General features: G+C 35.1%; 5 protein-coding genes and 2 long non-coding RNA genes across 9 annotated transcripts; 2 read left to right on the top strand and 5 right to left on the bottom strand.

Annotated features, from left to right (window-relative positions):
- Positions 1 to 3,081: 3,081 nt before the first annotated feature.
- Positions 3,082 to 31,711, bottom strand: LOC123552215 (fibrinogen-like protein A). Of its 3 annotated transcripts, none has more exons than XM_053541742.1 (3): positions 31,294 to 31,711; positions 7,538 to 7,659; positions 3,082 to 4,242 (listed from the first exon to the last, which is right to left on the bottom strand). In XM_053541742.1, the coding sequence occupies exons 1-3, from the start codon at positions 31,529 to 31,531 to the stop codon at positions 3,736 to 3,738; spliced, it is 867 nt and encodes a 288-aa protein (XP_053397717.1). In that variant the 5' UTR covers positions 31,532 to 31,711; the 3' UTR covers positions 3,082 to 3,735. The 3 variants fall into 3 exon arrangements, with proteins under 3 accessions (XP_053397717.1, XP_053397716.1, XP_045197629.2); XM_053541741.1 differs by lacking the exon at positions 31,294 to 31,711 and adding an exon at positions 8,698 to 9,101; XM_045341694.2 differs by lacking the exons at positions 3,082 to 4,242; positions 7,538 to 7,659 and adding exons at positions 26,105 to 29,052; positions 30,110 to 30,232 and having other exon boundaries at positions 31,294 to 31,451.
- Positions 16,583 to 23,652, bottom strand: LOC128556474 (uncharacterized). Its single transcript, XR_008370699.1, has 4 exons — positions 23,376 to 23,652; positions 20,512 to 20,587; positions 18,212 to 18,292; positions 16,583 to 16,709 (listed from the first exon to the last, which is right to left on the bottom strand). It is a non-coding gene; the product is annotated as an uncharacterized LOC128556474 (long non-coding RNA).
- A 1,180-nt stretch (positions 31,712 to 32,891) lies between the features above and the next one.
- Positions 32,892 to 36,917, bottom strand: LOC123552212 (cytochrome P450 1A1-like). The gene has a single exon (XM_045341693.2). It carries the CDS (start codon positions 36,787 to 36,789, stop codon positions 35,314 to 35,316), a length of 1,476 nt encoding a protein of 491 aa, XP_045197628.2. The 5' UTR covers positions 36,790 to 36,917; the 3' UTR covers positions 32,892 to 35,313.
- Positions 36,918 to 42,718: 5,801 nt separating this feature from the next.
- Positions 42,719 to 48,767, top strand: LOC123552211 (uncharacterized). Its single transcript, XM_045341692.2, has 2 exons — positions 42,719 to 43,058; positions 45,556 to 48,767. Exon 2 carries the CDS (start codon positions 45,586 to 45,588, stop codon positions 47,059 to 47,061), a length of 1,476 nt encoding a protein of 491 aa, XP_045197627.2. The 5' UTR covers positions 42,719 to 43,058; positions 45,556 to 45,585; the 3' UTR covers positions 47,062 to 48,767.
- An 847-nt stretch (positions 48,768 to 49,614) lies between these two features.
- Positions 49,615 to 58,060, bottom strand: LOC123552210 (sorbitol dehydrogenase-like). The gene is made up of 8 exons (XM_045341691.2): positions 57,687 to 58,060; positions 56,244 to 56,277; positions 55,644 to 55,811; positions 54,143 to 54,302; positions 52,532 to 52,716; positions 51,680 to 51,858; positions 51,279 to 51,400; positions 49,615 to 50,125 (listed from the first exon to the last, which is right to left on the bottom strand). The coding sequence occupies exons 1-8, from the start codon at positions 57,738 to 57,740 to the stop codon at positions 49,972 to 49,974; spliced, it is 1,056 nt and encodes a 351-aa protein (XP_045197626.2). The 5' UTR covers positions 57,741 to 58,060; the 3' UTR covers positions 49,615 to 49,971.
- A 2,011-nt stretch (positions 58,061 to 60,071) lies between these two features.
- On the top strand, positions 60,072 to 109,461 carry LOC123552209 (mediator of RNA polymerase II transcription subunit 14-like). The gene is given in 38 exon segments (XM_053541739.1): positions 60,072 to 60,187; positions 64,512 to 64,667; positions 65,198 to 65,224; positions 65,640 to 65,745; positions 65,996 to 66,090; positions 66,442 to 66,520; positions 73,064 to 73,193; positions 74,464 to 74,592; positions 74,860 to 74,967; positions 75,236 to 75,279; positions 75,691 to 75,779; positions 76,301 to 76,344; positions 76,808 to 76,989; positions 77,584 to 77,623; positions 80,200 to 80,325; positions 81,040 to 81,118; positions 82,151 to 82,310; positions 84,974 to 85,169; positions 86,007 to 86,053; positions 86,357 to 86,485; positions 88,208 to 88,284; positions 89,691 to 89,802; positions 91,104 to 91,290; positions 92,056 to 92,147; positions 98,789 to 98,855; positions 98,858 to 98,937; positions 99,409 to 99,483; positions 100,057 to 100,133; positions 101,128 to 101,245; positions 101,639 to 101,812; positions 102,539 to 102,722; positions 103,113 to 103,304; positions 103,759 to 103,967; positions 104,609 to 104,732; positions 105,095 to 105,156; positions 105,462 to 105,569; positions 107,304 to 107,429; positions 108,070 to 109,461. Coding segments are annotated over 37 exon segments (4,281 nt in total). The 5' UTR covers positions 60,072 to 60,187; positions 64,512 to 64,530; the 3' UTR covers positions 108,340 to 109,461.
- Positions 109,462 to 117,101: 7,640 nt separating this feature from the next.
- LOC128556768 (uncharacterized) lies at positions 117,102 to 120,996 on the bottom strand. The gene is made up of 5 exons (XR_008370827.1): positions 120,876 to 120,996; positions 120,311 to 120,387; positions 119,613 to 119,701; positions 118,423 to 118,663; positions 117,102 to 117,374 (listed from the first exon to the last, which is right to left on the bottom strand). It is a non-coding gene; the product is annotated as an uncharacterized LOC128556768 (long non-coding RNA).
- Between the last annotated feature and the right edge of the window lie 11,551 nt (positions 120,997 to 132,547).

Below are 132,547 nucleotides of genomic sequence, written 5' to 3'. Positions count from 1 at the left end.
ATGCCGTTCTATGTGCCCTTTGTCTTTTTTGTAGTTATGGGGGGTGGGGGGGGGGGGGGTGCAATCATAAATCTTCTATCGTGTTTTGTTTCAATTTGTTTTTCAAACCAGTTCGAAATATTTATGCGCCCCCTTCGAAGAATGAGGAGTATATTGTTTTGCTGCTGTCGGTCGGTCGGTCCGTCCGTCCGTAGACCAATCCAATTCCGGATTATAACTCAAGAACTTTTGGGTCTAGGATCATTAAAGTTAACAGGGAGGTTGGTCATGACCAGCAAATGACTCCTATTGATTTTGAGGTCAGTAGGTCAAAGGTCAAGGTCCCAGTTAAACCGTTTCCGGGCGATAACTTAAGAACGCTCCGACCTAGGATCTTAATAGGGAGGTTGATCATGACCAGCAGATGACCGCTCAGTAGGTCAAAGGTCACGGTCACATTGACCCAGAACAGTAGAACTGTTTCTGCCAAATAACTAGAGAATGCTTTGGTCTAGGTAGTAGATTTCTATAACTATGTGATAATGCTTTTGATGAAGGAGGTAGAACTACTTTTTTGTACTAATTTGTTAGACATTGACTGATTTTTGTTGCGCGTATGTCCAACGGAAGACGCCCAACCGAAACACGAAAAAACTCGAAAAGAAAAGGATATTCCGTGTTTTCCTGTCGGCGGGGCGAATTCACGGCAACAGGACAAATAAAGGGCGCCAACACAACATATTCATACCCACCATATCCGTGGTAAATAATTGGTTCGCTCATATTAAATAATAAACGTATTTAAATGTATGTGCGCAACTGAAACATCTACTATACAGGCTAAATGATTACTGTATGAAGAATGAACACAGCAGGGCACCGCCTCAAAAATGTCGGTGGCAAATTGTAAACCAGTTTAATGACACCACACATCACTCCTTCTCCCCAGCGTTGTTCTATGTTACAAGACAGTGCAAACTAGAGCTATCACTTATTGCGATTAACACACTTTGACATAGCATTCTGTATATTAACAATTAATGTTTTTATGAAAAATCATTCGAGTTCTGAAGAAGATATTGAGCAGATTCAAATTTGAGCTATTGTCTTACGTCAGTATTTTCATATTTAAAGCAAAAATCGCCATAGTAACCCGACTTTACATTTACCCGAATTTGTTATATCTTTACCGAAGGTAGACTAAGAATAACAATATTCTTATACTTATTTAAACACAATTGCTCCCCTTTACGTATATGACCACAAACTGTAGGCCTATTCTATTATGTTTGCAGTGGCTTATTCTTTGCATACTTTATCAACATCGTAACTTTACGAGAAACTTGCGAGGTTCATTTCTCGTAAGATCAGATTTACAAGAATATTTACGATTCTCGCAAACCGTCTTATCAACGTCCTCGTAAGTCCGCATATCGCAATCCTCGTAACTTTCTCGTAACTAGTTAAACACAGTGACGCAGTCTATATTTTTTTAACGTCGTGTAAATAAAACAGGCACTTGCTTTGTAACAAAACAGCCGGCATAATACAGCAGGGCACCGCCACAAAAAAGCCGGTGGCAAATTGTAAACCAGTTTAATGACGCCACACACCACTCCTTCTCCCCAGCGTTGTTCTATGTTACAAGACAGTGTAAACTAGAGCTATAACTAAAGGCGATTAATACCCTTTGACCTAGCATTCTGTATGTCGTCTTGATGAAGATAACAGTTGATGTTAGTTTTATACAAATCATTTAGTTCTGAAAAAGATATTGAGCGGATACAAATCTGAGCTATTTGGTCCTGAGTCTAAGTGTGAACTTGGACCTAATGCCCCGGGCTGTTCACTCTACACGCCGTCTAGATGAGTTTGATATATAAAATTTATTCCAGCGGTTTAAAAGATATGGGTTAACTACTTGATCTTTGACCTCTAAGGCCACTCCAAATTGAAGAATTGTTATTAGGAAAATTTTCAAAAAAAAAAAAGAAATTTTAAAGTTAATTTATTTTTTCTGAACTGTTATTGTTTGAGAGGCGGGTACATGTTTATGGAGCTAGCGGGATATTTTTCGTACTTTTTATACTTGTTTGAACTTTTTTAAGTTACACATTTTGAAATGTGAAAATTGGAGATCTGAGTGTATGGTATCGGCTAAAATTACATTTCTCCTCAAAAACAGGTTAAAATTAATTGTTATGCTTATACACAAACAATGATCATTTGTGACTTTCAGCCAGTGTTCCTCTACCATTTTTGCATTTACAAGTAAAATCATAATAACAGAAACGGAGTAATTTTTTAATTTTAAAATATACCAACTATTTTATTTGAAAAATAAATGCCATTTTGTTAAATGCAAGAATGATTGATTCCAATGTCAAACCTGCACGTGCATAACTTCATCCTATAAAGCTGTACGTCTTTAGAATGTATACTTTTTGGATAAATACAACATAGAGTTCAAACAGTTTATTTCACCTAAGTCAAGGCGTAGATTCTATGTGCAATTTTAAATAGAGCCATTCTTGAGAATGTGCGTGAAGGTAGTGGACCCGTAAAGACACTCGGCAATTTCCGTGAGATGACGTATTCTCGTTTAGGCAATTCGGCATTTTTCGGACGTAATCAGAGCTCTGTGCGCAGATGCGTTTCCCTAAAAAACCGGAGAATGCCGAAAGTGCGTATGGAAAATACGTAATTTACCGATTGTCATTACAGGACCACTTCCATAATATAAGACAACTTGCCAGTAGTTTTCTTGCATCGAGTATAATTCCGTACCCCCTTGATTGTCAAGTTTATGATATGGCACTCAGGGCTACCAGATGGGTTTCGCCGGCATATATAAAATTTCTGAAAACGACAGTCCGGAGAGCAAGAAATTAAAATCAGCAATAAAACCTTTTGGAAGCATAAAACGTAACCAAGTAAAATAATAGCAGACTCTTATGAAATATGACACCCCTCACACCCCTTTAGCTTAGGCTTAAGCAGAACTCTGTTATAGTAAATTTGAATGTACTCTATGATCTTACAGGACCAGAAAATAAAAACATAAACTGAAAAAACACGGTAAATTAAAAAGGTACATGTATAAACGTTATAATATTTTTAACTACTTATTCCTGTATAGATTGTGAGGAGTACAAGATAGTTGGGATGAAGAATGTACAAGAAGTTTTTGCTAATACCATTTACAAAGTATCATCATGACAACCATACACACATCATATAAATAATTTCCACTTTCTTCGCAACAAGTTATATTTCCAAAATTTATATTTAGAATAAATAATAATAATATTGCACATGACAGAAGCCTCTAACCCATGTTGCCTGCGGTGCCAACAGTTTTGCTTAGGTATATAATATAATGGCATCTCTTAAGCGGCTTATTGAGATGGAAATAATTCCTCGTTTACCTTGTGGACAAGATATCCAGTTGATGGGTCCAAAATGCAGATGAGTACTAGTATGTACAAGAAACAGAAATATTATAAGAAATATCATGTACCTTAATCATCAGGTGAAATATTAATTTATGGTTAGTTAAGAAACCTTTAACGAAAAGCATTTCGAAACACTTTATAGAGAAAAATATGTATGTATAATATTTGCTTTTAACTAGTTTATACTTGACTTTCTTAATATGGAGACAGCAAACCTGATATAAAGGGTTGATTAATTTCATTATATCATAATTTCAAAACAACTGCGACATCAAAATATCACGTGACTGTGTCAACCTGATCAGCAAACTCCGTTAACTGATTTCACTTTTATGACAACGGTCTTTATCTCTATATGACCTCCGTCGTAGTATCCAGTTCCTCCCAATTCCTTCTTCCCGAAAACTCCATTCATGTTTCCCAGTCTATAACAATCATTATACCACCATCCCCCACCGTCTAGGCTGTCCTTGCAACAGTTGCCGGTGGAAGCATCATTGTCCCTATCGTATGTAGAAAACTTCCGGTTGTCATGGTAACTAAGAAGCTCTTTCAGTGTTCCTTCATATCCAAAAGCATCAACATTCATTCTGTAAACAGTCGCTGCTCCGTGGACGGTAAACACTTTGTAATGAGCATACTCTTTTGAACCGTCATAGTTTTCTATATCAAAGTAAATCTGATTTCCGTCTCCTGTCAAACGGTGAATTTTCTCAAGACCTAGCCAATGGGAACCATCAAGATCACCGAATCCATTGACGTAATCTGCCCATGGCCTATAAAAGTTTACCTTACCATCTATTCGACGCTATAATAGAAGGAAAGATATTATGTAAATGGAATAGCGGACTTGCATATACCAGAGAAAGTGGCTCCTCTGAAATGTTTATATACTAGATTATATTTTATTTCAAACACAGAATAAGTAAGGAAATATTCTAAAAGCTTTATGACCTGAATAGGTAATATTTACAGATTGGAGTTTAAGCTTAATCGTTACACAACAATCATGATAGTATAAAGGCATGACATACTTCAGAGACCATTCTAAACCTTCATATGACCGCAATATATTCTATAAATGTAAATATGGTTTTAAAAAGTCCTGTTGATACGTATACTATTACAACATACCATAAAATGTAAACTTTAAAGACCTGTTAGAGAGAGAGAGAGAGAGAGAGAGAGAGAGAGAGAGAGAGAGGTGGTGCAGTAGCAGTAGCAATATTAAAGTGCATCGTAAAGGCATGACATAGAGTTATTTTGATTGACCCTACTTGCCACAGGTAACCAGTTAACGCTTGCAAAATGTTCTTTATCAATATGTGACCTGGGGTTTAAATTAAAAATAAATCTGATCAATTTGTTCTGGGTTACCTGTAACTTCTGTTTTAACTCTTGAGTTAAATTATAAAACAAATCAGAAGACGCATAATCAAAATGGCATTGTATGAGGGACACTATGAGAAGTTTCTTTGTATGCTGAGAGAGGAAATGACTTTTCATGTACAAAATTTTTAACCTAAACTGAAAGAGATATGACAAGGCTAATATCATGATAATAAGCCGTTCACGTAAACATAAACTGTAGGAGATATTTGAAAGATTCTATAACTATAGTATGCCGTTAGCGTAAACATAAACTGAAAGAGATATTTGAAAATTTCTATGATGATAATATGCCGTTAACGTAAACATATTTGTATAGTAAGTCGTTCACGTAAACATAAACTAAAAGAGATATTTGAAAGCTTCTATAACTATAGTATGCCGTTTGCGTTAACATAAACTGAAAGAGATATTTGAAAGTTTCTATGATGATAATATGCCGTTAACGTAAACATATTTGTATAGTAAGTCGTTCACGTAAACATAAACTGAAAGAGATATTTGAAAGCTTCTATAACTATAGTATGCCGTTTGCGTTAACACAAACTGGAAGAGATATTTCAAAGTTTCTATGATGATAATATGCCGTTAACGTAAACATATTTATATAGAAAGCCGTTCACGTAAACATAAACTGAAAGAGATATTTGAAAGCTTCTATAACTATAGTTGTGCCGTTTGCGTTAACATAAACTGAAAGAGATATTTGAAAGTTTTTATGATGATAATATGTCGTTAACGTAAACATATTTGTATAGTAAGCCGTTCACGTAAACATAAACTGAAAGAGATATTTGAAAGTTTCTATGATGATAATATGCCGTTAACGTAAACATATTTGTATAGTAAGCCGTTCACGTAAACATAAACTGAAAGAGATATTTGAAAGCTTCAATAACTTTAGTATGCCGTTTGCGTTAACATAAACTTGAAGAGATATTTGAAAGTTTCTATGATGATAATATGCCGTAAACGTTAACATATTTGTATAGTAAGCCGTTCACGTAAGCATAAACTGAAAGAGATATTTGAAAGCTTCTAAAACTATAGTATGCCGTTTGCGTTAACATAAACTGAAAGAGATATTTGAAAGTTTCTATGATGATAATATGCGTTAACGTAAACATATTGTATAGTAAGCCGTTCACGTAAACATAAACTGAAAGAGATATTGAAAGCTTAATATAACTATAGTATGTCGTTTAGGTTAACATAAACTGAAAGAGATATTTGAAAGTTTCTATGATGATAATATGCCGTTAACGTAAACATATTTGCATAGTAAACCGTTCACGTAAACATAAACTGAAAGAGATATTTGAAAGCTTCTATAACTATAGTATGTCGTTTAGGTTAACATAAACCGAAAGAGGTATTTGAAAGTTTCTATGATGATAATATGCCGTTAACGTAAACATATTTGTATAGTAAGCCGTTCACGTAAACATAAAGAGAAAGACATATTTGAAAGCGTCTATAACTACAGTATGCCGTTTGCGTTAACACAAACTGGAAGAGATATTTCAAAGTTTCTATGATGATAATATGCCGTTAACGTAAACATATTTGTGTAGTAAGCCGTTCACGTAAACATAAACTGAAAAATATATTTGAAAACTTCTATGATTATTGTATGCCGATTAAATAAACATAAACTGAAAGAGATATTTGAAAGTTTCAATGATGATAATATGCCATTAACGTAAACATATTTGTATAGTAAGCCGTTTATGTAAACATAAACTGAAAGAGATATTTGAAAGCTTTTATAACTATAGAATGCCGTTCACGTAAAGACGCCGTTCATATAAACATACACCGACAGAGCTATTTGAAAGTTTCTGTGATGATAGTATGCCGTTAACGTAAACATATTTGTATAGTAAGCCGTTTATGTAAACATAAACTGAAAGAGATATTTGAAAGCTTCTATAACTATAGTATGTCGTTTGCGTTAACATAAACTGAAAGAGATATTTGAAAGTTTCTATGATGATAATATGCCGTTGACGTAAACATATGTGTATAGTAAGCCGTTTATGTAAACATAAACTGAAAGAGATATTTGAAAGCTTCTATGATTATAGTATGCCGTTCACGTAAATATGCCGTTCATATAAACATACACTGACAGAGATATTTGAAAGTTTCTGTGATGATAGTATGCCGTTAAGGTAAACATATTTGTAAAGTAAGCCGTTTATGTAAACATAAACTGAAAGAGATATTTGAAAGCTTCTATATTTATAGTATGCTGTTCACGTAAAGATGCCGTTCATATAAACATACACTGACATAGATATTTGAAAGTTTCTGTGATGATAGTATGCCGTTACGGTAAACATATTTGTATAGTAACCCGTTTATGTAAACATAGGCTGAAAGAGATATTTGAAAGCTTCTATGCCATGCTAGTATGCTGTTCACGTAAATATGATTTAAATTACTTATAATCGTAGTCTGTCTTAGTTTTAATGTGAAGTTTAAAGTTCCTTTGGGTATGCTGGAAGCATGTCATGTGTACATGTATAATCATGGCATGAAAACGTGAATGCACATGAAAAAGGACAGTTTATAACTTTGCTGTCTCGTCTTATTATGCTAACTTAAATATATATATATGACCATGTCATTAAGTTGTTAATTTGTCTGCATTATTTTTCCACCTGTTTAAACTGAGCACAATAAATGCAGTATACAAATATAAGTCTCACCTGAATTACAGTCCACCCACCATTCGTCATGTCGCAATACACAAAGAAAGGACATTTACCGTCAGGCGAGATGACATACAATCCATTCGTTCTTGTTCCGTTCCCATATATTTCTTCGCAATCTTAATACAAAACACGACAAGAAAAGGCTCTTGAAAAATGCCCAGGCAAAAATATGAAGAAAATTTATATCTATCATAAATTTAAATATTCAAAACATAGTGGACTTAGTACAAATGTTCAACATGTAAGAATTCTTGTGAAATGTTTCTCCGATACAATATTCTCGTCATGTATTCGAAACCTCGCAATTTTTTCGGGGTTCGTGCGAAATGATCCGCATAAAAACCACAATTCACTGATCTATCCATCATAATTGTGTAGTTTATACCGCAGGAACTCTGAAATAATTCATTTCCTATGTTTACCTTATATTTCCTCTCCATTATGTTAAGAAGTTTGTTTTGTAAATTCCACATATTTTGTTGACTTTAACATTAGAATCTGCTTCCAGGACATTCTGTGTACCAGACGAAATAACTGAAATATCATCCAAGAAATGTTCTTTCTGACTACATGTGAGTGTCGACAGAACAGTGGCACGTCATCATTAAGCGTCGTATCATAACTTGGCGCCTTTCCTTTTGCGGTTCATAAAATACGAACGTCATAATTTTTATTGGAACGTATAGGGAGAATGTAAGGCTTCGGTGACCGAGTGGTTAAGGTCGCACATTTAAAATCATTTGTCCCTCGCCGCTGTTTAGTTCGATGGTTCGAAACCTTGCTTTGTGTGTAGCATTCTTTCATGCGAGGAAGCCATCCAGCTATCTTACGGAAAGACGGTGGTTACCGCCCGTGACGAATTAATGCCCTCCCGGAGGGGCACCACCATCACTGATCATTACACTGGAGTGACATTAACCTCAACAAAATATGTGCATGTGAAAAACGTTAACCCCCAACAAAAATTATGCATGTGTAATAACTTATTTAATTGGGTGCGTTGTGTTAACAGTAACTTTATCCCACCAACCTTTATGATTCAGTGATCATCTGCTAGTGATTTCATGACCTTCGATTAAGAATTTAAATACTAGTATCAATTCTTCAATGCGATTTTAACTGAATGATTAGTTTGTATGCTTAGACATAAATACCTCTTGGAATGCCATCAATTGTTGTAAAAGTTGAACTTCCTTGTTGTTGCATCAACTTTTGTAATTGTTTCACTTGTATTTCAAGTGCCTGGACTTTGTTTTCTAACTCTCCACAAGACGACGACGGTGGCTGGATGTAATCTGTGTTCGTCCTACATACCCACGTGACTGAGCAAAATGAACGCACAACATTTACACAAATAAAGAAACAGCAATATTCCTTATGCCTGAAAGTCATTTCCCTGAACCGTTAACCTTTTTTTAAATTATTTGACTTATTTTTACTATTTTTGCACAAACTTATGTTCACGTTTTTAAATGATTAAAGTTGAGTAAGATACTAAAACTTCAAGCGATACCTTTAACTACACATTGGTAATTTCATATTATTTATGATGTTTGAAGAATGCGGAAGAATGCACTTGACAAAGAGACAGCCAGTAGAGAGGTAACTATACCAATTGCCTTTTGTTTTATTGTGGTTTATCCGTTTTTGCTCTACGACACATGCACGCATGAGAAATGAATAATAAATAAATGATATGTAGATATATTATAAAATAGAATAGATGTATCAATCTTATATAACATTTCTCAAGTCCAATTAGGTATGCACATAAATAGTTTTTTTATTAACTTTATAGTGCGGCCTGGGCCTCAATGATACAGTCATAGGTTTTGATTATTTGGAATATTTGTGACAAGTAAAATCAAAATCCCTAGAAAGTTAAGATCCGGGCATAGCAAAAACACAATAAACGTACTGATCGGCAAGGATCGGCAAGGATGGGTGCAATAAATCGCCCCATTATCAGGATACTGTTTGATACCAAAGTGTGTATGACACATATAGCACGAATGTCGTCCTTTGTGTCCGTTGTTATTTTTTCTTCTTTTTGTGTTTTTCCCCTTTTTTGGCAATTATAGGTCTTCTGTCGTGTTTTGTTTCCACTTGTTTCCAAACCAGTTCAAAATAGTTTACTCATATATATATTTTGGTCAATATAACGCTTTTTTATCTATTAATACGAAACAATACCCAATATAGCGCAAAGTAAGAAAATGGCCCAACCAGCGCTCACTTTTTGCGTAGCTAACGGCGACTGAATTAATTAAGTATACGGTGATAATGATAAAAAATATCTCTCGTTACATTTCTTCTTCTTCCTATAGAGCAAGGACCCTCTAGATTAACCACCGCTTAGCTGATGATCTAAAAACCTAATTTTCAAAATGTTAACATTTTACATATCTATCCACATGAGCGTGACTTTTTGTCTAACTGTTTTTGTAACACAGCTTATATATATACGACATGTTTAATACGTCTAGGTTAGTATATAGAACTATGTGAAATTGCAGAAAAATCATTTGATTAAAGAGGTAGAACTACTTTTTTGAACTTATTTGTTAGACATTGACTGATTTTTGTTGTGCGCATGTCTAACGGAAGACGCCCAACCGAAACACGAAAAACTCGAAAAAGGACATTTTCGTGTTTTCGTGTCAGCGGGGTGAAGTTACGACAACACGACAAATAAAAGGCGCCAACACGACATATTCATACTCACCAACATGAAAACTCGACTGATAAATTTGTCGTGTCGGTACCCTCTAAACGTCGAGTTTTGTCGTAGAACGTGTCGTGTTTTCGCCCCGCCAAAATGAAAACACGAAGACATGAAAAATCAACAAATATGGTGTTTGTTAAGTTTTCGTGTTTTCGCCTCGCCAACACAACATGGCAGAAATCAACCATAAATTACCTGTCAGGCTTCAGTGAATTACCAAAGGGAAACAAGAATAACAAAAATCCTAACCTTGATTTTAAATGTAATTGCTCCCCTCAACGTGTAAATATATACGAGTTTTATATTTTGCATATGAGAAAAATTGAATAGTTATGAAAACAAGGCAGAAATATCAAACATAAACACATATATCGTTCAAGAAAACGTGACAGCTGAGGAGATAAATATACATTTTTTTCTTTAATTTATAAATCTATATCTCGTTTTGACTGAGTCTGCTCATTAACTCTTATATAGAGATAACGCATGTTTTTTCGTGTAATAACATCTGCAGAATCCCGAGGGATTGGTTGGTGCCCGAGCCCGTTAGAGCGGGGATACCAATGTTTCCCGAGGGATTCTGAAGATGTTACAACACGGAAAGAACATGCGTTAACGCTATTCTAGCATAAAACGTATAAAAAACTAACAAACGAATAAATAAACGCACGGGAATATCTGCGTCGTTTTTTTTCTTTTCACGTTGACTTCATTTGTTTTTGAATTATCCGTTTTTTTGCCGTAATGCGTTTACGCTTCGCCGCGGAACGTGCATATATAAAAAAGATGTTTTAACAGCACATGAGCGCGAGAATCGCTCTGTTGACACACGTTTTCTCTCCTGTTAAAACACACCTGAAAAGTGACAAGAACAGCAGTTTTATGCTAGAATGAAATATAAAACACTTCTCACACCCCTATTGGCCCCAGCACCGGTACACCTGTCGCGTGAATATCACACGCGTGGTAATATTACCACGCGTGTGATAATTACGCGGCGGCGTGAGAATCGCACGGTTCCGGATATAGCCGTGATAATCGCACGGGCGGTCTTAGCTTTAGATATATATACCAGTATGATACATAAAATTATTCAGGAATGATTTCTGCATCAATGGGTATAAAATAATTGGGTGTTCAGGCGCGTATCAATTCGGGGTTGTGCATCAAAGCCACATACTTTGAAAAAAAAATGGGATTTTTTTTTCATAAATATAATTAAGTCTTTCTTTTTAGAATAGTTTCAATATTTTATCTGAATTGGACTGACATGAATATTAGGAATCCAGGGGCGGACAATGATGGGGAAAACACGTGCGTGCATACTAAAATATAATAATATTTTGGTAAAATGTTTATTTAAGGGAAACAATTATACTCTGTATAAGCGGACTATTTATGTGCGTGGAAACATAATTATAGCATTGCACGTCTCTTTTTTTGAAAGAAATAAAGAAATTCTATCTATCTTCGAAATCAATTATAAATATGTTTTGTGTACTGCAATAAAACGAAATGTTTATGATGAGCTAATAGGTTCTTTATAGAAACCAGGGGCGGATTATATTGACGCCTTTTTGATAGAGAAAATATACGTACAGCGTATGTTAAATCATACGGGTTTGTTAGTTTTAGACATATATACAAAAACCACGTACAAGGTTATCAGGAATGATATTTAATATGCAGGTGCGTAGCAACTCGGTGTGTGCATCAAAGCAACATAGTTTTAAGAAAGGAAAGTGTTTTTTTTTTTCATAAACAAAATGTTTCAGACCTTTTAGAATAGTGTTAACACGTGTCCGTACATTTATTTTTAAAACCGAATATTATGAACTGATACAATCTTTAATAATCCAGGGGCGGCTAGTAACTGATACAAACTTTAAAAAAATCCAGGGGCGGCTAGTGAGGAGTATACTACGATAAATGTCTGTGCAGGCGGCGTAATTGTAGGTATATATGATATACCTATATAATGCAAAAATGATTCAAAAAGACTTCTGCATCTATTTTTAAACTTTTATTTTCCGATGCGTGGCTTGAGGCCATCGCAAGGGTGTACACTAAAATGTAATAACATTTTTGATGAAAATATCTTTATTTCTATTTAAAGAAAATAATTATTCTGTATTGAGCAATTATCTGCGTGGCAACACCAGCATCCTGTGGAATTAATTTCGACGTGATTTTTCCGTGTAGTGCATTAAAATCAATGTTTAACGACGAGTTGATTCATTAAAATAAACAGGGCAGGGCGGTTACTAGCATTTTTGCGGTTCGGCGTGTGGCCGTTAAATCGAACGGACGTTGTTAGTCTAAGCTGGAACAACTGATACATATTAGACCTTCCTGGTTTAAGACATATATAAAATCGAGTACGATGTATTATTATTTTTTTCAAGAATATTCCAGCATTTAATCGCGTATTTTTTTTTTTTTTTTTTTTTTTTTAATATTCAGGTGTGAAGAAACTCGGGTGTGAGCACCAAAGCAAACATATTTAAAAAATGGAAAATTAATAAAATATTCATATTAAAATTTGTCTTAAAAGGTTCCCTTATATTGTGATAAATACTCGGCGGCGTGAGAATCACACCGGTTTCGGGTATAGCCGTGATAATCGCACGGGCGGTTTTAGTTTGTACACATATTTTCCAAAATGATACATAAAATTGTTCAGGAATGATTTCTGCATCAACGGGTATAAAATATTGGCTACTCAGGCGCGTATCAATTCGGAGGTGAGCATCAAAGCCACATACCTTGAAAAAAAAGTTGTTTTTTTTTTCATGAAAATATGTGCCTTTCTTTTTAAATAGTTTCAGTTATTCAATATATTTCATCTAAATTGGACTGAAATGCATAACCACGAGCTAATAAACTATTAAAAAATCCAGGGCCTGGGCGGGTACTAGGCATTTTTTGCGGGTATTTATTTATTAATTTAATATTCTGGTGCGTAGCAACTCTAAAGTGAGCATCAAAGCAACATATTTTAAAAAAAAAAAAATGGGAAAAGTAATAAAGTATTTCATATTAAAAGGTGTCTTAAGGTTTCCGTATCTTGCTGATAACTACGCGGCGGCCGTGAGAATCACACGGTTTCGGGTATAGCCATGATAATCGCACGAGTGGTCTTAGTTTTAGACATATATACCATTATGATAAATAATATTATTCAGGATTGATTTCTGCATAAACGGGTATAAATAATTGGGTATTCAGGCGCGTATCAAATCGGGCGTCTGCATCAAAGCCACATCCTTAAAAAAAAACGGGCGTGAGAATCACACGGTTTCGGGTATAGCCGTGATAATCGCACGGGCGGTCTTAGTATTAGACATATATACTTTGAAAACGAGATGCCCAAGGGCAACATGTCGAGCCTGCCGGCTGTAAAAAGGACTGGGAGTTGCACACGAAACTCTGTCTCACCCGAGACAACATTTGTGCCAAATAAAACAGTTGTGTCAGGTTATTTTTATAATCCCACATTCAATGACAAAGTTATTGTCCGAACAGGTCAATTATAGCCATATTTGACCTTTAAACTTCAAGTCTGACCTTAACCTTTGAGATATTGACACAGGCGTTGCGCGCGATACGCCATCTCATGGTGGTGAAGAAGTGTGCCAAATTATTTTAAAATCCCACATTCAATGACAAGGTCAATTATAGCAATATTTGACCATAAACTCCAATGTGGACCTTGACCATTAAGATATTGACGCTGGTGTTGCATGCAACACACCCATCTCACGATGGTGAACAATTGTGCCAGGTCATTTTATAATCCACATTCAATGACGAAGTTATTGTCCAGACAAGTCAATAATAGCCGTATTTGACCTTTAAACTCAGTGTGACCTTGACCGTAGATGTCTACTCGGGTGTTGCGCGCGACACGCCGTCTAATGATTGGTGAACAATTGTGATAAGTTATTTTAAAATCCCACAATCAATCAATGACAAACTTGTGGTCAGGACAACGAAATACGGACGGACACCGAACAACCATTTGGACAACGGGCTCTACAAAAAACGGCTTGAGAATCACACGGTTTCGGGTATAGCTGATAATCGCACGGGCGGTCTTAGCTTTTAGACTTATATACCGTTATGATATATAAAATTATATGCCATATAAATGATCAGATAGTGATGTATTGTTTGTTGACAATTTCTAAATAAATGCACTTTTCTTACTTTTATATATAAACACTCGTTTTATATGATTATGTACTTGATATAAAACAAAATAAATCAAGACAAATTGCTGAGTAATCAAACTTTCACCATTGAATCAGGCCATTCACTTATTTTTATATTCAGGAATGATTTCTGCACCAACGGGTATAAATAATTGGGTATCCAGGCGCGTATCAAATCGGGCGTGTGCATCAAAGCCACATTCCTTGAAAAAATGTGATTTTTTTAATAAAAATAATTGTCTTTTTTTTTTTGGATTTAACGTCGCACCGACACATGATAGTTCATATGGCGACTTTCCAGCTTTAATGGTGGAGGAAGACCCCAGGTGCCCCTCCGTGCATTATGTCATCACGAGCGGGCACCTGGGTAGAACCACAGACCTTCCGTAAGCCAGCTGGATGGCTTCCTCACATGAAGAATTCAACGCCCCGAGTGAGGCTCGAACCCACATCGATGAAGGGCAAGTGATTTGAAGTCAGCGACCTTAACCACTCCCCCAATCTTTCTTTTTAGAATAGTTTCATTTTTTTCTATATATTTTATGTAAGTTGGACTTATATGACCAATCTCTCTATCAACTTAATGATCCTAGGCTCAAGAGTTTTTGAGTTATCCGGAAACCGACTGCATACCGACCGACTGACAAACATCTGCAAAACAATATACCCCTCCTTCTCCGAAGTGTGCATGTGCATGTCAGAATGAAAACAATCGAGGCCTTCTTTTTATTCATTTTCTAATTTACCAAGGTTCATCGTTCTGATGCTTCAGTATTTAACCACCCGGACTTACGCCTTGATTACTAATAAACAAGGAAATAAAGCTCTATATATTCTGCGATAAACAACGGTTGACGCATGGACTGGTAAGAGACCATTATGACATCAATTATGACGTCAAATTACAGCATGACGTTCGATATATTACCCCTCGGGTAAATGAAGTCTAACATAATAATTATTTAAGTAGGTCAATCAAAAAATATGAGCCGTGCCATGAGAAAACCAACATAGTTGGTTTGCGACCAGCATGGATCCGGAACATCCTTCACATCCGCACATTCTGGTCAGGATCCGTGCTGTTCGCTTTTAAAGCCTATTGGAATTGGAGAAACTGTTAGTGAACAGCATGGATCCTGACAAGACTGCGCGGATGCACAGTCTGGTCCGGATCCATGCTAGTCGCAACCCACTATGATGATTTCTCATGGCGCGGCTCAATTATAGTTATCGGGTATGAAACTCTAAGACTCTTTAAAAATATTTTCAAGAAGTGTTTAACAAACTGGATGGTGTTTTAAACTGGATGGGAGTTATATGGAAATCATATTAAAGAAAACGATCTTTTATGAAACTTTCAACATTTATTTTATGTTTTACAATTATAGGATCTAAACACCAACTAATGGCTCCAATGGCTGATGAAGATATTGCATAATAACTAAGTCTGTTTTAAAATATTATGTAATATGAGAGATAAAGATAAAGTGTATCAAAACACTATACAAGTATATTTTAAGCAAAAAAGGGCATAATTTTATTAAATTTTGGTGCAAGAGTTATGCATCTTGTGTCATATGATCTGGTGATGATGTTGAACAACTATTTTAAGTTATATTATTGTAATGGTAAGACTTGGTGTTGAAAGATTCAAAGCTATATGTCAAAATGTGGACTTGTACAAAAACTGAACCAATTTCAAAGTCCAAAAGGGACATAATTCAACCAAATTACCCTATAGTGTTATTAACTCTTGCCTATAGAGACTATTATTATAAACAAGTGACAAAAGTTTCAAGGGCCATAGTTCAGTCAAATCCTTGATGGAGTTATGTACTTTTGCCTAAAAACATGGTATAATGAATAAATTACTGTTGTAAGTTTCATACTTTCAAAAGGTCCTTTTAAAATATGGACTGGTAAGAAAAACTTAAAACTGGTGTAATGCCAATGCCGATGCCATGGTGAGTATGATAGTTTACTTATTTTTCAATTAATCTGACTTTAAACTGAAAACCTCCTAGAAACTGTGATTCTATGAAGTGCACACTTGAAGATAATCTGCTGATATAATCATCATATATGAAAGTCCTCCTATAAATCAAATTTCACAAATTGAATAACAAATTCATCTTCTTTGACCATGTATAAAGGCCTGGCATATGGTATGAACTCCACTGGACAGCATGATGTGCCAAGAAAGCAACTTCAAAAGCTGATGGCTGACCTAAAACAGATAGAAAATATTTTATAATGATGTCACTTAATTAAGTTAATTGCAGTATCAAATGTCAAATATATTGCATACTGAAATAGCTAAATTTGGTTTTATCCAAAACATTTTCCTTCTAAAATCATTTTTTTTTAACAAGTCTGCTTTTTGCTTAATAATATGCTACTTTATATGAAGGTCACACTGACATTCAACATTTTAATGTAGCAAAAAACAAAACAAACAAAAACAAAAACAACAACAAAGAAAAAAAAAAAAAGAAACACTGATATGATGGTGTTCTAAAGTTCTGTGCTCAATTCTTTTAAGTCAAAATTTCAACCAAGAGTTACCTACCTTGGTTTTCGATAGGTTTGATGACAAGATCTTATATAAATGCTCATTTTCTATCCAAATTCTGACCAAACTAGCTATATGGACAATTTTAGCCTACATTTTCTTATGGTCAACTAGCATAAATTTATTCCCTATATATTTATAATCCCCACTAAACAGATCCTGTCCAAACCAATTTGATAAGGATTCATAAAACACCTGTGGACTTGACATGTAGTCCATGTCAGAGGATCATAAATTTTAGAGATATGTACATACATAATTGGTTATTTCCAGTATTTTGCATTTTATTGTCTGTAATGATTGGAAATGCAGCTTTTTTTCAGATATACACACTTTTAGTTGATGATATACTAATTGTAATTTCTCAGTCATGTTGAGTAATGTCCCAACCAATTAAATTTAACTCTTACAGCAACGCAATTCTCATCCTTTTAGAAAAACTTTACCTGTATCTAACAAAAATAATTAAAATGTATTTAAAACACAATAAGAGAAGTGACAAGTACTTTTTATTCATTATTATGATTAATCTAAGTAACAAAATGAAACCAGAAAAAAATATCACTGCTGGATTTTATTAGAAATTAATGAAGTGCTCCATTGCATTTTAATTAAATATCATTGTAATAAACTTGATTCATCATAAAATGAAAGTACTATTGTATCTTATCACTATTAAGCCCTAATTTAATCAAGTGTTCTAAACTTGTTGTAAAGGTAAGAAGTGATTTGCTGTAAAGATGAAAATTGTCACATGCAATCTGTGTACTGAACAGTAGCTTTATAGTAGCTGATTATGATAAAACAGAAGCTAGTCTATCAATAGTCTAGCCTTGTAAATTGGCCCTTACTGCAATACATTGCAGAGATAATTATCATTATGGATAAATTGTTAATCAAATTTCTAATAAAATGGGGCATCACTCTGAAAATATTGCTGACAGTGTCCCTTGTCAAAACATGTGCATAAGTATCTTTTGAAAGCTAAAATATATTTACTTAAGAAATAAACTTGAACCAATGCTTATGCCAGGTTGAGTAGTCGAGCTAAACATTGTGTATGATGGATAATCCACTATGCAGTTCACAGCTCCATTAAGATGAGTTTAAAAAGGCAAAACAAAATATTGATATAAAACATTACAAATATCACTGACCTTGTAAAGTTCTCTATCCAATAAGAAGTACTTCCACTGATGCAAGTGTTAGCATGAAGTTCTTCTATTTCATTGTCTTAACTGGAAGTATATTAATTTTTTAGATTACTTTTAGAAAAAATCTATAGTGCAAAGATGATATAAAGCACAGAGGTAAAAAAAGCAATAACATGTTATAAAAGCAAATAAAGGACTCAGTTTCTACATACACTGTACCTACATTTTGGTAAGTATTCCAAGTTCAAAGACAAAGATTTCAATATTCATAAAGTTCTCCAGATTTCCTTACAGAGAAATTTTGCATTATCAAAAATATTTAATGTCAACTGTCACCATACATACATAATATAATGAAAACACTTTAAACTGCTTTACAAACTTTAAGTATTTTACTCTCTAATCTTAACATTAGAATGATTTTTAAGTCTAAGAACTTTGATAAATATGGGCAAAGTTTTTTTTTCCAATCCTATTGCCATACTTTTCCTTTTACATATCTGTAATACTGACACTACAAATTATCATGTCTATATAATGCACTAATGGCATGTTTGCCAGTAAACACACTGATATCTGTATACTAGCTCCTAGATTATAATATATTTAAAAAAATATTTCTAAAATTGTGAATATAGCTAGTCTACAATCTGTGATTACATAAAAGTAATTTCTCCAAAATAAAATCACTAAATTAGAGTGGCATCTGACACTATTACATCAAAGTAAGTAAAATGACAAAGTTGGATTTTTTTTAATAATTCTTAATTATCAGTCTAGTGGCTAGTCTATGAGATTTGTAACTTATATAGTATAACTTACAAATACTTTTACTAAAGAACCATTCACCATGTTTCATATAGATCTGTAAGAATGTCCATCCTTACCTAAGTCCATTGAAGTGTGGTGATAGCCTCTCCAGCTGCAATATTGGTTAATCTTTCCCCATTAAATTAAAGATGGTCATCATGATCAACCATTGACTTTCAAGTACCAATCTGAAATATACATTTATATGTGTTGATAATATAGGTTTGTTACAGTGGAGGGATCAGCTATGAGGAAATATCTGAAATGCAGACAATTTTATTTTATGAAAAAAAAATCACCACTTGGAACATACTATTTTCTAATTAATATTAATTCAACTCAATATCAATAAATGGGAAAGTATCAATGGTCATTTTCTTAGTTATATAAAGTTTCACCATAGATAACATAATGTATAATGATGAAAGATTTTTTTTAGTTAGCATTAATTTTGTAGTAACTTATATATACATTAAAACTCCTGAGTAAAATGATCTGGATCACATGCTTTATTTAATAAAAATGTATCAGTAATAACATGAGAGCCCTTCTGAAAAAAATGTTAATGTAGCTATAATATAAGTGACCCTCCCCCCACCCCTCAAATACCAGACTTTTTATATCCCCAATATACAGATCCTGTCTGGTCCAGTCAGATTAGGGTCCATAAAACCCCTGTAGACTTGATATTGCCAGAGAATCATAAATTTTATTGCCTACAGATAAATTGGTTATTTCCTATGTTATGCATTGCTGTTTAATTTTTCTTTTTTCTTTTCAGAATGTACACAAAATTATTTTAACTGATAATATACTAATACTGATTGCTCAGTCATGTTGAGTAAATTAAATGTCCTGGCCAGTTAAATTATAACTCTTATTGCAAAGCAATTCTCACTCCTTAACAATAAAATAATTATTTAAGAGAAATTACAAGTTTGTTTATTCAATGATTATGATCTTTTTATCAAAAGTAACAAAATAAAACCTGCAAAAAATTGTAATTGCTGAATTTTATTAGAAATTAAAGAAGCCGTCAGCTGCATATTTAATAGATAAAATGGAATATGGACAGAAGGATTTTATATATTAAAAATGCATAATTCCCCTAGTGCTGTCTAAATAACGTTTCTTTTATGTATAATAAAATCCAGCAATAAAGATATATCATTGTTCAAAATACACATAATTTATTATTTCTAAAAGCTAAGTGCCTGAATGCATTTTTTACATTTTTGATAAAAAAAACAGCAATGATGAGATGTAAATCAAAAATATGATAAAAACACTGTTTTATCTTATCACTTTGTGTATTAACTTTAGCCATAATTCAATCAAGCTTTCCAAACTGGTTATAAAGGTGAGAACTGATTTGCTACAAAGGTGAGAAATATCACCTGCAATTCATTTACTGCACAGTAGCTATACAGTAGCTTATTATGATAAACAAAAGCAAGTCTATCAATGGTCCAAACTTGTGTATTGATCCTTACCTCCAATACCAGACCTTATCATCCCCATAGGCCACATACCAGGCACACCAGAATCAGTGTCTTTAATTATTATTTACTGTAACAGTAAAACAGAATTAAGTTAGCTCTGTGTATTTAACTGTTCTTGAAAAAGGGTTGCTAAAAAGCTCTACGGAGCTTATGTTAATTGTTTCACAAAGCAAAGGTAAATAAAAATTACCTTTACCTTTACCTATTCCAACTTAGTCAAAATAATTGGACATTCAGATTGTTCTATATTTGGGTGGTTTTCAAAATAATGAAGAAAAAGTGGGACATACAGTTGAAAACCTATTTCTTATGGCGGTCACCTATTTTATATGATAGCAAATACTTCAAAATTCAAGGAAATAACTTTGGGAAAGTGTTGAGAAAAAACTATCAGAAAATAGTTCAGCCTTTAATTTGAAAGTTCAGTGAATTTCAATTGCAGTATGATGGGTGATAATGTTGCAGTGTTTTATGATTAAGGAAATATATTAACAGTTATATTTTCAACATAAAGATATAGGTGTAATGTGTATGGTTTGAAACTATATCAATCAATGTTTGTGGAGATTGTTTTTAAAATCAGCCTTTCTGCACAAATCTGACATGAAAATAAATTTTAACCTAGAAAATTTGTTGCTTAATGAAAATTAATTAACATATATAATAAAACCTATTTTTTCCTCAAATTTTGAATGTTTAAAACATGCCAGATTCCAAGAATGTCCATAATCTTAATTTCTAAAATTTTCAACTCAAAATGAGTTATATTGCAGGTGCACAGGGGACACATACTGAAAATCAGTATAATATCATGCATTATTATTTAACTGTTCATAAAAAAAATTCACAAGAAACACAATGCTTATTCAACAGCAGTTTCCTTTAAATGAAAAATGTGACTTTAACAATAACCAACACATTGAAATCATTATTCTACATGCACTGCTTACAGAGAGTAAAATGACACAAATGCCATGCATGGTAAAATGTGACAGTAAAATTCATACATACTTTATTATGTTACTAAGAAGATGCACAGGGGACAAACTGCAGCAAAATATATCATATCATAGAATATGTTCATAGTAAGTACATTTTTTCTCGACTACACAATATTCACTTGTGAACATTTACATATATGTGGGTAAACTTAAGAGCTTGAGAAGCCAAACAATTGATGTTTCCACTTTTTAACTTGAAAACTGGTTACTTCTGAAAAAATGCAAACAATGAATTTTAAATTGTCCAGAGTTTCTTATATAATGGTAAATTAAATGAATGTCAAAAAAGGGTGCACAGGGGACATCACTTTTGGCTTTTCGAATGTTGAACAGTCCTTAATATGTCAAGTTGAAAGCTGCTTTTTTATCAACTGTAACTCCCTTTCAAGGAAAATGAGCCGTGCCACGAAAAAACCAACATAGTGGATTTGTGACCAGCATTGATCCAGACCAGCCTGCGCATCCGCGCAGTCTGATCAAGAACCATGCTGTTCGCTTTTAAAGCCTCTTGGAATTAGAGAAACTGTTAGCGAACAGCATGGATCCTGACCAGACTGTGCAAATGCGCAGGCTGGTCTGGATCCATGCTGGTCGCAAACCAACTACGGTATGTTGGTTTTCTCATGGTACGGCTCAAATAAAGTATAATCTAATTTTATTTAAAAAAAAAAATAAAAGAAATCTGACACTTAACAACTAAAAAGTTGCAAAGGGGACATTTTTGGGTGTATATACATTCATCAAATGTCTGAGAAAGTTGATCTATTAAACAAAAAAACATACTGTGTCTTCACAGCTGAAAGGATAAAGATCTTAGAAAAACATTAGGACTTAGAAAACTAATGGGGTTATGAAATTGTAGTGTTCCACATTAAAATTTTGTACTTTTTCACTATATTTTTTGTGAAGAGGGTTCCATCACAAGATGTGAAATATTGGAGAGAGTAAGATGTTGGTAATGAAAAAAAGAGTATTTTGCTTTAAATGTGCAGAGTTTAAGCTTACTGGAACCACTCTCGAGTCCGCTTCTTGGAATAACCAGTACTAGTGTCATACGAGAAGTCCTGACCCCACTGGGGCTCGAACCCACGACCCCTGGATTGAGCTGAGCCAACAACTTACATACCACATAATTTAACATAAATCAATGAAGAACTCGTGCGGATGCATTGGTTGACAGGGCTAATACGCTGTCCTACAGAGGTGAAGGCCCCAGGTTCGATTCCTGGCAACTCCATTGCGGTGTGACCTTGGGTAAGGCACTTTATCATGATTGCCTCAGTCGTGCCCCAGCTGTAAATGGGTACTCGCAATTGCTGGGGTAAGGTATAATTGGTTTTAACTGTTCTTAAAAAAGGGTCGCTCAAAGCTCTACAGAGCTTATGTTCATTGTTTCACAAAGCGACGTTAGATAAAATTTACCTTTAACCGAATCCCCTTTTGATAAATTTTTTTTTAAATTAATTTCAAACCATCTCAATATCTCCTCTGTTCCATATGATATGGATCCCGTTTTAAATTTTTGGATTACATATCCAACTGAACATCTAATTACGGATCACTTTTACGAATTTCAGTAGTTGAAAACAGCTAATAATTCACAATTACAACTGCTTAGTAGACCTAGATCTATATTGTAAAATTATGTCACTCTGGCCAGGCTTTGGCTGAAGAACTTCAAGAGTCTTAGAGCACCCGCACGCTACTGTAGGTGTTATTATTTTAAACTGGTTGTATGTAATCTACTAGATCCATATTATATGTGGAAACAGATAAATAAGATAAACAAGTGACTGTCAATCAGAAGATCTAGAATCTACAAGATTTTATTTCAAAAGTGGCAGATCTACTTACTTTCGATTTCGCAAGCTCCACCATCTTGTCTCTTCAGGCGGCGAATGATGAAATTAAAACGTGCGAATCACGCTTTTCTCCAAAGGTGTAATTACACCGATAACAGATATTTGCCTATGGGTATGTCAAGCAAGTTATTAGAGTCTTAAATTAACAAGAAGTTTTACTGAAGAATAATAGGACATTTTTGAAATAACCAACTCATTATTTGCGCACCGCGGCCATGTTTTTCGTAAATTTTTAGACAAAAAGGTGATTTTCAGAGCGTGTAAATCTTATTATTTGAGTAGCTATTCACAACAACAGTCCCATGCACAATATTTAACACACCTCTAGCAAGTTTTAAGACAATCTGATTCGTGAAAAAGAATAAGTTACTGTGTTCTGCAAGTTTTTTCTGAAGCACCATAAAAGCCGGTAAAATACGTCAAATTGGGCATATTCAAATCAATATATTTAAATTTCAGGAATATAAAATCAAAATCAAATTATGTAATTTACAAAAGCTATCTTTGAGAATTTGATATGCAAAATTTTGCAAATATTGAACAAAGAATAAGCATTTGGGCAGGTTTTGAAAAACATATATAAACCGTGGACCTGGTCACGACCGTGTGATAATCACGCTACACCGGCTCAAGCAGAACTCTATTATAGTAAAGTTGAATGTGCTCTATGATCTTACTGGACCAGAAAATAAAAACATAAACTGAGAAAAGACGATAAATTAGACAGTAACATGTATTCTAGCATAAAACTGCTGTTCTCGTGCTCACGTGCTGTTAAAACACCTTTTTATGTATGCGCGTTCCATGGTAAAGCGTAAACGTATTACGGCCCCAAAACGGATAATTCAAAAGGAAATGACGTCAACGTGAAAAAACAACGCAGACATCCCCTTGCATTTCATGGTAATTTAATGACGTTAATTAAGAACATTATATTCGTTTATTAGTTTTTCACTCGTTTTATGCTAGAATTACGTTAGCACATGTCCGTTTCGTGGCTCGGGCTACAACCAATCCCTTGGGATTCTGCAGATGTTATAACACGAAAACACATGCGTTATCCTACATAAATGTTATAATATTTTAAACTATTTATTCCTGTATCGATTGTGAGGAGAACAAGATAACTGGGATGAAGAATGTACAAGAAGTTTTTGCTGATACAATTTACAAAGTATCATCATGACAACCATACAAACATCATATAATAATTTCCACTTTCTTCGCAACTCGTCCTCCTCCCTAGAAAATGAGTTAAACTGAGTGAATTAGGGGGGTTCTCCTCCTTGGAAATTGAGTTAGGAGAATTTATCCTCCATAGAAATGAGTTAAAACTGTTACAAGAGTGGTTTCCCTTCTTATGAAACGAAATAGAATTACAATGAACATTCTGTTATGACTACCTAATATTTATTTTGAATTCTTTGCAACTCATTGTTGCTGTTGTAGTAGAGGAGGAGGAAAAGTAGAAGGAGGAAGTGTATAAAATTGGCTAAAACCTACTTTCTTTTAAAACTTGACACCATGGTTTACACATGCACTTATTGCAACAGAAAATTTGGGAGAAAAGATAATCTAAAAAGGCACTTACAACATACTCATAATGACAACATGTCTGAAAATGATTCAAAGAATGGAAACTCTTCAGATGAGGAAACAGACTACAGTAAGTCCGAAACTATTTCCGACAGATACAGGTAAAGCTTAAATGCTGCTGCTGCCGATGATGATGAAATTGATGGTGATGGTGATGAAGATTCTGATGATGATGATGATGATGATGATGATAACAATACTGGCTATGATACAGATACTGATACAAAAACCAGAAAGACTCTTCTAGCAATTATAAACACAGGAAACATATTGATATATGGAAATACTTCCTAGATCTTGCCTACGATGCAGGGGATGAAATGTTAAATGAAAAGGCCAAGAAGAATCATAAAAAATACCCTGAGAGCACACCGGAAGAAATTCAAGACTTAACATTTGATGAGCTGAGATCATTGTATAATAAACAGTTCAGACAAAACTATATTATTATTCGTAAAACAAGAAATATTTTTAAAAATGATGGTCGGCGAATTGTAATAAGGAAAGAAGTTTATGAATTTTTCATCTAACATTCATCTTTCATCTAACATTTTTCAAATTGCAAAACTAAACACCGCACTTTAACAATTTAAATGGCTCTCTTTTAATTTTTCGCAAAGGTTTCGTAGGGTTGCAATTTTGTTTCGTTTATCCTTAGACGAATAATTACAGCAGTAGTTTGATGAAGATTCATGAAGCGGTTCATGAGAAGAGGTCATTAAACGTGTTTATATTTTAGCTAAATTGGTCCCTATCCCCATTTGTAACAAAATAGCAGGAGACCTTACGATATTGTTACACATCGAGTTTGATAAAAATCCAATACATTTTAGTGGTTAATGCGAAGCAAGGCATATCTACTTTTAGCTATAGTGGTCCCTAATAGGGCCCAAGTTCCTATATAAGTAAATTTGGAAGAGGACCTTATAATGATGCTCCAGACCAAGTATGACAAAGATCCACCAAGCTGTTCATGAGACGCTGTATAAAGGCATTTCTAGTTTTACCTCTAGCAGCCCCTAAAAGGGGTCAAATGTCCTAGCTGAACATAGTTGGCTGCGGGCCTAATAAAGGTGCTACAAATCAAGTTTGATTAGAATACATGAGAAAAAATCAATTAAAGGATGTTTTTATTTATTATTTTTATTTATTTCTAAAATAGGCCAACTGATCCCGCTTTAACAAACAGCATATTCGCTATTCATGAATCTTTGGACAATGACGTCACACCTATAAAAAAGTGAAGGTCAAGCAAAACATACAATTGTAATTATTTCAATATTTCTGTTTCATAAGCAAAGTTTGGCCGTAGTCATATCACATAGATAAACTGTATGCAGCGTACCTTCATTTCAGTGTAATGAGATTCAGGCATTGTATAGCATATATATAATAAAACAGATTTCAACTGAGTTCAATATTTGCATACCATACTAAAGAAAAATATTCATATATAATAAATCAGTTAAATGATTTATAACAAATATATCAAAGCAAACAAGTACTCATTTTAATATGCAATCTGAGTAAGTCACAAAAGCAAGAAACCTTTTCATATACAGACGACAATTGTAACAAGGAAAATCTTTTAAAAAGCACTTCTCTACATAAGACTCTTATCACACCCTTATTCATGTGATACGCAGACCGTATTCAGCTCTTTCTTTAATTTGATATATGTTGGTATTTGAACAGGTTTTTATCATATTTATTAAACTTACTTATCATTTTGAGATATATCAATATTCTTGCTAAATATACTGAGCCAAAGTTAGCTTTAAAACTGTGAACAGCGTCGTTTAGGGTAAACGCTTTGTCTACATTTCACTCAGCGTAGCACAATCAACAGAGTGAAAGAAATTGACACTCTCGTCCAATCAGGCAGAGTGTTGCATAAATCTTCCATTTTGATAAATTATCTATAATGCATTATCAAGTAGTTTGATTTGCAAATTGAAGTCACGTGGCATTGGTAACGAAAACGAATTTAGACGGCGTCGCCGAAAAATCGATACATCAAAACAATTATGAGAACTGCCAAGCGGTTAAGAGAAGAAGACAAATTCTCAAAAGATGAAGCTATACAATATGCTGTAAAAAAGAGGAAATATCTAATGGAGAGATAACATATATACATATAATAATTACTGACTAGACTGATAACTGTCATATTACTGATTAATAGAACATAAACATATTACTTTGCAAACAGTTCATGCTATAGAAGTTTAAAGTTAAAACAATATTATTATATATATATAATTAGTGCGCTACCTTGCTTACTCGCACTGTATTTGTAGCACATATGCACACTGTCACACCTGTATTAAATGTATGTTATACAGAAAATAAATGTTTTCAAACCTATTCCATTGTTTCTTCATGTTTTTATGTGTTACTCATTTTTACTCATGTTCTAGGGAGAAAGAAATCCCTTGTTTTTTCCCTGCTTTTCTTCTATTAAATTTACTGTCTTAACTCTTCTTCTATATAAGTAAGTTTATAACTTAAAATTATATTTTGTTAAGCATATATATTTTTTCCATTCCAGACCAAACAAAAAATCCGCCATTTAGTTTAATCTAACATTAATTTGACAGCCAGGGACGGACCGATTTCTAATGTTGGTAAAACTTGTGGTCCAACCCTTTTGTATTATCGCACATTCGCAAAGTTACTGAATACTTCCTAATGTACAGTAGTAATATATATGTCTTGTATAATGATAGTTTGCTATTGTATATATATATTTACATATGTATCTGTATAATAGTGTCTTGATGTACATTACCATAATGTCTTGTGTGATGATTACAATAAAATATGATTAAACTAAAGAAATCCCTCATGCCCTCATTTTACCTCCTCCCAGTGAGGAGGAAACCCTCATTCACTCATTTTTACTTATTTTCAAGAGAGGAGGAATCTCTGATTCAGATACTCTAACTAGTTTTGACCACATTTGTTTTTATTTTAAAAGACTGGATGTAAAATTGTATGAATGGAATGCAGTTAATCCACTATACGCTTCAAAATCTTCAACAGGGCTTTCATTCAGTACCGTTAAACTGCAACTATTGTTTTATATAGGAATTAGCGATTAGACAAAGGGTTTAGGTTTTCATTCATAAAATTGACAATGTTTGTTTTGACCATTTTTCTTTTGATCAATGCAACATGCTCATTTCTGTATTCATAAACTGGACATTCCTAATTTCTATTCATAAAGTTGACATGTTCTAATTTCTATTCATAGAGTTGACATGTCATCATTTCTATTCATAAACTCGACATGTCCTCTTTTCTATTCATAAACTCGACATTCCTATTTTCTATTCATAAACTCGACATGTATTACGTCATCATTATGTAAACAATTGCCTCAGGATCCCCCCACACACCCCATTCATCATACATGTATGTGTAATATTTGCTTTTAACTAGTTTATACTTGACCTTCTTAATATGGAGACAGCAAAGCTGACATAAAGGGTTTACTAATCTCATGATATTTTAATTTCAAAACAACTGCGACATCAAAATATTACGTGACTGTGTCAACCTGATCAGCAAACTCCGTTAACTGATTTCACCTTTATGACAACGGTCTTTATCTGTATATGACCTCCGTCGTAGTATCCAGTTCCTCCCAATTCCTTCTTCCCGAAAACTCCGTTCATGTTTCCCAGCTTATAACAATTATTATACCACCATCCCCCACCGTCTAGGCTGTCCTTGCAACAGTTGCCGGTGGAAGCATCATTGTCCCTATCATATGTAGAAAACTTCCGGTTGTCATGGTAACTAAGAAGCTCTTTCAATGATCCTTTATAACCAAAGGCATCAACATTCATTCTGTAAGCAGCCGCTGCTCCGTGGACGGTAAACACTTTGTAATGAGCATACTCTTTTGAACCGTCATAGTTTTCTATATCAAAGTAAATCTGACTTCCGTCTCCTGTCAGACGGTGAATTTTCTCAAGACCTAGCCAATGGGAACCGTCAAGATCACCGAATCCATTGACGTAATCTGTCCATGGTCTATAAAAGTTTACCCTACCATCTATTCGACGCTATAATAGAAAAAAAACGGACTTGCATATACACCAGAGAAAGTGGCTCCTCTGATCTGAAATGTTTGTATACTAAATTATATTTTAATTCGATCGCAGTATAAGTAAGGAAATTATCTAAAATCATTATTAGGGGCCTACCTCAATAGGAAATAATTATATGTTTTACTTTAAAGCTAAATCATAGCGCAACAATTATATTTGTATCAAGCCATGACATACTTAAAGACCATTCTAAATATGACTGCAATATATTCTACAGATGTAAATAAGGTTTTAAAAAGTCCTGTTGAAACGTATACTATCACAACATGCCATAAAATGTAAACTTTAAAGAACTATTCGAAAAGTATGCCGTTAACGTAAACATGAACTGGAAGAGATATCAGAAAGCTTCTTTGATTATAGTATGCCGTTTACGTAAACATGAACTGAATAAGACATTTGTATGGTATGTCGTTCACGTAAACATAAACCGAATGAGACATTTGTATGGCAAGCTTCTGGTCGTTCAACGAACTGATGGCATTGACCCGAAACGTTTAAAATATGCATACTTAACTTGACATTTGCCACTATCTGCTAGCCGCGGATTGTGTATTTTTTAAACAATATATTAAATTGCAGTTTTTGTTTCTAAAAACAAAATGGCGTCATGTTGATTTCACGGACCTTATCGCCAATATTCGATATCACTGTGCATAAGTGACCATGGTTATTTAGCGGATGCATCATATGTAACACGGTAGCCTAAATAAATCCGAATTTTGTCATGAAGTATCGGTCTTATTTGAAAAATGTAAGCATGTAATAAAAAGAAAATTCGTTCATCTTCACAAATTAGCATGAAATTTAAAGTAAATGGGCTTGTTTTCAGTGCGATATCGAAATATATCTTCACCGATAAGGGAGACAATTCTGATATTTTCACCAAAGCGGAGCATGAGTGAAAATATCATCTATGTCATCAGCTGTTAATTTGTCTCTTCAAAGTTATTCACCGATTTAAACTGAGCACAATAAACGTATGATAGAGTGAAAAAGATGTGATACTCACCTGAATTACAGTCCATCCATCATTTGTCATGTGGCAATACACAAAGAAAGGACATCTGCCGTCAGGTGAGACGACATACAATCCATCCGTTCTTGTTCCGTTCCCATATATTTCATTCGCAATCTTAATATAAAACACGACAACAAAAGGCTCTTGAAAAATGCTCAGGCAAATATATGAAGAAAATTTATACATTGTATTTATCATAAATTTAAATATTCAAAAAATAGTGAACTTAGTACAAATGTTCAACATGTAAGAATTCTTGTGAAAGGTTTCTCCGATACAATGTTCTCGTCATGTATTCGAAACCTCGCAGTCGCATTTGGGGTTTTTTTTCAAGGTTCGTGCAATATGATCCGCTTTTTAAACACAATTCACTGATTTGCCCATCAAAATTGTGTACTTTATATCGGAAGAACTCTGAAAAAGAAAACTAATTTCCTATGTTTACCTTACATTTCCTCTCCATTATTTTAAGAAGTTTGTTTTGTAAATTGCACATATTTTGTTGACTTTAACATTAGAATCTGCTTCCAGAACATTCTGTTTACCAGACGAAATAACTGAAATATCATCTAAGAAATGTTCTTTCCGGCTACATGCGAGTGTCGACAGAACAGTGGCACGTCAACATTAAGCGGCGTATCATAACTTTGGCTCATTTCCTTTTGCGGTTCATAAAATACGAACGTCATAATTTGTAATGGAACGAATAGGAAGAATGTAAATATTCACTTTGAAAAAAAAAAGCATGAAAGCTTAGGTGGCCGATTTGTTAAGATCATTTGTCCCTCGCCGCTGTTTGGTTCGGTGGTTCGAACCTTACTTTGTGTGTAGCATTCTTTCATGCGAGGAAGCCATCCAGCTATCTTACGGAAAGACGTGGTTACCGCCCGTGACGAATTAATGCCTTCCCGCAGGGGCACCAGGAGTTTTCCTCGATCATCAAAAGCTGGAAAGGCGCAATGTGTCTGATCATTGCGCCGGTGTGACATTAACCCCAGCAAAAAAAAAAATGTGCATTTGAAAAACGTTGACCCCAACAAAAAATATGCATGTGCAATCGGTAATAACTTATTTAATTGAGTGCGTTGTGTTAACAGTATCTTTATCCCACCAACCTTTATGATTCAAATGCTATGTTAACTGAATGAATGGTTTGCATGATAAGACATACATACCTCTTGGAATGCCATCAATTGTTGTAAAAGTTGAACTTTCTTGTTGTTGCATCAGCTTTTGTAGTTGTTTCACTTGTGTTTCAAGTGCCTGGACTTTGTTTTCTAACTCTCCACAAGACGACGGCGGCGGCTGGATGTAATCGGTATTTGCCGTACATACCCATGTGTTTGAGCAAAATATACGCACAACATTTACACAAATAAGGAAACATAAATATTCCTTACACAAGAAAGCCATGTTTCTTAACTATTTGAGTAACAACTTTTTTTAAAATTAGTTGATTTATGTTTTAACTATTTTTGCACAAACGTTTTTTCACGTTTCGAAATGATAAAAGTTTATTGAGAATACTTAAATCTTCAAGCGGTACAATACACATTGTTACTCTCATGTTTATGATGTTGAAGTATTACAAACGTAATGCGGAAGAATACTCTTGACAAAGACAGCCAACAAGTAGTAAGTTTATCAATTGTCGTTTGGGGTTTTTAGTGTTGTTGATATTTGCTTTTGCTTTACAACATATACACACACTGCTGTAATATGAGAAATAATTCAGCACCTTCTGCGTAATATGTGTGGATATATTATTAAAATGAATAGATGTATACATCCTGTTTGAAAGTTCTCTAGACCAATTAAGTTTGCACATAGATATTTTTATAAACATTTTAGTTCGGCCTCGACCTTGAAGATACTGTGATAGGTTCTGAATATTTGGGAAAATTGTGCCAAGTAAAACCAAGACCCTCAGAGAGTTAAGACACGGGCACAACACAAACACCGTAAACGTACTGACCGGCGCGTGCAACAAATTGTCCCATTAATAGGATACTATTTGATACCAGAGTGTGTATATGGAATTGTAATGAATGTCTTTTGTCTTTCTTTAGTTGTGGCGTGTGAGTGTGTAGGGGTTGGGGGGGGGGGGGGGGGGGGGCAATTATAAGTCTTCTTTCGTGTTTTGTTTCCATTTGTTTCCAAACCAGTTCGAAATATTTATGCCCCACTTCGAAGAAGGAGGGTATATTGGTTTGCTGATGTCGGTCGGTCCGTTCCCGGATGAAAGTTGATAGGAAGGTTGGTCATGACCAGCAAATGATCCCTATTGATTTTGAGATCAGTAGGTCAAAGGTCAAGGTCACAGTGACCCAGAACAGTAGAACTGTTTTTGCCAAATAACTAGAGAATGCTTTGGTCTAAGATCACATTTGATACGGAGGTCACTTATGACTGGTAAATAACCGATAATTATTGATTTGAGGTCAGTACATCAAACGTCCAGTGCACAGTTACCAAATAATTTCTGTCCCTTGTGCAGTTACTGAATACATCAGGGTAGTGGGGGTGGTGGGGAATTTCGTGTTCTACGAGCTCTTGTTTACTCAAACTTCTTAAGTAAACTTTTCAACATCATTCGAGTGATTGTATTAAATACCCAAAACAAAATAACTGCTATCTGTTGTGTTCCATAATTGTTATTAAGTATCTTTCTGGTACGTGCACGTCGTTGATAGGGCACATGCGGCGCTAACTGGGTCAGCGCCCTAACTAAGGAAGAATGCTTGATTGGTATTCAACTGCTTGATGGCTTTTTACTACAGGCCCCCAACCGGACGTCGACGATGGATGAAAACTTGTAGCGACCAGCATTCTGGGCGTCTGCAACGGCGAGCTGTATAACAATCGGCCAGACCGTTTTAACCTAGATATTGGAGAAGTACCGGAGTATCCTATACATCCTATACATGTTAGCAGCGATGGAAATTATTTCAAAGAAATTAGAGCCATAACTGAGTCAACTGTAGCCTCCATCTGATTTGTCTGCCTTGGACAATCAGCCAATCAGCAACGACCAGAAAATGTTCACCAAAGGTTGGTCAACAATGATTGTATGAGATGAACCGAAATAGAACTTAGAACATAACATTTAGGTAATTTCAACACAGGATATCCACTTAGAACAACATGTCAACGTTACAAACTGCTCGTCCGGATGTCCGCCGGTGGCAGTTATTAACAAACTCGGCTACAAACACAGAACAATATTACTAACACTCTGTATTCTCAAGCTATCTCAATCAAATCAAGTGCTTGCACTTGTACCCATGTTGCCAGTTTTAAAACACAACTTGCTCTTTTCCGTCGACTTCTGTAGCGAACTTTCTTTATCTGTAAGTTCTAGCTATGAAGTGGCGCCGGGCTGCTGTCAGTAGTAATATACATCAACAGAAGTCGATGAATATTTCGAATACTTTATGGGACAGATACACTCTTACAGATAATAGGGTTATTATAACAGTAGCTTGATCTGTGATGCTGTATTCGGCTGGAGTGGATTTAGCCATATCGGATTGCGAGTGTGATCCGACCTGGCAAAATCCACGATAACAGAGAACAAAATCTAAGATCTAGCTACTGCTATAATGACCCTCCACTTTTTTGTTTAAACAAAATCTTTTTTGTTTATCGATGTTAAGACAGAAGTGAGTGTAGTTTTTGTGTGCGCTATTTATGGAACTGTGTCAGGTCATGCATATTAAACGAAAATAGTCCGGCAACATATAATGCAAAAGGTACAGTACGGAATTCACCCTATGACACAAACATAAACTCATAAAGGGGTATCATTTTTACGGCAAGATATCTTCGAAACGACCATACACAGATATGTCTATCTCAAATTAACAGCTTTAGACCTTCTATATTATCAGTGAATAAATTGTAAAACGGCTTGTAATTATTACACATAGCTATCACATGGTGCATGTTCTGACCAAATGTTGTTTCTATGGTGTGTAATTTTATTCAATAGTTTTTAAAACTGCAAAATGCACTGAAAATTCTCGGTGAATGCAAAAGATGAAACAAGTGAAGCTAATAAAGTTGTAAACATACTGTCAAAGAGAGTTAATTATACTGTCTCTATCGAGAGCGGGAGGTCGTTCATTCGCTCCCTGGCCGTGTCATACCAAAGACGTGAAAAAGGTACTAGAAGCTAGCAGTGTCATTATAATGTCACTGGATGGGGTATTACGTCACGTGTCTATGGCATGATATTCAAGTGAGACAGCACTATAACGTTGAGCATTGTTCTCAATGATACAAGCAGACACCGTCGTTTATTACTGAAAACTTGTTGAAAAAGACGCTCAGGCTGAACACGCACGCATGTACCTACACAAACACACACACGCATGCACGCATGCACGCACGCACGCACGCACACAAACACAAACACACACGACAGCTTATGGTTTCGATGGCTGTTTTATCAGAATGATTTTCATAAAGGGCAAAGAAGTATGTAGTCGTTGGTCTTTATCAGCTGTACTAACATAGAGATCCAATCTATGGATATTGATTCAAACTTCAACGTGGAAATCAATATACATATCAACTAACCGTTTCTGACTCTCATTTTTTATCAGTATCGTACCGGCTTTTAAAAGATGTACCGTACCCTGATCCAAAGTTAAATCACATGATGTTACTTACGATACTGTAATTGTGGCTGAAACAGCCGCTGACTTACAAGAAGCATTGTATATTTACATACAAAGATTACTGTGATACTTGGAAACTAAAGTTTTTGTTGTTTTTTTTTTCGATGCATGCCATATAATTTTACCTAATATTAGAATGAATTGTTAGAAATTGTAGACGAACATAAGTCTTTTGGGGTTAATATTAGTAGAGGTGGCTCTTTTTTTTCAGAGCAAAATAATCTATTGCTAAACAAGGATCTAAAGGCAAGTATAGCCTTATTAAAAGTGTAATGTTAGAATTACCTATTGATAAGCAAATAGATGGTATTCTACCGTAGAGCAATGAAGTAAATGTATGGAGTGCAGACTTTTTAAACATCAAATTGGTTTTGAAAAATATCTTGTGAAAAATCCCTCTATTTTTTTATACATACATTATCTCCTTGATTTAAATAAGAAATGAACAAGCAATTAAACAACAGATTGTACCATGTTATTCAAAGTTAATTTTTCCAGTCTACACAGAGGTCGCTAACTTCTTCTCTGCACTATAAGCTTGTACTGCTCCAGCGTAGGGGAATGGCCCAGAGAAGCTTGAAGATGGCTTGCTTCCGGATATATGAATGAATATCGTTGCATCATTGACGTAAAGGTAATAAATAAGTTCATTTTAGCCAATACTTCCCCAATACATCGCCGTCTTCCGGCACCAAATGGCATAACGTGTGAGGATTTTGTTGCATCAAGTTTCCCGTTATCATTTAGAAATCTTTCCGGACGAAAATTTTCTGGGTCGCCCCAAAACGATTTTTCATTTGCAACGGAGTGAAGATTAAAGAAGACAACTGTCCCTTTGTCAATATCGTAACCGCGCAGCTTCGTGTCAGCAGTGGTACAATGCGGTATTGCAAATGGAACGATTGTCGTTTTCCTCATCACTTCCTGTATTGTGGCATCTAAATACGGGAGATTCGAACGATCATTGCAAGAAACGGTCTTGCTACCTATTACGTCATCGACCTCTTTCTGAACACGTTTTTGTAATTCTGGATATGCCGCCATGTATAAAAGGAGCAACTGCAATGTGCGAGACATGGTCTCGAACCCGGCGCCTTGTATAGCAGTAGCTTGATACATTAAAAGCTGACTGGAAATACTGTCTGCAGTTTCGGTTTCCGGAAGATCCTTAGATAACGCACATAAAGCATCCAATATATCTCTTGTTTGACCTTTCTGAAAAGTCTCTTTATGTTCCTTTATTTTAGCTCTTGTTATCCAATCAGTCGCCAGTGCTGCTTTTTTGAAATCCTCCACTTTTCCTTTCATGATATATTTCAGCCAGGGAACGACATCAACTATACTGCCTGCACTGACAAACTTGACAAAAGCAGCTGACGCCTCAACAATAAGCTTTACATGCGATTTTATTTCGCTTTCCTTTCCTTTTCCATACAACATCTGATAAACTACATTCTCAACGGCGATTTCAACATCATCACAAATAGGGAAAGGCAGGTCATCTATAAACTGCAGCAGTTTGCCTGCTTCATCTACAAACAAATCTTCCGGTGAATAGTCGCAGGTATTCATGTAGTTCTTTAAAGCGGTGGCTGTTAGTTTCCTTAGTTGTCGATATTTCGGGGAGAAATCAGCGAAACTAATACTTCCAAGGCCACCATATGCTTCTTTCAATGCAATACTTGACACAAAATTAGGTCTCCCCGAGAAGACATCATCCGCTCTTTCAGAGGCGTCTTTGATTGCCTCGTATCCATTAATTACAATACAGTTCCAGCTTCCAAAGCGTATTCGAAAAACATCTCCGTAGCTCTGCCACCATTTCAGATACGTAATCTCAGGGCTAGCGCCGAGCAGTGGCAAGTGACCTAGGACGGGAAATCCCCAAGGACCCGGCGGGTATTTCTTCTTACTGAATGCCCATCTGCCTACCGCGTACAATGTTATTAAGGCACAAATTACACTTGCAATATCTAACAATTCAAACATGTTAGCGTTTATATTTGCAAATATTTATAATATATCCACTCAATAAAACATGATATTACGAACGTCCTTTTCAAAGAAAGCCAGACAGGTAGCAGTCAGGTGTAACGAGTTAAGGTTAAACATGATTAAAGAAAGTAAACACACTTTAAAGGTGGTCAACCACATTTGAACAACTTTATGTGACATTTTTCATTTAAGTATATTTTGTTAGAGATTTATTTAATGACCAAAAGGACCAATTTCAAAGAGTTAGATCCATATTAAAAATGTGTGTTTTATTATTTTTTATGAAAAATAGTGGACTATTGCTTTTGATTTCAATATAATTTCTAATTTTTACACTTGCTTTAATTTTGATAGATTTTTGGAGATTTCAACAATTTAAACCAAAAGGCAAATTTTAAAACAGAGTGTAAGTTCGGAATTCATATACATATATTTCAAATCTATCCTGGTTGCGCAACCAAGATAGGTAAGGGAAGTAATAATACTTTTAGAAACTTGCTTTACTGATGATTTCTGCTAGATATATATATTTCAATGTAAATATTTGACAGATATGATAAAAAAAAGTTCTTACATTCATACGATTTCTTAGGTATATGTTCATTAAATCTATATATATATGCTAAAATAACAATTCTTGGTTGAGCAACCAAGACAGGAAAATCAATTTTTAAAAATACTTCAAGTAAATTTAGCAGTCAGTGAACACAAATAAGTGTAAATGATCATTTTCAAACTTTCGACCAAATCCATTACCTGATCAAAATCTGATTAACCACCTTTAAAATTTTGCAAGATAACGGCTGGTTCATTGAATGAAAACCCGATGTATATCCGATATAGAAAACCAATATAGCTACCTGCAAGAACCGGCTATAGAGGTAGAAAATTGATCAAAAATCAATTTAAACGCATGTAAATGGTCTGGAGGTATAGCAGAGATCTATCTTTCCCTGAAATATCAATTCTCAAATCGTATTAACTCTATATAATATATTATATTTATATGATAAAATTAATATTGCTAAATATTTTTGTAACTTTTTATGCATAGTGTAGCTGACGGTCGTGGTGACCTCGGCTATCTCCGTTACCGTTGTAATGTACTTGCGGATTGATTTCCACCAATTGAATAAACTTTTAGTAATAAATGCAATTGTTCTCAAAATGCTGTCTGTTTGCTGGCTTATATATCTACCGAAAAGTGTCAGAAATACAGTATTAATTTAAAATTGCGCAGGAATATTCGAGCTCTTTTGTAAAGCGTCATAATTTTGTAAAGAAGTAATAACAACGCATGCGAGACTATATCTATACTGCAATCCAACATTTTTTCAACACATTTAATTGAATATCTTTTTTAAAGATATTTCTTGGTCATTGTTGTTTTTAATATAGGGTTTTCTTTTATTTCTTTTATTTTATTTTTTTTTATTGTTTGTTTTGTATTGTTTTATTTTCAGAAATATTTATCTATGAAACACATGTAAACTCTTATTTATAATTGTAAGAAACGTAATTCAAACGATAATCACATAAGCATTCACTTTGTTACATATAACAGGTAAGTGGCTGCCTTAATTCTGGTCAAACATTGTTGATACGTGTCTATGTTTACGTCAGACTGTAACCGAGGAAAAGTGTGATTCTACATGAAAAGTGACGTCATTTAAATGTACTGGCAGCATTTAATGTATACTGCACATATATTCTCGACGAGGCGAAAATATTGTTTATTAGACAGGTCCGTTAGAATGTTATTGAATTAAATATGAGTTTCTTTCCGGTATTTTATCGGATAGACCGCACACTAACGTTCATACAATAGAATGAAATAAGCTTTAATATAAGTATACAAAGGAAGGTAACAATACGTTATTAATCTGTATATACCCTGGATTTAACACGATTAATTACGCTTTAAACCTCAACAATGATAGATGTCAGTATTGTTTCAGACATAAGGGTTAAAGGACAAGTCTTTGCACATACAGCCGACAACACTGACGTGTTTTAAAGGTGGATAATCAGATTTTGGCCATGTAACGGATTTGTTCGAAACTTTAGCATCTGATCATTTACACTCATTTATGTTCACTTAACACTTAATACAAATTAGATTTTCACTGGAGGTATTTTTAAAATTTCATTTTCCTATCCTGGTTGCCTAACCAAGATAGAGTTAATTTATCATAAGTATAAATTTGATAAACATACTTTGCCTAAGGAAATGTTTAATATTAGACATATTGTAATATATTTGTGAAATATTTGCATTAAAAATTATGTATTTAGATGGAATTCATTAGAAGCGCAAGTTTGAAAAATTATTATTACCTCCCTTTGCCTATCTTGGTTGCGCAACCAAGATAGATTGGAAATAAATGAATTCAGAAGCTACACACAGCTTTAAAACTTGCATTTTGGTTCAGATTGTTCAATAGTTGATATGTCTATCAAATGCAAATGTAAAACTAGACAATGTATCGAAATAAAAAGAAATACCCAGCTTTTTATTATACTTTCATATTAAAGGGGAGTAATTACAAAATTTTATAAAAATAATAAAATATACATTTCAAATAGGAATCTAACTCTATGTAATCGGTCTTTTTGTTCCTTAAATAATTCTCTACCAGAATATACAAAAAGTAAAAAATGTCATTAAATGTTGATTAAACGTGATTGACCACCTTTAAACCTTACCCTGCTACATTTCAATAACTTGAAGAAATTGTCCATCTTTCAATTTGGACAGTACCATTAACTATTGAAAGGGGTGCTTACCAAAATATACTGACTGAATGGCGAACAGTGCAGATCATGATCAGACTGCACGGATGTGCAGGCTGATCATGATCTACACTGGTCGCAAAGGCAGAATCAGTCGTGTCCAGCATGATAAGGGTTAAATCATCTGCAGTTACATCAGATATTCTCTATCTAGATGCTTTTATAACAGATACACAATTTATAAATTTCGTTTCTAAGATAATGTGTTTTATCTGTGTTCAGTATTCAAGTATGACAAACATAGATAAGTATATGTTATTGCATGCTACTTATCGCCGACTCTGGACTCTGGAATCGGCGATAAGGCATGCAATAACATACTTGTTGCTACTTGCTGTGGTGACAGGTTATTTTGATAAGCAAAAATTACAGCTTACAGCTTTGGCCGTGTGTGTTCATTCACGTCTGAATTGTGATATTGGTATCACTTTCAAAGATAAAATATCTTTGCAAATTAGCATTGTTTTTAGATAATAAGGAGATGCTCTTCCCAGTTTTTTTTAATATTAAAAAAATGATTAAATTTGTTTAAGTTATAGTCACTTTCAAATATAATGTACATACTTTACTATATATCTCTGCTTGCAAAAAAAAGACAACCAAAAAACCCCATATATTTGTAATCATCTCTGTGTTTCATGATGATGCTGTCTTCTTTTATCTGAGGAATGGAATGCTTTACCCGGAATCAACTTCTACATAACTCTCATGGTTAAAATTCACCATAAACATTAGCTCTATTATCAGTTTATCTGACATCTACAGCAAGTGTCTGCAAGTCCATGAAATTCATTTGACTGATATAAAATCCCCATTATTGCTGAAGAAGCAACATGTGAAGTGCGTGTTAAGCCCTCTACAGACGGTAGGTTTTTGTTGTACAACACCAATTAAATTTAAGATGTACAGCCAAATATTATCATGTGTATGATGCTATTCCTTGATTTCGTAAATCTTAAGTCTTGACTTACAGATTAGGACATGTTCTATTTCGTAAGTTTTGCCTTACGTACCACCCACGTTGACAAGCAACAAATTGGTAAATAATTAGTTGATAAGAGGCAAGTGAATGAAATTCCAGAAACAATTGCCCAAAAAAATAAACACAAATCTGAATATAAACTGGCTTCTAATGCATAATGGAAAAAGGATGACACTGAAAAGTTAAATGATTTGAGCTGCGCCATGAGAAAACCAACAAAGTGCGTTTCCGTCCAGCATCCGCGCAGTCTGGTCCATGCTGTTCGCTAACGGTTTCTCTTATTGCAACAGACTTTGAAATCAAACATCATCGATCCTGACCAGACTGCGCGGATGCTTAGGCTGGTCTGCATCCATGCTGGTCGCAAAGCCACTATGTTGGTTTTCTCATGGCGTGGCTCATTTGTGTCATGCGTAATTAAATTCATGGGACATAAAAAGGTGAATATTATTTTTTATTATTAATGGTTACATTCTTTTCAGTACCTGATGCACTATATTTACTAGGTAAATCTCTGTGATTTACATGGGAATGGAATACTGTCTGTATGTGAAAAATGTACAATTTCAAAATTGTACATCTTTGAGATAATTAGTGTTGTACAACAAAAACCTACCGTCTGTAGAGGGCTTTACAGGAAAAATAGATAATGTGAAAATAAGTTTTTTCCAGGTATCTCTCGATCTCCTAGTTTAGTCAGCGTAAAACGATACACAGTGTCATGGCCTACACTCTCAAGTTCCTCTTGTCTTCTCAGATAACAGTTTATAGGACGAAATCTTAAAGATATGAATTTTCAAAATAGCATTAACAATGATAATTTATAAGATACAGAGATTTTCATAAACTTTTTACGTATCTAATCTGATTATAACCGCCACGGGTTACCCATATGAGCCACTCCTCCAGAAGTGTATTGATAATCTTAGTGGGGGGCTAGTGCAAATTACAGAAGATGCTCCTAATCCAGAAGCTTCCCTAGTTTTTTAGCGTGACAGGTGTAAAGCAGCCGTATCCCAGTATTAGTTATATTAGTTGGAGGTTCGAGTGATCGAACTTACGACCCCTGTTTTGTAGACAGATCGTGCGCGTGTTACCACTGAGTCTAGTCTTCAGAGAAATAACGTTGCAAAATCTCTCATACGGGGTCTGTCCCGCTGGGCATTGACCTGCGTTTGCAATAAGTTTTACATACATATGTCTATTTCCAGGACACTAAAAATCTCTTTGAAAAAAAAAAATAACGTTATAAAAACGTTTTTATGTTTTATTGAGGTCAGATGCATGTGAGCGGTGCAAATTTTACCGCGCATCAATGTAGAACTTGCGATCGGTCTTCATGCTGATAAAACAATGCATATTGCCAACATTTCCGCTAATTGTACATAAAGTAAGTGACATTTAACCTATACCATGTAGACGTTGCACCATGTTGACAGGCATCACACTAGTTTATTAAAGGCATAACAAATATATTTACTACGGGATAGTCAGACATTGCGCTTCGAGGACGACCAAAAAGCTGCCATAATGACACTAGAGTTCGTAAAACGACAACAGGAAAGGATGCTGTAACTCTACAACTGTAGTGTCTGCTGAACAATGATAATGCCATATGCGTCTTCGGTCATCGGAAGTGCACGCATGCATTACGCTGCTGCGATTAGGTTGACGAAGTGCGCCGTTTAACTTCTGTAACATATTTTATTGCAGCTTTCAGGGTATGTTCCTAAACTGCCGTGTTAAATGACTGAAAATCTATTGGAGAGATTGCAGTTGTCTTTCCGTATTATTTCCAATGTCTTGAACAGTCTTTGTGTAGTACTTTTTACACAATAACCAAAATATAAAGTACTTGTCCCTTTAAGTTTTAGTTTTTCGCAACTCATAGTATTAATAAATGAGCCGCGCCATGAGAAAACCAACATAGTGGGTGTGCGACCAGCATGGATCCAGACCAGCCTGCGCATCCGCGCAGTCTGGTCAGGCTCCATGCTGTTCGCTTTTAAAGCCTATTGGAATTGGAGAAACTGTTAGCGAACAGCATGGGTCCTGACCAGACTGCGCGGATGCGCAGGCTGGTCTGGATCCATGCTGGTCGCACACCCACTATGTTGGTTTTCCCATGGCACGGCTCAAATGTGCATAATTTGATCACAGGGTTTGGTACCCGGATTAAAATTCACGTTCACTGAGCAGGAATTAAATCTTATATCGCATATGAGATTTATTAAATCGCAAAATTAAAACTTTAGAAGGTTATTCTATTAAAGTATAACATTTGTTTATAACAGTATGATGATAACAAGTAGTACGTATACATAATAGGAGGAGATATCTATCTCACTGACAACTTTACAAGTACTATTTTATAACGTAGTATTATCATTTAAAATGTCATACATAGCACTGGTTTTTACAAAATGGCTGTGAAGAGAAAAAATGCTGAAAAAAAAAGCTGTAGACATCTACGTGAAGTTATTTTGAGGTAAGTTTGAATTTCATTTCTTATATCAAATGTATTGTAAATTGTTTTTGCGCTTTGTCAACACTATATGCTAAATGAATGTGCATGGGGTTTTGAAGATTCGTGTGAAGCTGTACGCGTCTATGTATATAACCATATTTATTTGCTATAGCATTTTGGGAACCTTTTTTTTCTCATATATCCCTTGTCACTTATTGTAATAACTTGTAGCCCAACCCATTTGCTTTTGTTACCCATTATGTATATGTGCTGTGTATTATTATGTGTTTAGAAGCAATAAAATATGATTAAATCAAATGCCTTGTCACCAAGGTTCTGACCATAACATTTCACGTGAGTTGGCATGCGGATGACTGATGTTCTTTTTTTTCAAGTTCCCGACGGCAGCCTCCGCCGTCGTTATAACTTGGTAAAGGCATTTAAGGCATACTATAATACATCATTAAGAAAGAAATACATTTCATTCGGATACAAAATGGAACTTAACAAGTTGGGATTACAATTATGTGGTCTCAATTTCGTGTAGATCTTTAATGAAAAAAAATGACATTTGTACAACAAACTTAATGAAAAAAAACAACAACAAGCTTTATGTGTTTGACTGTATTTGAAGTTGAATAAGGCTTCTGGTATAACTACACATTAAAAATGAAGATGACATATCTAGTTGTAATGCATGCACTTGTAACAGATGTTTAACATTTGTGATTTGCAAATAAACAAAATGCATTTTGGTTCAAGTTATTTCACAGACTTCTACTGAATAGTCTGTCCATTAAAGAGAATGAAGCTTTTCTTGATTTGTTGTTTGTGCGAGTATTTCATTTTTTTTTCCAATGGTTTAAATTTGGGAGTGAAATAAGCGGTGATAATTCCACTAATTTCAAACTGTGGCCTTTTTACATATATGATGAACTTGATGGGTATTTGAATTATCTTTAAAGGTTTGGTGTGCACAAATGAAAGATATTTCAGTTATTTGTAAATTAATTAAGTGATCTTTTTATTCCATGTTCTACTGGTTTAGTTTACACACAACGTTACAATCTCACAGAAACATACATTGAATCAGAGTTTAGGAAAAATGTTGATATTTTTAACTATAATTTAAAAAGGGAATAACTACTGAAACTAACCGTTTTTAACAAATAAGTTATTCGCTTAGTTATCGAAAAACTATGGTGGCATAGAGGGGACATAGGAAATATTTTATTTATCACGTGCGCATGTGCTAACTATCACGTTCGCACGTGGTAGCTAACACGTGCGCACGTGAAAAATAAAATATTTCCTATGTAAACGTGATAGTTATCACGTGCGAACGTGATAAATAAAATATTTCCTATGCGAACGTGATAGCTATCACGTGCGAACGTGTTAACTACCACGTGCGAACGTGATAGTTATCACGTGCGCTCGTGTAATTAACACGTTCGCACGTGGAAGCTAACACGTGCGCACGTGATAAATAAAATATTTCCTATGTCCCCTCTATGCCACCGTAAAAAACTTCCATGAATATCTAATAAGTTCTATATGGCGCAAGATGGAAGGTATTTGTATAGAGTTAGGTTTTATTGTTTTCGTTGCCATCCTCCTTCACTCCTCTGTACCACAAAACACACCGCTTGTTAAATATTTAAATTTCACAAATATGGTCCTCTTGTCAAAATATTTGTAAAAAACTTAACATGTTTGATTGAAAATATATTTTAGTTCTAGGATGCTTATAAAAGAATAATATCTAAAAGTGACTAGGCGGATTTAATGAATGGGAAAATATCTGCTTGTTTGTCTTTTTTTGGCTATGCTTGTGACACAAAAAGCAAAATTCTACTTTTGTTTTGAATAAATATTTTGTTCGGAATAAATATTTTATTTTCTACAAATAAACACGTTCGAGAAACCAGCCAGCCATGTACATGTTTGTGTGATACTTTAATGCGTATTTAATCCGTCTGATTTGTTTCAATACAGTTTATCTGCGATAGTCATCGAAAATACAACACAATCGTGTATACTTTATTTCACACCGTATAATTGGATTAACAGATTATACCGATTAACCACCCCGAAACAATACCCACTGGCCCGACGTTGATGAAATATATAGCAAATCGGACATTCTTTAATATTGTTAAGTTTTTTTGGCAAACTGCATTGATATAATTTATAATTCAAGTTTTATCAATTAATATGTCAATACATTTTTGACAAACTAAAAATCAGTTATATTTTATATCTTCAGTGATCAAGCAAAGAAACATTTCAATACAAATATAAGGTTACTGTGTCTTATCAGGATTATTTTTAGAAAAACCTCACTTAAGGTATTCTATACATTCAATCTTATTAAAGAAAAGAAAAAGCTTATTCTTAAAATAGTTCTTTGGTTCTTACAACTTCTTGTTTTATAGTAATACTGTATCGTTTATATCTTATACCAACTTCATTTCAAATATGTCAACTTTCAGCCTTTATACTGGTCTCTTTGCAGGAGATATGCTTGATTGTTTGCCGAATACCAATGAAGGTTGACAGCGAACTGGTCAGAATGACCTCAGCTATTGATGGTCTTACTGTGAAAGGGGAGGCTGCACCAAAGAATTCGTGTGGTATTGCACCTCTCAGCGCAACAGTGCGGATAAACAAGCCGGGAAATCAGCTCACGCCGATGGACAGGTCTTATCAGTTTGTGCTGAATCGTACGCCAGGAGCTGAAGAGCTGACCGTTACCAGCTTAAATGGACCATCAGTTCCAGTGCGAAAGATGGAACACTTAAGTAGAGTGCGAACAGCAAATTATGGTATGACAACGATGGATTCGCCTTTCGTAATTAACGGTCAACCGGAACAAGCTCTTGTGATCGAGAAACCACATTTCGTTCTTTGTGGACTTCCGGTAGGCTCAAAAGAAATAGATCACCATCTTTATGTGAATGAAACACGAGTTGGAAGCTTTAAGACTTCTGCTAAGGCTGTGTACCAAGCAAGGCGTGGACAAAGGCCTGGTAAAGCTTTGAGTGAACAGTTCTATCCATTTCCGGATAAAGACATGATAAACTACAATACAAATTTGCCCGAAACTGTCGACGAGACAGGGAAAAAATCTGTCCCGCCAATTCCTCCAACCACACCGGTGAATTATGCTCATCATTTGGCTAGTCTAAAACCTAAGACTTCACAAGGCATCCGAACAGAAAACGGCGTACAAAAGTTCCATGGTTCAATACCTAGCACTGAATCTGAAAAATACCAGCATAGTGACTTGCTTATCAGAAATAGAAAAGTTATGCTACATCGCCGAGATGAGTCAAATGACAATGTTGAACTACATAGGGAACATTCTAGCGTGTCAACAAGATCTGGTAGATCTGTCGAAACAGTGACGGATTCTGTTGTCACAAACAGTTTGACAGTAACAACTGGCAAGGGATCAAAAATAGTGACACGCTCAGTTAGTAAAAGTGCTGGTAAAGTAAATTACAATAATCCGTATAGAAATACTAAATTTCGAGAAAGACTAGCGCTGAGTGGAAACAGGCGGCTGGAGTTTAACAATATTGATAGTTATTTCCAATACCAGAAACAGCAACATCACAATGGTAAACATATAATGACACCAAGAGCTATTCTGAAAATACCGAAACCATGCTCCGATACTTTCTTACTCCAAATGATGTATGATATGAATAGACCACACGCAAAAAGGCTAGCTAAAGGTTCAGCGATCTATTCTGACATAGGAGTGACAAAAGACTTGGAGGAATTTGTACAAAGTAGGACTTCAAGCTCTCTCAGTAAAACTCAATCAAACATTGATAAGTATTTAGGAAAAAGAACTCCAAAAAGTGCAAAAAGTGTTAGAAGTGCCAAGAGCCGAAAAAGCACCCGAAGTGCTAAAAGCGCTCTAGATGCCGATGCTATTGAGGAGGAGGGGGACTGGGAGGAAGAGAATATAAGTATTGTTGAAGACAACAAAGCGGATCTTGAAAAACGATAGAACTAAGACTAGTCTATATAAATTATATGTACCATATTGACTTAATGTTGTTGTTTTTTTAAATGCTACTTAAAACAGTAGAATTTTATATTTTGCACAAAACATTATAAAAATCCTTTATCTTTCAAGTGAACGGAAAAGTAATATTTTATAATGGAATGATAAACCCTGGAGTACATGTCTGCGATCAGTTAAGAAGTTTTACTTGTGTTCAAATAGGAGAGCAAGTGGGAATACTGTGCAAGAATTACTCAGCTTAAAATTAAGCATCACAAAATTGAGTTATTTTATTCATTTAAATTTGATAGAAATGTGTACACAAAATATATTAAGTATATTATCGTATTTTCATTAAGGAAATCTTTTTGTGGCCAATACTTTTTACTTAAAACTCGTTTTTTTTTTTTTTTTTTTTTTTTTTTTTGTCGTTTCAACATTATTTTAAAATTTATACTTTAAGACTTAATACGCTAAGAAATTGTGCTCTGCACACACTTCATTACTATACATAAGCAACTTTTATTTCACTTGTTTCGTTTATTTTCATGTTCCATCTACCTTAGAAAGAGCACAAATAATAATACATTTTGTGTATGGTGTCTTCAAAGATCACCTCACTTAAAACGCGTCCTGGCACTTTGTCAAATCGGTGTTGTAACGTATCATATTTTTCATAGCAACAGTCATTTATTTTATGACCTTGATCAGTTCCACTTTCATGTATAGATTGCCAGGATTAAAATTCAGATCATTACGAAACAGACACATTAAGTAGTACCAAGTGCATTGACACCAGCATAGGCGACACAAGTCTGCATCGGACGTCCGAAAATAAACAGTCAAAATTACAACTTTAAAAGAAAGGAAATAACCATTTTATTCAGTCAAATTAATATTAAGGTGACACGTAATGTTTTCTTAATCACTTACGATTACGACAGAGTACACATTTGAAATGAAACGATCTGTAAGTGAATTAAAGAATTATCCCTAAGGAGTAAAAAAGTATGTTGAAAACTACAGCCTGAGGGCTGAAATTATCTTTAACTATTGTATTGCATTGTATGTATGGAATATTTAGCTTTCGATTGCATTGTATGTATGGACATACCATTGAACAGTCTATTTGTGTATGTGTTGGTCAGGCACGCCGACGCTTAATAAAATCTATGAGAAGATCCTTTGACGGTATAAATTATAGCAGACACGGTTTGATTGAGTGACCTACGTTGTGTTTAGGAATTGTTGTTAACTGGCTATTGCTATGAGTTGAGTCTTTGAATGACTCGATTAGAAGGAAACCAGATCAACCTATCTATAAAGACCACCATTTGGAGAACCAAAATGTGGTCTTTATTGGGAGGCGGTCTTTATTCACAGGTTAAAATACACAGTAAATGTTAAAATGGGAAACAAAACATGTGGTCTTTAGAACCAGGTGGTCTCTGTTCAGAGGTGGTCTTTAACACAGGTTTGACTGTATGCAAACTGATGATTAAGCTTCCTCATTTTGTCAAAATCGGCCTAAAATGTATAAATGCTGGTTCAATCTTCATCACATTAGTGTAATTTTATGACATAATTCAGTTTATGTTATATTTGAGTATAACTTTATTCAGTATGTTTCCATGACATGTTATGTTGATACAGTCGCACGTGTTTAATTATTGTCTATGTGAGTCAATGAAACTGAAACTGTTACTCTTTGTGTTGTTTAATGTTGTCTTGCGCCCTGTTGTGACACTACCGGATACGTCATGAAAAAGTTTTTGACCTTCCTTCAGCTACTTTTAACAAAGCTAACAGAAGACAGACGAACACACCATAGACAGCTAGGCAGTGTGGCTTTCCACAAACTTACACGACAATACACAACCATTAAAACTGAAGTGGTCATTTGAAATCAGTGTAATAACCACTTGAACTAGGCAACATATGGTCTGCCCTGATGTGTTAGAAATCAAGGAAAAAACACAAGAACAAAATACTGAATGTGTTGCGAAATGACTATTCAAGATTCATTTATGAAATGATACACCCTTTCCCACCCAATGTACTTGTCACACGAACACATGCACGCATAAACAAGTTAGATATATAATAAGGGCTCAATATATATTTCCAAATATGGGCATATTTGTTTTTGACCAAAATAATGCTATTTCGTAGGGATATGAGTACGTGGATTTCAAGTTTTGAAGATAAACTAATTGGAATTTTACATGTTTGATTGGATTTAATTTCGCGCATTGACGCAATCGCGAAATCCATATTAACCCTTACCCTGCTAAATTGTCCATCTTTCAATTTGGACAGTACCATTAACTGTTAAAACTGGGCAGTCTGATCTTTGATCTACACTGGTCGCAAAAGCATAATCAGCCGTGTCCAGCATGATAAGGGTAAATGATTTTCTTGAAAGCTGCACACTATCACACGTCTCGTCTACCAACATCAGGTCACATATTCCTTTTATCATGTTCGTACTCACATACAGCATGAAAATGCATATAAAGGCTTTATTTTGTGAATTGCTTGATAAATAAAACATCGTTAAAATGAATCTATGTATTTAATGATAGAAAACTGTACAATGAAGTACAAAACCGCACTTTTTCCGTCGAATCAATACAATGCTAGTAAAATTGAATTGGCAAACAGTTGATTGTCAAATGTAACTGTTCCTTAGAATCAATTATAAAACAGAATTTTGCGTACAATTAACGCGAAACTGGTCTTGTTTGCTCGAAATATTTTACATTGGACAATCTGTCCAAGGATCTTAAATAGTTTTCACTGTTTAATCACATTTAAATCGTTATAAACTGTCTCGGTCCATTTTTACTCGGCTTATTAAATAAAATCCCGTTTCAAAGGCAATGAAACATTCACTTCTGTACATATTGTGAATTACTTCTTGGCGCAGTCAATCATCACTTTGACACCCTTGCCTGACTTTGACATCTCAAACGCCTGCATCGTCTCTTCCAGTGTGAACCTGTGTGTTACTAAGGGGGCAACATTGATCTTACCACACGAGATCATATCAATCGCTGTCTGCCAGCTGAAGAGATAAAAATGAGCCGTGCCATGACAAAACCAACATAGTGGATGTGCGACCAGCATGGATCCAGACCAGCCTGCGCATTCGCGCAGTTTGGTCAGGCTCCATGCTGTTCGCTTTTAAAGCCTATTGGAATTGGAGAAACTGTTAGCGAACAGCATGGATCCTGACCAGACTGCGCGGATGCGCAGGCTGGTCTGGATCCATGCTGGTCGCAAAGCCACTATGTTGGTTTTTCCATGGCACGGCTCAAATATAGGATGTATTCCATTTGCAGCAAACCTCAACAATTCAAGCTGAATTTTAACCTGTTCGTTATACCAACATTGTATGCGGATTGTTTAAAATAAGACCTAGCGCAGAACTATCAACATGAGAAAACTAAAGTCCAATTCTCCCATGTCTTAATGATCACGCTATAGTTAAATGGAATAAATAAGGTTGTCGCAAAATTAAGAATTGTATAGCATGGGTGACGGGAAGCGCGTCCACCAGGGCGACCCAAAAAGGTTTAAAAAGATCGAGTGCCTGATACAAGCATTTTTGGCTTTGCAAAGGCGTTGGTTTAAAATAATAATAAATCACTCAACATAATATATATAAAGACCAAAGAGCCAAACCATGTCGACGTTCAGATCCCGGACGAGTCTCCATCTAGCGACTTTTAGCCGTAACAAATCAAAGAACTTTCTGTGGCGGGATTCGAACCCGGGTCGCTCGGGTGCTAGTCCAATGATGCTCTAACCACTGACTGGATTTCCTGATGCAGTTGTCAGAGATTAGCTTTAGACGTGCAACGGCTAAAACTATCACCTTAATAACGATTGGCAAATTACTTATTGTCCGTGTGCGATTTCGGTATTCTCTGGATGCATTGATCACATTGAACTATATTTATTGTCCGACGAATGCCGAATTGTCTAATGACAAAACGAAATCACGCGGAAGATGCAGAACGTCATAACGGGTGTACTACATAAATGTAAATAAAAATAGTACCTAAGTTTAAGCGAGCCATAGACTCGGATCCGTAAGAGCCGCATCAACATTACGAAGATATAATTTCGGACTACATACATTAAGACGCAGAACTTTAGTCAAAAGCCATCCTAACCACTTGAAGCGTGGTTACATCAAATTCAACAATACTCACGTGTTGATATATCTGAATGACCCAACTATCTCAATCTCTTTAGCAACCAAGCTAACGACTGGGAACTCCACCTTGTTTGGTCCATGTCCGACAATTGTGAACACTCCACCTGGTTTAGTTGCCTGGCATAATTGTAAATCAAATACTATGTAAATAAGAAAAGAAATAACCCAAAAAAATATTCTCAGACAATTATCAGATAGATTAGTTTGTATAGGTTTTTATGGGTATCTCCTTCCACTAGTTGCGATATGTTTCGCTAAGAAAAGTGTTGTATTTTCTAATATGGCTTCGATACATAAACATACATCATGATAAGGTCTGTACTGAAATGAAACTGGCAATACAGCGTACATCAATGTTTTGAATTTCATTGCCATTTTCGTTTAAAGTATACTTACAAAGACTCCAAGGTTAACAGAAAACTGTGCTCCGCTACATTCTATTGTTCTGTCTGGAGCGCCGCCTAGTACTTCAGCTACTTTCTTAGCAACATCCTCTTCGCTGGCACCACGTTCGATCAATACAGTATGTGTAGCCCCAACTTTTCTAGCAAATTCTAAACGAGCTGAATCTATGTCTAAAAAGTAAGCAAAGCTAGATGCAAGTTTGCAATGGTGTATGTTGAAAATGATATCCTTACAGAAGGTTTATCTATAGCTGTTTTCTATCTGGTTCATTATAAACTTGTTGCAGCATCCTCTACATTTTCGCATGTTGATTTTAGAAACGAGAACCTTAAAATGTCGTGCTTTGGGTAAAAATGAAATTGTTGAAAATAAACTTAAAGCTTAGTTTCTTAATTATCCACAATATCGTGTTTTATTCTACAAAGAAAGCGTTTCGTCAGTATCTTTTGCTTTGAATGCAAAAGAATGCTTGATGAGTTTTCAAATAAATTATTGATTAGAATCCATCATTTTCTCACAATAAGATACTTGACTGCTTATCATAATAGTGCATGTTCCGGTTGAAGTAGTAAAAGACTAATTTCCAGCCATATGAAATATTAGGTATAAGAGTCAGATGGCATGGCGGGTTGGCACCCATGCCCCCAGGTTCATGAATTATTTTGCAATCATATACGTTACTCCTACCCCTCTTCCGCAAAATTTGGCACAAAATTTTATCTTGCGAGATAAACGGCATTAAAAACACAGTTGTATAATTCATGTTACTATAGGTAATCCCTGCCATTCCCACTAAAACTCTGTACCATTTAATTGCAACTTTATCAAGATTTGTCGTTTTACCTGTAACACACACAGCCGAAGCACCGAACGCCTTGGCCGACAACATTGCACAAAGTCCTATCGGTCCGGCCCCACAGACCAACACCCTATGACCCATTGCAAGTCTGCCACGGCGACAAGCATGAAGGCCTACAGACAAAGGCTCGATTAAAGCACCTTCTTCAAAACTCACGTTATCTGGTAATCTGGAAAAAACGTTTTCAGTAGGACTGTAACTACAGAGACCAGAGAGGGAATTTATTGTTCTCACAATATAAGAGTGGTGCTTTTTACACAATTTGCTACAACTGTATTTAAATTAATGGAACACAGAACAAAAGACGTTAAACATTTTATTATGAATTCTCTAAAGTCAGCACATCATATAGCTTGTCGTGACTTTACACAAATGTTGACTTGAGCACGTGAAATGCGGACAGGGTGAAAAATAATTCAGCTATCATGTGTTTTGCTAGAAAATATGTCTTATTATGTTTTGTAACTTATGAAGACACAGACCGTGAATTTGTTTGTTTGTTTTGGGTTTAACGCCGTTTTTCAACAGTATTTCAGTTATGTAACTTTTTTGTTTTTGTTGGGTTTAACGTCGCACCGACCCAGTTAGGTCATATGGCGATTTTCCCGCTTTAATGGCAGTTTTTCCTCCGTGCAATATTTCACCACAGGCGGGCACCTGGGTAAGCCGGCCAGCTGGATGGCTTCCTCACATGAAGAATTCAACGCCCCGAGTGAGGCTCGAACCCACATCGGTGAGGGGCAAGTGCTTTGAATCCTTGCGTGTATCAGTGCTATACACTGGGCACGTTAAAGAACCAGGCTGTCTATTCGAAACGAGCTAGGCTAAGTTAGCCGGATAAGCTGTATCTGATTCTGATCTCTGTCGTGGGGCTTTGTCTCACTCTGTCCTCTGGTCAGTCGCTCTGTGTCTGACTAGTAAGGATGAATTATGCGCCCTGTGTGGCTGCATTTGAACTATGTAAGCGCTTGGGCGCTATATAAATCTGGTAAAATTTAATGTACAACGCCAGTGAATATACTATGTGTAAAATTAGGCGTTTAATCAAATAAAGCAGTTTCAGTTTCAGTTTGAAGTCAGCGGCCTTAACCACTCAGCCATGGAGGCCTTTTCAGTAACCTAACCAGTGTTCCTGGATTCTGTACTAGTATAAACCTTTTCTCCGTAAGTGACTGCTAACTTCCCCACATTATTCAGAGGTGGAGGACGAATGATTTCAGACACAATGTCTTATCAAATCGTCGATCCGTAGATCTGTGCTCTCCCTATTGAGCTAAGTGGGCGGGTGCAGACCGTGTGTAGAGAAGGGATACCGATGACACAGTAAAAGGCAATGTAAAACTACTGTGTTATTAACTAGTGTGTAATTAAATAGGGTGCAATTAACTGTTACAGAATAACAAAAATAGTCTCCGTCTGCATTTTCAAAATTGTTCTGTAAGCTTTGCAAGTTGTTTTACGCATTTTATAAATTGAACAGTGTATTTCAAAAGATGTTCTGTAATGTATATAAGTTGTTTTGTTAGATCCTTGGCGTATATTTTTACTTTTAAAGTTTCATATACTTTCATTCGAGGCAATGTAATATGTCTTACTTGAATACAAAATCTGCTCCGTGCACGTGATAACGTGCTAGGGCACCGCTGTCTGGGGGTGTGGCCAAGAAGAATACATTTGGACACAAATTATACCGTCCACATTTACAGGCTTCACATACCCGACAAACCCCATGTGGTTCTATGGCAACTCGATCTCCTACAAGTAATTTGTGAAAGATATTCAAATTAAAGAAATAATATATCACAAACAGTGATTTGTAGGTGGATAAGACATTGAGTTAAGATGCGAAGGAAGTGTATAAAATAATACATATCTGAACGACAAACGATGACTTACTGAAGAGAACGTCACTGTTTGAGATATGCAATTTCGATTTAACACTTTATCAAGAATCAGTGAGCATCTAAATCCTTTACGACATTCCACAAGTATTTGCCCGATTTGTGTGGGTTTCTTTTCCAGCATGCCGCTATGGCGTCAAGACGCAATGTTCTTGCATACCAGACGGGGATTTCCGGTATTTTTACCGGTGCTGGAAAAATCCATCTTACACCCGGGGGGCGGGGGGGGGGGGTGTAAGATGACTCTCGTGCTGTAAATGACGTATTACGAGCTACATATATGTAGAAGATTTATGTAGTAATTTATATTTTATTTGAAAAACGGAATAAATATTCAATATCTTGACAGTTCCTGTTGGTTCCTGATAATATATTTCTCGATTCAAATCACGGTATTTTATCAAAAATTCATAACGTTACGCTGCAACTGATAAAACAAAACCGGAACTAAACATTGTTATTTGTTTTGAAATGTCATGACGCTCTTTCCTGTTTACGGACGTTGGTTTCCCGCGCTTTGTTTAAATACGCTGCTATATGAAATAGTTCTAGATAGAAAGCTGTTCGATTGATTTTATTTTTATTAGATTTCTATTATTTCTTGAATCGGTATGCAAGAAAATGATTCTTTCATGGTTATAGGTGCAGATGGAAATATCGGCTCTCGGGTAACTGTTAAGGCGGTAACTCGGCAGGGAGCCTCGTTACCGCCTAAACAGTTACCCTCGAGGCCGGATATTCCAATCTGCACCTACAACCAGTGAAAGAAACTTATAAGATAATACTAATGATGTTAGAACAAATGATGATAGACTAATTAGACAACTAATATTTATTGTTATAGTATATCTGTGCAGCTGAGTAACTATCTTTAGTGAATCTTTATTATTCCTTAATCAATTTTCAAACAAATGCTCCGAAAAAAAAAAAGCTTGCGCAAAACATTGAGAATTTAGAATAAAATGCCACAGATATGTCAAAAGCTAGAAATGGCAAATAGCCTTTATAGCTTATTACAAACAGTAAAGGTTCGCCAACGGGCCTACTGACATGTATGGCCGCGTAACCACGCGCATTTATTCAATTGTTGGAAATAAAGACATTGGGCCATAAGAAAATGAGAAAACGGAGTTACTCCCACCTTCCCCACATAAAACATACATGTACTTCTAAGCAAAAGCTCAAAAAATAATACCAATTTTTAGATGCGAGACGCCTTCGCCAACTTTAGTAACGACAGCGCTGCATTCGTGACCAAGCAACATCGGTCCCGTCACAATAAAGCGGTCACCTATTCGACCGTGCTGCCAATAGTGTACGTCCGAACCGCAGATTCCAACTTTCTGCATACATAGTTGAACCTCTGCAATAAATATTTAATATCACACTGTATTAAGCAATCGTGTGCTTACCCAGTAAGAAAATGTGATCTACCTAACTCATGAAATCAGAAATTAACTAGTTCTACAGAAAATATGTAGATTCTTTTCATTCCTGATTCCAAAAATAAAAACAACAACATTTGTTTACCCTAATCGTGGTAATAATGCACCGGTTAAAATAAAAATGTACTTAGAATAAAAGACTTAAGAATGTTATTATGGATGCCCAGATATTTTGCCTTTCGATACTGACGATCAGAGCGGTCATCGTCGTTCTTTCTTTTCTTTTTTTGCCATTTTTAGTAAATATGTTTTATTCACCTTAGCCTAGCTAAGACCGCCACTTTCAGTCAATAATATATATGTAATGTAGGGTATGCTTATCATAAAAATAAATTGTTTTCTAAACTTACCTCCCTTGCCCGGTTCTGGTATAGGTCTGTCTTCCTAGAGGGGAGAAACAAGACTTAGTAAGCAGGGGCCTAGCTCGGACGTAAACTTGTACCGTGTGAGGAAAATATTAAAAATTAAAGATTGCGAGATTTAGTCAGCTAAAATTTCAGAACGCGATTTTTTAGATTTGATATATTTACTTACTATTTTTTATAAAAGGACAGGGCCCAGACTTCTATGTACACCTTGGCCAAAAGTTTGAAACAGGGTAAGACGCTTTATTTCCTTTATATAAAAAAGATATAGTCAATTTTGTGTAATCTGTTTGGAGATTTAAGAGATCTTTCCAAAATGTATGAGTTTACCATATACTTTCTAAATATAATAAAAAACACAGGATATGAACCTTTAAATATTTAAGTGGGTAGAATTTCATAAAGCCTTAAATGCCACCTACTTATCCTTCGAAAAGTCGAGCTATAACTTAGGACATAGTATCATAGCCTATGTGACTGGATGTTTTATTGGACATTATGCAACTATCGAAATTTTAGGATTAACTGTAGTTATATATTTACTATCATTTCCAAGATGAGATGAGATTTCAAAGAGAAGGTGATTAAGATAATAGGAAACCGAAGAATTTATCGAGAAACTGATATTAAACAAGAGACCCAAGCCGGTCATGACCGTGCATGGCAAGGCTGTATTTTCATGTTTCTATATTCTCAGCTTCCCATTTGAAATATTTAATGAGGAAACTACTGTTGAATAAACGAAGAAAATGCTGTTTTCACGGGTGTGACATTACATATGAAAGGAACCAAATGTGTTTGAAGTTATTCGTAGAGTGCAGTAATCAGCTTACACCTGTTTTCGGTCATTAATTGTGTCCCGTAAAGCAAGGGAAACGCTTTAAAAAATCAAATTAAATGTAATTGTTTTGAACTGTTTGAAAAGTACATACATTATATATCTGTACTTTCTCCGAAAACATGTTTGAAATATTATTAGCTTTTCAACTAGTATACAAATATCTCGGTAGATGGCAGTGTCTGTTTCATCTAGCTAGAATTATGAAATAAAGAGTAGAGGGTTTTGATCACATCCCCGGTCCTTTTTATAAAAATGTCAGTATTTATATGAAATCAGCAAGTAATCTCTAACGTTGCTGAATTTTAGCTAAATCCCATCATTTTTTTCTCCGGAAGTAACAGTGTCCCTAACTGAACTTCCGTATGTGCAAGTTTACGTCCGACCCCACTGGTAGGGTCATCTCATAACATGTTACTATATCTACATTCTGGTACAATATAAAAAGTACATCTAGTTTGTAATGGGCCGATTTATTGAATGAAACTACTTTTGTGTTTGTCAATAACCCATCAACGAATAAGGAAGAGTTCAAGTGCACGTATTGCTGAGATTTTAAACAATGTAAAATTAAAACCGAATTATCTCACCAAGCGGAGGTCAAGCTTCTTATATAGTATTGCTGATAAATTAACATCCGTCATCTTTGTTACGTGAACACTTTCTAATTTATGTATGCTTAATTGTCTTTAAACCGTTCGTATCTAAGAGGCACCACGTTAGATTTCAATGAAATATTTAGAAATTAGAAGCAATACACATCAGATATAAAACTGTACACTGCAGTTTTCTCATAAATGTTTATAATGTTAGACTGAAGATGAGCAAAGATAAAGCTAAATAATACTGATTAAATTGCACAGTGGTAAAGCAAACTAGGGCATAGCAAGTTCATCTGCTCTACAATAGTATCTGGAAGATTAGTAACTAAAACAAGGTCATTGATCCTCATTTTCAATCTTCAGTGGTCCAACATATATATAGTCCTCAGACCAACAAGAGAAATCAAGGATGTCATCATGCAGTTGTGAAAAAATGGTGGGTTCTCTGAGGGTTGTTTAAGGTCACAAACCTGTAAATAGTTTTCCCTATATATTCTATATAAAACTGACATTTTTTAAAGAGCTACCAAACATAGCTAGACCCATTTCAGAGAACAAATTATTATTATTATTATACCAGATTTGTTGAGCGCCCTTTTCATATGGAATATACGTTCAAAGGCGCTTTACAATTAAACATGTGACACATCGCAGATATGTAGGAAAATAACAAAACATGACATATGTAATCACAAAACTGAAACTGAACAATTTGATTAAACGCCTTTTTTATAAATGGCGTTGTACATAATAATAAAAAAATAATAGTCATTACAACAATATCATAAATGAACAATGATAATACTTACCGCCTTATTGTAACAAACAGCCATGACCGCACCCCTCCCCTTGAGGTCGTTTTATCCCTATTGCCAATACCAGTGCTCTAAACACCTGGTACGCCCAGACGGGCTGCATATAGTGGTTCAACCTCCGGTAAATGGTGCCATCATATACTGTATTCGATAGAAATACCACACACTTCAAGAGAAACTCAAGTCTTGCAAAAAAAAAAAAAACCTTACCTCATTTTAAAGAGTTATGATAAAACTGATATAAAATAAAAGTAGGGGTCATATATCTTCTAAGAGAGATTTCTTGTTACATTTGCTTACTGTAAAATCATGTCAAAATCACACTGCTGTGACCTGGAAGTACTACTCATATTAAAATTGAGCTTCACTTCACCAGATACAACCTCCTCTCCCATTGTTCCTACCAAAATGTCAAAAATACATCCACAATGAAATCTAAACAGAAGCTGTTCGATTACACTACTGGCCTAGGATGTGGTCACTACCACTGTCCTCTTTTAAAATTTTGGGTGAAAATTTCATTTTCGGTCTGATGTACAATGTATATCTAACGCAAGTGAAAACCGCTTTGTTATATATGCTAAATTCCAAACAAAATGGTGATTTTATTCGTCGTTTCAAAAGCATCTCGGAAGTTTTTTCAGTCCGTAGAATCTTTTTTTTTGTATATTGATATGTGTTATATTATAATGATATAAATATAGTAAAACTGGGTTGTTATAGTATCCAAATACAAGAAGGAAGTCCAACTTTATTCATAATGCATGCCGCAATAAACAGGTTTCAAGAAGTTTCAAATATAAGGGAAGGCCTGATGCAGAAGTTCCTAGTCCGAAAAGTTCAACTAGTTCTTTTTAAAGGTATGTTAATTAAAATCAGTATTGACTTGTTTTCTTCTCGAAGGTTAGCCTTTCTCAAATTATTTCAGCGAAACCCTTCTATAAAGCGACAATATTAAACACCATATGGAAGCTAGTCCAACTACAGCCCTAAAGAAAACCTGAATTATGGGTTCTTGATGACAGAAATGCTTTATAGGGGTGTATCTTTCCTCGGACCCTGAGTAGTGTTCTATCTTCTGCTGTGAAAAACTTGGAAGAAAAGCTTTTTTTGAGAAATGGATTAGGACGTCGTCGATCTGATGGTTATTAACAATGCTTCTGACGAGTTGGTTCTCTCAGGAATCCATGATTACTGTCTATGAGGATATGGTAAATGTCAAAGTAGAACATGCTACATGTATTGTGCTGTGGATAAAGTGTTAAGTTACTACGAGGAGGAAGATGTAAAATGCACTTGAACCTGTTATATCTGAGCGCACACAGAATCAAGTTCTAAAGAAGTAAATAATGATTTTATTGTCTGGAATTATCAAAAGAAGTATTTGATCATAGCTTGTTATCTGAGTTGCTATGTCGCTTGGTCAGATAGAAGCAATTCATAGAGCTTCCGTTGGTTGGAAATGTATAGGGAATGACGCGGAAAAAACTTAACATTTATTTTTAAAGTGGTATCGGTGGAACTTATGAGTAAAGTTAGTTCCCTCTCACCTCTGCATAAATTCGCATGGTCATAAAGTTACAGTCGCACCGGTTATATGCCGAGGCCGAGAAGAATCGAAATAGGACAAAAGCGTTGACACAAAGCGATATCCAATTTATCTTTCTGCATATTGTATGTATAAAGTAAAAATACTGTTTTGTTTTTCTGTTTTCAGATTTTTTACGGCATAAAGTGATGTTATGTAAATTGTCATTAGTTTTCACGACGGTAATTTCTCTATTTTTTTCCGACAAAGCAATTTTAGAAGCAAGGTAAGTAATTTGGTCAAATATTTACTTCCTAGATGTTATAGGGAAGAAGAACAAAATGAATACATTCTCATTTTCCCAGTTTTTGCTCATTTTCATGTAAAATGTGTGTGTCAGTTCCTACTGTAAATAATCTACATCTTTCATCCAACCGTCAATTAAAGAAATGATATGTTACAGTGTTAAAAGAATAAAAGCTAAAAAAGACAGTATGCTACAGTTAAAATGGGACAGAGGCAATAGAATTACATACCTCTCTCTAAAGATACTGAGACTGGGGCTAGATTTGACATAAGTTGGTAGGGAGTTCCAGAGTCGGATGGTCCTTGGGAAGTAGGAGTTAGAAAAGTACTGAGTGTGGGACATGGGGATTAAGTAATTTAGGTTTCTAGATGGAATAAGATGAGATTGGTCGACTGCAACTGTCTGGGTCCTTATTTTATAAAACATTACTAATGAGTTGTGTAACCTTCTATATTGGAGTGTATTCCATTCTAAAGTTTTCAGCATTTGTGTAACACTACTGGTGTAACTGTAGTCGTACATAACGTACCTAGCAGCTGACCTTTGGACATTTTCGACTTTGCAAGTGAGGGTTTTTTGCCAAGGATGCCAGACGCTTGAACAGTACTCAAGTTGGGGGCGGACATAGGTGTTATAGGCAGCAATTTTGACCTTTTTATTGTCAGTTTTGACATTCCGTTGTATGAAGCAAAGAGTGGAAGTTGCTTTGGAAGTGATATTGTCAAGGTGTTTGGACCAGTTTAGATCTTTGGAAATGGTTATGCCTAGGTATTTAGCTGCCTCACAAGTTTTTAACTCTATGTTGTAAAGTTTGTAGGGGTAGACCACAGGGTTTTTCTTTCTAAAGATTCTAAGGACTTCACACTTGTCCGGGTTGAACTCCATGGACCATGTCTTCTCCCAGGTTTCTAAGTTAATGAGGTCTTGTTGCAGAGATACACTATCTGAAATGGAGTTGATGGTAAGGTATATTATGGTGTCATCTGCAAACATTCTTGCGTTACATCTGACCGAGTCTGGTAAGTCATTGATATATACCAGGAAGAGACATAATGCTATCAGAGTTCTAGGAAACGCCTAATTCTGTTATTTGTGGAAAAAGGACGCCAAAATATTTCAACTCCAAGTCCCCGGGCTTAAAGAGTTTATCAAACGCATATTACCGATTACACAAAAGAACTACTTTGTCCGAAGTTTGCCTGTCATTCAAAGGCGGAGTTTGTGGTGGCTGCTTTACGCTCTCGACCAATCACAGGGATCATTGTTTTCAAATAACCGCATGGTCTGTTAGGTAGAATTGTTTACATAACAGGCCTTTGATTTATGTGCTAAGTGTGTTGATCATTTTGATAACACGCTGCTTATTTATGCCTTTTGCATTCGCTGCAAATTTAGATAATTGGATTAAATGATGACTGAAAGTAGCGGTGTTTGCACAGTAACTGGACTTAATTTAACCATACTTGACTTTATTGTGAAGTTATTCGTAGCCGTTCCCAAATTAATAAATTGATGTGTCAATAATTAACTTGCTTTGTTTCCATAATGGATGTGATACAAAATATATTTCAAATGCCGACATCGTTCGGTCATTTAAAGTATGAAATTTGGGGAATAAAAATTATTCAAATCAATGCAAAATTTTGTCATTCTGATTTGATTATGTCGCCGTTAAAATTAGAAAAAACTTTGCATAAAATGCAAACGTGTTGAATTTAGTGCAAATATTGAAAATATTGATAGTGAGACCGATATAAAATCTAACGTAAACAAAATTAAAACGGATCAGAACTGTATGGAATGATTCCTGGTTCAGGACATTTCTGTGGCTTGAAAAAGTGACTGAAAATGACAGTGTGCAAGAAGTATCTTGCAAACATGTAGTTGATGCCATTGATGATTATGATGACGAGTGTTGTTGTTTTTTTCACTTGAATAAAATAGACTTTGTTTTGAAATGTTATTCCTTCATCTTTTTACCATGAATACAGTTACATTAATGGAATTTTATAAGGCAAGAGTTTTTAATTAGTTATATTAAATACAATATACTGAAATTCAAAGTGAAAATAAAAGTAATTGAGGCATTTTTGTAACTTCATCATATTAGTTATAAGAAACAACCAATTAAAGAATCTGGCATTAATAGTTTTTTTTTCCTGGTCTAGCTTGAATTTTTTTTTTTTTTTGACTGAGATAAAAAAGTTCTGATATGGCATTTTTAATATATTATGACATTTAGATTTACAGCAGTCTGAAAAAAATCTCATTAAGAAATTTAAGATGAGCATTCATCCAAGGTCTTGTCCACCCAAGATCTTTAGATTATAAAACTTCTCTGAGGCCAGTCTAAAATGTGCAGCTACTGATTCATCACTTCGGAATCTGGCTTTAATCTATCTCCTAGTGAGAACCCTGGCTATCTTAATTTTCTGATGGCTGCATCCATTAAGTTATGGTGTGACTCCATTTCTTTTCCTAACCAGTGTAGAACCATAGCATCTTTACACCAACTCTTTTTGAGAAAGTAATGATGTCGTACAGAGTTTGTAGTACAAGGTTATTTCTGACAAAGCCATCGGGTAGAGAACCGTTACTGGTGCAGCAGACCTGAGGTCTAGTGCACTGTCATTTTTGTTATATATAAAATATAGCCTAAATGTGAAGTATAATGATCAGATATTGTCACCAGTAATATGTATGTCATAATGAACATTATTAAAGAATGAAGTAAGTTAAACCTTGACGTACTTGTTAATTTACCGTTTTACCTCAACACACTGATCTTCGTTCTTCGGCAACAGTAGTATCCACCATTTTCTGAGATATTTCCAAATAATAACATTATTGTTGCTTATGCTGGCAATGGTAAGTTATTAGAGCGTTTAGTTATTACAGAATGATTTTTAGCTCGACTTTTCGAAGAAAAAGTAGAGCTATTGCACTCGCCTCGTTGGTTAAAGTATTTGATAAAGTCAAATATTTCTGTTACTATCAAAGCTTTTGACTTGAAACTTAAAATAGTTATTTACTATCAAAGTCTACACCAGGAGAAACAATCACCATAACTGTGATTTGAATTTTGACAGAATTATGCCCCTTTTTAACTTAGAATTTTTTGTTAAAGTTTTTGATGAAGTCAGATATCTGTTACTATCAAAAGTATTGACTTGAAACTTAGAATAGTTATTAACCATCAAAGTCCACACCAGGAGAAACAATCCCCATAACTCTGGTTTGAATTTTGACAGAATTATGCCCCTTTTTAACTTAGAATTTTTGTTAAAACTTTTGATAAAGTCAAATATCTCTGTTACTGTTAAAGCTTTCGACTTGAAACTCAAAACAGTTATTCACTATCAAAGTCTACACCAGGAGAAACAATCACCATAACTTTGTTTGAATTTTGACAGAATTATGCCCCTTTTTAACTTAGAATCTTTTGTTAAAATTTTTTGATAAAGTCAAATATCTCTGTTACTATTAAAGCTTTTGACTTGAAACTCAAAATAGTTATTAACTACCAAAGTCTACACCAGGAGTCCCAGTTCCCATAACTCTGTTTGAATTTTGACAGAGTTATGTCCCTTTTTTACTTGCAATTTTTTTCACTGGCAAAGCTCTAATTCAGAGTCGAGCACTGAGAAAAGTCGAGCGCGCTGTCTTACGGACAGCTCTTGTTAAGAAGTGTGTTCAGTTATGACAGAATGAATTTCATTGAAAAAAAAAAAAGATATTAATTTTGAATTTTCATAAATAGCATAATATTTAGGTCAATTTAAGTTGAATATGTAAGATTTACTATTGTCTGTATTTGGATATATATATACGTCTATCAAAATTGAAATTCGAACTCTATTTAAGATTCATTATGTCACATCTAGGCCACAACACAAGGAGACGCTCTAAGCCTCTTATCATGGCCCACCCCCAAACCCAGCCCCTGTTTACAATTTACAGTTAATTCTTCTTCTTTTTCCGGATAAAGTACAGGGCCCACTCTGGAGCATCGACACACTTAGTAAATTAATATAGGCCAGCAGCTTTCAGAGCTTTCATTATAATTTCATTATAATCTTGAAGAAATTTAATCAGTGAGAAGGAAGACAGAAACAAATTGTTCAAACTTCTACGAGAAATTTAATAATAGTTTTATATTTCAGGTATTGAAGATACTGCATTATGCCACCAACTTCAGAAGGACAAATGAACATGTCCCAGGGTCATATGGGGATGGGTGTGGGGACAATATCCCTGGCAACCTTGATTGATTTTATAGTACAGAGAACATACCATGAGCTTATTGTTCTGTCAGAAATGTAAGTGAAATACTTAGCAAAATAAGAAGAAAGAAGTTGATTTTCTGTCTGAAATGTTAATCGAAATAGGAACAAAGAGTTTGTTTTCTGTCTGAAATTTGTGTAAGTTAAATATTTTGAATTTGTGTAAGTTTATTGTTTTGCATAATAAGTTTAACCTTAAGTCTGTTGGCGGCAAGCGACCAGTGCTGAGCTTGATCTGCACTGCTTGCCATTCAGTCAGTATCTTTATGGATGCACCCCTTTTAACAGTTAATGGTACTGTCCAAATCTAATTGAAAGATGGACAAGTTCATTATAGAAATTTAGCAGGGTAAGGGTTATGGAGTTCACTCTTCTGTCCCAAATTATCTGTGAAGTGTTTATCACAACATTTACAGTGTAAACAGCTTATATATTACTCTCCCTAACCTCTGTCAGTACCCAATTCATTCTCAGCTTGAGTTTTACTATTAAAAGTGAAAAGAAAATAGACTTGCTTTTGGTATGTATTTGTCACAAATAATGAATTCTTTCTTTTAAATCTTCAGACTTCCAAGGAAAACAGATATGGAAAGGTAAGTAAATAGAAATGTCATTTTAGAGCTAGTCCATTGTATTCATTTGGATAATGAAATTGTTTCACCAACCTTCATTACCTGATTTCCCCACTATTTTTCAGAGCTGTATTATTATATATGATATTAAATTTGGACAGAACAACAAGAAACAACAAGGTAGAAACTCACACACTCTGTATTAGGTTTTGAAGTAAATAATTCTAGGGATTTGAAACTAGAGCGATTTAAAACTATTACCAATGTTTCACCTAACAATTTCATTACAGTGAATATAATAATAATGGAGATGAACTTTTCATTTTGTTTAAACCAAAATGATGTTTTCATAATTCTTTTAACCTCATTTACAGCTTTTCTAATCTCTTTAAATATCATTTTGATTATAATAAAGTTCATCTGGAAAATTTTACAGGAAAATTGAGATTGTTCAGTATGCAAGTCGTACCAGGCAGTTGTTCATACGTCTTCTTGCCTTGGTCAAGTGGGCAAACAGTGCCAGCAAGGTGGACAAATGTGTGGTATGTTCTTATCTCAATGTCTAAACTTTGCTTCTTGTTTTGTCGTGAAGTTGAGGTGGTGAATGCTATTTAACGGTTTCACTAAAGCATAAATGTTCAACTTAAATACAAGCAAAATGGTTAGCCACAAGTTTTTCAAACATTAAAGGGTTGGCCTTTCCAAAATGTTCATATTAAATGATACACATAGCAAAAAGTCTGATTTTATACAATTCTTTCTAATATAAATTTCTCTTCTCTTATGTTGTAGGAGATCTGTAACTTCCTGGAACAACAGTCTATGTGGTTTGTTGAGACTGCAGATACTTTGTCAAGAATGGCAAGGGAGACCCTTGTAAATGCCAGGTTAGAAATACAGAGCTTTTTTCCCACTTCTGTTGAAATAGTTCCATTTATCTGGCAGGGTTAAGGCAGGGGTATAATAGTGAAAATACTTGCCAAGAATTCTTCCCAAAGACCACTTGATGTGTGGATCCTCATTAATTTTTTATGTAGTATCCTTGCTGTGTAAAAAAATCCACATTGTTGCAAAAAAGGATGATCAACTTTATCAATTTTATAAGTTGATGAAGGCAATTTGGCACTTAACGCATTATCTCATTGATTGATTTTTTTTTATATTTCACCATTACAATAGATTCAAGAGCATTTCTGTTAAAATAATGATATTTATTGTTGTTGTTGTTTTTTTTTCAGACTTCCGAATTTCTCACTACCATGTGCAATAGATGTGCTTACACTTGGTACCTATCCAAGACTCCCAAAATGTATCAGAGTGAGTTAGAATTTAAATATATATAAAAATAAAATTTGGTATATTAAATTGTTAACTGAAAAAAATGTAAAATTATGGCAAGACGAAGTATCTTTTATCACCTCCCTTATTTACATTGCAAACAGCTTTTTTTCTGACAGTGTTATAATCACGGGTACTAAACAGTGCCTGCGGTACTGACTGTGCCGACGAGGATTGAAGGCACTTCGCTTCCTGTACCGCAGGTACTTCGTCAATGTTTGCAAAACGAGCAAGATCGGTGAGTGATTTTTGTCATTTTGTTACTCAAGAAGATTTTTTTCAAAAATCGGGAAATGTAGCGGGGTGTAGATGTATCTTATCTACATATCCATGCTAAAATTTGTGGCAAATGATCAATTTCCTAGAAACGCAAGGACAAATAAGTTGAGAATGAAACGTGATTTTTTCACATCAATGACTGTTTAGACTCGATTTCTTTTCGCTGACCCAAACGATGTCGTCTCCGCCGTCGTAAATTGTATTTATAAATGACATGTGATCTGCTAAAACATAAAATGTGTCCAGAAAATTTTGAATTTGTACGTTATGCCAATTTTGGAAAAGTGCCGCAGGCATTTTGACGATGCCGCAGCCCCTTCGAGGTGCCGCAGGCACTTGGAAAAGTTTCATAAATTTGGCCCATAACTAACCAAATCTCAAATAAATCGCATTCGTACGACTATATTTTATATTCACAAATATAAAAAGTTTAGCAATCGGTTTATCATCGCGGGTAATCTTAAACTATAGTACGCGATTGTTCTGGTCAGTTGAAGCAAACTGTATTTCCAAAACATTATGCTTTTTGAAAATTGCCTTCTCTGCCCGTCCTATGCTGCTCGATATGTTTTTTTTTTTTTAAGTTTTGTTTGCAGGGAATAAAATAGGTTTTTACGTACATGTAAAAACTATTAAAATTCTCCCGTTTGATCGTTTATGAGCTATACTTATTAAGTTCTCCTTTTTTCTGAAAACATTTTTAAAATAATTTTTTTTTTTGTAGATACACTTAATATTTCCAGGAAACGTTAGGCTATTAAAATAACTACAGAAAATTTCAAACATCGATATAGTTTCTGATTTTATACCGTAATAACTGTCTAGCTAGTAAATGTCAGCTGTCCACAATGGGCTCTTACACAAATGGTATCGAAATTATAATGTGAATCATCGCAATAATATTTACAGGAAACTTTTGACTATTGAGACTCTTATTAGAAAACTTCGCTTTATCACGATAATTTCTTGAAGTATCGTGACAGCTACCTACCTATCTCGTGGCAGAGGTTATAATGCAGTAATTTAGTCAAAAATGTGCTTCCGTGGTGTGGGTGTAGTCGAAAGAAGTCCCTAATAAATAGATCTTAAGTTTTCTATTTTTTCGCGCATTTTCGCATAAATCGGGAGCCAAATGGGCATCATTCTACTCGTGAATGAATTTTACATAAAATAGGACACTTTTCATGCTAATAGTCGCTTGTTTTCGAGTTGTTTTACTTGAAAACGAAAGTAGGGTTTTTATTCTGCGGACCGCTTTCTGAAATGCGCCAATATGAGGGTACCTGACTTCAGTTGACTTGCATTCCACTGCATACTATTCAACACCCCTTTTTCTTTTCGTTTTCTTGAAGGAAATGTTGTTTCTCTGTTCTTCCATTTGTCTGTTTGTCTAGTTTCGGCCAAATATATGTCCCGATACTTTTTGAAAGTGCCTGCGGCACCTCGAAGGGGCTGCGGCATCGTAAATATGCCTGCGGCACTTTTCCAAAAGTGGCATAACGTTCAAATTCGGAATTTTCTGGACACATTTTATGTTTTAGCAATTCACATGTCATTTATAAATACAATTTACGACGGCGGAGACGACATCGTTTGGGTCAGCGAAAAGAAATCGAGTCTAAACAGTCACTGATGTGAAAAAATCACGTTTCATTCTCAACTTATTTGTCCTTACGTTTCTAGGAAATTGTTCATTTGCCACACATTTTAGCATGGATATGTAGATAAGATACATCTACACCCCGCTACATTCCCCGATTTTTGAAAAAATACTCCATGCAGTAACAAAATGACAAAAATGACAAAAATCACTCACCGATCTCGTTCGTTTGACGAAGTACCTGCGGTACAGGAAGCGAAGTGCCTTCAATCTTCGTCGGCACAGTCAGTACCGCAGGCACTGTTTAGTACCCGTGATAATGAAAACCTGCATTTTAGGTGCTGTATGTTCTGAACATCAAACTTTAACACTTTTGCTTTGTCATATCAAGTTTCCAGGGTGTTGTAGAATTTTGCCTGAATTAATGCCTAAAGTGGCACCTAGGTTTTGCCTGAGGAATTTAAATTGGAAAATGTAAAAGAACAATAGGATTGCCCTGTCAAGATGTATTTCTGCCTCTAGAATGAATATACAAGGAATATAATGACTTTAAGGAATAAATTTCAAAAAAAATTTTTTTAACAGTTTAGTAGATCTTCTAGAGTGATTAATGACAAATTTAGCTAACATATTTAGGAAAACCAATTTCAAGACACACACACCGATTGGAAAAATAGTAGTGATAAAAACTTTGGCATTGTCAAAAATCAATCACTTAGTTGTAAGTCTACCAAATCCTAACCCAAACAACATTAAACAAATACAAAACCTTTTATGTTTTTATGGAACGATGCACCAGACAAAATTAAAATAAATAATATAACGCAAGATTATACTAAAGATGGCTTAAGAATGATTGATGTTGTAAAGTTTATGAATTCATTGAGAATGACATGATTAAGAAGATATCAACAGAAGAATTCTAAATATTTTACATTGGTTAAAGACATGCCCAATTTTATCTTGTTTTACAATATATGGTAGCGATTATATAAAACAGAGGCTGACCACAGTAGACAATCTTTAATGGAAAGATGTGTTTAGTGGTTTTATTCCTGTTTCGAACAAAAAGGAACCTGAAAAATGGGAAGAATTTCTCTCCATGCCAATATGGTGCAACAATTTAAAATAGGGGGCACCAGTTTCTGTTTCAGACATTATTGAAATGCAGGAATATTAAATGACCTTATGAACAGGAATGGTAACTTTTACACATATGAGAATCTGTTAGACATGTATGATATTCAAACCAATTCCCTTCAGTATCAGAACATATTACATTCACTGAGAGCCAAGCTGGATAGACTGCATTTTACACACTTAGCAATTAAGAAAGTAAGAAATTAACCCAATCCAGCCATTATTGATAAGGCTAATAAATAGTAGCGAAAAGGGTTGTAATAAAATTTATGACACAGTATTAAAAAATGAAACAGCACCAACATCAAAAAGAAAATGGATTGCAGACCTGAACTTGAATAATAATTTTGACTGGAAAAATATAAACTGGCATTTAAAATAACTAAGGATTCTAAAATATGGTGGTTTCAATTCAGAATCAGCCATAGAATCCTGGGGACAAACTATTTATTAAAAAAAAAATGGAACTTAAAGGCGTTCGCTAGAATTCCCTGTATATGAGATGGGCGAAAATTTTCCCAATAACAGAATTTCTTTAAACTTTGGATATTGAAGGACAATCATCTAAGAAACAAAAATATGCAATAAAAATCATAGGTCACCGTTATCGAAAAAGAGTTATCTGCCCTTGAAAACGCCATTTTTTGGGGAAATGGGGTTTTCAAGGGCAGATAACTCTTTTTCGATACCGGTGACCTATGATTTTTATTGCATTTTTTTGTTTCTTAGATGATTGTCCTTCAATATCCAAAGTTTGAAGAAATTCTGTTATTGGGAAAATTTTCGCACCAAATTGTAGCATAAGTCCTTAAACCAGACGATTTATGTACATTCTGTAAGCAACAGTCAGAATTTTTAGTTCATTTATTCTGGGACTGTAACACATCAATATTTTTTGGCAAAGTGTCAAAAATTGGATAAGAAGAAAACATAACATTATAGAATCAGAATGGTCAAAAACTAGGAAATAGAAATACCCAAACTGCCTTTTAAATGAAATAGTAATATCATATCTATCAAAGCAAAATGAATTTTTCTGATCCAAATATTCAAGTTTTTATAAAACAGATTTCACTGCTTTTTAACATGAAAAAAGTTTCAAGCAAAGCAATCAGTGTCAATGAATAAATTTAATAATATTTGGTGCGGCCATGCAGTATTATTTGGAGATGACAACTAACACAAAAAGACATTGTTGAAAAAACTTTGTCCTATTATCATATACCATTTCCCCCTTTGTAATGTTTGTCTTGGAAACACTCACCAAAGACTACCTTTGTACCTTTATATATTATACTTTAAACATACATTTTAGATAATAGTGACTTATTACTTTATTTGCTGGAAAAAACACATTTACAATTTGTTTCAATAATTGGAAGGCAATGATCAGCAAGAGAACCAATATGTTATAGTCATATTTAAGCAATTTTCTATCCCAACTAAGAACATTAGTGCAAGGGAAAGAAATCTTTCATCAAACACATTATTGAAAAGGCCAGTGGGTTAATTCCCTTGTTTTTCTGGTAAAATCATATTTCTTCAATTTCAATTTTCCAAAATGTTGAGTCTTGTTGTTTTGATTTTCGAGCAAGGCACACAATAATTTAACTATTCTGAAAATGAGATTATAAAACTCACTATTCAGTATTTATATTCATTAAAATAACAGCTAGGTATATGCAAATGGATTTGTAAAATGGATATATATGCAAGATACTCCCATAATTATACTCATTTATTTACTGTTTGTAAATGACACAAAAAAGTTTTGCTTTTTACGAATTTTGATATTGAATAAAACTATAGAAATCTCTTGCCCTCAATTATATGCAGTACTATATCTTTTTATGCCCCCGAAGGGAGGCATATAGTTTTTTAACTGTCTGTCGGTCTGTCAGTCTGTCAGTCTGTCCGCAATTTTCGTGTCTGGTCCATATCTTTGTCATCGATGGATGGATTTTCAAATAACTTGGCATGAATGTGAACCACAGTAAGACGACGTGTCGTGCGCAAGACCCAGGTCTGTAGCTCAAAGGTCAAGGTCACACTTAGACATTAAAGGATAGTGCATTGATGGGTGTGTCCGGTCCATATCTTTGTCATCGATGGATGGATTTTCAAATAACTTGGCATGAATGTGTACCACAGTAAGACGACATGTCGCGCGCAAGACCCAGGTCCGTAGCTCAAAGGTCAAGGTCACACTTAGACATTAATGGATAGTGCATTGATGGGCGTGTCCGGTCCATATCTTTGTCATCGATGGATTGATTTTCAAATAACTTGGCATGTATGTGTACCACAGTAAGACGACCTGTCGCGCGCAAGACCCAGGTCCGTAGCTCAGAGGTCAAGGTCACACTTAGACGTTAAAGGATAGTGCATTGATGTGCGTGTCCGGTCCATATCTTCGTCATCGATGGATGGATTTTCAAATAACTTGGCATGAATGTGTACCACAGTAAGACGACGTGTCACGCGCAAGACCCAGATCTGTAGCTCAAAGGTCAAGGTCACACTTAGACATTAAAGGTCATTTTTCATGAAAGTGCATTGATGGGTGTGTCCGGTCCATATCATTGTCATTCATGCATGGATTTTAGAATAACTACGCATGAATGTGTGACACAGTAAGATGACGTGTCGCGCGCAAGACCCAGCTCCGTAGGTCAAAGGTCCTAAACTCTAACATCGGCCATAACTTTTCATTCAAAGTGCCATCGGGGGCATGTGTCATCCTATGGAGACAGCTCTTGTTTTCTTTTATATAAAAAAAGTACATTTACAGGTGTTAATTAATTAAATAATTAAGGGACTCGTCCCATTGATGAAAGGCTAGAAAACTTGTTTGTATATTGTAAGTGTGGAAGAAAAATAAAACGATATAATAAAAAGAAATACGGTTGTTTTAGTTTATTTAATTGCTTTAGTTTCAGATGAGTTTAAAAAATTATGTCTTATAATAGTATATAGGATTGAGTGTGGCCTCTGTGGCAAAGTGGTTAAGGTTGCCAACTTCAAATGACTTGGTCCTTACTGATGTTGTTTTGAAACCCTGCTTGGGGTTTAGAATTCTTTTCTGTGAGGAAACTATTTAGCTGGCTTGCATAAGATCAGTGGTTCTACCTAGATGCCAGCCTAGGCCTGAAATAATGCCAGGAGGGTGGTCTTTCGCTGGAAAGTGACCATATGAACTATAGTTGCGCCGTTGTGATGTTAAACTCAACAACAACATGTATACAAAATTGAGCATATATAATATAATAATAATTTATTATGTCCTTTGTAAATTTTACTTTGAGGCAGGTCAACAGAATTTCATATTGACCTCAGCATAGGTCTGTAATTGAGAGATATATTAGGGGGCTGTCCCAGGGATAAAAAAAGACTGCTAGTTATACACTGGTATCTATGGTTTACTTGTAAAATCTGAAACTGTTTGTTTGTTAGTAAATTCTCAAAAGCTGACATTTCTTTGAGATATTGTTTTTTTCTTGTAGGAAAAGATAGTTCCACCTGACCCAATTACACCCAATGAGAAAAAGCAGGTACTTCAAAGGTTAAACCAGGTCATCCAGTACAGACTTGTGTCCTGTGAACTACCACAGCAGATGAGAAAGTTGAAAATCGGTAGGTCCATTAATAGTGTACATTTTCACATTACTTATCAGCATTATCCAACTTAGTTCCCACAAATTTAAATTGCACAAATGCTTCCCTTTGCTTTAACTGATTGTCATGGATATATACCTAAGATCAGTCATTAAAAATGTGTTAAATTGGCTTTCAATGTTTTTGCACTGTTACTGTTTACTCCATGTGCATAAATCCTCTTATTAGATTGAGGTATGTCGTTGGTCGGGCGGGTGGGCGGATGGGCGGGCGGCGGCGTCAAACTGGTGTTTCCGGTCAATAACTTTTGTTTTGGTAAAGATATTTGAAAAAAAACTTGGTATATATGTAGCTTATATCAAGACAAAGGCTGGGATTGATTTTGGGGTTTCTGGGGTCAAGGACAAGGTCACTGTTACTTAAAATAGAAAAAGGGTTTCCGGTCAATAACTTTTGTTTCGGTAAAGATATTTGAATAAAACTTGGTATGTATGTAGCTTATATCAAGACAAAGACTGGGATTGATTTTGGGGTTTCTGGTGTCAAGGTCAAGGTCACTGTTACTTAAAATAGAAAAAGGGTTTCCGGTCAATAACTTGACTTAGGAATGAGCTATCATGATGAAACTTGGTGTATAGAAAACTTATATAAAGCTGTAGCTTGGGATTGATTTTGGGGTTTCTGGGATCAAGGTCAAGGTCATTGTTACTAAAAATAGGGTTAGGGTTAGGTTAGGGTTAGGGTTAGGGTTTGGGTTGTGCTTTAAAGTGGTGCACTGTGATTCAGTATACTTTTTTATTCTTATGAAAAGTGTTGAAAACCTTGTATCGTGGCATTGCCGCGTTTCTTGTTTCCATTTCTTTTATCAGATACATTTGTGGTTTTATGACAATACTGGTTCTTGACCCTCTGTTAACTGTAGCATCTATTTTACATACATACATTTGTGCATGAAACTTGCAAACTGTAGCATCTATTTTACATACATACATTTGTGCATGAAACTTGCATTTTTATTTCAAAGTAAGTCATAAGTTACAAACACGGATGTTGACATATTTCACTATGCTGTCAATATCTTTTCTAGTGCAGTCAGTATTAATGGAAAGTGTGGCTTTTGTAGAAATTGTCCTCATCCTTAATTCTTGTCTATTATCAAATAGTTTTTAAAAAATGTTAGAGAATGGTAGCCACACAGTAAGATTTGAACAAGCATTTTAATGTACAATACTCAAATGTTCTCTGATGCAGAAGAATTGAGAGACTAAGTGCGATTCTGTCATTTCAGAAAATGGGCGTGTCAAGTTTCTTGTAGAGAATGAGTTCCAGGTGACCCTGACTCTGATGGAGGACAGTCCTGTGATACCGTGGCGGCTGTTAGATATTGATATCCTTGTAGAGGACCATGAAACAGGAGGTAAAAACTGGCGAGCATGAGTTTTATTTCTTGCTATTTCTAATCAGTTTTAATCTGTTTTGGAAGGAAGTTAAAATGTGATATGTAATTTTTCAGGCTGGGCAAACAACGTGTTCTTGCCAAGAGCTTTGACCAGTTTTTCTTAGGGATATGATTTAGACTTTCAACCTAGTACCCACCACATTTAATGTTTAGGTATTTTACCTTGATAAATTGCTTAATATTGTGAAAAAAGACAGTGTTTGTGAGTATTTGTTTTTATTTCAGATGGGAAAGCATTGGTACACAGTCTACAGATAGGCTACATACACAGGCTAGCTCAGTCTAGATTGCTGGATAATGACAAACCACTACATGACCTATACAGAGTCCTACGTATCCTTGTCAAATACTATTTTATGGGGATATTCAAGGATTTTTTTGTGAAGAACAGTTCATGATTTAGTTAACTATGTTTCTCAGGTAAAAAAATGACAGGAAGGAATCATTTAATTCCTATGAAAACCATTCAGATTGTAAGTTCTAGTTAGGGAAGTGGTATGCTTATCTGTACAATACATGCCAAAGATGGATTACATTTGTGTTAAAGCCTTCACAGATGTGAAAGGGGTACCTGAATTTTTTTTCCTTAACATCTTTTCAGATTCATTTTGTCAGTCTTTACAGCTTGAAGTTCTTAACTCACAGGTAAATGTCCTAGTATAGTTTAGTTAAAAAGGCCTTTGTGGCGGGGTGGTTATGGTTGCTGACTTCGAAAACCAACATAGTGCATTTGCAACCTGCATGGATCCTGACCAGACTGGTCAGGATCCATGCTGTTCGCTAACGGTTTCTCTAATTGCAATAGGCTTTGAAAGCGAACAGCATGGATCCTGACCAGACTGTGCGGATGCAGGTCGCAAATGCACTATGTTGGTTTTCTCATGGCACGGCTAATTATCTGGATTTAACAAAAAAATCAAGATATAACTCTACAAGCTAAAACCTAATTTTGGGGGCTTAGTAATGAAGCTTTTAATCAGGATCAGGTAGCAGGTTAATTTTGCTAGAAATTAGGACAGCATCAAAGAGAATGTGTTTTTGATTTTTATATTACAGACACAAAAGCTGATACGGGAAAGACTGGGTGATTCTCTCAGTATAGATGAGTATGCTGTGGGAAAATGTCTGACTGTGTCTTATTGGAAGTAAGTGTGATTCTTATGTATACATTGATTGATTTTAATAAATATGTAAAAACTGATTTAAATTTTAAAGCAAAATATTTTTATAAAAAATAGTAGCTCTGACTGGAGTAAGTGCTTAATATTTAGACATATTGAAACCATTTGATTTCCTGCTTTAGACCAAAATGACACTTTATGAAGATACAAATGTGTGCATGCATTTAAAAATTTTGTATCCTTGTGGGATTTTTTAAATTTTTGTGGATTAACACTCACAAAATCATTTAACCCTTATCATGCTGGACACAAATGATTCTGCCTTTGCGACCAGTGCAGTCTGATCAAGATCTGCACTGTTCACCATTCAGCCCGTATCTTTTTGGTAAGCACCCCTTTTAACAGTTAATGGTACTGTCCAATTAAAAAGATGGACAAGACTAGTTCATTATAAAAATTAAGTAGGGTTAGGGTTAAATTAGTCCCTGGCAAATAGTAATGATTCCAAAATTTACATGCATATTATGAAATATATTATTTTCTAGAGATCATACAAAGAAAGAAAAGGAAAAACAGCAAGATGCCATAAGTAAGTGTTTAAATATTTAATTTGTCCAAAATGTTTAGTTAATAATTATTGGCTTGTATCTTTGTCTTGGAATAGTTTGCCTGATAAGCTCAATAGGGAGAGTGCAGACTACGGATTACACAGTCTTGAGTTTAATCCCAGGGCGAGGCATTTGTTCTTGGTGATTTGATAAAAGACATGGTGTCTGAATTCATTTCAACCTCCACCTCTGATTTATGTGGAGAAGTTGGCAGTTATTTGTGGAGAACAGGTTAGTAGTGGTATAGAGTTCTGAAACACTTGTTAGGTTAACTGCCTGCCATGACATATCTGAATTACAGTTGAAAAAAAAACAACAAAAAACGGCCATCTAATAATTGGCTGAAATATTTTCATTGTGCTTTTGTATGAAAAATAAATGATATAAAATTCCTGAGAGAAAGCCATCAAGCAGTCACTTAACTTTCATTAATTGTTTTTCCAGGATATAAGCTATCAGTCCATGTGAATGATGAGGATGATGCGAAACAATTATGTGTGTCTCATGTCCCCTCCATGTTGCCAGACGAGTGTCGCAGGATTGGCCTTACAATACAGAGTGAACATCTCTCCATAGAAAAACTGCTCATGCAAACTATTGAGGTCAGAACAAGGTCAAAACTGAAGGTAAGTTATTAATTGCAGATATCAGAAACATTTATGAAGATTGCAAGAATTTGACTATATTGACTGTCCAGTAAAATTCATTGATTTGCTTTGATATTCCTTTTTTAAGAGAGCTAGCCAGTAGCCAGGGTACCCTCACATATAACATAACTTTGAGGCATAGCTTGTGTGGTATGTAAGATTGACTAAATATTTAAGGTCTTTTTATACCTCAGCCTTTGATTAATGTTTGGAAGGTGTCTGTTTATTGCTGAGAACATCGTGTGAATACTGGCTTTTACATGTATGTTAACTGACTGCTGTATGTAAATGAAATATTGATGGAAAGACAGTTTTACAAAATATCAATAGTTCAAGTAGCTTGAATATTTTACCATCAATAAGTCAAAGTTGCAGACTTGAGAAAAGTTGAGTAAGACATGCCCATAAACTTTATAAGTTCCACTCAGGTACTTGTTCTGTAACCATTACTGAATGGGCATCTGGAGGTGTTCCTTTACCAGCAATGCTGGAAAGTTGCTAAGTTCCATTAGATTTTACGAGTTATAGTGTTATAGAAATGTAGTCTAAGAAAGGTATTGCTTTCAATTTCAGGACTTGTCATATTCCATTCAAAGGTTTATTGAAGGCAAATGTGAGTATTTCTTTAGCTCACCTGTCACAAAGTGACAAGGTGAGCTTTTGTCATCGTGCGGTGTCCCTCGTCTGTCCGTGCGTCCGTAAACTTTTGCTTGTGACCACTCTAGAGGTCACATTTTTCATGGGATCTTTATGAAAATTGGTCAGAATGTTCATCTTGGTGATATCTAGGTCAAGTTTGAAACTGGGTCACTTGCCATCAAAAACTAGGTCAGTAGGTCTAAAAATAGAAAAACTTTGTGACCTCTCTAGAGGCCATATATTTCACAAGATCTTCATGAAAATTGGTCAGAATGTTCACCTTGATGATATCTAGGTCAGGTTCAAAAGTGGGTCACGTGCCATCAAAAACTAGATCAGTAGGTCTAAAAATAGAAAAACCTTGTGACCTCTCTAGAGGCCATATATTACACAAGATCTTCATGAAAATTGGTCAGAATGTTCACCTTGATGATATCTAGGTCAAGTTCAAAAGTGGGTCACGTGCCATCAAAAACTAGGTCAGTAGGTCTAAAAATAGAAAAACCTTGTGACCTCTCTAGAGGCCATATATTTCACAAGATATTCATGAAAATTGGTCAGAATGTTCACCTTGATGATATCTAGGTCAAGATCGAAACTGGGTCACGTGCCGCCAAAAACTAGGTCAGTAGGTCAAATAATAGAAAAACCTTGTGACCTCTCTAAAGGCCATATTTTTCATGGGATCTGTATGAAAGTTGGTCTGAATGTTCATCTTGATGATATCTAGATCAAGTTTGAAACTGGGTCACGTGCGGTCAAAAACTAGGTCAGTAGGTCTAAAAATAGAAAAACCTTGTGACCTCTCTAGAGGCCATTTATTTCATGAGATCTTCATGAAAATTGGTCAGAACATTCACCTTGATGATATCTAGGTCAAGTTCGAAAGTGGGTCACGTGCCTTCAAAAACTAGGTCAGTAGGTCAAATAATAGAAAAACCTTGTGACCTCTCTAGAGGCCATATTTTTCATGGGATCTGTATGAAAATTGGTCTGAGTGTTCATCTTGATGATATCTAGGTGAAGTTCGAAAGTGGGTCATGTGCCATCAAAAACTAGGCCAGTAGGTCAAATAATAGAAAAACCTTGTGACCTCTCTAAAGGCCATATTTTTCATGGGATCTGTATCAAAATTGGTCTGAATGTTCATCTTAATGATATCTAGGTCAAGTTCGAAACAGGGTCATGTGCGGTCAAAAACTAGGTCAGTAGGTCTAAAAATAGAAAAACCTTGTGACCTCTCTAGAGGCCATACTTGTGAATGAATCTCCATAATAATTGGTCAGAATGTTCACCTTGATGATATCTAGGTCAACTTTGAAACTGGGTCAACTGCGGTCAAAAACTAGGTCAGTAGGTCTAAAATTATTAAAATCTTTTGACCTCTCTAGAGGCCATATTTTTCAATGGATCTTCATGAAAATTGATCTGAATGTTCACCTTGATGATATCTAGGTCAGTTTCGAAACTGGGTCACGTGCGGTCCAAAACTAGGCCAGTAGGTATAAAAATAGAAAAACCTTGTGACCTCTCTAGAGGCCATATTTTTCATGAGATCTTCATGAAAATTATTGAGAATGTTCACCTTGATGATATCTAGGTAAAATTCAAAACAGGGTCACGTACCTTCGAAAACTAGGTCAATAGGTCAAATAATAGAAAAACCTTGTGACCTCTCTAGAGACCATATTTTTCAATGGATCTTCATGAAAATTGGTCAGAATTTTTATCTTGATAACATCTAGGTCAAGTTTAAAACTGGGTCACATGAGCTCAAAAACTAGGTCACTATGTCAAATAATAGAAAAAATGACGTCGTACTCAATACTGGGTCATGTGGGAAGAGGTGAGCGATTCAGGACCATCATGGTCCTCTTGTTTTTAGTTTGTTATTGGAGTGAACATTTTGACACTACTGCTCCAGGCCAAAAGGTCATTTGTTAAGTCCATCCATCTCAATGGCATTAAATTTAAAGTATTTTTCCTTAAGACTAATTACTTATGGATAATTATTGACAAAAAATTACAAACTGTTGATAATCCCACTGTTGTGAAATCATTCTTATTTGCGGTGTACTAACTTTGATTTATTTTGATGCAGCAAAATTGAATTCACTGAATTTAATCATAAACTATTAAATAAAAGTCACATTTATTTTATCTCTAAAGTTTTAAATCCACACCAAATTTTAAGTCCAAATGAAAAGCACTGTTGGCCAAAACCTTAAAGTTGCATGCAAATGAAATGTATTTGTGAAGGATGTAATATATGCTATTTTTACATGTCCTTCGCTAGCATTTTCCTATGACCTTCAAAACTAAATCAGACCGAAGCCTAAGATAAACAAATTAAGGTTTTATCATTTGTGTTGATACACTTTTACTTCATAATTTAAAATGTCAGAAAAGAAACCTTCAGCAAAGTTTAACACTTAAAACTTGCACATCAGAATCACATAGTAAGGCCATGTTGCCTTTATGATTGTTGTAAAAATGGATAAATCATTATGGTATCATTACTTATCACTGTACATTATTTTTGTATTTTAGGTGAGATCAAAGATTTACCTCTAGGTCTCCATGTCCCTGTGGTTTATCCCTGTACATCGTCAGAACAACTCCGTATAACAGTGGATGCTCAGAGAGGAATGCTGCTGGCTTCTTTGCCATCATTAGGTAACATTGCAATCTGCCCTGAGGTTGTTATAGTATTCAAATTGGCTAACTCAACATTCAGATGATTTTCTTGAACTTGTAGATTTGATCATCTGCCCTTGCTCTAAATTTTGTTAACTTTAATTTGTTTTGTCTGTATGTTTGTCAGTCTTTCCAGATTTGTGTTGTGTATATCTCAAGAAATATTTGACTTAGAGTCATCAAACATGAAGCATAGGATTGTTATTCAGTAGGTGAAGCAACACACCTGGGGTTTTGTTTGTGATTTCGATCAGTCAGACCAGAGTAATGGCCCTTGACTTAGTCAAAAATATGGTCAAAGGGCCTAAAGTTTGTATCACAGACACTTGTTGGGTACTGAGGACAGTAGTTAACAGTACATTCTATTCATTCCATACTAATTATTGGGTACTTTCTGTCACTTGATGGGTACTTGGTAACAAAAAAAAACAACAACCAATAAATGTCTGTTTGTAAGAATGTGCGTATGTAAAGAAGTCATGAAACAGGGGAAAACTGAAGATTTTTTTTTTTTTTTTTTTACTCTCAGTTTCTTCTTTTATCTTGTGTTTCTGTTTTGCCTTGCATTATCAACATAAATTATGACTGTACAGTGACTAGAAGTGGGTGCACCATTATCCTATGGACATACATCTAGTTGCTTGAAATGTTTGAAGTTTTTCCGCTACTAAAAGAGTGTTTATCTTGTTTCAGAGTTTCCAGTCTTGCAAGATCTTGAAGAGACACTTAATGGAGATAGAAAAAATATACAGAAGCATCTTGTTAGCTTGAGGTATGGAATTTTTTGTATTCTTATTTTGTGCATATGTATATGCTGCAGGAAAAGTGCCCTTTTAGATCTGAGCTTCTTTTAGTTGATTCGATTAGTTCATTAAAGTGGCTGCCAAATTATTTGAGCAGGTAGAGCATAATCTTTCCAACCCAAAAAGTCAGAATTTTGATCGCAGTGTAAAGCAATATAAAATCTATCATGATTTGACAGAGGACAATATCTCTAAAAGCATATCCAGGTGCCTGGGTAATGGTGTGGGAAAACAGGTTAGTTCTGGTTTGTAGTCATGGAAGGCTGAGTTGGTTAACTGACCACTGTTATATGACTTCAGTACTTGTAAGTTCGAAAATTATGTAAAAGGCATTATTTGATTAAGATATGCCTATACCAGTTAGAAGTAAATACTGACACAGCTCTAGGGGCCTTTCTAGAAAAGAGGATGAAGTCGGTGAATTAAAAAATTTTGCCTCTCACAACTGCTGCTTGGACTTTGTCAGAGTCATTTAAGTAGCAGGGACTTGGGTCCTCTATTGAAAGTCTTGGTCTCAATCAAAGAGTGTATTTCAAGTCACTCATCCATGTTTGATGTGGGACAATTGTCTTATGTATTTTGAATTTCAACCTTTCTTCCATCATGTTATATTATTTTTGTTGAGTAATTCCAGCTTATTACAGAGTAACTTTACTTCTGTTAACTTAAATATGAACTTTTGCCCATACTTTTTTCCATCATGTTTCAGACAGACTTTCCTGCCATCATAATAACAGATCAACTTTCTTCCATCGTACTAGTTTATCTCTTCCACCTTCATGTTACAGATTAACTCCCCTTCCATCATGTTACAGAATGACTTTTTCCATTATATTACAAATTAATTTTTCTTCCATGATGCTGCAGATTACCTTTACAGATAACTTTTCTTCCACCATTTTACATATTATCTTTTCATTCACCATGTTACAGGTTAACTTTGCAGATTAAATATACTTCCATCATGTTACATAATACCTTTTCTTTCCATCATGTTACAGACTACAGATGACTATATTGCGATGTGAACGGTCTGTGAATTGTCTGCACACAGTAGCCTGTCATAACCTACCTATAGTGAACCAGTCTGATCATGGTCTTGATGAATTACCCAAACACAGACTGTATGTACCTGTGCCAAAACAACCAAATCATTACGTGGTAAGCTCTCTCTTAATATCATGGTATGTTTCATTTACTCGTACAACATTCATATTCTGTACTGTAAGAGTCAGTTTGTTATGTTGTGAACTTTCTGAGACGTCGAGGCCTTAAAGAGTTCCAAAAATAAAAACAGGCAAAAATATATTGTTGTTGTGTTATGTGTTTACTGATGCTTCTTACTATTATTACTTTATAGTCTTTTAACTGGAAAAACAGAAGCTTTACCATTCAGAAATGAAATTGTGTGTGTGAAATCTTTTTATACTTTTAAAATGGAACGCATTATTTGATGACCAGAGGCAGGAGGCATCATTCACAAATTAACGTTGTCTGCTGTAACATGAACAGTTCCAGTGATCATATTGTCCTTGTGGCTCTGAAATGATGGTCCTTAAATTACTCAGAATTGTGATAATTGACTCCACATGGTCAATGACTTGGAACAGTTCTTATCCAGTGTACATCAAATGTTGTCAAAATTTCTTGGAGAAGCCTGATAGTTCCAGTCAGTCAGAGCTTTGGCCCTTTATTTTCTGAAAATTGTGCAAATTGGCAATGTCTACAGAATTACAAGAATGGGTTTTCTTTAATTTCAACCATATTTAATTTGTTAACTGACTGTCCATCCCACATTTATTGTCTGGAGTATTTCACAGCAACCACTGGTTGGAATTTAGCCATACTTCATAGGAAGCTTACTATCAAGAAGAGATGGGCATAAAATCTTTGTATTCCAGTCAGATGATTTTTAGCTCGACTATTCAAAGAATAGTCTAGCTATTCTACTCACCCTGGCGTCGGCGTCAGCGTCACACCTTGGTTAAGTTTTTGCATGCAAGTACATACAGCCATCAGTTAAAGGCATATAGCTTTGAAACTTATTTTTTCTTTTTCTAGGTCAATTACCAACCTCTCTGGGTCAAGTCCCATAACTCTGACATGTATTTTGAGCAAATTATGCCCCCTTTTGGACTTAAAGTTTTACATGCAAGTTACTATCTCCAAAACTAATGCAGATATTGATTTGAAACTTCACATGTGTCTTCGGGGTTATAAAACTAGTTGATAGCAGCAAGTCCCATAACTCTGACTGTCATTTTGGCCAAATTATGCCCTCTTTTGGACTTAGAAAATTCTGGTTAAAGTTTTGCGTGCAAGTACATACAGCTATTTCTAAAAGGCATATAGATTTGAAACTTATTTTTTCTTTTTCTAGATCAATTACCAACCTCACTGGGTCAAGACCCATAACTCTGACATGTATTTTGAGCAAATTATGCCCCCTTTTAGACTTAGAAAATTTTGGTTAAAGTTTTACATGCAAGTTATTATCTCCAAAACTAATGCAGATATTGATTTGAAACTTCACATGTGTCTTCGGGGTTATAAAACTAGTTGATAGCGGCAAGTCCCATAACTCTGACCTTCATTTTGGCCAAATTATGCCCCCTTTTGGACTTAGAAAATTCTGGTTAAAGTTTTGTGTGCAAGTACATACAGCTATTTCTAAAAGGCATATAGATTTGAAACTTTATTTTTTCTTTTTCTAGATCAATTACCAACCTCACTGGGTCAAGTTCCATAATTCTGACATGTTTTTTGGCAAATTATGCCCCCTTTTAGACTTAGAAAATTTTGGTTAAAGTTTTACATGAAAGTTATTATCTCCAAAATTAATGCAGATATTGATTTGAAACTTCACATGTGTCTTCGGGGTTATAAAACTAGTTGATAGCAGCAAGTCCCATAACTCTGACTTTCATTTTGGCCAAATTATGCCCCCTTTTGGACTTAGAAAATTCTGGTTAAAGTTTTGCTTGCAAGTACATACAGCTATTACTAAAAGGCATATAGATTTGAAACTTATTTTTTCTTTTTCTAGATCAATTACCAACCTCACTGGATCAAGTTCCATAACTCTGGCATGTATTTTGGGCAAATTATGCCCCCTTTTGGACTTTGAAAATTCTGGTTAAAGTTTTACATGCGAGTTTCTATTTCCAAAACTAATGCAGATATTGAATTGAAAATTCACATGTGCCTTAGGGGTTATAAAACTAGTTGATAGCAGAAAGTCCCATAACTGATATGCATTTTGGTCAAATTATTCCCCCTTTTGAACTTAAAACTCTTTTGATATTTAACCTTTTTAGGTAATATTTTCCTGCCTCTGGGACAATATTTCGAATAGTCGAGCTTGGCTGTCTTACGGACAGCTCCTGTTCACCAAGTTATTGCCCATAGTATGCTATAGTACAATTCTTGTCCAGGGTATTTCTCAGCAGCCACCAGTTGGAATTTAGCCATACTTCATAGGAAGAGGAGATTTGCGCAGTATCCTGTTTTGGTTGGATAATTTTTCACTGATTTATTGCCCTTTGATTATTCAGCATTAGTAAACTATAGTGCCATCACATTCAGGAGTATTTCTCAGCAAAAATTCATAGGATGCTTCACTCAAAAGTGGAGGTGCGCATATTTTCTTCATTATCCTTTGGAATGTGTTTTCAATGAGATATTACCCTTTGATAATTCAACATCAGTAAACTATATGATTGTGCCCAGTCAGTAAATTCCACTTTTGTTCTTTTAATATGCAAATTTCTGGGAGCATCCATCGGTTTTACCAATATTTCTTGTTTCTTTTGTAATACATATAGGTTGCTTGTGTAGAAGATAATCCACCAAGATCTGTTGAACTGGTATACCATCTGCTTGAAACGGCACCATGTCTTGCTGAGGGAATGGAAGTGGAGCTAGGGGAGGATAACTCTGTTAAAACTTTCCTTAAAGCAGTTCGACTTATACCTCTTGATACATTTGCCTTTACAAATGGTCCATACACAAGTATTTATAGTAAGTTCTTTGTGTTTTTACATTGTTTCTGATAACTGTATTTTCTTGTCTGTATGTCTGTTATAGTCATAAGAATGAGCACTACATTTTTGCCTTACCAGAATAGCATATATTGATTTGCCCTTTAAATATTTGTTAAGATACATCTTAAAAATCGTAATTGTCATATGGCAGTCCAATGATGATTTCATCCTTGCTCGCGTATTACATTCTTATTGGTGGCAGAGTTAAGTCTGTCTGTCATTGAGGATGTATGCAGATATTTTAATGGCTACCTAGAGGTACAGGACATGTGGTCCTCCTCTTGGACTGAGGACTGCCAATTCATGACATGTAATTTTCTTCATTTGATAAAATATCAAGTTATGTATGGAATCTTGTTGAACTGAAAAATGTCTTATAATGTATCAGTATACAAGTCCATGTATTAACCTATGAAAACTTAATGATATAAATACTATACAGTGTTATCTTTAAGGTTTATTTGGAGTTTCCATTGAAGAATACAAATTCTTTCCTAAGAATATGATAAGGGGCCTCCGTGGCTGAGTGGTTAAGGTCGCTGACTTCAAATCACTTGCCCCTCATTGATCTGGGTGCGAGCCTCACTCAGGGCGCTGAATTCTTCATGTGAGGAAGCCATCCAGCTGGCTTACGGAAGGTTGATGGTTCTACCCAGGTCCTCGCTCATGTTGAAATTATGCACAGAGGGGCACCTAGGGTCTTCCTCCACCATCAAAGCTGGAAAGTTGCCATATTACCTATAATTGTGTCGGTGCAATGTTAAACCCAACAAAATAAATATATAAGAATATGATAATGCTGTTTATTTTGTAGAAGAACCTGAAGAATCTGAGATAGAGAGCTTCCATAGGAAACGAAAGGTAAAAATAAGTTATATATTACATGGCTTGACAGTAACAAAATATACTGATCGCTGGACATTGTTGATTTTATGTTACAATACAGTAATATGTAACTTCCTTTTAAGGTAGTGGACCTGCAATGATAGTCATCTATATATTCTTAGTATGCAATTTCCACATTATCAAGCCATGTATAATAAGTTAAATGTTCACTTTTAGTCGGGAGAAAGTGTTTTTTTTAATGAGAAAGTTTGATCTTTAATAAGTATCTCGGCTGAGCCCTTTTTACTATTTTATTTAACAAAGTTTATTTTTCTTCAGTTATTGCTTGGAGAATACCTTGAGCCAGTAGGAAAGAAACAGAAGACATCTCCATACTTTGTCACTGATTTAGTTCATGTAGTGGCAGCATGTGAGGAGAAATTGCCTTTTGTTTTCCTTGGAGAGGAGGTAGGATCCTGTTACTGACTTTAGCTGAATTGTGAATTGAAGCCTTTTGTGAATTGAAGCCTTTTGTGAATCACTGTGAATTCATTTTCTTGAATAAAAAAAAACAGTAATGGTTTTGGCCTGAAGATTCTTGAGTCACTCACAAATCTGTTTCCTTGACAATGCATTCTTAGACTAGTGGTATAGGGAGATGCAATATTTATAACCATTAGTGTTTAAAGTTGTGATTTTATAGGTTGACTTGCCAACACTGACCACCAAACCATCTTTCTTCTAAAGGAAGAAGGGTCTTTCTTTTATAGACAATTACCCAAAACTTCTTTTATTTCTTTACTGTAATAAGGCATCGCCACAGTGGCGGCCATTTTACTAAAAAATTAACATGCAAATTTTCATAAAAATAAAAGATGACTTAAGTGGTAACAATAAAGTCAATAATTTTGTCATAATTATGTTCTAAATATCTATGTGAACATATGCAAGTAAAAGGATGTGCATTTCACTACCTGTATTATGCCTTAATTTGATATTTTTCTCTGGCCAAAATGACAAAATTTTGCAATTTTATGTGCAGTCAAACTCAGTATATATTCAAAACATGTAAAAAATAATTACAGCCAATTGTAAAGCAGATCGTGAAGAACAAAGTCTTATAGGGAATTATTTTGAAATTTTACTTGGTTACTGAATTATACACCATCAATTTATCCAATTTGTTTTATCTGTTCACACATAATTCACATGTATATAAACAGGGTGATATAGGACCTGTGTACTGGTTTACCTAGCTATCTGTGGTCAGTAATGCATGTACAAACAACATTTTAAATTAAGTTTACATGGGGTTGTCTTTTTGTGTCTAATGCAATAACCAGGAACAATTTCGACAAAAATTCTGTAAGAATTTTGTAGTATACATATTGTACTTAAAAAAAACAACTAAATTTTGTTCTTGTAATATGTGTTATAGTAGAGTTTGACTACTTGAAAAGATTCAATATTTTGAGGTAAACTTTCGGTCTAAATGAGACTCAAACATTATACTAGCAGTATATGTACTATAAATTATCATATGCTTCTATGTTGATGATAATTTGACCAACTGTTAAGGCTTTAGTGCAATTTTCAAGAGAAAAATACTTGGCCTGAAAATATGAACTGATATTGAGATTTATTAAGTGACCACACATGGTAAGGACAAAAAATGCTATCTTTAACACAAATGGTTGCTTTATACAATATAATTTGTTCTTTAACAACTCATAAAGTAACTGGAAAAGGAGTCTTTTAACCCTTTTCATGCTGGACACGATTGATTCTGCCTTTGCGGCCAGTGTAGATCATGATCAGCCTGCAAATCCATGCAGTCTGATCATGATCTGCACTGTTTGCCATTCAGTCAGTATCTTTTTGGTAAGCATCCCTTTTAACAGTTAATGGTACTGTCCAAATTGAAAGATGGACAAGTTCATTATAGAAATTCAGCAGAGTAAGGGTTAATAGACATGGTCTCTTAAGCAAGTTTGATTGTAGTTTGCTAATTTTTCTTCTTGTAATCAAGAAGGAAAGTGTGATGGATTTCTAAACAAAAGTCCAATATGACCATCATAGCAGTATAGTAATTTTTCATACAGGTAATTTTATCATTTGTCATAACTATATTGAATGGATCTGCATAATGCCCTAAAACCAGTTGAGAATCCTCCACTTTTCTCCTTACAGTTGATGGAACTGGGGATATTACATACCAATATACAAGTGGACAAAGAGGCCATGGGACTTGTGATGGATATTATACAGTAAGTATTTGACCACAGAGCTTTACCAGTGTACGAAATTCAGATTTGAATCCACTAGCCCGTTCGGGCTACCAGATAGGAAATTTTGCAAGCCCGACACCAATTTCACTAGCCCGAACTTTAACACCTTAAAATACTTGATTTTTGCACCATATAACATTTTGTTTTACAGACATCTCTATGCATTATTGAAGGAATAAAAAAGACATACAGTACAGTGAGTACTGTACATGTTTTTCATGTTTACGAAAAATTTTAACTCTAAATACTCCAGTCCAGATCAGCATCGCCAGAGTCCAAAAGCATCAGACATGACACTCCTTGCCAAATGAAATATAAACTGTAACGCCCGATTTTTTAGGATCCGCACTCGCCAATTACTGCTACACGGACTGTTGACAGTTTGCATTAGATGTCAAAATGAGTGCTGAATACACACATACACGCACACTGATAGCATAATTTAAGCTCCGCCTACTGCAGGTACTTGTGAGATTTTCACGAGAAGTGTGAAAGCTAATCAAATTATCCGTTACACTAGAGGAGATTGTATTCAGTCAATTAGCGCGGCGGTTACGTCTTTGACAACAATAATTCAATAAGTGTTCCTCAGTCTGGATGATGCGTGATGCCTTCTTAGCGTTTATTAATGGAGGTCATATGAAATCACGATGATATACTCGTTTAATAAGCATGATTTTTTAATCAGATTAGGAAAATTCGGTAGCCTGGTCGGGTTTGTATCTGCGGAAAATCGGTAGCCCAAGCTGAAATTTGGTAGCCACAGGCTGTTGGACTAACGCGAATTTCGAACACTGCTTTACAAAATTTTAAGACGTGTAAAGGTCCACAAGGTTAGCTGAGTTGGTAGATCACTAGACTATGAATTCAAGAGTTTCCTGACAATTTCTATGCATCAATCATGGCGCGGTCAAACAACTTCTGATATTCTGTGTTCATTCAAATTTTAATGCAGAATATTCGCTACCACAAAGAATCAAAACAGTTTGATTCTTTGTGGTAGTGAATATTCTGCATTAAAATTTGAATGAACACAGAATATCAGAAGTTGTTTGACCGCGCCATGATTGATGCATAGAAATTGTCAGTGGCTGGCTGAATGGTTAAGAATCCTGGAGCATGAGTTAAAAATAACTGAAGGTTGTTTCATAACTTGTTTTGGAAAATGAGCTATCTGTATGAATATTCACATGGTGAAGCTGCTGCCTACCAGCAACTAGAACTCGAAAGATTTTATTGAAATGTTCTTTAGAATGTACAGACTTACTAGTGAAAAAATAACACAGAAATCCACAAATTAGACATATTTCTAAAGTTCTCTGTTTTTGAAATTTTATGTTTTACATGTCAAATGAAAGCTGCAAAATGCATATTTATTTTCCTAGTTTCCCTGATGTACCAAGTGTCAAAAAAGCAGATTGTGAAGCGTTCAGAAGAAGTTTGCTGTCGTGTAAAATCAGAAGTGTAACTAAACCAGCTAGATACTGGCAGATTGAAGTAAGATTTATTGAGACTTGCATAAACCTGGTGTAATGATGCTTTACGGATTCTTTATTTATTCTTTAGAATTTTAGTGCTGTTTTCAGTGATAATTATACTCCAAAAGCATATGTGGGGTAAATTGCAGTCACACATCCATCTGTTGGTATTTCCTTTCCGTAGGCATGATTTTATGGTTTTACAAATTACTGATAAATGTTCACAATGATAACACAATAAAAATCAGTTATGACCAAAGTCACTACATCCGAGGTCAAGGTCAAATAGCGTAACTTCTGTATTCACTTAACATCGTCTTAAATGCTGATGGAATTTTCATGAAATTAGCTTAAGTTATTTACTTCTCATTTGTTTACCTGATCAAGGCAATTGCAAAGCTTAAAATTCTTGTAACCAGGTCAAAGGTCGAAGTCACATTGTAAGGTCAAAGTTCAGTAGTTTTATTTGTGGCTTGTTATTTGGTTTTCATATAATTACTTTATAGTCATAAATGTTCATCATTATGAAAACAATGCCTGATGAGAATCATGCCTAACCCTGGTCAACAGGTCCAAGGTTAGGATTACACTTAAGAGGTAAAAGGTCAAATACTGTGTGTCTGCTTCATATCTTATAAACCACTGGAAGGATTTTCATACAGCATGCATCATTGCATATCAAGTTGATGGGAAAATTGCATAACTCGTATCACTAGGTCAAGGTTTAAGGTCACATTTGAAGGTCAAAGGTCAAACAGTTTTATTTCACACTGTTTACTTGATTTTGAAGTATTTATATATTTTGACAGTCATGATGAGAAACATGCCTGACCCATTTCACTAAGTCTAAGTTCAGTGTCACACTTGAAAATCAAAAGTCAAATAGCTTTATTATGTGTCCACTTCATATCTTATATACCACAGGAAAGATTTTCATAATACTATCATCAAATTTTGACCTCATGGAGTTTAAAAACATGATCACTAGGTCCAAGGTCAAGGCCACATTTGAAGGTCATATTTCATGATCACAATATTTTACCTTACTTGTATCAGACTGGCATCAGGGGGTATTAATCATCATATATATCTGTAATTTTAATTGAGATATATTATCTGGCTTTTTTTCTCAAACAAAATTCATTTCTAGAAAAAAAAATTGGATTACACAAATGAAAAAGAATGATCTTTACAAATAGATGCAGTTAGTGATTTCTGTTATCAAGTTGCCAAATTTCAGCTGTATTTTTATTGTTTACTAAAGCCTTACTATGTGTGATATAAAGAGGTAACAGACAGAATTATTTGTATATTTTTCAGTTCCTGTTTACAAATGACCTGATGCCAACTCAGAGTCCAAAAGAGGCGGGGCCAACACAGCGAGTGATTTGTTGCTACGAGCGACACTCGGACAATCACCAGAAAACAGTGAAAGAATTGTGGGATGAGTGGACGGCCATGTGCAATCTGTATTCCATTGTTAAACCATTCTCTGATATGATGACTGGTATACTTTTATAGCTGTTTATTTAACCTTTACTCTACTAAATTTCTTAAATGGTCTGGTCCATCATTCAGTTTGGGCAGTACCGTTTATTATTTGAAGGGGTGTTCACTGAAAATTTACTGACTGAATAAGGCTGATCTTGGTCTGCACTAGTTGCAAAGGCAGAATCACTCGCCATCAACAGGCTAAAGGTTAATAGTGTCAAGTATATTAGCTGGCTTTGCTAGTAGGATCGAAAGAGCTTTTTGATGCCAACCCAAAAAAAAAAAAAGCATATTTTTTGGTTTGCAGAAAAGAAAGTGGAGTCTTCCATGAATGGCAGAAATGAATGTTTTAGGCTATTTTTATATAGGTATTTTGTTATGCATAATAAGTCTGTTGCACCATTGAAGTATTCCAAACAATTAAAAAATGACAACTCCAGGCAGCTTACAATATGTAATTTTGCTTCACCACCAAGGTTTCTTTTATACGAAATATTGACAAGCTGGTATTGGGTCTGTAAACACTAACATTCTATGACAGAACTTTAGATAAATATATGTTAATTAAAGTATTTAGAAATATGTTTGAGGGACAAAGAGCATGTATATTATTCACCCATTCTATTGCTTACACTCTCATTGGTAGAGAATTCTGATGTGTATGGGTCTCAAAGAAAAGTTTTGAACTGAGATAAACTGAAATGACTTGTTACTTGCAGTACACCATTTGACAGGACAGTATGGTTTTAACACGTCTTGAAAATATGTAAATCTGTTTCAGATGATCAGACTGGACTACAAGGGATTACAAAGGTGAAATCTTACAATTACAAGAGATTGAGTGTAATATATGGTCCAGGATATCCTAGTCTAGTAAGTTGATTGATTTGGTAGTACCAGTTCCAAATAATTGGACTTGTACAGTAAGTTTTAAGCCTGAAAGAGATGACAGTTAAAAAATACTTTAATTAAGAAAAGCATTCAGTTAGGGTAGTGTTTTGTTTTATTTTTAAATTTCTTAGCCATGAAATGTTATGTTTTTGTCATGGGAATATGAATTTGTGAATTGCAACATTTAAAGGTAGACTGAATGGGAAATTAATTTGATCCTTAGGACTTGTTTAGTAGATTCACACTGAAGCTACAAGGTTTTTCAGGATTAAAGGACCTGTAGACTTACTGTACACTAATCCAAATATCAACAATTTCATTTGGATGAGCGGAGTCTTTAACTCAGACAGTGTAAGGCATTGCATCCACTAAAATAGGGGTACCTGCATTATACATTATTTTATTACTCAAAATAAAAACCAATTATCTCATACAACACTCTTTATTCATCAAGAATATGCATTGATACTTACAACGATAGTTAAACATACGCATGATACATTTTGTAATAATTTAATTAAATTCAGTAAAAGTATATTGACAATATTGGGAGTTGATCGGCCGCTCATGACTCAACAAGGGTCTTACCGTGTAGAGTCGTTAAAAGCACAGCAAAATCCGTCGACCGAGAGGAGAACAGACGCACCAACCCAAGGCTTGCAAAAACAACGCAACTGCGCAATCCATCGAACTTCGAATTGTGAATCCAACCCAGCCCGGGTGTCACCGGGATGCGGTCAAATGCACAACCCTAGCCAATGTAAAGCGAGGCAATATAACACAACGGACCACAAGGCAAAGCAATGCAAGACACTTTGTACTTTGTAACAGGTATCACTCAAACAACGCAAAGTAACGCAAGACACTTTGTACTTTGTAACAGGTGTCACTCAAAGGCAAAGCAACACAAGACACTTTGCACTTTATAACAGGTATCACTCAAATGCAAACACACAACAATTTCAATTGAACGTCGAGCTACCATTCCACCCATTTCGGGTTTCACCGAGAATGAGCGAAACCGCAACACGAGTCAATGAAAGGCAAGGCAAGGCAAGGCAAAGTGACACCACTGAGAGCAACGCAACATACGCAACATACGCAACACACGCAACACTAGGAATTGCCAAGTACTAGGGCAAAACCTTTTACTATCCAGTTAACACAAACTGGTAAACATATGATACCCCAAAGTACGCAACTTGAATGCAAACATACAGACACCGTATCCGCTCACCTCACGGCCGACAGAATTTTAACCGCCAACATATTATGAGCGACAATATCCATCAAGCCAGTATTATAAATAAACACCTTTTACTTATAGTATTATGACAAGATGAAGAAAAACTAATATTAAGGTCTATCAAATGTCACAGTTAAAAAGCCAGTGTCCTACATAATAATTGTTACCACAAATAATAGCAGAATTTTCTTAGTGATATCCAACTGTGATCACAAAGTTTTTAAGTTCACATGAAATAATATTTACGACAGTCAATACTTCCTATAATTATTTTCCTGTCCTTGAATTTCATGTCAATACGACACATTTAACTTAAAAAGTGAAACTTATTCTAATAATTTTATTACTTCACTATTGTCTTCTTGTACATTTAGTTTATATATTTTAATACTAGAAATACGTATATTAATATCCATCAACTATCCCGTGCCTTTTTAAAGAAGTATAAAATCTTTCAAATTATACTGGAGAGTCTTATACAAATATAGTCACGCCCATGCTAAACCGTTTTCTTAAATAACAAAATTTATATACACTGCATCAAAATGTCTCAGTTTTTTCTTCATAACACGGTATGAACATTTCACATTTGGAAGTCCTTGGTCACGTAACAAGATGACATCTAGCCCCGTCATACATTTTGATGGCTGGATGCGGTCAAATGCACAACCCTAGCCAATGTAAAGCGAGGCAATATAACACAACGGACCACAAGGCAAAGCAATGCAAGACACTTTGTACTTTGTAACAGGTATCACTCAAACAACGCAAAGTAACGCAAGACACTTTGTACTTTGTAACAGGTGTCACTCAAAGGCAAAGCAACACAAGACACTTTGCACTTTATAACAGGTATCACTCAAATGCAAACACACAACAATTTCAATTGAACGTCGAGCTACCATTCCACCCATTTCGGGTTTCACCGAGAATGAGCGAAACCGCAACACGAGTCAATGAAAGGCAAGGCAAGGCAAGGCAAAGTGACACCACTGAGAGCAACGCAACATACACAACACACGCAACACTAGGAATTGCCAAGTACTAGGGCTAAACCTTTTACTATCCAGTTAACACAAACTGGTAAACATATGATACCCCAAAGTACGCAACTTGAATGCAGACATACAGACACCGTATCCGCTCACCTCACGGCCGACAGAATTTTACCGCCACAATAAATTTATAATTTATCCGCCAAAATTCTACGGCCTTTCAAACTCTTCTTTAAAAAATCGCATCTTTTATGTAATCACCAAAAAACTGTAGTCCTACTTTCTTATACTGTATTCCATCTGACCGAAACAAAATGTGGCATAGCATCAATATCGAGCCTAATTATAATGAATTTGCCACCTGAATAAACTAACTTGCGGTAGGCCATATATTACTAAATCTAATCTTACAACTTCCAAAGCTATGATTTTGATATAACTTGGATCAACAATTAGACAGTACAAGCTCCCCTTTTAAAGATTTGGCTGAAACGGCAGAAAAAAGAAAAAACTGACATTTTACTCCAGATTAACGAGTAGAAGTCCTGAATTTACGATCATTTCTCTATTAATTGAGATAATTAATGCACATACAGAAGACATTTTGTCTGCGCCTATAGAAAAATTTATGTGACCCGATTTCTACTCCTTAATTCTGAAATAACGGGTTTTGATAGATACCTATTTCATTGTTTTGAAATTTTATATACGCATATTTGTTCTCAACTACGGACAAGTCTGAAACTTGAACAATTTGTATGTTAATCGTTTGCTCACATAAACAAACCAAAGTATGATACAATAAACAAAGTCTAACATATTTTCAACTCGTATTCCTCGTATATCGTGCACGGGAAGCAGTCGCATTTGACCTTTATTAAAAAACTTTGTCGATAGAGCCCGCTTGTCTCGGGTAGCACAATTATTTCGACAGCCGTCTAACAGTTTATTTATGACGAAACCCGTATGTAAATGAAAAACCCGTGCAGTTTGTGAAATTAATTTAAAGCCCTGCTCCCGTCCTACATTTTAACCTTGAATCGTAACTGAAAAAGCAAGAAAATCCCGACTATGAACAGTGACACCTGTCAAAATAGAGTCTATTTTATATATAATTCTATATGAAATACCATTAGTTTTGCGTGCAACAGTGTGGTACGTGCCTATTATAATCATGGTTGCATACACACAACAGAAATAATTGAATAGCAGCGGGGTAGGATTTTAAGCCTGTAATGTAAGTTAAATTCGTCTTTCACAAAACAACATACACTATAAGAAAATAATGTGATGGGTTGATATCGGCCATTGTTAAGGTAAACGGTAAGTGATTTTTTTTTTTTTATTTTTATAATGATTTAATAGCTGTATTGTATGTAACCGAGGTATAAGTGCTACTTTTATTTAAAATTGTAACAATGTTCGAACTCTATGGATCTACATCAGGAGCTGCTTATCTGAATCTGAAAAACTTAAACCAAAAATGTCATCGTGACGACCTGGTACATGTTCAGCGTATATAGGAAAGCAATAAAATCTGACAATTACATGATAGTTTGTACAAGATACTTATAACTGCCCTATCGAGGCAAAAAAGCTTTTAGATTTATTACTTATTATTCAGCAGTTGTTTAATAAGTCTGATCCCCAAACCACAACCGCCGCTAAGACTGGAAACAATTCCGTCAATGTTATGCTTGCTGTAAATCCAAGTCTGTATCATAAATCAAGTCATCAGTGACGGTGAAAATAAATACCAAAATCGGAATATTCACCCGGGTACTATCAAAAGACAAAATTATAAATCTTAGTTTGTAACAGAAAAAACTGAAATCCAACTGATTTTTTTTTTTTTTTTTGTAGAAATCATAACATTGTTAAATATCCTAATTCTTGTATGATGATATAGTTTTGTCAGACCAAAAACGGCGAGTAAAGATTGACCGATAAAAATTGTCATCGTGACGAACCGGTACAATCTTAGAAATGTGACAATTTATTAGTGTTCAACTTTGATTTATGCAGATTCTAAAATCTAGCAAACTATTCAAATGTTATGTACCTGGTTAAGTTACAAATGAAAGCGATTTAATTGATATGTCAACGTCCTCGTGTATCTACAAATAAGTTTTAATTTGTGTTCGCCTGTGAATTTAATGTTTTGACATACTTCTATGCTACATAACGTAAACTATTTATAAATGGTTAAATTGAACCTGCTGCGCATGAATGACGTAAACTGAGATCCGAAGTGACCTAATTATTGAACCCATTTATATTAACCGTTAATAAGATCGTTCATTGTATGATAAATGGTGGAGTTCCTCTATATTCACCTGAAATATTTTTGTGAAATGAAACATTTTACTGAAATCTTGAAATTTAGCAGTGGGACCGGCTACTCGGTCAGTTTCAATATTATTTTAAATTTGCGTATTGATTATTCTGAATTCAGTGAAACGTATTTAACTATTACTCTTAAAGTGAACATAGCAATTCAATGAAATTAGAAGACAGTTTGTGTAAGAGATAAGATGTTCCAACTGTTATGTTTCCTAAACTGACAGAATCTGAGAAGTGATCCTTTATGAAAGGAAGCTCGAACAAAAAGACGAAAACTTTTGATTACTTAAAGACTTTATATGCGCGTTGAAATTTGTACACTTTACATCGTAAGCAAATTTGCGAATAAACCACGTACGATTACAGAAATTACAGTCATAATACATATGCATAAAAACTGATGTTAACTGGTTTAACCAGCATGTAATGGCCCATAAATTATTGTTTGACTTAGACCATGGAGCTGAAGTGCTTTGACGTAAAAGAAATTGATCGTCATAACTCGTGAATGAATAAGTTCTTCTAACGCAATGCGCGATCTCTGAAGTTATACATATAATGCAATATCTCATCAATTTTGTAAGAATACCTGGTATACTGAAATGTAAGTGATGAATTCATTAGTAGATTTCTCAAAAAAAAAAAACTTAATATTTTTCTGTACATTCAATGCGCTAATAACTATTCAGATTAACTACCAAACCCTTGCAAAATACGGACTTTTGACTGTGCATTTCGGTTGTAATACCTAATTTATCTACTCGCCTTAACATTTAATTAAAGCTGACCCTGAATCGCTAAGTAAACATCTGTCAAACGTAAAGTTTGTAAAGAAATGTCAAATACAGTTCAATTACTAGGTCATTCGTACCACAAGTTTTCAAAACAAATATTTCTCTACATGCAAAATTCTTATAAATATCAAAATATGAAAATCGCGGCTAGGATACAAAAACTAAATCTAATTTTACAAACATGATGTTTACAAAAACGAACTGTTGTTAGACACCTGCTCCAGTTCTACCTTATAACCTTAAATTGACACTGAAAAAGCATGGAAATCATGTCTATGAACAGAGACGCCTGTCAAAATAGCGACTATTAAATCAAATTATACATTTGTGTATACAAAACACCTTTGATTTTGCGAGCTAAGTGTAGTACATGTTGCCTTATGTCATCAAAAGTTATATACTCAGTAAAATTTGAATAACCGTGGAACCGAGTTTACTGATATTGTATGCCAAAATAGAGTCAAAAGGATAGCCTGTAGACGCGTGCGTAGATATATATTTGCGTCGCCACACCCCATGCGTGAATATTATGAAAAAACCTAAGGCTTTATGTTTGAACAACAAACAGTCTACTAAATCTGTGATATTATTTTTCGACATACCGGCAGAAGATTGGTAACACCGTCAACAACATTCTCTTCTAAAGCGTCTGCACCTAGCATCCCTCTTGCCATTGTCCTGAGGAGCATACTGCAGAATATTTCTGTTGCAAGGATTCCTCCGAAATATCAGTTCCCGCCTTTGACCACGAGGCATTGCAATGATAAATCAAAACATGTAGATAGTTTTGACGTTACCGACGGTGTAGCTAGCAAAATGTGAGAGAACTGCACGAGATTATTGGTATTTATATTATATCGACTGGGTACCAGTATCAATAGGAACCAGTTCAGATCAGCCAAGTGTAACAATATCGATGACACGTTTATCTACGAAAACAGACGACAATTTAATAAACTAGCAGACGGTAATTAACGAGCAACAATTTGAGAAAAAATAAATTAAATTATTTTAATTCTAAAATAATTTCCATTAATATGCTAGAATGTTGCCTAGTGACCTTTTGAGATAGTGTCATTTAAGGCTTTAAAGAAATGTTCTAATTTGTTTGTGTTTTGAAATATGTATTTGATATCTCAGATATTTTACATTTACATGCAAATATATATATATATATATATATATATATATATATATATATATATATATATGTTATGATTGCCTTTAAACTGAATTTATTTGTAGATGCATGTTTTTTGGAGATGTGATCAGAAACAGTTTGTTTTGTCATTGGGGAGAGAAGGCCAGGCCAGTCCATGAATCCTCACGTTGTCATGGCAACCCAACTTCAACATGACCTTAATACAACAAGGTCGTTGTCATATGTAATACAGGTAAACTACATTTTCTATTTCACTTTTTGTTTTCTTATCGGTGTTAGTGGAAATTAACTTTTATCCTGACAGTTACATGAAGGCACGGGTACTGGCTCCGAGTTTATAAAAATGAGATAGGAGACCAGTCATAAAATGCTGAGATGCTATAAGTCTATTTCAAAACTAAGCTAAAAATCAACCAATCAAATATGAGACTTTTGAGACTGTCCAGAATCTCAGTTTTACCCTTGACCTAAGGTAATGAACCCACTTGATAACATCATTAGAATTCAATCCTTTTATTGATTGATTTGAAAATTACAAGCACTTAGAAACAACCAATCGTCTGAAGTTTTTAGACTCATTTTATAACATAAATGTTAAATCATATAGCTATATCTCATTTATACAATAATTCAACTTGTGTAATGAATATGCAAATGTAAATTTATAGGACAAATAATCACACAGCTGATTTTCATTTTACAGATACTCCATGATACTTGGTCACCGATGAATTCCCTTCACAAATTGTCATCTGCAGTAATACTTGGTGTAGGCACAGTAAGTTTCAAGTCTAACATTTTTTTTTTAATAAAGTGCAAGCTTCTGTCAAAATTATCAGACATTTTTTATGGTTTCAAACTAGCCAAGCATTTTTTATTGGTGTTTGAAAATTTGTGTACACTTAACTAAATGGTAATGGCAGCATGAAGTGGTTTTTAGCATAACTAAACCAATATTTGCATGGGGGCAAGGCCCAAGTGCCAGTAAAGGCTAAGCAGTGCTAATAACTGTGTAAGTAACATCATTGCTGTTTAATGAGTTATTACATCAGTTTGAATTAGTTAAACATGTAAAAAATCAGAGCACAAATTTTTTTCACAATGATACAAGGTGAAATGATGTCAAAAATGACGCCACCTACTACTAGTCCAATTACTGGTACTAATGGCCATTTCTGGTTATTAGCCTAGGTTACAGGATTATAACTTGTGCAATTTGGATACTATTTATATTAAGGTATGTAACGATATCCCATAAAAACTCAAAATGAGTTTAAACAAACTTAGATACACACATTTCTTGTAGCCATGCATATATGTTTATAATACATGATGTGTACTTCTTTTGCAGCACCCAAAACAGTCTACACAGGGTTTTACAGTTCTGCCACAGTCCTCTACACATGTCCGAATCTCTTACAGAAATAAGTATCTTTTACACACGTTTTATATCGGGGGTCTCCGTGGCCAAGTAGTTAAGATCTGACTTTGAATCACTTGCCCCTCATGTGAGTTTGAGCCTTTCTTGCTCGGGGCATTGATTTCTTCTTGTACCATCAAAAGCTGGAAAGTCACCATGTGACCTATAATTGTGTCAGTGTGATGTTAAACCATCCCTTCCACACAAAAAAGACAGGTTTTATATCAAGAAATAAGTACTAAAATATAATACAGTTTAGTGTAGAGTTTAGATGCACATTTCTTCGGACATACTTACATTTCTCATACTACTGTTAACATTACTGTGAAATCATTTCATTTTATACTGGCATAAAATTTCATAGTTTCAACCCAATCCATGTGAATTGGTAGATTTCTCATTTCAGAGAAAAATTACGTTGGATGAATATTTATTTGTTGAAATATTACACCATACTCCTTTCACATTATTACATTTAATCCTCGGTATTTGTTGTAGATAAATGACAAGAAAGCTTACAGATTGACCTGTTTCTATTGGCACATTCATTTTTATCAGATGGTTATCAAAATAATATACTTTAGTTTGTCTGTTAAAAGCAAACAGAATTGAATAATCTTGACATTCCACTGACATTATTGGTAAATTAGAGGCAAAAAAATTTATGAAAAAAGTTTAGTTTTAGAATGAAATTGAATAGTGTTTATTTCCAGTCAAAGGACCCTTTCAGGCATAGAATCATGAAATACATATACATTTTTTGTATAATTGTCATTGTCATATGAAGAGAACATATCCTCTATCAACAGTAAATGAATTAGTACATACTGTTAATATTACAACCATCAGTTTAGTATAAATTAATGAGTCTCCTGTCCCCCAACCACTCCTTTTCTTGTCCAACTAGTTTGAGTAGAGGTATTTCAAAATCTCTTCTCTATGTCCCTTACTTAGCTATAACCTTATTGTAAGTAGATTGTCAATCCTTAACAAAGATACCAGTTACTGTCTAGATGTACATTTCCGTAGTAACAAAGCTGTAGCAGTAAGGGATGGAGCCTACAGTCTGTTTGATACCAGCAAGGCCACTGAAGGATTCACACCTATACCTATGCTGAAGGTAAAATATTGTATTGATGTTCACCATTCTGTTTTGGACACATTTGTATAGATATTTTCCTACTCTCACACATGTTGGTATTTTACTTCAGATGTAGAATTACTCGTATGAGGAAGCCATTTATCTAGCTTAGTGAAAGTTGGTGGTTTTATCCAGTTGCCTGCTTGTGATGTAATGATGCTCAGAGTGACAGCTGGGAGCTTCCTGCACAATAAAAAGCTGAAAAAGTCACATGACCTAACCTGTGTCTGTGTCACTTTAAACACAATAAAAACAAAAAACTGCAAAATTAAAAAAAACTAAACTGTTTTTTCCAAAGAGTTAGTTGAGGGAATGAGAAAAGATGGTAGAATATGAGGCATCTTATACACAGATATAATATTTGTATTTCAGGCCTTTCTTGGTATGTTTGTGGATGATTCGGTAACTGGAAGTAATGTTCATCGCCGTTCTACAACAGAAGATGACAACCCTCCATCCCCAATGGTAAATTTAGACAACATGGATGTGTTCAATATCTCACAGTCTCACCAGTCTACAGGCTCACCAGGCGGTCGGAGAGCTGAGGTACATGTGGCTGATGAATGATTATAACATTTTTTTTAGCAAACATTTTAGTGCTACATGTAGTTGATTTTACCTCAAGTATTGTAGTCACTGGGCATACTTGTCCAAGTCACAGAAAAAATGTTGTACAGATATTTTACAAAACTGTTCCGCTTCCAGCTACTTCACCAGTGTGTTCTTCTTTTGAAAATCTTTAAAAAAAAAAAAACAGTTTTAGATGGTAGTTTTGTGTAATTGGTGTGGAGTGTTGGACATGACCTAGCTTGTTTGTTACACAATTTAAGACAAACAGAAGGGATTGAGTGTATAGGATATTTTAATATGAGCCGTGCCATGAGAAAACCAACATAGTGGGTTTGCGACCAGCATGGATCCAGACCAGCCTGCGCATCCGCGCAGTCTGGTCAGGATCCATGCTGTTCGCTTTTAAAGCCTACTGCAATTAGAGAAACCGTTAGCGAACAGCATGGATCCTGACCAGACTGCGCGGATGCGCAGGCTGGTCTGGATCCATGCTGGTCGCAAACCCACTATGTTGGTTTTCCCACGGCACGGCTCAATTATACTTTACAAAGCTTTCATCCCATTCACTTACATTTTCATCTTCAGTGAAAATCTAAAAAAAAAGATCTAGAAATGTAGATTTAGCATTCATTGTAAAATAACTAAGTTCAGAACAAACAGAACAGGTACATGTTTTTAAACCTTAAAAAATATTTCTTACAGCAAATTGCACCTTCGCCATCAACATTTATTGGTACCCCATCTCCAGGCAACATTCTAGCGGCTGGTTCCCCTAGTAACCCACAACTACATGTGCCATCACCGGGCTCTTTTGTCCCTGCCCCATCACCAAGTTCCCTTGGAATACACATGCAGTCTCCTGCAAGCTCATTCATCAGTCCACAAGGTATGTTTCTTATAAAGGACGTTTTTTTTACAATAATTAAGGTAACACTTATATGGTTTTGATAGTTCTGCTGAAAAGTGAGAAATAAAAAACAGATATATGAACTACATTACAAATTTATTTGATTTTACAAAATGCATTAGAAGACTCTTTAGAACACTATGAGACAAACAATAATGGTAACAGACTACTGCATTGTATGCATGGTTGATTGATTAATTCTGGATATTAATGAGGAAGAAACCCATAAACAGTTATACTCTGTAGGCTGAGGGAATGAGCAAAACACCTGATTATCCTGGATTTATAGCAATACAGGCATAGAAAATATAAGGAAAATGGCTGTTTACCAAACTTATTGCTTGAATATAGATTTGTTTATTTGTACAGGCATGGGTGACAGTGGTTCACCATATCCTAACACTGGGCTTGCTATGCCATCCCCAGGGCAGAGGAACTGGCCCAACTCACCATCTATCCAGCCGTCTCCAGTCTCACGGCATGGTATGGTTGCCTCACCTGGGCATCCAACCTTGCACTCGCCACAAACACAGTTGAAAGATGATCATAATAAAGCTTCAGGTTAGTCATTTATGATACTATTTTTCCATGTAATCGTAAAACATTTTCACTGATCTGCATGCCATGAAAGCGATAGCAACAATTTTTTGTATAGAAAGTACAAAATGAAATTTGTGTTAAAGATAGTGAAGGAAGACTTAAAGTTACTTTAGTTTCATGAGTACTAATTGTACTAATACTAAATTATATTACTTCTAGTAGAATTACTTCAATTTGTATGTTACTCTTTCAGTGAAATTACTTTAATTTTACAAATACTAAACTGTAAAATTTCCATTGAAATTACTTAAATTTTATGATACTGCATAGTACCACTTACAGAGAAATTACTTTGATTTTTTGAATACATAAGTTGTTTCACTCCCAGTGAAATTTCGTTAACTTTATAAATACTAAATTGTACCACATCTAGTGATTATCAATGCTATGGTAATGGTTTTTCTTACTATGGCAGTTATGAGTCCACCATCAAGAACTTTACCACAGAGAGCTTGGGCAGCATCTACACCTACCTTGCTATCGCACGAGGCATTTGACAATCTACTGAAACAGACACCTCTGCAGCAGCTGCCGTATCACGTGCCATTGTCCCCACTGGAGAGATTCTTGGGCTGCAAGTTCTTAAGAAGACATATAGCAAGGGTTATTGGTCAAGAGAAACATGTAAGCTTGATGTTCCTGTATCATTTTGTATATCAAATGATATTCATGTAGCAGTTATTCTTTATTCAGTTTTACTATTATTTCACAGTATTGTTGTTATTTTAACTATGCTGTTATTTCACAATTTTGATAGTTCATATTTTCTCTATTTTATAATTTCTTATTTCACAGTTTTGGTGTTATTTCACATTTCTGCTGTTTCTTCACAATTTTGCTCTTATTTCATAATTTTACTTTTATACTGTAAAATCATTTAATTTCGTGGGCATGAAATTTTGTGGTTTTGGCCAGAACAGCAATTTCGTGGGGATATGAATTGTGGATTTCAACTTTTGAACATAAAATGAATGGTAACTTTACTTGTTCATTGGGATTCAATTCGTGGATTGTCTCAACTTAATTAAGATACATGTTCTAGATTTAATGACTTCACACATGTTGAGGTATACCTTATGAAGGGCAAGTAACATTGTCAATGTGTAAAAAAATAAAACTTTATTATATTACTTTCTGTCTCAATTTGAAGTGTCATTCCTTACAATATGGTTGAGTTTCGAGCAAGGTTTCAAAATTGATACTAAAAAAGGAACAATTTCTTTGACAAATCTGTTTTTTGAACAATGAATACATGTTTGTTGTAGTTAACAAATATTCAAGCACCAGAGCCAGGTGTAAATGTGTTCAAGGCTGAGACACTACAGTTCCGTGTGTCATTGAATACTTCAAACCTGCAGTCACTACACATGAAAATACAGCCACTGCCAGGTTAGTTTATCTGTACAGATTGTAAGAAAAAAAGAAAACAATAACACACAATATAAACTTTCTCAGGATAAGAAACAAGAGTCTATTTATTTAAAAACATTTGCCACAAGTAACATTGTACCTAAAGCTTTAGCTGTTTAGATAGAAAATACAACCAGTGATTATTTTGAGCAATGTAAAACTGTAAATAATGTTAGTCTTGGTAAGTGGAAGTTGAAAGTTGTAAAACTGTCACAAAAAGAACGATTGTAGAGAAAGTGGTGTGTTTTCTTAGCTACCTTGACACGTTCTGATAAAGCATTTGAAGAGTATGAGGCCAGTCCATTTACTATTTCTGCAGGTTAATGTTGTTTTCTTTACAGAATACATGGATCAGTGGTCTCAAGAAGAAATACAAATATTTGAGAAATATTTTGATCTAAAGGTAATTACATTAATATCAGATTTTAGAGTTTTTTTATAAACTGTCTTCATAAAATTACAGGGCTTCCATGTCCGAATGGTTTAGGTGACTTTCTTCAAATCACTTGACCTTCACCTCGGTGGGTTCTAGCCCTTTTGTGACAAGTAGTCCAGTTGGCTTCCAGAATGTTAATGTTTTTTTCCAAGGAGATGATGCCCAGAAGCATGTGTTACCCCCATCACCATTTTATCAGAACTTAAAAATTCATGTTTCGTACCAAGTAGAGCTGCTCTATAGATACAGATGTGATGTTGTTTTTGTTTCAGGTTGCATGTCCACCATATAAGTCCAACTCACTGACAGCTTTCAGCAGGTTATTGAAGGCACAGATCAGGATACTGAAAGATGTGATACAGATTATGAGACTAGAACTGGTACGTAAACACAAATTATGCATCTAGAATGGTATGATAACAAAGATTATGAGACTAGAACTGGTATGTAAACACAAATTGTGCATCTAGAATGGTATTATGAGACTAGAACTGGTATGTAAACACAAATTATGCATCTAGCATGGTATGATGACAAAGGTTGTGAGACTAGAACTGGTATGTAAACACAAATTATGCATCTAGCATGGTACGATGACAAAGATTATGAGACTAGAACTGGTATGTAAACACAAATTATGCATCTAGAGTGGTATGATAACAAAGATTATGAGACTAGAACTGGTATGTAAACACAAATTATGCATCTAGAATGGTATGATAACAAAGATTATGAGATTAGAACTGGTGTGTAATTAGAGATTATGAGATTAGAACTGGTATGTAAATTAAAAATTGTGAGGCTGGAACTTGTATGTAAACACAGATTATGATATTAGAACTGATATGCAAACGAGGACTGTGAGAGGAATCAGAGGATTATGGCCTAGATTACATTATTCTCGAATGTCACATTTCTAACTTCCAGTGAACTCTATGTATTGATATTGAAAAATCTAGAAAAATGTAGTTTTTTAGCTTGACTGTTTGAAGAATAGTCTAGCTATTCTACTCACCCTGGCGCCAGCGTCAATGTCACAACCGGGTTAAAGTTTTGCATGCAAGTACTTATGGCTTTCATTTAAAGGCATATAGCTTTGAAACTTATTTTTTCTTTTTCAAGATCAATTACCAACCTCACTGGGTCAAGTCCCATATATCTGACATGTATTTTGGCTAAATTATGTCCCCTTTTGGACTTCGAAAATCCTGGTTAAAGTTTTGCAGGCAAGTTACTATCTCCAAAACTAATGCAGATATTGAATTGAAAAACACATGTTTCTTGGGGGTTTAAAACTAGGTGATAGCATCAAGTCCCATAACTCTGACATGCAGTTTGGTCAGATTATGCCCCCTTTTAGACTAAGAAAATCATGGTTAAAGTTTTGTGTGCAAGTACATATAGCTATTACTTAAAGGCATGTAGCTTTGAAACTTACTTTCTCTTTTTCTTGATCAATTTCCAACCTCACTGGGTCAAGTCCCATAATTCTGACTTGTATTTTGGCCAAATTATGCCCTCTTTTGGACTTAGAAAATCCTGGTTAAATTTTTGTGTGCAAGTTACTATCTCCAAAATTAATACAGGTATTAAATTAACTCTACAAGTATGTCTTCGGGGGTTATAGATATAGGTGATAACATTAATTTCCATAACCCCAACATGCATTTTGACCAAATTATGCCCCCTTTTGGACTTAGAAAATATGGGTAAAATTTTGAATGCGAGTTACTATCTCAAAAACTAATGCAAATATTGAATTGAAACTTGACACATTTCTTTTGGTTTATAAAACTTGGTCATAGCATCAAGTCCTATAACTCTGACATGTATTTTGCAAAATTGTGTCCTCTTTTGAACTTAGCATCTCCAAAACTAATGCAGATACTGGGTTGATATTTTAACATTTAGGGTAATATTCCTGCTTCTGGGACAATAATTCAAATAGTCTTGCATTGGCTGTCTTACGGACAGCTCTTGTATTGAAATACAGCTATTATTAAATCTTATGATAAAAAGTGCTAACAGGTCTTTGAAAAGTATCTGTTCTATTTACATTTCTTTGTTTTAAGTTTGCAAAAGTTATTTTCAAAAATGTGTGATATATTCTACAGATGCCAAACCAGGATCGAAGCTTGAAATGGTCGGTGCAGCTATTACTGACTGTGCCGCCAGCATATGCACACATGGCCCCAGCGGGCACACCGGCTATTGTTGTTGTTCAGAAAATGATCCTTATGGTAAGTACAAATGGGGGGAAATGTGATTTTTAATTACTTGTCCATATTTGCCAAAAACTATTTTCTACTCATCTGTACAGTGGTTAATATATAGTATAATATTTGGTGAAATTCTACTTGTCCATTGGGAGACCAGTCTAAAATCCCAGGCATCGGACTAGTTTATTCTAATCTTAAATTTGAAATCAACCAGTCTTAGGGCAATATTCTGAGACTGGTCTAGAAATTCTTGTTCTATAAATTTGGACTTGAAACCCCAGTAAGAATGGAATTTATCTGATGTCTCATTGGTCCATTTCTTAGACGCACCAGAATATTTAGCATTCCCTACAGTTCATGTAAAAAATAATAATCATATATTCCCTTACCGACACATGGAAATGGTGTTGGTGTGTGTGCATTTATTAAGGCCCTTAAAATGTTTCTTTTACATTTGTTTAGTAAATATAAACTATAATTCAAACTTGTATGGAATGAATTTTAATAGTTATGGCTCTACTATAGTGCTGGTATTCAGTTATGATCTCATTTAACAAAAAAATATTTTTTGCGAAAATATGACTGGTGTTTATTAAGGAGAGGGTGTAAGTTAGGGAATATACAGATAATTTCATTGTTCTCATTTCATCATCTGTTACAGCTGCAGCTGACAAGAATTAATGTTCCAATGGCCCAGCAACAACCCCAACAACAACAACAACCTGACCCCCAAACTATCACAATACCGCTTCTTTACAATATACAAGACAACACCATCACCCTTGTTGAGAAAGGACCCACACTACCTAATGCGAACCTACAGCAGGTTTCGCAGCATCTGAAGAGGTTCATGGAACGGTTTCACTCTAGTACAGAATGTGCAATCTACCCAGCAGTGAGAGAACTTCTAACAAACTTAGTTCTTACATGATAGTACATGTATTACCTTCATGGGGAAAGACAGAATGGGAAAAATTGAATATGATTTTCCTGAAATGAAATTTCTTACATCTTGGACAGTTAGTGTGTCAGACAACCATTTACAAATTTTAATAATAGAGGCTTTTTTGTTATAAAAGGGAATGAGGTATAATGTCCAATGTTAAAATGTTAGAAATTGAATCTCGAATGTGTCGAATCGTAAATGTTAAGGACATACCTCCAGTTGAATATCAAATTTTTGAAACTGATATTTATCAAATATCAAAAATTCTAAGTCACATGTTCTTAAGCTGATATTTTATTGCGATGCAAAGAACAGCTAAATGTCTTCAGTTATACATCAACTTACTGTTATATGGCCAATGCTTGAGTTGTACCTATTGTATGAGTATTTTTATAGTAAATACTGCAACAAACACACTGAAGCACCTTTTTTTGGCAATTACTATAAACTAATTTATAAAATCACTTGTTCAGTATTTGATATCTACCCGATGTGGAGATATGCCCCTTTAACACAAAACTCTCCTGTTTATAGGACTACTGTACATAAAAATATTAGTGTTTATAATGAATGTAGTATATTGAATGTGTTTATTGGATATATACAATTGTTAAAATATCATCAGCTCTATAAATATGTATGACAGTCGGTATTGTCAGTTTTTAAAAGCTTTCACTATAAGGTTACAGTGGTCTCTGGTCTGTGTGGCAACCATTGCTTATGACAGAATATACAAGGCTTGACATCCTTCTGTGTTTAATTGACAAAAAGTGGACCCATGTTAGAATTATAGATATTTCTACTTTTTTTCCACTCCAGTTATTTACAGGCTACTTTCATACTGTCGGAGGCTCTTCTGGTAATTTTCTGAATGACATTATTATTTGTGTTTGGTTTCTCAGTATATGCACTCTCCAGATTGAATATACAGATATATTAGTTTTCACTTCTCAGTAAGACAGTTTGTTGAAAATGTAAGTGTATAGTTAATGAAGTCATTATATTATCAAGAAAATGAAGTGGTTAAGTATTTGTTGTTCAATGTATTAGGGTGTCTTTAACAGTTGTGTACAGTGATTGAATAAAGTGCTATTGAAATACAAGGCATATTGAGTTATTGTTTCATGTTCAAGTTACAGCTGGATTTTCCAGCTCTCCAGTGCAGGAAAGTGCCCATGGTGAGCTTTTAGGATTGTTGGATGTTTGTCGCTCGTCTGTCCTCCACAGTTCCTTCGAGGAATATTTTCTCCCATATCACCAAGCTGATTTCAACCAAACGTCACAGAAATGTTTCTTTGGTGGTCCCCATGCAGATTCCTTCAAATCTAGGCCATCCATGCAGGATTTTTGTTCCCTCTGCTCAAAAGGAGAAAAATTTGAAGTCTCCTCAGATATTGCCATGGCCAGATTTTGAAATAATTTCCCAGAAATGACCCTTGAGTGACCCTCTAATGAAGTCCGTCATTCTGTTTCGTTAAAATCATGGCTGCCGTAGGGTGGGTTCTGCTATACAGAAAAAAATCTCTGAAGCTGCTGGTTCAACTTTAAGATAATTTGACAACAATATTACTGGGTGATCCTCTACCAAATTTCTTCAAAATACTCTGTTTCATTTAAAATTGTGGCTGCCTGGGGACAGGACTATAGTTTCCTCTTATATGGCTTCATGGAAAATGTTAAAAATTTCTTCTTTAACTGCTTGCTGGAATTCAAAATAAGTTCACACAGATGTTCCTTTGTTGACAAAGTTCTTTCAATCCAGCTGCCTTCCACATAACCCCCACCCCCAAAAGTTTATTTGTATACTTTAGTTTTTTTGTGTTTCTTTATTGTCAGTAACACATCATACCCCATCCCTCCTTCCCCACCACCATACACACAAACCCACTATACCCCCTCCCCACAAAAGAAAAACAACAAAAAAATATCTGTTACCACTCGTTTATTGACATATTTTCAGTGTCATGTGTGTGACCATCTACCAAATTTGTTCATTTACAAGCAAGCGAGTAATCTAGAGCAATCATGGTCCACGTGTTACTTAAACAGCTTTGAATTACTGGTCAGAATTTCACCAAACCTGTTCTGTAGCATCCTGTCATTAGCCTCTCTTAAGTATGTTTATATTGCTCAGCTTGATCCCTTCTTTGGATCACCAGAGATAAAATAGAAAAAGAAACGTTGAACAGATTTGCCACTGGGTGGATATTCACCAAATCTGGTTTCTCAAATGTATTAAAATTATTCTGGTTTCTGGCCGATAAGTGAAGATTTTAGCCTAGGACTGTTCAGTTTTATAAGATATAGTCGTAGTAAGATGATATTTAGTAACGACGTCAAAAGTCAAGTTCACAGCTATTTGCCTTGAAACTAAAATGGTTTAAAATAAATTGCTTTACAATGCTGTGTCTAACTTCGTAGCATGATTGTCACTGGTCAGTAGATGACCCCTTTACTTCAAGGGAGTCCCATGGTCAAGCTCACAATAACTTTAAACTACAGTGACATTGAGACGGAAAATGGTTTATGGTCAATATCTTGAGATTGCTTATTTCTAGAGCAAGCAAACTTATAGGTATTGCCAATGGTCAATAGTCACTGGTTGACCCCTATTGTTTTACGGGCCGTGAGGTCAATGGTCAAAGTGACCTAGTGTAAGACTTGTATGATTATCATTTTCATTTCAGTTTGATACAGAACTCCAGCGGAGGTAACTAGAGTCATAGGCTGTGTTCTGATTTTTAAAAAAATGGTGTATCATCATGTCACTGTAGAACAGTTGTGCCATCAAACTTCATGTTTGTTTATGGTTAGAAACGAATACAGCATTTGTTCTTTTGAGTATTAGGTCAAGGTCATTACATACTTAGTCTGAAAACATGTTTTCACTGTCCAGTTTTATCTCTCTCTCACCTATTTACTAATAATCCGACGTGCACTTATTCTCGCGAGAGGGGTTGGCAGTATCCAGATAGATAGAAAAATACACACCCAATTATAACCTCCCGTTAGGCCATCGTAATATCGGCCAATGTGGTTCTTTAACAATTTTTGAGACTTTGAATTATATTTTGTATGATAGTTTGATTTTAATGTAGACTTCTGTACTTTAGACAAAAACTCACTAGAAACCTTACTGCATTTTCACTTTTCTTATACAAAAGCAGGTAAACTAACTAGAAGAGTGAAATGCAGTGTAGTTTCTAACGAAAGGTTTTTCGTCTGAAGTGCAAAAATACAAATTGTCAAAAAAATCTCTCATATTTGTTGTAATGATGTGTCTCTTATTACTTACAACATATAATGGCTACACTGGTGTGAAATTTCCGTTAAATGACGAATTCTGTGTTCTCACAGTTTACCACCTACTCGTCAGTTTGAAGTGCATGAAGCTCTAAGAGTTAGTCGTATTGAAAGAAGTGAAATTTGGATATTTCACACTTTTCAACTCTGAAGTCTGCTTATATGCTTTTTATTTGTTGATGTCAGTAGCAGGTTTGACAAAATTTATTTTGCATCAGATGTTATATGACAGTTGGTTTGCGACAGGGGTCAGTCAATGACCATATGTTACTTGATATAGATGTACACATTTGAGTTTAGAACGTCAGCTGTTGCCGTGACGTAACTAGCGGACAGAATCATTCAGCGTAGGCTAAAACCACGTAACTGTGGCTATTTCCGGCTATGAAAGCTGGCAGTATCAACCTTCGGTCATACTGGAACGCGTGCTTGTGACCTATTCTACCTTAGGAAAAAAAACGTAAGTATAAACTTTCTGTAAAATAATCAACGTTTCTGTTACTTTTTCCGTTGTTTAAGTTACTGGATATGTAATAGCAAGTTTTAAGGTACTGGATATGTAATAATCGACAATTTCCGTTGTTTAAGGTACTGGATATGTAAAGCAATGTTTAAGGTACTGGATATGTAATAATCGACAATTTCCGTTGTTTAAGGTACTGGATATGTAATAGCAAGTTTTAAGGTGGTGGATATGTGATAATCGACAATTTCCGTTGTTTAAGATACTGGATATGTAATAGCAAGTTTTAAGGTACTGGATATGTAATAATTGACAATTTCCGTTGTTTAAGGCACTGGATATGTAATAGCAATGTTTAAGGTACTGGATATGTAATAACAGTTGACAATTTCCGTGCGATTACTTATTCTCCGTGTACTAGTTAGTATCTTTCGACCAAACACAAAAAAATATTTTTTTCTTAACAACAAGAATGACAAATTGGCAAAACGTAGCCGAACGGAAAATGCCCGTTGTTAGAATATTCTCATTTGAATTTATGATTGTATATACACAATGTACATGCATGAAAATTATCGTAATGTTTGCAATGTTGTTTTAATGACATATTTACTTAATTACAGCCAGCTAACCAAGAAGATGCTGCGTCTTACAATCACTCTGGTATTTGTCATCGCTGTTGTTTACGTCACAGCTGACGAAGATTCCAAATGTACAGAAGCTAAGTAAGTGAACTTTATATCACAATTAGTCAAGTTATATTTTTGTTAAAGTCTGAAGTGTATTAAATCTTTCTCAAATATGCGTTATGGAAAAATTAAGAACATGTAGGTGACGAGAAATAGCCGCAAACATAAGCAGAAAACGAACCTAGAACTTCCTGGCTGAATGCCTGTGACATTATCCGCTATTCCGTTGCTGGTGTATCTTGAGGTACTGTTAAATCATTAATATTTGTGTGGGACTAATTTTCGTGGTTGAGTCAATCCACGAAATTTAATCCCAACGAACAAGTAAAATTCCCATTAATTTTATGCTCAGAAGTTGAAATCCACGAATTCATATCCCCATAAAATTGCCGTTTTGACAAAAACCACGAAATTTCATGCCCACGAAATTAAATGATTTTTACAGTATTAGAGATGCACAGTGTTCGAGTTATAATATTATATCGCGATGGCATCATTTTCTGTTAATATTCGAGTTATATGTTAAGACTCCCCTAATAGTCAGCATTTTGTCAAAAATATAAAAACATAAAGAGTTACGAATTATTAACAATGCAAACGAGTAAAGCACTCTATTTCTTTGTTTTGCGACTTTGGTTTTACTACACTGTTATTTTGAAAGTTAGACGATATATGTTAACCGTCGGAAAAAAATAGTGTAATCTATGTAAATACTAAGCTGCATTTTCAATTTTGTGCTTTGGTGAAATCTTAAGTTGTATGTATTTTGTATATTTTGTTAGATATTTGTATTCTTGCATTAAATTTTGTTATTATTGTTTAAACAGAGATTGTTCGTGTGGAAGTATTTGTAACGACGGAACTTGTACAAAAGGTAAGCATTTTATTCGAAATTCATCAAATATTGATAAAATTCACACGGCTTGTGGCAAGTACTAATTACCTTCTTTTTTATCAGAACAGTTTTTGCCAAATATACGAGTTTATCACTAAGCAGCCGGTGCCGCGGCATAGGCGTGACCCATGATACTCAAGTTAGAAATGCCTGCCAGTCGTGAGCGAAGTGCCACCTTTTAACAGAGACCATCTTGCTATATAGACTACTAGTTTAAGTAGCATTTCGCACAAGTGAAGTGTATTTTAACCTGCGAAGGACCGCCTACCAAAACAAACCATTTTTCGGTTTGATTGTAATTGCAGAGCAAAAGTAAAAACATAGCGGTACAGTATTTGTAAAAAAAAAAGTATAACCATGCAGTTGCAAACAAATGTTGTCTACTGCGTTTGTCACGTGGTAAACATTCGTTTCAATCTAAGGGAGTTTAGCTCTACATTATACCACAGTAATACTTGAAAATATCAATTATCAAAAATGAATTGTCATTTTAAATATCTTGCAGACATTTCAATATGATATTGAAAAATTGCCGGTGGATATTGTAATGTGAATCTATAGAAGATTGCCACTTTTACGAGTAACATAAATTTTATTTTGGACTGTATTTCCATAGGTTGTAATTTTGCACTTAATAAAAGAAAACTGGTATCGAGTATTCATGCAGAAAATTCAAAAATAATTTAATAATGTTCAACATATCTATATAGGCTGTCAATTATTCGATACATTTATTGAGGCTGGTTCCGACTCTTTAGTTTACGGAAGGAAGTGTAGCTGTGGAGATACTCCTGACGAACGTGGCATGGTTCTTCAGGTAAATATAATTATAAATATTTATCGAGACTAGTTTATGTAAGGAGGTACAGCGGTGGAAATACTCCTGACGAACGTGACATGGTTCTCGAGATGAATATAAACCTTATTAATTAAGACAGGTTCCGATTCTGTAGTGTACGTGTGGAGGTAATCATGACGAACTTTTTGTTTTTTGTTATTGAACGAAATCTTCCGCAATGTTTATCGATATAGAAATGGAACTAAATAACTATATAAATTCTGTAAAGAAAGCTCGATCTGGGATTTTGTATTCGGCTCTCGTGGATTTTGCAAGGTCGGATCACACTCGGAGCTTGCGCGCTCGTGAGATCCGATCGTACAAAAATCCACTCGAGCCGAATACAGCATCCCAAATCGAGCTACTGTTATATTTATAATAACCCTATCGTATTTGCCAATAGAAGGGACATGTTAAAATTTTATTTCATCTCGTGCCACGATTTATATTTTCCAAAAATGTTATCTCCATTTAATCTTGCGGTTACGAGATAAACTGAAAGAAAATATCTTTCTTGAAAAGTAATTTCCGTTTTTTTTTATCTTGTCGCCACGTGATAAATTGACACAAATTATTTTTCCAAAAATATTTTCTTTCTGTTTTTCTCCTGGCCAGGAGATAAAATAGAGAAAAAGGTATTATTTTTTGGAAAAACGTTTATCTCGTGTAGGGAGATTTAATTTAAAAAATCCCAAGCCCCCATGCTCCCGTAGTTGAAAGATGTTTTCAATGTTGTTTTTTAAGCTGTCATTTGTCTTTAATTTCTAGTGTGAGGATGGTGTAGAATTCACCGGTGCTCCAGAAGGTGTTGCTGAGTGGGAAAACAACCCGGCTTGTGAGGAAGCCGCCCCCGCCTCTGCTTAAACTTTGGCAATGACACGAAGGGCCACCAGTACAGAAACACGCCAAAAAGTTACACTTTTTCGATTTTATGTGAACAGACTATTCTGAATAAATGTATTTCTGGTGTTAACTTTGCGTTTGTTTGGTGTCTTTCCCATTTGAATTCTTAGTTACGATACAAATTAAGACCATTTTACATATACACCGAAACCGAAAGAAAACCGAATCGAAGTTTGTAGAGATTCGCGGAAACAGAAATAAAAATGGAAACGAGCAGGAACGAAAACATTCAAGAACTGAATCCTAGTACGGGTACTGAAAAGGGTAAGAAAGACCAAGTGTGTCAAGTGCGAAATGTGGCATACTGCTTCGGTTCGGACTCGTTTCCGGTTCGTATATGTAAACCGGCCTTAATTGTTCGATGACCTTATATTAGTTATGTAACAAACTTGATCAAACTGAGCCTGTTGTCTTTTGCTTCTAAAGTTTGTTTTTATAGATTTATCTATTAGTATTTTCCTTACAAAAGATATAAATTAAATGACCTCATAAGTCAAATTTCAAAGTGACACAAACACAATACAGTTTTGTCGATCTTGTCCGACAATGCTCTTTTTCGACTGCGTGACAAAACTGTATGATATATTAAATACGGTGTTCATCGCGATTTTTATTCCTGAACCCCATATATCGAAAGTCGAAATCACGAAACTACGATGATGTAAGCATAAACCACAATGATGAAAGTCGAAGTCACGAAACTACGATGGTAAAAGTAGAAATCACGAAACCACGATGTTGAAAACGCGATATCATTTCGCATTTTCTCGTGGTTTCATGTATTTACGATCGTGGTTTCGACTTTCACCATCGAACTTTCGACTTTCATCATCGTAGTATTGACTTTCATCATCGTAGTTTCGACTACTGTTCCTGAACCCCATATCTTTCGAAATCACGAAACTAGTTTCGACTACTCTTTTCATGAACCCCATATATCTCTCGAAATAACGAAACTACGATGGTGAACGTCAAAACCACGATGATGAAAGTCGAAACTACGATGTCGAAAGTCGAAATTACGATGACGAATGTCGAAAGTACGATGATAAAATCAGGAAATCACGATGGTGAAAACGTGAAATAAAAGCGTGTTTTTATCATCGTGGTTTCGTGAGTTCGACTTTCACCATCATAGTTTCGAGTTTTCACTATCGTGATTTCGAATTTCGCCATCGTGTTTTCGACTTTCATCATCTCGGCTTTGGAGATACGAGGTTCAGAAATAGTAACATTTTGAACAATATGCTCGAGGAGTTCGACACACACACATCAAAGTGTAAGCTTAAGTAACTAAACATGAAAGGACCATTGCTTTACAAACGAAACTGTACATCTGGGATCTGAACGACGGACCATGGTAAATCAGAATATAAATCACAAGAAGGCGTTGATTATTTTCATTCTCAAAACATGATAAAACTTGTGCTGAACTTCATTCATCTGGTTAGTAATGCACTTGAAGTCATGCGACTATTGACGTCATAATTAATGTCATAATTTCTACTCACAGGTTCGCGCGTAGACCGTTGTTTATCGCAGAATTACAACGTTTGCTTTTCTCCTTCGATTCATTAATTGACAAAAATCGAGCTATGGTAAAATGTGATTTTGTACTTTATTATATTATGTAGATAATCTCGTACAGACATCTTATGTCAATATGTGCATACATTATTCTGGCAAATTTACAACCAGTTGTTACAAAAGTATTTACAATTTCAATATATAACATGACTTCTCCGTGGCGCTTTAAGGTCATTTGGATTTCATACACACAACGTAATGAAGCATGTTTTGTCGGCATCATTCTGGTCTTTCAGCTTGGGTTTTTCACATTTTGTTCTAAAAATGTCAATATTTTATTCCAAGAATCTTCCTGAGCAAATGCGTGTTTATCAGGCCATCCGCCTACAACCATATCTGCATCTGAAATATATCAGAGGACAAAGGCATATATTTAATGTAAGAATGTCATAATAGGTTAATATATGTTTTGTTGGGTTTAACGTCGCACCGGCACAATTGTAGGTCATTTTGCGACTTTCCAGCTTTGATTGGTAAGTCACACTTGACCTCGAAAACTGTTGTCATTACAAGCTGGCCAATGAATCTCCTTGACCTTAGTAAACACCTCTGACGTTAAAATTATTCTTCCTAATTGAGGCGACTCTCTGGCTGAACGCGCTCCGCGGATTATACTTTACTAAATCCGAGGATGGAAAAGTGGCGTTGTTGAAACATGCCAAACATCTTATTTGTCACAAGGTTAACATACGTCGTTACCTTCGAATGCATGGTCAATATGTGAAAACAAACCCAATTTCGACCCTTTCATTGCGCGCAACAAATTCACGCATCGAATGCCCGGATGTCACTCTCACGAGATTTAGGATAGCTACTCCTAAATTACAGCCATGCATTACTTGATCAATTACCACTAAGTTTGTTGTATACGAGGACGTAGACTGCTAGCGCATTAAACCACTACATTAGGTTGTTAGACAGAAAAAAAGCGAATATATGTCAGTAAGGTAAAATGGTATTGTCCTTGCGTCCAATCCTGGGGTTCCACACACTGATGACCAATATTTAAAACAGACACTGCAACCAAAATTTTACACTGAACATTTTAACATTTACAAGATGATCATTATATATTTATATTGATGTGCCCTAGAAGGAACTTTTGCTATGCTTTAACTTGTAAAAGAATAACTTTGTGTGCAAGTTAAGACGTAGCATCATATTTTATAGTTTAGCACTAGTGACATCGACAAACCGTGGTCCATACAAGTTTCGGCGAGATGCCAAAAATCGAAATACAAAAATGCAGAAATACATCAAGATTGAAGATAAGAGTCAACAATTGTATAAGCGGCCTCTTACAAGTAAAACATCCTATTGGGATCAATCTTTTGAAATAGCCAGGTTTGTTGCCTTCTGTGGTATAAATAAAATCTTTGTCTGAACGTACCATAGAATTTTTCTGATATAAAATTAATTGATTTCATTCGTTTCCGTCCTGGAGTGACCACCCTTGAGTGTGGCGAGTATGGAGGCTCGATCATATGCCCGGCTCCCGGATATCGGTTGATCTGGATATTTTTTTTGAAATGAGAAGGACATTGCTCGTAGTAAAATGTGTGCCACTTTGGATGAACCTGTTTGTCGTCTTCGCCCACAATCACTAAAATCTTTGCACCATGTTGCCAGGCCTGTAAATCGACAAAACATAGCAAACGGTAATATTAAAATATTAACTGTATGAAGTGGTGAGTACTTGCATGTGTGACCCATATCAATAATACTATGATAAAAACAAGAGCACTGCAATGCAGAGCAATATACGCCCGAAGGTATGACATTTGACCCCTAAATATGACCTTGACCTTGAAGCAAGCCATCCGGAGCATGTACTCTGCACGTCGTCTCGATGTGGTGAACATTTATGCCAAGTTTCTTTAAAATCCTTCAAGCAGTTCAAGAGTTACAGAGCGGACACGAAACAAAGTCATATGACCTTTGATCCATAAGTGTGACATTGACCTTGAATCAAGCCGCCCAAAACATGAGCTCTGCAAGTCGTCTCGATGTGGTGAACATTTGTGTCAAGTCTCTTCGAAATCCGCCAATAAGTTCAAGAGTTACAGAGCGGACACGAATCAAAGTCATATGACCTTTGACCCCTAAGTGTGACCTTGACCTTGAAGCGAGCCATCCAAAACGTGCGCTTTGCACGTCGTCTCGATGTATTGAACATTTGTGTCAAGTTTCTTTGAAATCCTTCAAGGAGATCAAGAGTTACAGAGCGGACATGAAATTGCTAACAGACAGACAAACGGACATCGGCGTCATAACAATACGTCACTTCGGACGTATAATAAGTCAACTTAAAACGAGGAACAAAATCCCAGTGTATTCGAAATTTCATTTTAAAAGCCTGTTACACAAAATAAAACACACTTGCTGTATTTAATATGGAAATATAAACCTGTAGCATTAAATCAAACAAGCACTTCTTTTACATTTTAGATAAAAATGGCGACTGCAATAATATAAAATAAAGCATTTAAGTTTGTTGAAAGTTAGAGCAGTGTTTTTTTAATATACACATTTATTAATTAATCATTTTTCTTTAGACTCAGAAAAATAAAAACGACTCACGGGCACAGTCCAAGGATTATTACAGTCATAAACGTCTGCTATAACTATTCCTTCGTCAGTATTGTATACTTAATATCTCCTTCTTAAGCCTAAAAAGAAAACTAAACTATAGACAGTGTAGTGCAATATACTTGTTGTCTTGGTACTGATACTGACACCGGGCTAATGATGACAACTAGACCATTTAATCATTGTAAGCGGTCATTGGTTAAACGGAGACTACGGTCAGTCTTCGGTAAGAAGTATGAATAAGTTCTAAATGGATCTTCAGCAAATCATTGTGACCCTCATGCTTTCAGACGTGTAAGGTGCCTAAAATGACCGCCTTTCCAACAGTTTTCATAACACCATTCCGTATCTCCTAACATTTTATACCCCCAAAAAATGATACCTGATGACATTCAAAATGTGTGACGGATGGAAATGGGCTAATTTAAAAATTTTAATTTAAGAAGAACCAGTCCATGAACATATTCGTTTATGATCATCAGGGAAACCGGAATCTAAATAATTCAGTCAAATTTTAAAGGACAATTCGTTAAAACAGACAGTATTGATAAAAACATATTTTTTTCCGGGCAAATATTGGCCCAGAAATTACGTGACATCATAATTTCATAAAAAAATGTTTTTCTCTGTGAGAGAATAAAGAATTTACTGGACCTGCCTATTTAAAAGATATTTCAGATTAAAATTACCAAGCCGGTGATTCACAAACAATGCAGTTTTCTTCAGCTGTCACTGTAACGCCATTTACATTCACCACGCCTCGAATCTGAAACAGTACAAGTCTTTGAGAATTGTATGACAGATTAACCTACTGCAAATTATACACGTCATGTTATAAAGACTTTAGGCAATTAGGCAAATCAATGATTAATGGATAAAAATTCTACATATACAACAAAATCTAAAAAAATCAATGTAGGTCTGCGCACAAGCATGACGACTTCTATTTAGTAATATTGACCAGCGCTCTCCATCTATGACTCGGATATAATATACAAAAGAGACGTTGTATGAGACTAGAGCTATGAAAAATGTAACATACTGACGGACGACGGACGGAAGAATGGCAACTGCATTAGCTCACATAAATATCAGCAATTCTTAAAGCTTGATAACAATGACTATATGGATATGTCTATAACATTTTATAAATATTGTGTTGCAGAGGTACACTGCTTTCTTTGGTTTCATATTTTCCCGTATAATCACTTTATTACCACCTTTTCCGGACTGCAGTTCTTATTTGCTACTCACCTGAGGTAATACAGATGCCAAAGCGAGCGAAAGAAAGCCTCCAAAACACAATCCGACCGCACCAAGACGACTTTTGTCAATGAAATCTTGTTCTATAAACCACTCGCACGCTTCCTAAAAGTAATGGAATGTTAAATATATAATAGCTAAACGACCTGAAAACTAAAACTACAAGTATAATTCTTGAACTTTTAAAACTACAAGTATAGTTCTTGAACTGAAGGGCTAAATATATGATATTGCTAAAATTAGACGAACTGAATGCTACACGTATCATTCTTGAACAGAAGGCAACCTGAAAAAGTATATAGAAAATATTTATGATAAATCGATGGTGCTTGAATGCAAACTTATGACTTTAAACAATCGTAAACTGGAAAAGTTATGCGTACACTACTGTTATCAACTTCAATGTTTGTTTTGTTTTGGGATAAACTGCATTTTTCAACAGTATTTCAGTTATGTAACGGCGGGCAGTTAACCTAACCAGTGTTCCTGGATTCTGTACCAGTACAAACCTGTTCTCCGCAAGTAACTGCCAACTTCCCCACATGAATCAGAGGTGGAGGACGAATGATTTCACACACAATGTCTTTCATCAAATCGTCACGGAGAACATACGCCCCGCCCGGGAATCGAACTCACGACCCCGCGATCCGTAGACCAACGCTCTCCCTATTAAGCTAAGCGGGCGGGCTTCTACATATTTGTTTAGAGTGGACAAAATGCATCATCAAATGCGACAACGTTAGAATGACCTTTCAGTTGATCTAATTAAGAACATTGAGGAAATGACATGAAGCAACAAATGTCATACCCGGTAGTTTAAATTTAGGCATATCGAAAGTTCGATTAGTTAAATTACTTCGTGGGGTCACCTACAAGCACGATCAGTATGTTCACTTAAAATTAGGTCAGTCGAAATGCATTATAACAGACGTTTTCAGAACAATCTTCACCTTTATATAGCTAAAATCGGTGCTCATAAGCAATTGTGGAAGTCCCTCTCCGTATAAATACGATAATGCCATGGTATCGTATCCATGCGATGCTAGAAGAGCGGCTCGTGTCTCAATTAAACTGACAATACCTCCAAACATGTCAATTAAACCTGGGAAAGGCCCATCCCCTGAAAGGCAAACAAGTAACATTTCAAACATGAAAATCATGAGTTATCGTGCATCATACAAGCGAACTGCATGCTCACCCATGTATGCATCCATTTCTATAAAAAAAATCTTGAATCAGAAATGCGTTTAATAGGTATACCAGTATCTTAGTTGCTCTTCAGAACCAACGTGCCTGAAAAAGCATTAGCATTCCACATTTAATCTTGCTGACCACTGCGGCGCCAGAAACGTTGCCTATAGCAAGGTCAGCATTTCTGCCAATATTTTATATCCAAGCAACAGTGGAAGTCAGTAATTTAGACATAACAGGTACTACATGTAGACGTAGAAAGTATATAACATTTTATCCTGAATCCTTTATTGTGTATTACGTTCCTATGACCACTTTAATTTAAGTGTGGAAGACAGTCAATATGCTTAAATATTTCAATAGAATTAAGTCTATATTAAGTTTAACTACCACCTTCTGGTAGAAAAAATTGTTCCCTTGAATCTCCCTGTTAGGGGTATTCTCCTCACGCCTGGATGTTTGTATAGTCTCTGTACTCTGGTCAAAGCCAACGGTGGAACAGAGAGGTTAGGGTCAGTTTGTGTCCCGGCGAAAACCCTGATATTGAAGATTATTGGCGTACACACATCTTTCTTTACCAGGCGAGCAGATCGTTGAGGTCCGGAAATACATTTTAGACTCCAAAATAAACCCATGGGTTCTATTCCTAAATGTAAAAAATGCTACTAATTAAAGATTTTAGTATAACAGGAACAGGTAAGACTAAAATATTTTCACCGGCACAATAAAACAACAAGACTAAATGATAACTAAAGTGTTTAGGGTTTAAAAGTGACAACACTATGCGTAAAAAGATTGTGTCCATACCTACAAAGCTACCACCAATGGACCCGTCAGTAAAGTTGTCTACATTTCCATTTGTATTGGCTTGATAAACACAACGAGATTCGAACTTCATTCCGTTTTCTGTTACATCTGCAATAAGGGTCACAGTTTGCTTAGCAGCAAGTCCGCGAAGTGTAATTCTAACTTTTTCATCAACCATACCTAAAGAAGGTGTAACTATCATGCTGAATCCATTATCACCCTTACCAAAACAAGTCTTTCTGTGAAGATTTATATGGCTTTTCAGTACTAACAAACGAAGTGAAGATGGCAACATGCTTTCTCATTTATCTGAAAAGTAAAAATAGTTTCTTGAATATACTCAAAACGAAAAAGTTTTCTTATCACAATCGAGACTTATAATAGTGTTTTACATTTAAATGGCTTCACCATGTTATGTACAGCTAATAACAGGAAATAACCAGAAACACTAAGTGAGAGAAACAAAAATTACTGGTCGAAAATGATTCAACAAATGTCGTAAGTAAGACGTACAAATCGATTTGATAAAATTAGGTTATACAAGACAAATACTCTAAAAATGATTTAAACATATAAAAGGCAGAACTTCGGAAAAAGGATAAAAATGTGTACTTGAGGTATCCGAAAGGGCATTACTTAATACATATATATATTACATATAATCACCGTATAACGTTAACGGACGCCAAACGACTAGAAAAATTGCGGCAGAAAGTTATCCGGTGACGAAGGGCATTCCCCCGCTGCTGCTCGGTGCTCTCGCGACCGGTGGGGCGCATAAAACGCATGTATGACCGTAAGATTAACACATATATACAGGACGAACAGCGTTCAATTAACGGATATCACCGTACTAGTAACGGACTTGTACCGAATAAAACGTAAGCGCAACGCATGAAAGACTGACAAAACGTTCTTGTCAGTTATCATCCGTTGAACATACGTTACATCCGTTGCATGTCCGGTAGTAGTCCGGCCGTGAATCAGGTCCACCGGAAAAGAACGGATGCGAACCGGACAAGAACGGATGCGAACCGGACAAGTACAGAATAGGGAAAGCACGAGTTACGAACAAAACGCATATCAGCGCATTGCTACCGTACATCTAACGGATAACTTTGTCCGGTGGTGTACGTTCTAAATTTTGAACATGCTCAAAACCTGCCACCGGATAGAACGAACATCGCCGGACAAGGAGCGCAGGCGCCGCGTGAGAAACGGAAAAGAAACCCATGCGAACGGACACGAACGGATTAAAAATTTTGTTATACGTTGGACGTCCGTTAACGCTATACGGTGTAGTGTGACCGAGACTTAACGCATTTATTTGTCGTATATTTTACATTTACTTATATATTTGAAGTATACGAAATGGCATTTTATTATTTTACGTGATTAAACCAATATACATCTACAATGCCAACAGAAAATGCTGACCTATATCCGTGAAAACTTTATTTAAAACACTATCTACTTATCGCAACACACTGACCTTAGTGGCTGATAAACATAATGTGTTGACCTTATAAGTAAAAGTAGTTCGATTAAAATTTAGATCAAAAATTGACATTTTTTCTTAAAAAAACATATTTGCAATGTAGACATGTCTTAATTAGTCGGATAACCAATAAATACAAACAAATAGACTGGGGATGTTATACAAGTATCTCAGCTGTAAATTGTATATTGGTATGTTAATAAATTTATAACAAAAAGAATAGTTAAGTACCTTCAGTGCAGTATCCCTTTGATAAGCTTTTATACAATCTGATTTATCTACCGCCTGTCCTAAATATTGAACTGTGTCACAAATATTTATAAGTTTTACAAATTTTATAGCGATATGAGATGGTGTCTTACCTTTAGGATGCTTTAAACATTTAATGCCTTCAGAAAGAGTCAATGTCAAGTAAACCCAAGAAGCAAATAGCTCATGTTTGTCCATATAATATGTTCTTTTTGTCTTTTCCGTGTCATTGTTGCTTCTCTTAAGAAGGAACACTTAGTATAGGTAAGTCCCACCTGACTGAGCAACTGACCTCGAAAGCTGTTGTCATTACAAGCTGGCCAATTAAACTCCGTGTTCCATCTCACGTTAAAATTATTCTTTTCTAATTGAGGCGACTTTCTGGCTGAACGCGACCCGCAGATTACATATTACTAAACGCGAGGATGGAAAAGTGGATTTTTTGAACATGCCAAACATCTTATTTGTCACAAAGGTTAACATACGTCTTTACTTTCGAATGCATGGTCAAAATGTGAAAACAAATCCCAAATGCGACCCTCTAATTGTGCGCAACAAGTTCATGCCTCAAATGGTATACTACATGTGGACATTGACTGACCGGGTCAATGTGTATAGCCAGTTTTTTTTCATTGCCGTATTTACTCAACTGAAAGTGGTAACGGATTTACTTTATTGTTGGACTTCACAACTTATATTAGCGTAAAGACTTTGGAAAAAGCGGACTTGATATTTTAGGCAGTAGAAAATAACATAGTTCTTTTTCAAAATTTTAGTTTTTTTTGTATTTTGGTACTGAAATAAATGCGTCCTTGGTGCAAAATGTAACGCCCCAGGGGCGCTTAAACGGGATGATACGGAATGTCATTAAGGTAGACTGGTCTTGTCCTTGTTTCCGATCCAGGGGTTCCACACACTGATGACCAGTATTTAAAAAAATATTGCAACCAAAATTTTATAAGATCATCCTTATACATTTATATAGATGTGCCCTAGAAGGAACTTTTGCTATGCTTTAACTTGTACAAAAATATAAATACAACAAATACATTCAGATTCAAATATCGCGATTCTATCGTAAAGTCACGTGTTAAGAAGTCCATTTGATTTTTTTACATGTGTTTACTACAAACTGATATAAAGTATTGATATTTTCCATAAATGATGCATTGTAATAAAATTTAATCTGTATAAAAAAGAGAATATATACTTGATATGTTTTATTTGTACTGCATACGAGACCAGTCTTGTTATCTTAACTGTGTGTGCCAAATTATATTAAAAACAAAAAAACAAAAAACAACAACAAAAAAAACAAAAAACAAAACACTCGAAATTGACAAGAAATTTTTAGGACGTCCAAGTAACAATTGTTAACTCTAGTGTTAAATTACTTTTCTATGACTTGACTTTTATATCAAGGTGATCCAGTTTCAACACTGCCATATATTTTGAAAAGAAGACTAGTCTGACCAGATTTCAAAAGGTTCAGGTTTAAAATCAGACTCTTTCTTTCTATTTTTTCTATTATCTGACATTGGTTTGGTTTGGTTTAAACAATATTTTATTCATATATATTTACAACATGAAACGTTACATAATTACATCATGAAGGATTGAATAGAAAGCCAAGCTTATTTGAAACCAGGAAAGAAAGGACAGAAAAGCAAGAAGCAAGAAAAGATAGGTTGTAGTGGTCACTTTAGAGCACTTGGTTATGTTCGACGGACTTATATCATACTCATAAAAGGTCTGAATTAAGAAATTAGATAATTTGGAGTCGTGTTATGTTTTAAATCTGTTTGTTTGCTGTATGTATTTTTGTACGTGTAGAAAGATAGAATTATTTTGTGTGTTTGTGATTGATGAATTACCATATAGCAAAGTATGTAGTGTTATGTTGGAAATTAGTTGGACGCTGTTGAATAATTCTGTGCGCTCTCTTGTGTAAATAGGACAGTTGAAGAAATAGTGGTATGTATTTTCAACCTCGCCACATGTACATAGTGGGCTATTAACGATGTTCTTGGAAAAGAGGTCGTCATTTAGAGAACTACAATGTGTTCTGAGTCTGCAATGGAGAATTTGGTATTTGCGGTTTCAAACATAGAAGTGGTCGAGGGCTTTGTGTCCTCCAGAAAAGTCTCCTTTAAAAGATGGCTAGTGTTGGAGAGTTTCTCAGATCTAGTGCTTATTGATTCCATTCGGTTATGGTTGATGGTAGGAAAGAGTTAGCATATAGTTGTGTATGACACTGAAAGTTTCTGATTTTGTTTGCATTTCTTAGGTTGTATTAAGATGTTTGGCCAACGGCATCTGGAACCAAGGAGGAGAGATAATGGGGAGTCAGAAGATTAGTCATTTTATAGAATAGGATTAGTTTATGTTTGTTTCTCCTGATTTTAAGGGGCTCAAATCCAGTATCATTGTACAGGTTCTCAAAAGAAACTAATTTTGTTGCTCCAGTAATGATTCTGCAGGCTTCCAGTTGAATTTCTCAAGTTCAAATTCTTCCTGGTGGGTAATATTACTCTATACCACATCAGAATACGCAAGAAGAGGTCGTATAAAAGACAGATAGATAGTTTCGAGGGATTTGCGATCAAGAATAAACTTTAAGGTTCTCGTGATACCGATACGTTTCCACGCCTTTTCCTTGATACTATCTATGTGTTCGTGCCATGTTCCGTCTTTAGAGAGGACAACTCCAAGATGTTTGTGGGATTCAACCTCATTGATCTGGACATCATGCATGGTTAAAGGAGGATGTAAGGATTTATTAACTTTACGAGAGATAAGAAGAAACTCTGTTTTTCTTGGATTAAAGTCTACTAGCCAGTCATTCGACCATTTAGTTATTTTTAAAAGATCAGAGTTCAAAGATTCAGCAGCAGATATTGGATTATCTACAATGATATATAGACTTGTATCGTCAGCAAAGAGTTTGATGATAGAGTGTATGTCATGAACAATATCATTGAGGAAAACAATGAAGAGAAGAGGTCCCAGAATAGAGCCATGTGGTACACCAGCAGAGATTACAACTGTATCAGAAGAGCCACCAGGAAGAACTACTTTTTGTTTTCTTTGTGATAAGTAGTCACGAAACCAGTTTAAAAGACGTCCAGAGATACCTGTGGATTCGAGTTTGAAAAGAAGACCTTTTGGCCAGACGCGATTAAAGGCTTTAGAGATGTCATAGAAGACTGCACGGACTTCTTTTTCTTCATCTAGTGCTTGACAGAATGTATTGTATATCGAGACAAGTTGGTTTGTTGTTGAGTCGTTGGGGACAAATCCAGATTAGAGAGAAGAAATAAAGTTATTTTCTATCTGACATTGTTGGTTTAAACAGTATTTATTTCGATTACAATGAGTATATACATGCATACATACAGTTAGTATAAGCAAATTATACATAGGACTCGAAAACAAGTCTTCGAAGAAGACTTATATGAATACGTTTCCTTGATTGTGTAAGATTTAATGGCGTTGGTGAAAATTTTGAGTATATGTGTGTGTATATTTTTGAGATGACATATTATGAGATTTTTGAAAACGGGAAGGATAAAAGAAGAAATAAACAAAAAAGGAAAGAAAATGAAGTTTGCTGCAATCAACAATCGCCCAATGCCCGATGTGCACGCGACTCGACAATCCAAATTCTTTAATAAGCATCATGTCGTGAAACGTCGTGTGGCAACGATGTATGATTGAACTTGCAAGAACACGGTAATGTTTTCTGGTTGGCTTAGGTTTTCAGAACCGTAAATAAGATTTTGGAAGGTTGTTGGACACGGTAAATGTGAAAAGAATGTTTGTCTATGTGCGTTATAAAGATGACAGACTAGTAGGAAGTGGTTCACTGTTTCAATCTCTCCACATATGCAGTGCGGGCTATCTACAATTGATTTTCTGAATAAGTCGTATTTCAGGGAGCTACATTCTAGACGAAGACGACTATGAAGGTCTGCTCCCAATAAGAAAGTGTGGGGTACACTATAACAATTCGTATTAAGTTTACGCTTGAATTTACTTAATGTAGATGAATTTTTTATATGCTCGGGTAGCGCGTTCCATTCGCAAATGACGGAAGGAAGGAATGATTCTCTATAAAGCTGCGTGCGCGTGTGTATTAAAGGAACATCTTTTATGTTCCTTAAAGCGTACCGAGTTTGTGAGTTCGTCGGAATCAAGTCTGACAGATAATTTGGAGTAAGATGATTATAAAAGGTAATTAGCTTATGTTTTTTTTCTTCTAGAAGATAATGGTTCCCATTTTTACTCGTTTAAGAGGTTATTGATACTGCATAATGTTTTAGCGCCGGTAATGATTCTCGCGGCTTCGATTTGTATTGCTTCAATTTTTCCATCTTCAGCAGTGCAATTATCCCAGACAGTATCGCTATATTCCAATAAAGGTCGAATGAATGAAAAATATAGTCGTTCAAGACACGATCTTTTAAGTAGGTATTTCAAACCCCGTAACATTCCTATACGTTTCCAAGCTTTAGATATCATAGAAGACACATGAGAATCCCATTTACCTTCGTTATCAAAAATGACACCTAGATGTTTATGTTCAAGTACGTTTTGAATAGGGACTGAGTTCATTGTTAACTGGGGATGGATCGATTTAATTTTCTTTCTTGAAACTAAAAGGGATTCCGTTTTATTTGGGTTAAAGTCTACCAGCCAAGTTTTTGTCCATGTGTTAATTTTTTCGAGGTCATTGTTCAAGGTAACTGTAGTAGAATTGGGAGTACCCACTATTAGATATAAACTAGTGTCGTCTGCAAAAAGTCTAATGTTAGATTTTATTTCTGTAACGATATCGTTTATGTAAATAAGGAAGAGTAGAGGACCCAGTATAGAGCCTTGTGGGACGCCAGCGTTTATTTCGTTCCATTCAGATTATGAGTTGTTAATAACAACTCTTTGGTGTCGATTAGTAAGATAGGATTTGAACCAGTTGTGTAAATTGCCTTGTAAGCCAAATGAAGTTAACTTTTCTAATAGGACGCGGTGCCAAACGCGATCGAATGCTTTCGAAATATCACAAAAGACAATTTGTATTTCTTTTCCATCGTCTAGTGCTTGACAAATGTCGTTATCGATATATAAAAGTTGACTGGTTGTTGAGTCGCCTCGTATAAAGCCGGACTGAAAAGCCGTCAACAAATTATTGTCAATGATGTAGTTGTAAAGATGTTTGTGGATACAGCGTTCCATTAATTTACCAAGACTGCTAAGAAGGGAAATGGGCCTGTAATTACTTGGATTAGAAGGATCGGCCTTTTTGAATATTAGTGAGACGTGTGCTTTTTCTATTCAGATGGGAAGTACTCCTTTTTAATGAGCATGTTAAAAATTTTTGCAAGGGGTCCAGATAATTCGTTAGAGGCTTCCTTTAGCAGTCTAGGGCTTATGAAATCAGGACCAGACGCCTTTGTGGGATTGAGTTGTGAAATAGCATCGATCACATCTTGTTGAGAAAGTTCGAGGTCAACAAGAGAAGAATCAGTAATTTTATTTAATACAGGAAGGGCTTTATTTGTATCATCTAATGAGGACTGCTCTGAAAAGTAATTGTTTAGCATATTTGCTTTGTCGGAATAAGAAGATGCTTCTGTGGTATGTGAAAATAACGTTGGTATGGAGTTATTTACTTTTTGTAATTTCATTACAGATTTGGACAATTTGAACCAATTTTTTGAAGTTAATGAGTTTTCATTAATATTATCAATAACTTTGTCTTGATATTCAGTTTTTGCACGCTTTATTTCCTTGGTAACTTGATTTCTTTTAGTCTTAAATCTATTCCAGGCATGTACTGTATTTTCTAACTTGGCTTGCTTATGTACGCGTTTGCGTTGGCGTATCAGTCTACGTATTTTTGTGTTCAACCAAGGAACATCATTTGGGCGTATAGTTACTGTTTTGTTCGGAATAGACTTTTCGGCAGTAGTTTTTATCGCGAATGAAACATCTTTTACTATTAGGTCCATATTGTCATTTGACAAGATGTTGTTCCAGCCGGTGAGATTAAGGATATGGCGAAAGTTATCGTAATTACCTTTATCGTAATTCCAAATATGTCTTTTGAATGACGTAACTTTTGGTTTAATAAATTTCAGAACAAGTACGACAGGACAATGATATCTAACTAAATCAGGTATAAACGGGTCAGCTACAAAGCTAGTAATTACACTGTTTATGTTTTTGACAATGCAAAGGTCAATTAAAGAAAATGAATGTTCGGTAAAATGTGTTGGTTCGGTTATTGTTTGGTACATATTATACGAAGAGATAATATTAGTCTTTTTTTTTTTAGAATTATCGTCAATTTGATTACAGTTAAAGTCTCCAGCGATAACTATGTTCTCTATTTGAGAGTTATAGGCCCTGTCAATACTTTCCTCTATTAGCAGCCAGTAATTGTTGTTAGAACTTGCCGGACGTTAAAAACCACCTATTAAAATTGACTTGTTTTGGTGTTTTATTTCGACCCATACAGTAGAGTTTCTGGTCCGTTTATTGTTAGATCATTTCGTATTTTACCATTTATGCCTTCTCGTAAGTACATCGCGACTCCGCCTCCTGTCCTACCAACCCGATCACATCTTAAAGGAAATTCAAAGTTTGATATTTTGAGGCTTTCATTGTCTACCTCGTCTGTTAACCAGGTTTCTGAAAAAATGAGGATATCATACTGTTGTGCTTCAATTTCAATAATGTCTAGTTTAGGTCGCAGACTCTGAATATTAAAGTGCATTATGCTTAGTCCACTGTTCAGTATTTGCATAGAACTGTTTAATGAACCTATTGACGAACTTCTTTCTGAAGAAGATTGGGTATTAAGCGTATTTACTGGACCTGGGTTTGGGTGAATGTCTCCCGACAGCAGTATCAAATCGAGGATTCGTACTTTTTTATTTACAACCTTGTAATAAATTGGATTGTACACTAGGGGTAATTTCTGGAAGAAATACTTAAGATTATGTGTAAAGCTCAAAAGTTCTGTGTCAATAAAATTTAGGTCGAAAGAAGCAGACAACGTTGCCAGATGTCGTACCGTGCTCTCTCGGTTATATTTAAGTGATAACGTCAAGTAGAAGTACATAGCGAACAGTTACGGTACGACGAAACGCGTCGGCTGAACACGAAACAAACCCTGTTAACTTTTGATATCTAAGTGTGACCTTGACCTTGAAGTTAGGGGTCTGGTTCTTGCGCAAGACACGTGAACATTCATGCCAAGTGACATGTACGTACGGTAATGCGTATAATGTAATATAGAAAAGTCAGGACACAAACACACATCGGGACGATAAAAGCGACTGGTGGGTGCAGCAACATTCTTATAGTGATGAGTTATTAAAAGAGATGTACTAAACGTTGAGAGGTTTTGCAGTGATAAATATATATATAAAAATAGCGAATAATTTGCATCATAGCAATGAAAGAAAATGAGTTTTAAGTTGAACTATTTTATAGCTTCCGAAGAGAAAAGCAAAGTCCATTACTGATGTTTACTAATTGAGCTTGAAGAGTTTGTACTATTCAACTGATAAATGTCAGTGCAATAAAAATATGAAAAAGAAGCTTCTTAAGCCAAAAAAGGTATGAATTTCAAGGGAGAGTTTGCTAATGCAGGCTTATCTAAGATCTTTGCAAAAAAAGTTAGTTTATTTTTGTTTCTGAAATAAATTACATGTACATATACTTAATGTTATACCTCTTACGAACAACATCAAAAACTGATAACACAAAGGTACATAGAAAACATCAATCAACAAACAATAATGTCACTATATATCACTAAAACAGGGGGAACCTCTGTGTAAACATATTACAATTACCTATACATGTGTTATTCCCCTTGTCAAAGATCAAGGCAAAACTATTATATGTCCAT

The sequence above is a fragment of the Mercenaria mercenaria genome, chromosome 4 (assembly GCF_021730395.1).
Source record: "Mercenaria mercenaria strain notata chromosome 4, MADL_Memer_1, whole genome shotgun sequence".
NCBI lineage: Eukaryota > Metazoa > Mollusca > Bivalvia > Venerida > Veneridae > Mercenaria > Mercenaria mercenaria.
The sequence above is the reverse complement of the archived record's forward strand: the minus strand, read 5'-3'. Positions and strand labels throughout refer to the sequence as shown.

What these genes read in the sequence shown, in the direction of transcription:
- LOC123552212 (XM_045341693.2), bottom strand. Translation starts at nt 36,789, where the DNA reads ATGTTTGAATTGTTAGATATTGCAAGTGTAATTTGTGCCTTAATAACA.
- LOC123552215 (XM_053541742.1), bottom strand. Translation starts at nt 31,531, where the DNA reads ATGGCTTTCTTGTGTAAGGAATATTTATGTTTCCTTATTTGTGTAAAT. An exon ending in AATTGATGGCATTCCAAGAG is followed by an intron (nt 7,660 to 31,293) that starts GTATGTATGTCT and finishes TTTTGTATTAAG; the next exon opens with ATTGCGAAGAAATATATGGG. An exon ending in GTGGGTGGACTGTAATTCAG is followed by an intron (nt 4,243 to 7,537) that starts GTGAGACTTATA and finishes CTTCTATTATAG; the next exon opens with CGTCGAATAGATGGTAAGGT.
- LOC123552211 (XM_045341692.2), top strand. Translation starts at nt 45,586, where the DNA reads ATGAAGGTTGACAGCGAACTGGTCAGAATGACCTCAGCTATTGATGGT.
- LOC123552210 (XM_045341691.2), bottom strand. Translation starts at nt 57,740, where the DNA reads ATGACGGATGTTAATTTATCAGCAATACTATATAAGAAGCTTGACCTC. An exon ending in CGTCTCGCATCTAAAAATTG is followed by an intron (nt 54,303 to 55,643) that starts GTATTATTTTTT and finishes AATTACTTGTAG; the next exon opens with GAGATCGAGTTGCCATAGAA. An exon ending in CTGTTAACCTTGGAGTCTTT is followed by an intron (nt 51,401 to 51,679) that starts GTAAGTATACTT and finishes CAATTATGCCAG; the next exon opens with GCAACTAAACCAGGTGGAGT.